Below are 142,907 nucleotides of genomic sequence, written 5' to 3'. Positions count from 1 at the left end.
GAGGGGACTGAGCACGCACCCCTGAGGGGCCCCCGTGTTGAGGATCAGTGTGGCAGATGTGTTGTTACCTACCCTTACCACCTGGGGGCGGCCCGTCAGGAAGTCCAGGATCCAGTTGCAGAGGGAGGTGTTTAGTCCCAGGATCCTTAGCTTAGTGATGAGCTTAGAGGGCACTATGGTGTTGAATGCTGAGCTGTAGTCAATGAATAGCATTCTCACGTAGGTGTTCCTCTTGTCCAGGTGGGAAAGGGCAGTGTGGAGTGCGATAGAGATTGCATCATCTGTGGATCTGTTGGGGCGGTATGCAAATTGGAGTGGGTCTAGGGTTTCTGGGATTATGCTGTTGATGTGAGCCATGACCAGTCTTTCAAAGCACTTCATGGCTACAGACGTCAGTGCCACGGGTCGGTAGTCATTTAGGCAGGTTATCTTAGAGTTCTTGGGCACGGGGACTATGGTGGTCTGCTTGAAACATGTTGGTATTACAGACTCGGTCAGGGACATGTTGAAAATGTCAGTGAAGACACTTGCCAGTTGGTCAGCACATGCTCGGAGTACACGCCCTGGTAATCCGTCTGGCCCAGCGGCCTTGTGAATGTTGACTTGCTTAAAAGTCTTACTCACATCGGCTACGGAGAGCGTGATCACATAGTCGTCCGGAACAGCTGGTGCTCTCATGCATGCTTCAGTGTTGCTTGCCTCGAGCGAGCATAGAAGTGGTTTAGCTCGTCTGGTAGGCTTGTGTCACTGGGCAGCTCGCGGCTGTGCTTCCCTTTGTAGTCTGTAATAGTTTTCAAGCCCTGCCACATCCGACGAGCGTCAGAGCCAGTGTAGTATGATTCAATCTTAGACCTGTATTGACTCTTTGCCTGTTTGATGGTTCGTCGGAGGTCATAGCGGGATTTCTTATAAGCTTCGGGTTAGAGTCCCGTTCCTTGAAAGCGGCAGCTCTACCCTTTAGCTCAGTGCGGATGTTGCCTGTAATCATGGCTTCTGGTTGGGGTATGTACGTACGGTCACTGTGGGGACGACATCATCGATGCACTTATTGATGAAGCCAGTGACTGATGTGGTGTACTCCTCAATGCTGTCTGAAGAATCCCGAACATGTTCCAGTCTGTGCTAGCAAAACAGTCCTGTAGCTTGGCATCTGCGTCATCTGACCACTTTTTTATTAACCGAATCACTGGTGCTTCCTGCTTCAGTTTTTGCTTATAAGCAGGAATCAGGAGGATAGAGTTATGGTCAGATTTGCCAAATGGAGGGCGAGGGAGAGCTTTGTATGCGTCTCTGTGTGTGGAGTAAAGGTGGTCTAGAGTTTTTTTCCCTCTGGTTGCACATTTGACATGCTGGTAGAAATTAGGTAGAACGGATTTAAGTTTCCCTGCATTAAAGTCCCCCGGCCACTAGGAGCGCTGCATCTGGATGAGCGTTTTCCTGTTGATTAATGGCCTTGTACAACTCATTCAGTGCAATCTTAATGCCAGCATTGGTTTGTGGTGGTAAATAGACAGCTATGAAAAATATAGCTGAAAACTCTCTTGGTAAATAAGCGTGGTCTACAGCTTATCATAAGATACTCTACCTCAGGCGAGCAAAACCTCGAGACTTCCTTAGTATTTGATTTTGTACACCAGCTGTTGTTTACAAATATACAGAGACCGCCACCCTTTGTCTTACCGGAGCCAGCCGTTCTGTCCTGCCGATGTAGCGTGTAGCCTGCTAGCTGAATGGTATCATTGTTGTCGTTCAGCCACGACTCCGTGAAACATAAGATATTACAGTTTTTAATGTCCCGTTGGTAGGATAACCGTAATCTTAAATCGTCAATTTTATTCTCAAAAGATTGAACGTTGGCTAATAGTATTGATGGGAGAGGCAGTTTACTCGCTCGCCGTCGGATCCTCACAAGGCACCCCCGACCTACGTCCACGATATCTCCGTCTCTTCCTCAGGCGAATGACGGGGATCTGGGCCTTGCCGGGTGTCTGTAGAATATCCTTCGCGTCCGACTCGTTGAAGAAAAAGTCTTCGTCCAATGCGAGGTGAGTAATCGCTGTCCTGATATCCAGAAGCTCTTTTTGGTTATAAGAGACGATGGCATAAACATTATGTACAAAATAAATTACAAATAACGCGGAAAAACACACATAATAGTACAATTGGTTAGAGGGCTGTAAAACGGCAGCCATCTTCTCCGGCGCTGTTTTCTGATGACATGGTGACATTTGTTGTTGAATTCACGGTTAGTTGACAACTCAACCAAATGTAAATCAAAACTACTCAGTGAACTGACCCAGTGGGTGGACTTGAATGTCTTTGTTGAGCCCCAATAAATCCCCCAATAAGTCTTGCTGCTACTCTAAAGAATATGTAAATCATATGCAGTTGTGTTATGCCTCATGCAAACACACAAGTACAGTCAACATTATGTGATGCTCTCAACAATATTTAAATCCAGCAAAGGATATACAATGGCACATAATTGTTGTTTGTTAGCTGGGCTCAAACTCATGTGAGAATGTGATGGTCTCCTTGATATTTTCAACCCAGAATGCACTTGGTGTGAGAGCGAGTCTGTTACAGCAAGAGTAGCCTCTGTAGAATTCACACCTCTAACACCAAAACCACACTGATGCTCAAGTTTCCAGGCGTCATTGTTTGTCTCTGGACTTGTTTCGTGTTTGTTGGTTTCATTGCGGATGGCTAAAAGACTGCAGTGGAAAATGTCACAGCCCTCTCGTTCTGGAAGCCCTCCCTCCTTATTCAACCCAAACACAGATGAAACCTCTTGGTCTTATTCCCCTGAATGTGACCCCCTCACCATGTTTGTCATATCCACTGATGTAGCTACTTCTCCCCATTATGAATAAGAACTTCACTATCAAGTTTCACTACTTTAGACTATAACTCTATACGCTTGCTGTTATTCTCAAACAAAATGATATATTTGACTACAAGGTATTGGCTAAATAGTGAGTTTCAGGGACATGTGAAAGCGCCCTTAGAATCCAGTATGGGTTTTTACTCATTGATCAATTCTCTCCACTAGTCCACTCTACTGCTAGTTTTGACAATACTGAGTTCAGTATAGGCCAAAATAGTCATTAGATTTGCATGCACAAAGTGCAATATGCAAGAAGAATATGGTTAGCTGGATTCACTTGTACCTTTCTTTTCAAGTTTCAATTTATTTGAATTTTGAGGGGTCAAGTCTCTCACTACTTTTCCAGCTGCTTGCTAAAACAGAATGAAACGTTAGCTCATGTTAGTAAAGGTATATTTGATGATTTAATTGTTTAATAAGATACAACCGTAAAGGCTAACAAGATCAATTAAATTGGTTGCATAAACCATGACCAACAGACTACAGCGATTTAGCAGTATGAATAGATTACAACTGAGAGGGAACATCAACATGGTTCATAATTGTAAGCATCACCACATTGACCTAAGGTCAGACTGTGAGACTGGTAAGATAATTATGTCCTGAACTAGTGAAACAGCGCCATCTGGTGAAGGTCTACGGGAGCACCATCATGTAAAATGTTCCTCACTGATGCTATATCAATTGTAATGTCAGTGACAGAAATGAGACCATGGTCATGTTACACCACTCTGTTATGTCTTACATTGTAACATGTGCTTTGTATCGTTCCTTACTCCTTGAATAACTACAAAAACACATCTACTGTCAAGATCAAGTTTCACTACTTTAGACAAATAACAGCTGTTATCATGACAGTGAGCAGCTACATATTGTACACGTTCTCGTTTTAGCCATTTCTCATGGACTTGCACACTTTTCCCTTTGGTACTATCAAATTATCAACACTGTACAGTGCAGTATCAATGATTTGCCACTGTGAACACACCCACCAAACGTTTGATCCAAGGGTGTGTAGTTCCTCATGTCCTTAGAATGGAGCAAGGTAAATATTAACAAAAGCAATCAAACCATAAACATGTGAAGTGCTTGAGTTCTTTGAGATAAATTCCCCTTGCACCACACCCTGTCTGTCAACTCCTGCAGCAAACACTGTATACCGCAGCCAGTGCCGAATCACATCCCATTTCTGTAGTGTTGCCCTCCCATTCTGCTTCACAACACGAGGACACCAGAGAAGAAGCTATTCGGTTAGCTAGAACAGAGAGTTGTACAAACAACACCAACATGACAATTCAATGGTGGGGCCTTCTACTTGACCTGTGGTTTCTTTTGGCCTGCCTACCATTTCACATCTCAGCTTTCAACCTGGACACGGACACAAAGCATGTTCTGAGGAAAAATGGTGATCCGGGAAGCCTGTTTGGATTCTCCCTGGCACTGCACCAACAACTGAATCCTGTCAATAAGAAACTGTGAGTTGACCTCTTATAAGAAACTGTTAACAGTGTCCCATACATACTATTTTCTGACCCTGCTGGACCTGGTCATATATGAACTTATTTTTTTGTCCTCTATCCTGTCTGATTACACACACTATGAACTGAGAAACAAGCTGGCCTTAATGGCTACTCTTAGTCTCTACCTGGTACAGCCAGAAGAGGATGGGCCACCCCTCTGAGCATGGTTCCTCTCTAGGTTTATTCCTCTGTTCCTTCCTTCTAGGGAGTTTTTCCTGGCCTCTCTGTTTTGACGTCTGCTTTGCTTGCTCTTTGGGGTCAAGGCCGGATAACTGTAAAGCACTTCGTGAAAAGTTTTTTTTTGTTTTTTATAGTGATTGATTGATTGATACAACTCAGACCAGCAGTGACAATGTTGTTTTTAGTTTGAATATTTTAGTGTACGGCTGCATGTGAATTTTAAATCAATGTATGACATTCTGGTTTATTTTTCCTAGTTTGCTGGTTGGAGCGCCACGTGCCAAGTCATTGACCAAAGCTGATGTTACTGGAGGCATCTACCAGTGTGAGCTCACCACTGATTCTAAGAGCTGTGAGCGTGTAAAGCTTGACAACGATGGTTTGTTTGTTTCCATTCAGGTGTAATAGATTTTTGTGTTCGTGTGTTATGAAAATATGTGTGATTTTGTTAATGTGTATTTAACATTAATGTGCATGAATGCTAACTTTTGTGTTTGAAAATGAATGTTCCCCAGAGTTTCTTAAAAGCTATGATGTCAAAGACCAGTGGATGGGTGTACGAGTGACAAGCCAAGGCCCTGGTCAAAGCGTTATGGTATGGTAAATATTGTGTACTTTAATCTTTGAATTGCCATTTGTTGACTATAATAAACTTAGTCAGACATTATATTGTATTGTGTTTTGTTTTTAATTCAAGGAATTTAATTGACTCGGACAGGGCAACATTTCAGGGTTTCAGTGAAGTTAACCCCTTTGTTTATTACTTACGTCTGAGAGAAATTCTATCATTCTACCCCCCACAGACCTGCGCACATCGATACCAGGAGTGGAGCACCAATCCTGACACCCCTAACCTCGTATTCGGTCAGTGCTACATCCTGGGGGAGGACCTGCACAAGAGTGATGCCCATAGAATCTGGAGGAGGGTGATCTGCGATGACAGAAAACACATCAAGGATAAGCCAAAGAATCCTGATTGGTTCGGATACTGTCAACAGGGTCATTCTGCCGCCTTTGCCAAGGACAACACATCTCTGTTGTTTGGGGGCCCCGGAGCTTACCAGTGGAAAGGTACAGTCGTGGTCAAAAGTTTTGAGAATGACACAATTATTGGTCTTCACAAAGTTCGCTGCTTCAGTGTTATGAGATGTTTTTGTCAGATGTTACTATGGTGTACTGAAGTATAATTACAAGCATTCCATAAGTGTCAAAGGCTTTTATTGACAATTACATTAAGTTTATGCAAAGAGTCAATAATTGCAGTATTGACCCTTCTTTTTCAAGACCTCTGCAATCTGCCCTGGCATGCTGTCAATTAACTTCTGGGCCACATCCTGACTGATGGCAGCCCATTCTTGCATAATCAATGCTTGGAGTTTGTCAGAATTTGTGGGTTTTTGTTTGTCCGCCCGCCTCTTGAGGATCGACCACAAGTTCTCAATGGGATTAAGGTCTGGGGAGTTTCCTGGCCATGGACCCAAAATGTCGATGTTTTGCTCCCCGAGCCATTTAGTTATCACTTTTGCCTTATGGCAAGGTGCTCCATCATGCTGGAAAAGGCATTGGTCGTCACCAAACTGTTCTTGGATGGTTGGGAGAAGTTGCTCTCGGAGGATGTGTTGGTACCATTCTTTATTCATGGCTGTGTTCTTAGACAAAAGTGTGAGTGAGCCCACTCCCTTGGCTGAGAAGCAACCCCACACATGAATGGTCTCAGGATGCTTTACTGTTGGCATGACACAGGACTGATGGTAGCGCTCACCTTGTCTTCTCCGGACAAGATGTTTTCCGGATGCCCCAAACAATCGGAAAGGGGATTCATCAGAGAAAATGACTTTACCCCAGTCCCTGATGTTTTTCCTGGAGAGAAGTGGCTTCTTTGCTGCCCTTCTTAACACCAGGCCATTTTCCAAAAGTCTTCACCTCACTGTGCGTGCAGATGCACTCACACCTGCCTGCTACAATTCCAGAGCAAGTTCTGCACTGGTGGTGCCCCGATCCCGCAGCTGAATCAACTTTAGGAGACGGTCCTGGCGCTTGCTGGACTTTCTTGGGCGCCCTGACGCCTTCTTCTCAACAATTGAACCTCTCTCCTTGAAGTTCTTGATTATCCGATAAATGGTTAATTTAGGTGCAATCTTACTAGCAGCAATATCCTTGCCTGTGAAGCCCTTTTTGTGCAAAGCAATGATGATGGCATATGTTTCCTTGCAGGTAACCATGGTTAACAGAGGAAGAACAATGATTTCAAGCACCAACCTCCTTTTAAAGCTTCCAGTCTGTTATTCTAACTCAATCAGCATGACAGAGTGATCTCCAGCCTTGTCCTCGTCAACACTCTCACCTGTGTTAATGAGAGAATCACTGACATGATGGCAGCTGGTCCTTTTGTGGCAGGGCTGAAATGTTTTTTGGGGATTAAGTTCATTTTCATGGCAAATAGGGACTTTGCATTTAATTTCAATTCATCTGATCACTCTTCATGACATTCTGGAGTATATGCAAATTGCCATCATCAAAACTGAGTCAGCAGACTTTGTGAAAATTAGTATTTGTGTCATTCTCAAAACTTTTGACCACGACTGTACATGTTTTGAGTTGGGAGATACTTTTAAAATGGGTTTAATCTTGTTAATGGAACAATATGATTCACTGTATAATGATATGTATCTGATATGTATGAGACATGGTATTCATATACTGTATGTTTGGGACATTCAAACACACTTGCAGTCAGTACACACTGCATTGATATTGGAATGAGCTGTCGATGTCCATGAAACTGAGATCAGACCTAGTTTTGTCTTGAAAAGCCCAGACAGGTTGAAACATTTAGCTGATCTGTATTTTCTATTTGCAATTTATGGATTCCATCTTTTCATTTATTCCTCAGATTTATGCCTGTTTGAGCCTGGTGTCCACAGCATTTAATTCAAATGAATTCAAAACAACTTCATTTATTCCCAAGGGTCAATTATTCACATAATTCTCTTGTCCATCTGCCTGTCACAGGAATCGTGAGAATGGAGTCCCTAGACAACCTTGAAGTGTCAAATGAAGAGCCCCGTGAAACTGGGGATGTGGACAGACTTGACCGTGACCTCATCCCTCTCCTTAACAACAGTTATCTAGGTCAGTTTAATGGATAGAGCTTTCTTCAACCTCTATTCAATCCATTCAATCACACTGAAAGGAAAACACAGAGGGGCTTGGTTTTGTGGCAAATTTCATCAATACTCTTGGTGGGTTTTTTATACTGTTGGTGTAAGTAAAATTGTAAAGAATGGCATGTTTCGTATTGATTCATACTATTTATTTACACTATTTATGAATTACATCTCTCTTTCCCATAGACAATTTACATTTTAGTCACTTAGCAGATGCTCTTATCCAGAGCGACTTACAGTAGTGAGTGCGTCCATTTTCATACTGGGAATCAAACCCACAACCCTGGCGTTGCAAGCACCATGCTCTACCAACTGAGCAAAACGGGACCCCCTGTTCATCATGGTAGCATTGCAGTTTCTAACATTGAGTAATTGCTGTCTTTTTTCCAGGGTTCTCCATCGACTCTGGAATGGCCCTCACCAAGAAGGGCCAGCTGACTATAGTGTCTGGGGCACCACGAAGTGGTTTCAGTGGGGAGGTGGCGTTTCTGAAGAGAGACCCATTGGCTAAAAGAAGTCTATCTGTGGAGAACATTCTTAAAGGCCCAGGCCTGGCCTCCTCCTTTGGCTACGACATAGCCGTGGTGGACCTCAACGCTGATGGGTACAGATTTCAGCCAGTAGCTTTGTCACAATTATCTCCCCTTCCTCCCAAAGTGTGCATTGTTCACTTCCTTTCAATGATTTGAAAGGAAATTACTGGTATAAGAAATATGGTGGAAATTCTCACTAGCTCGTGCCTCCACATAGTTCTGAAAGTAGCGCTCAAGAGCCAAAAGTGGTCCCTGAAAATTGCCTACTAAGTCACATATCTGCAATTATGTGTACCACATCATTGCTCTCTCTCTCACTCTGCTGTGTATGCATCTTGCTAGCTGTCACTCAAATGGTGAGGGGCTGAAGCTCAATGGCTAGAACTCGAATTGCTAGGGGGCTGGCCCATGTGGGGGAAAATGTAGAGAAAATGGCGCAGCACAGCTTCCAGAAAAACTGTCGCTTTCAAACTAGGGATTTTGTGGTTAATTGAGGTGACAGTAATTCTGCTCATATATTATGCATGTATGAACTACATATTGACACATCCAGCCCAAAGCAAGAGGTTTAAAAAAATACTTAATAGTCACCAAAGTTCCGGAATATGTCTTTAAGATTTGTGGGAGCAAGTGAATAAATGCACATTTTAGAAGAAAATGTTTTGAGTCAATAAGTATTCAACCACTTTGTTATACATTTTCTTAACAAGTCACATAATAAGTTGCATGGACTCACTCTGTGTGCAATAATCGTGTTTAACATGATTTTCAAATGACTACCTAGATAACCCCACACATACAATTATCTCTAAGGTCCCTCAGTCGAGCAGTGAATTTCAAACACAGATTCAACCACAAAGATCAGGGAGGTTTTCTAATGGCTCACAAAGAAGGGCACCTATTGGTAAAAAAACAGACATTGAATAGCCCTTTGAGCATAGTGAAGTTATTAATTACACTTTGGATGGTGTATCAATACACCCAGTCACTACAAAGACACAGGCGTCCTTCCTAACTCAGTTGCCGGAGAAGAATGAAACCGCTAAGGGATTTCACCATGAGGCCAATGGTGACTTTAAAACAGTTACAGAGTTTAATGGCTGTGATAGGAGAAAACTGAGGATGGATCAACAACATTGTAGTTACTCCACAACAGGGATGTAGCTCAGTTGGTAGAGCATGGTGTTTGCAACGCCAGGGTTGTGGGTTCGATTCCCACGAGGGAATCGAACCCACAAAAATAAAAAATTATAATGTATGCACTCACTAATTGTAAGTCGCTCTGGATAAGAGCGTCTGCTAAATGACAAAAATGTAAATGTAATACTAACCTAAATGACAGAGTGAAAAGAAGGAAGCCTGTACAGCAAGGTATCCCCCAAGTTCTCTGTTTTTTATATATATAAGATTGATACCATTTTCTTTTTTTTGACATAATAGACTGTAAAAACACCAGGAAATCAGCTCCAAGTGATTTTAGTTTAAGAAATATGTTCCCAAGTATAATTGAGAGACGTGATCAAGCAAGGTTTGAAATGATTATGTTTCAGTCAAACATTATCTGTTTGGTCTTCTTGCGGTCAATTTGCGGTCTACAAATTATTTGTAATTATGTTTACATTTTAGTAATTTAGAAGACTCTCTTATCCAGAGCGACTTACATGAGCAATTAAGGTTAAGTGCCTTGCTCAAGCGCACATCCTAGTTGGCTTGGGGATTCAAACCAGTGACCTTTCGATTACTGGTCCAACACTCTTAATCACTAGGCTACCCTGCCTGTTCTGGCCCCTCGACCACCTGTCAAGAAAAAATTGGCCCGCGGCGGAATGTAGTTGATGATCCCTGCTATAGAGAATAAAAATATTCCAAAGCATGCATCCTGTTTGCAACAAGGCACTAAAGTAAAACTGCAAAAAGAAGACTTAACTTTATGTCCTGAATACAAAGTCTTATGTTTGGGGCAAATCCAATACAACACATCACTGAGTACCACTCTTCATATTTTCAAGCATGGTGGTGGCTGCATCATGTTATGGGTATGCTTGTCATCGGCAATGACTAGTGAGTTTTTTTAGGATAAAAAGAAACAGAATAGAGCTAAGCATAGGCAAAATCCAAGAGGAAAACCTGGTTCAGTCTGCTTTCCAACAGACACTGGGAGACAAATGCACCTTTCAGCAGGACAATAACCTAAAACACAAGGCCAAATATACACTGAAGTTGCTTACCAAGACGACATTGTAAGTTCTTGAGTTGCCTAGTTACAGTTTTGACGTGAATCGGCTTGAAAATCTATGGAAAGACATGAAAATGGCTGTCTAGCAATGATCATCAACAACTTGACAGAGCTTGAATAATTGTTTTAAGGATGTGCAAATATTGTAACGTTTGTGCAAAGCTCTTAGAGACTTACCCAGAAAGACTCACAGTTTTAATTCCTGCCAAAGGTGCTTCTACAAAGTATTGACTCAGGGTTGTGAATACTTATGTAAATTAGATATTTCTGTATTTCATTTTCAATAAATTTGCTAAACAAAAATGGAGTATTGTGTGTAGATGGGTGAGAAAATATATATTTAATCAATTTTGAATTCATGCTGTAACTAAGCAAAATATGGAATAAGTCAAGGGGTATGAAAACTTTCTGAAGGCACTGTAATTGTTCCCCAGAAATGATTTGATATTGACATAAAAACATCTGTAGTGTGTACTGTTTGTAATTCTGTTGGTGGGGTATTTGGGGGATTGCAGGTGGGACGACCTTGCTGTGGGGGCACCCGAGTTCTTCTTAAAAGAAGGGGTGGTCGGAGGGGCAGTGTACATCTACATCAACAACAGGGGAAGACAGTGGGAGAAGATTGAGCCTGTCCGTCTGGATGGGAACAAAGACTCCATGTTTGGTCTGGCAGTTGAGAACATTGGAGACGTCAATCAGGACGGTTATGAAGGTTGGCTGAGGTTTCTTCATTACTTTCAGGGGAGTTAACTGCAATGAATGGAAATGTATGCACTCACTAACTGTAAGTCGCTCTGGATAAGAGTGTCTGCTAAATAACTAAAATGTCAAATGTAATGAAGTAGATCCTTTTAGCACATCTCCATTTCTTTCCTGTAGTTTGTTCTGAAACCTTTCTCTCAGCTTTGGTTACATCTTAGCGACCCATCTCCCTCATAAATTCAGACCGTAACCTCATTTTCAACTTGACAGATATTGCTGTGGGGGCTCCCTATGATGGTGTAGGTCGAGTGTACCTTTACTATGGCTCCTCAGGTGGAATCCACGAAAAGACAGCACAGGTGGGAGCCTTTACATTAAACTGGAACACCTGCATCTGAGTGATGACCACTGTAATCCCGCAATAAAGTTTGAAGAATATTGAACACAAACTACATTTAGTCACAAACAGTATCTCTTGTTATTATAGATTATAACAGCAGAATCTTATAATATAAGACGATTTGGATTTTCTCTGACTGGAAAGATAGATGTGGATGACAATCATTACCCTGACTTGGCTGTTGGATCACTCTCAGACTCCATATTTGTCTACAGGTAACTTTGACTTGATTACATCATATCACTTGATTACATCATATCACTTGATTACATCATATAACTTGATTACATCATATCACTTGATTACATCATATCAGCGTTCCTCAATCTTAGTCCTGAGGGAACACACTGGATTTATAGGATATCCTTTTGTTCCAACACACCTGATTCAAGTATTTTCTACTAATCATCAAGGCCATGATTACAGCAGTTTCAGTAGTTTCACCTGTATTAGTACTGGGCTGTAACAAAAGCCTTCACACCCTGTGGTTTCCCAGGACCAGGATTAATAGACGTTGCCTTAGAACTTTCATGTCATCATGTCCACTGGTCATTTTGATTTACTTAGATTTGCTTACAGGGCAAGGCCAGTAGTCAAAATCAGAGAGGACTTACGAATCACCCCAAGTACTATCAACATGGCGACAGAGCACTGTGACAAACACAAATGGTAAGACTTTCAAGAAACAACATATAAACAAATCAATAAACTGCCGTAATGAAACCCAACATAATTTTGTCTACATTTGCATAGTACTTTCACGGCACGGGCATGCTTTACCTACACAACGCAGCCGCCATCCTACAACCCCAGACTGAGTAAGTTCACTAGCTTCAGCCCCCTAAACAACCATGCCCTTGTACTGCTGAGATTGAGGCGGTCCTAATTTGGACACCGTACCCTTGACCCTTTGTGTACACTGTGCTGCAGGAACTTATGCGATGCATTCTCTTCCTATAGCTGTCAACTACACCTTTGAGGCTGACGCTGAGACGAGGAAACAGAGGCGTACCTCCAGGATGCAGTTCCTGGGTCAGTCCCAGGGCGTCCTGGAGCTACCAGGGCAGGGCAAAGAGAAATGCACTGAGACTCAACTCAAGCTATTGGTAATGGCTCTGAATTTTTCCATCTCGTGAAGATGTCACAACTGTAGTTTCAATTCAGTGGCTCATGAAGACATCAAAGTGTGTCATCTTCCAAATAGACTAGGGTCAGGGGTTAGCCATGGGTCATAAGACAACAACAAACTTTGTTTGTAACGCCACTATTTCCTCGATCACGAAAAGGCCAACTTCAAATACTATTTGGCGTTGACATTGATTTTGTTTGGTAAGATATTTGATCATCACCTTTACATGGCGTTCTACATCTCCATCTGTTCAAGGGTGATATCAAGGACAGACTGCACAGCATCCCCATCTCTGTCTCTGTGTCCTTACTGAATGCCAGTAAGACTAAGAGCAAGAGTCCCCTTCCTGAACTTACTCCAGTACTCAGCCTCTACAAGCAGAGTACAGCCACCTCAGAGGTACACGTGTGTGTGTGTGTGTCTGTCTGTCTGTGTGTGTGTGTGTGTGTGTGTGTGTGTGTGTGTGTGTGTGTGTGTGTGTGTGTGTGTGTGTGTGTGAGCGTGTGCGTGTGTGTGTGTGTCTGTGTGTGGAGATGTGTGAGAGAGGACGCGTGAGAGAGAGAAAGTATAAACCTAGTAGTTGTGAAACAGTTATTGTGAGTCTTAAGAACTAAATTCAACTTTTTCAGGTTATCTTCATAGATAAAGGTTGTGGGAGTGATAACATTTGCCAAAGTAACTTGGAGCTACAGTACAGGTTCTGTTCCAGACCAAAACTACAGGGACAAGATGTATTCACCCCACTGCCCAGGTAGAAACGAAATGTGTGATTTGAATTTTAACCAGAAGTCCCTCTTGACTGCCTTCAACTCATTGTGTATTCGGTTACATGAACCCTGTAATGCAGTGGTGGCTGGTGGGTAGATATATAGGAGGATGTGCTCATTGTAAAGGCTGGATTAGTGTGAATGGAAAGGTATCAAACAAATGGTTTCCATGTGTTTTATGTGTTTGATAGCTTTCCAGTCATTCCATTCCAGTCATTGCAATAAGAACCTCCTCCTATCTACGCCCACCAGCCTCCTCTGCTCTATATGGCTCTTGTCAATATAGTGCTTTGGTAATGCTAAGACTCATGTCTTTCTAGTGAAAGAGGTATTCCAGTGATCTCTGCTGGAGATGAGGACATCGTTTTGGAGGTCAATGTGACCAATAGGGAGGGTGATGATGCCCATCAGAGTCATCTGATCATCAAACTCCCTGACTCTCTTTCATACTCATCATTATACTTCAACTCCATTTCAGTAAGTCACTGGCCTTTGCTGTTCTCAGCATTTTTGATCAAATCATTGTATACTGGACTTAAGAGTTAAAATAATGTTAAATAGCAATGATTCTATTCAGGATACTATTAAATCCATGAAAATATGACCCCCATCTTCTTGATTTCTGATGTTAAACATCACCAATACCGTAATTGTTCCAGAGTAATGATAGGTACACTATATACAGTGGGGAGAACAAGTAGTTGATACACTGCCGATTTTGCAGGTTTTCCTACTTACAAAGCATGTAGAGGTCTGTAATTTTTATCATAGGTACACTTCAACTGTGAGAGACGGAATCTAAAACAAAAATCCAGAAAATCACATTGTATGATTTTGAAGTAATTAATTTGCATTTTATTGCATGACATAAGTATTTGATCACCTACCAACCAGTAAGAATTCCAGCTCTCACAGATCTGTTAGTTTTTCTTTAAGAAGCCCTCCTGTTCTCCACTCATTACCTGTATTAACTGCAATGTTTGAACTTGTTACCTGTATAAAAGACACCTGTCCACACACTCAATCAAACAGACTCCAACCTCTCCACAATGGCCAAGACCAGAGAGCTGTGTAAGGACATCAGTGATAAAATTGTAGACCTGCACAAGGCTGGGATGGGCTACAGGACAATAGGCAAGCAGCTTGGTGAGAAGGCAACAACTATTGGCGCAATTATTAGAAAATGGAAGAAGTTCAAGATGACGGTCAATCACCCTCGGTCTGGGGCTCCATGCAAGATCTCACGTCGTGGGGCATCAATGATCATGAGGAAGGTGAGGGATCAGCCAAGAACTACACGGCAGGACCTGGTCAATGACCTGAAGAGAGCTGGGACCACAGTCTCAAAGAAAACCATTAGTAACACACTACGCCGTCATGGATTAAAATCCTGCAGCACATGCAAGGTCCCCCTGCTCAAGCCAGCGCATGCCCAGGCCCGTCTGAAGTTTGCCAATGACCATCTGGATGATCCAGAGGAGGAATGGGAAAAGGTCATGTGGTCTGATGAGCCAAAAATAGAGCTTTTTGGTCTAAACGCCACTCGCCGTGTTTGGAGGAAGAAGAAGGATGAGTACAACCCCAAGAACACCATCCCAACCGTGAAGCATGGAGGTGGAAACATTCTTTGGGGATGCTTTTCTGCAAAGGGGACAGGACGACTGCACCGTATTGAGGGGAGGATGGATGGGGCCATGTATCGCGAGATCTTGGCCAACAACCTCCTTCCCTCAATAAGAGCATTGAAGAGTCGTGGCTGGGTCTTCCAGCATGACAACGACCCGAAACACACAGCCAGGGCAACTAAGGAGTGGCTCTGTAAGAAGCATCTCAAGGTCCTGGAGTGGCCTAGCCAGTCTCCAGACCTGAACCCAATAGAAAATCTTTGGAGGGAGCTGAAAGTCTGTATTGCCCAGCGACAGCCCCGAAACCTGAAGGATCTGGAGAAGGTCTGTATGAAGGAGTGGGCCAAAATCCCTGCTGCAGTGTGTGCAAACCTGGTCAAGACCTACAGGAAACGTATGATCTCTGTAATTGCAAACAAAGGTTTTTGTACCAAATATTAAGTTCTGCTTTTCTGATGTATCAAATACTTATGTCGTGCAATACAATGCAAATTAATTACTTAAAAATCATACAATGTGATTTTCTGGATTTTTGTTTTAGATTCCATCTCTCACAGTTGAAGTGTACCTATGATACAAATTACAGACCACTACATGCTTTGTAAGTAGGAAAACCTGCAAAATCGGCAGCGTATCAAATACTTGTTTTCCCCACTGTATATACAAAAGTATGTGGACACCCCTTCAGATTAGTGGTTTTGGCTATTTCAGCCACACCGATTGCTGACAGGTCCAATTTCTGCCCTGCTAGAACTGCCCTGGTCAACTGTAAGTGCTGTTATTGTGAAGTGGAAACGTCTAGGAGCAACAACGGCTCAGCTGTGAAGTGATAGGCCACACGAGCTCACAGAACGGGATCAGCATGTGCTGAAGCGCGCAGCTCGTAAAAATAATCTGTCATCGGTTGCAACACTCACTACTGAGTTCAAAACTGCCTTTGAAAGCATTGTCAGCACAATAACTGTTTGTCGGGAGCTTAATGAAATGGGCTTCCATGGCCGAACAGCCGCACACAAGCCTAAGATCACCATGCGCAATGCCAAGGATCGGCTGGAGGGGTGTAAAGCTCGCCGCCATTGGACTCTGGAGCAGTGGAAACGTGTTCTCTGGAGTGATGAATCACACTTCACCATCTGGCGGTTCGATGGACGAATCTGGGTTTGGCGGATGCCAGGAGAACACTACCTGCCTCAAAGCAGTTTGTTGGAGGAGGAATAATGGTCTGGGGCTGTTTTTCATGGTTCGGTCTAGGCCCCTTCGTTCCAATGAAGGGAAATCTTAATGCTACAGCATACAATGACATTCTAGACGATTCTGTGCTTCCAACTTCGTGGCAACAGTTTGGGGAAGGCCCTTTCCTGTTTCAGCATGACAATGCCCCCATGCACAAAGCATACAGAAAAATGGTTTGTCGAGATCAGTGTGGAAGAACTTGACTGGCCTGCACAGAGCCCTGACCTCAACCCCATCGAACACCTTTGGGATGAATTGGAACGCTGACTGCGAGCCAGGCCTAATCGCCTAACATCAGTGCCTGACCTCACTAATGCTCTTGTGGCTGAATGGAAGCAAGTCCCCGAAGTAATGTTCCAACATCTAGTGGAAAGCCTTCCCAGATGAGTGGCAGCAAAGGGCGGACCAACTCCATATTAATGACATTGATATTGGAATGAGATGTTCGACAAGCAGGTGTCCACATACTTTTGGTCATGTAGTGTATATTTTTACATCACTGCTTATAGTTTCATTAAATTATCAGCTGCTGTCATATGTTTTTAAAAGTCTGGCTCATTGGACATGTTGACCCTACAGGAAGTAATAGTGAAGTGTAACCCCAATGACAATGGTACACTGACAGACTGTGAACTGGGAAACCCATTCAAAAGAGATGCTGAAGTGAGTAGTCCATTGTGTATGTCTAAGACATTTCTTTTTTTTATGATAACACATTTGAACAGTTGTCCATAGTAAGTAAGAGACATTTGTGTCCCTTAGGTTACTTTCTATGTAATACTGTCCACTTCACGCATCTCGCTGAGCACAACTGATGTAAATGTTACCTTGCAGCTTGAAACGTAAGTATAACAGTACACATATCTTTTGTTAGAGGACCCATTAGCTCTGGGTAATAAATGTAACATTTCAGTCCGTCTCTTTCGTATGTTCTACACCGTTCACACACAGATTATTCTAACAGAGTAGTCTCTTGGTTGCAGGACAAGCGTGCAGAAGATACAAGCAAGGGAAGCAAATGCCAAAGTAGTTTTTGAGCTGCAACTACAAGTATTTGGGTGGGTGTATGGACATGGTATTTGTTCTGCTGTTGCCCTAATCCACTCTTTTAGCTAACATATTTGAAGAGCTCCTGTCCTGAAAATATAGTTTGTGTCCCAAATGGCAACCTATTCCCTATTTAGTGCACTATTTTTGACCAGAGCACTATGGGCCCTTGTCAAAAGTAGTGCCTTATATAGAGAATAGAGTGCCATTTGGGACGTGGTGACCGAATGAAGGTTTATGAGATGTGTTTGTCCTCAGACTGGCCAGGCCCTCCCAGGTCAGCTTTGGAGGAGCTGTAAAGGGAGAGAGCGCCATGAAATCAGAGGACGATATTGGAACCCTTGTGGAGTATGAATTCAGGGTGAGCTCATTGATTTGTGGTTCAAATATATATTCTATTGTTCCCTGGTGATTAGCGAAATTCCATGTGCCTTTGCACGCTGCTTTGCACTGGGCGTATACAATGTTACCCCAAAATATATCTTTAAATACATATATTTGTCTATCTGTGTTGGTTACTAGAAAATAAGTGCTTAACTCCTTAAAACTTGAACAGATATGGAATTTGGGCAGGCCACTGAAATCCTTTGCCAATGCGTCGCTGAATATCTACTGGCCCAAGGAGAACGCAGTGGGTAAATGGTTGCTGTACCTGGTGCAGATCCACAGTGAAGGCATACAGAACAGTTCCTGCTCTCCGCTAAAGGAGATCAGCCCAGTCCAACATATCAAGGTAAATTCCTCTGAATATAAATTCTGAGGTAATATCAATAGGTGACTGGATCTTGAGTGAATCTCTTTCAGAAGTGCCCTTTTTTGAGAGTGATATAAAAGTAACCAATGATTTTTTTATTTTTTTATTTAACCTTTATTTAACCAGGTAAGCCAGTTGAGAACAAGTTCTCATTTACAACTGTGACCTGGCCAAGATAAAGCAAAGCAGTGCGATAAAAACAACACAGAGTTACATATGGGGTAAACAAAACATAAAGTCAAAAATACAACAGAAAATATATATACAGTGTGTGCGAATGTAGTAAGTTATGGAGGTAAGGCAATAAATAGGCCATAGTGCAAAATAGTTACAATTTCATATTAACACTGGAATGATAGATGTGCAAAATATGATGTGGAAATAGAGATACTGGGGTGCAAATTAGCAAAATAAATAACAATATGGGGATGAGGTAGCTGGGTGGGCTTATTTCAGAATGGCTGTGTACAGGTGCAGTGATCGGTAAGCTGCTCTGACAACTGACGCTTAAGGTTAGTGAGGGAGATAAGAGTCTCCAGCTTCAGAGATTTTTGCAGTTCGTTCCAGTCATTGGCAGCAGAGAACTGGAAGGAATGGCGGCCAAAGGAGGTGTTGGCTTTGGGGATGACCAGTGAGATATACCTGCTGGAGCGCAGACTACGGGTGGGTGTTGCTATGGTGACCAGTGAGCTAAGATAAGACGGGGATTTGCCTAGCAGTGATTTATAGATGACCTGGAGCCAGTGGGTTTGGCGACTAATATTTAGTGAGGGCCAGCCAACAAGAGCGTACAGGTCACAATGGTGGGTAGTATATGGGGCTTTGGTGCCAAAACGGATGGCACTGTGATAGACTACGTCCAATTTGCTGAGTAGAGTGTTGGAGGCTATTTTGTAAATTACATCGCCGAAGTCAAGAATCGGTAGGATAGTCAGTTTTACGAGGGCATGTTTGGCAGCATGAGTGAAGGAGGCTTTGTTGCGAAATAGGAAGCCGATTCTAGATCTAACTTTTGATTGGATATGCTTAATGTGAGTCTGGAAGGAGAGTTTACAGTCTAACCAGACACCTAGGTATTTGTAGTTGTCCACATACTCTAGGTCAGACCCGCCGAGAGTAGTGATTCTAGTCGGGTGGGCGGGTGCAAGCAGCGTTCGGTTGAAGAGCATGCATTTAGTTTTACTAGTGTTTAAGAGCAGTTGGAGGCTACGGAAGGAGTGTTGTATGGCGTTGAAGCTCGTTTGGAGGTTTGTTAACACAGTATCCAATGAAGGGCCAGATGTATACAAAATGGTGTCGTCCGCATAGAGGTGGATCCGAGCGTCACCAGCAGCAAGAGCGACATCATTGATATACACAGAGAATAGAGTCGGCCCGAGAATTGAACCCTGTGGCACCCCCATAGAGATGGCCAGAGGTCCAGACAACAGGCCCTCCGATTTGACACATTGAACTCTATCTGAGAAGTATTTGGTGAACCAGGCGAGGCAGTCATTTGAGAAACCAAGGCTATTTAGTCTGCCAATAAGAATGTGGTGGTTGACAGAGTCGAAAGCCTTGGCCAGGGCGATGAAGACGGCTGCGCAGTACTGTCTTTTATCGATCGCGGTTATAATATCGTTTAGGACCTTGAGCGTGGCTGAGGTGCACCCATGACCAGCCCGGATTGCATAGCGGAGAAGGTACGGTGGGATTCGAAATGGTCGGTGAACTGTTTGTTAACTTGGCTTTCAAATACTTTCGAAAGGCAGGGCAGGATGGATATAGGTCTGTAACAGTTTGGATCTAGAGTGTCACCCCCTTTGAAGAGGGGGATGACCACGGCAGCTTTCCAATCTCTGGGGATCTCAGACATTACGAAAGAGAGGTTGAACAGGCTAGTAATAGGGGTTTGACAATTTCGGCGGCTAATTTTAGAAAGAAAGGGTCCAGATTGTCTAGCCCAGCTGATTTGTAGGGGTCCAGATTTTTCAGCTCTTTCAGAACATCAGCTGTCTGAATTTGTGTGAAGGAGAAGTGGGGGGGGCATGGGCAAGTTGCAGCGGAGGGTGCAGAGCTGGTGGCCGGGGTAGTGGTAGCCAGGTGGAAAGCATGGCCAGCCGTAGCAAAATGCTTGTTGAAATTCTCGATTATTGTATATTTATCGGTGGTGACAGTGTTTCCTAGCCTCAGTGCAGTGGGCAGTTGGGAGGAGGTGCTCTTATTTTCCATGAACTTTACAGTGTCCCAAAACGTTTTGGGATTATCATTCACACAATTGACATAAGTTGCCTAGATTGTCTGTTTGTAAGATGTAGTTAATGCATATCTTCCTAATTATCATATTTAACTCTAGGGCTCTCGTGATATTTCAAGAAGAAGACGAGATGCTCATCAGGAAGCGTTCTCATCTGAGGATGGATTCTCCTTCCTGTCAAAGAAAAGGAAATACAAAACTCTGGTAAGAAAAATTCATTTGAAGCAACCATTATGTGTTTAACCCACTAGAGTCGATTGACGCACTGGTGTGTCAATCTAAGTTACATAACAAAGACAATCCCCATCCAAATCCATCAATTTAAGAGATAGAGATATCTGTTTTTTTTTGCATAGGATGCGTCTCGATCCACCGCATCTGCCAGTGTCACACTTCCACATCTGGGTTGAAAGGTGGCAAAGCTAGAGCGGTGTTTGTCAAACCATGAGACATCCCGAAAATCGGTATTCTCACAAAAACGTATGTAGCATCCGAACAGGTTTGACATACAAACTATTATGGAAAGGGGAGACTCTCACAAACATGATGGAGTTCTCCGTTTTGCTCTACGACCAACACAAGTGTCACGGAACTCATCTAAAGGTAACCGGTACCGGTTTAAAAAAAACGAATTTAAGTATGAAGGCATAGCCACGGGAAGTAGTGGTGCGGAGGGTGCTGCAGCACACCCTGAAAAATCTGAATAAATAAATAAATGAATAAATAAATAATATATATATAATTATAATTATTTATTTATTTTTTACAAAGTAGTGCACTGGGTCTTTACTGGTCTTGTATTAGCGGACCAATATAGACATCTGTAGCTCTGTAGCATCTCCACTTTGGCAAAAAAAAAAGGTACAGTGAGGGAAAAAAGTATTTGATCCCCTGCTGATTTTGTACATTTGCCCACTGACAAAGAAATGATCAGTTTATAATTTTAATGGTAGGTTTATTTGAACAGTGAGAGACAGAATAACAACAACAAAATCCAGAAAAACGCATGTCAAAAATGTTATAAATTGATTTGCATTTTAATGAGGGAAATAAGTATTTGACCCCTCTGCAAAACATGACTTAGTACTTGGTGGCAAAACCCTTGTTGGCAATCACAGAGGTCAGACGTTTCTTGTAGTTGGCCACCAGGTTTGCACACATCTCAGGAGGGATTTTGTCCCACTCCTCTTTGCAGATCTTCTCCAAGTCATTAAGGTTTCGAGGCTGACGTTTGGCAACTCGAACCTTCAGCTCCCCTCCACAGATTTTCTATGGGATTAAGGTCTGGAGACTGGCTAGGCCACTCCAGGACCTTAATGTGCTTCTTCTTGAGCCATTCCTTTGTTGCCTTGGCCGTGTGTTTTGGGTCATTGTCATGCTGGAATACCCATCCACGACCCATTTTCAATGCCCTGGCTGAGGGAAGGAGGTTCTCACCCAAGATTTGACAGTACATGGCCCCGTCCATCGTCCCTTTGATGCGGTGAAGTTGTCCTGTCCCCTTAGCAGAAAAACACCCCCAAAGCATAATGTTTCCACCTCCATGTTTGACGGTGGGGATGGTGTTCTTGGGGTCATAGGCAGCATTCCTCCTCCTCCAAACATGGCGAGTTGAGTTGATGCCAAAGAGCTCGATTTTGGTCTCATCTGACCACAACACTTTCACCCAGTTCTCCTCTGAATCATTCAGATGTTTATTGGCAAACTTCAGACAGGCATGTATATGTGCTTTCTTGAGCAGGGGGACCTTGCGTGCGCTGCAGGATTTCAGTCCTTCACGGCGTAGTGTGTTACCAATTGTTTTCTTGGTGACTATGGTCCCAGCTGCCTTGAGATCATTGACAAGATCCTCCCGTGTCTTTCTGGGCTGATTCCTCACCGTTCTCATGATCATTGCAACTCCACAAGGTGAGATCTTGCATGGAGCCCCAGGCCGAGGGAGATTGACAGTTATTTTGTGTTTCTTCCGTTTGCGAATAATCGCACCAACTGTTGTCACCTTCTCACCAAGCTGCTTGGCGATGGTCTTGTAGCCCATTCCAGCCTTGTGTAGGTCTACAATCTTGTCCCTGACATCCTTGGAGAGCTCTTTGGTCTTGGCCATGGTGGAGAGTTTGGAATCTGATTGATTGATTGCTTCTGTGGACAGGTGTCTTTTATACAGGTAACAAACTGAGATTAGGAGCACTCCCTTTAAGAGTGTGCTTCTAATCTCAGCTCGTTACCTGTATAAAAGACACCTGGGAGCCAGAAATCTTTCTGATTGAGAGGGGGTCAAATACTTATTTCCCTCATTAAAATGCAAATCAATTTATAACATTTTTGACATGCGTTTTGCTGGATTTTTTTGTTGTTATTCTGTCTCTCACTGTTCAAATAAACCTACCATTAAAATTATAGATTGATCATTTCTTTGTCAGTGGGCAAACGTACAAAATCAGCAGGGGATCAAATACTTTTTTCCCTCACTGTAGTTGTATAAATAAGAACAGTCTTGCAGGATTCAATACATGGAATTGAAATAGTTGTTGTCCTGTCCCTTTCTCTGCGATTGTCATTCTAATGGAATCCAGAAAGAACAAAACCCTATCCTCAAACATTTACACCAAAAGATGCAATGTTATGGGCAAAGACCCAAAACATCCACATCAAATGTAATATTTTTCTTGATCAAATAACCACTTTTTGTGCAGTATTAATTTACCATCCTTATAAACCACTTTATGTAAATGTACATTACTGTATTGTACATAGGTTGGTCATCTAGGTTTGTACCTGTAGACTTTCCATCACCATGAATAAAAACAATAGTGTAATTGAGTACATTGAGATATCAAGTGGTTTGTGATTATGTGAAGTGAAGAATTTGGCTCAGGTGGTAGAGCATGGCATTTGTAACGCTAGAGTTGTGGGTTTGAATCCCAAGTGGGACCAGTATGAAAATGTATGCACTCACTACTGTAAGTTGCTCTGGCTAAGAGTTTCTACTAAAATGTAAAAGGAATGAATAGACCATTTCAGTTTCCACATAGAAATAAGTTGCATTTGCCAAGTATATCCAAAAACTGGAAAACAAGCAAGAATTTTTATATTCCACAATATTATCCGATTAACTGTTTTGTACAGATAATTATCAGACTCAAGTTACTCAAATACATGTAGTTTTTTAAAAATCACAAAAATAGTACACTGGGCCTTTACTAGTCCTGCATTAGCGGAGCAATATAGGTCTGTAGCGCGGGCGGGGGAAAAAATCGCAGCACCCCCACCCCCAAAACTACTTTCCGCAGCTATGTATGAAGGTAGTTTTATGCCTACACAAAAAAAAGTTGTAAAATATGTGTACAAATATACATTTCCAGATTTCTTTAAATATTGCCTAGATTTAGGACAAACACTTCAAAACCTTGTTTCTTATGATTTAGTTTTTGACTGTCCTTTTTGCCATTTATGAATGTGTTATTCAATGCGTTTCTATGAATTTCAGTAGTAAATCTTTTAGCAAATAAAGAAATCATAATAATTGATACGTAAAGGGGTCCTACAATTCAAAATCAAACAGCTAAATGAGCCACAGTATGACCATCTTGAAACAATTCCATATGTCAGCTTAGCCCCTCCCCCTCCTGTCTTAGATGTCAGTTTAGCCCCTCCCCCTCCTGTCTTAGATGTCAGCTTAGCAACCCCCCCTCCTGTCTTAGATGTCAGCTTAGCCCCCCCCCTCCTGTCTTAGATGTCAGCTTAGCCCCTCCCCCTCCTGTCTTAGATGTCAGCTTAGCCCCTCCCCCTCCTGTCTTAGATGTCAGCTTAGCAACCCCCCTCCTGTCTTAGATGTCAGCTTAGCCCCCTCCCCTCCTGTCTTAGATGTCAGCTTAGCCCCCCCTCCTGTCTTAGATGTCAGCTTAGCCCCCCCCTCCTGTCTTAGATGTCAGCTTAGCAACCCCCCTCCTGTCTTAGATGTCAGCTTAGCAACCCCCCTCCTGTCTTAGATGTCAGCTTAGCAACCCCCCTCCTGTCTTAGATGTCAGCTTAGCAACCCCCCTCCTGTCTTAGATGTCAGCTTAGCAACCCCCCCTCCTGTCTTAGATGTCAGCTTAGCAACCCCCCCTCCTGTCTTAGATGTCAGCTTAGCAACCCCCCTCCTGTCTTAGATGTCAGCTTAGCAACCCCCCCTCCTGTCTTAGATGTCAGCTTAGCAACCCCCCTCCTGTCTTAGATGTCAGCTTAGCCCCCCTCCTGTCTTAGATGTCAGCTTAGCCCCCCCTCCTGTCTTAGATGTCAGCTTAGCAACCCCCCCTCCTGTCTTAGATTCTAAAGAATGAATGTTTTTTTTTGTTTCGCCAAGTCATTGCTGAGTGAAAGACTAGTATTTTTGAACCTGCTCACTTTCTTGCAGACGTGTTCAGACGAGTTGAAATGTGTAGAGATACGGTGCCCTCTGCTGGGTTTGGACAGTACTGCAGTGGTGTTTCTTCGAGCTCGCCTTTGGAACAGTACTTTCCTTGAGGTGCCTATTTCCCTTGTGTTTGCTACTACAGGTTCCTCACGTACATAACACCTCATTCTGTTGCATAGACATTGTGCCATTCAGTTTTAGTGCAGTTTCTTTGTTCTCTGCGTATCCCATCATAGGACTACAGCGCATTAAACTACCTGGACATTGTGCTGGATGCCACTCTCAGCTTGACAGACTCTGCAGAGAATATTGGGCTAAGGCAGACTGAGAAATCTGGAACCCAGGTACAATACATGCTTATGATTGTTTATTTAGAAATGTAATTATGGCCTGTGTGTTCAATTTAAGAAGTTTGTATTTACAATTTTTTTCCCGCACTGAAGGATATCTGATCTATCTTCAGAGGACAACTACATTATTGTTCTTTAGAGTTTAAATAGTTTTCAACTATTATTATTTACTTATTTGTTGTTTTGTAGCCTACTTTATCATACACATCTGTGTGGAATTGCCTTCCATACTTAGTGACTAATCCTGTAATCTAAATTGATGTTGTTTATTGGTTTGGTTGAAATTGGTCTACTAACCTACAATCACAGATCAATGCGGTGTGGCTGATGTAATTGCCACTTCCCATTGAACAACACACACTCTCTCACACTGTGCAGCACACAAGCACTCTCACCAGTACTTCTGTGGCTCAATTCAAGAGTGTCAAGTTTACCGACTCAGCTACATACTATAAAGTACCTTCAGTTTGATGTCTTGATGGTGTGTTTGCTGTCTCAGCTACATACTGTAAAGTACCTTCAGTTTGATGGCTTGATGGTGTGTTTACCGACTCAGCTAGATACTGTAAAGTACCTTCAGTTTGATGTCTTGATGGTGTGTTTGCTGTCTCAGCTACATACTGTAAAGTACCTTCAGTTTGATGGCTTGATGGTGTGTTTACTCAATCAATCAATCAATTTTATTTTATATAGCCCTTCTTACATCAGCTAATATCTCGAAGTGCTGTACAGAAACCCAGCCTAAAACCCCAAACAGCTAGTAATGCAGGTGTAGAAGCACGGTGGCTAGGAAAAACTCCCTAGAAAGGCGAAAGCCTAGGAAGAAACCTAGAGAGGAACCAGGCTATGAGGGGTGGCCAGTCCTCTTCTGGCTGTGCCGGGTGGAGATTATAACAGAACCATGCCAAGATGTTCAAAAATGTTCATAAGTGACAAGCATGGTCAAATAATAATCAGGAATAAATCTCAGTTGGCTTTTCATAGCCGATCATTAAGAGTTGAAAACAGCAGGTCTGGGACAGGTAGGGGTTCCATAACCGCAGGCAGAACAGTTGAAACTGGAATAGCAGCTACTGACTCAGCTAGATACTGTAAAGTACCTTCAGTTTGATGTCTTGATGGTGTGTTTGCTGTCTCAGCTACATACTGTAAAGTACCTTCAGTTTGATGGCTTGATGGTGTGTTTACAGGTAAGGCTGACAGTGTTCCCTGAGAGGAAGGCTGCCATCTGGGCTAAGGTTGCCTGGTGGGTCATTTTCCTCTCAGTAATGGTAGGACTGCTACTGCTGGCTCTGCTCGGCTTTCTGCTGTGGAAGGTAACACGATGTGGAATACATACTGTGGAAGCCAGAGGTTGGTGGGAGGAGCTATAGGAGGACGGCTCCTTGTAATTAATAAATAATACATGTGCAAAAGCTTCAAACATGTTCCATTTATTCCATTCCATTATTCCATTACAATGAGCCTGTCCTCCTATAGCTCCTCTCACCAGCCTCTGGTGGAAGCCAAATATTGATATGAATATTGAAACGTCTGGTAATCTTTATTTTGTGTGTGTGTGTTTACACCGGCTACAAATAAAGTTGTCTATTTGATCCTATTGTAGTGCAAGTACCCTGTGGCTAAGAAGTACCACATCGTTCATAAGAACACAGAGGAACGTCACCCAATTAGAGGAGACTCATTTTTGGGTCCAACTGCATAGGCACAGAGAATTGTATATACTTCAATGATGACCTTAATTGAACAAAATAGTGAAAAAGCTAATTTTAAGATTGTGTATGTACACAAATGTTTACAAGCTTAGCACCACTTGTGAAACGTCTTAAATGTACATCAAATGTCATGGTTTTCAGTTGTTTTTCCATTTTTTGCATGTTCATTTTTATGGTTGTATTGTATTGTGTCTATGACTGTCATGTGGATATTAATACAAATGTGAGCGTGAACATTAGCACCACTGGTAGCAATAATAAAGTCACCAGAAGAGACTTGAATTCTGAAAACAGTAAAAATGTATTGACAGGCACAACATTTTTTGGACAGTTTAATGAAACGGAGTAATCTATTTCCCAAAATTGTTACATCTTAAAGTTGTACTATCAACTATCCTTTTACAGTAATGGAATGTGGTATCTTATATGGGAGTGTTGATATGAGGTCCTAGTGGTTCCACTAACAGACTAGAAACCAAAAGTTTCTTGAATAAAAACAATCGCCATCCAACCTCTCATTAATTTCAATTATGCACTTCGATAGTTAATAGCATCTATCATCGTTGAATTTATTCATTAAATAAACAGACAAAATCCATATTTTGACCTGACATACATCACCACTCCCACACAGACTTACTATCTAATGTACAAGGTTAAGAAGAACCTTATGAAACATACAATCCCCTCAAACAAGGGATGCTGCAATTGGTCATTCAACAAAAAAAAGTGTGCTTGAACGTTCTCAATACATTCTTATTGTATTAACCATCTTTTTCTGCTTACACTTCTCTCTCTTCTCGTTTTCTGTACACTTTCATGACCTTTCCCTTTTCTTCAACCGCTAGTCTCTTTAATCAAGTCGATCTGTCTCCACTTTGTAGAGCTTGTTCTTTTATTAAGTTATGATTTAATACTTGCTGTAAGTGTTTGCTCTATGCTTGGTGGAGACTTGAATGTCCTTGGCTACTTTTTCTCACCTTTAACAAGTCTTGTGTCATCATCATATCAGTTTTATTGAAGTTCCCAGTCATAAACATTCACTTTCTCTCAACCCTCGCTGTTGTGTGTTAGTAAATGATATTAGACATTCAGAAAATAATTGTCTAAGAGGTACATTTAATGTGGCTTTACAGTAGGGTTAAGACACTCACCACACCTCCATTTTCACTCTTATCAATCACTCTTTCACATTTCTGTAACACTCACCCTCCTCTATTCAGAGCTCATTCAACCAATCTGCCATTGGGATTTTGTTGCTTTTCAGAAAAGTAAATAAAAAGTTTAAAGAGTGTCAACACCCCATTCCTTTTTTGTTTACTAAGCCTTACTCAAAGGATACAAAACCACACACACACGCTGCTCCCAACCTATCATGAGTCCCAGGAACAATCTCTCCACGGGAGATCTCAGGGGAAACTTTGTATGAAGGCTGGTCCAGTGGTCCTCAAATATCCCTGGTTAATATCCCCGCATTCAAACCAAGACGCATTAAATGCATGTCCAACACAGCAGTGTGGTGGGATGGGGAGAAATTATCCAATAAGAATGCAATTCTACTTTTTCAATTATTTCACTGATGTGTCATTGTAAGCTTTCTGACAGACAGACAGCGCAACACAATCCTCTCCTTAATGCTCCCATTAAAAAACATTAACTTGCGTTCAGTGTTTTTTACACACCAGTTTATCTGGTTTGAAGGAGCCATAAGCTGATGATAAGCAAATGATTCAAGCGCCATGCTCTACCAAGTGAGCAACACTGGATTACCCATTTCCCCTGGTCCACACCCACCTCCTCCTGGACCACACCCACCTCCCCCTGGACCACACCCACCTTCCCCTGGTTCACACCCACCTTCCCCTGGACCACGCCCACCTCCCCCTGGTCCACCAACCTCCCCCTGGACCACACCCACCTCTAAACTCAACAAAAAGAAGAAGAAATTGTATTATGAAGCCAAGTAAATTACATAAACGTTTTTGGAGTACTTTAAATGAAATTATGGGCAGAAAGACTAATTCAAATCCATCTTTCATCGAATCAGATGGAGCGGGACTCTAACCCGGACGCTTATAAGAAATCCCACTATGCCCTCCGACGAACCATCAAACAGGCAAAGAGTCAATACAGTCATTAGATCATTTGTTTTGGTTCTGTCCATTTGTAGCTTATTTTTGGACACAGGTCCAGGAATGGCTAAAGGATTGCAATATTTACCTGGAACTAACCTTGCAGATAGCATTACTGGGTGATCTGAAAAGTCATAGTCAATCAATCAATAATATAATAATACTTTTAGCAAAAATGTTTATTTTTAATTCACAATCTGTAGAAGCAATGAGAATAGAAAGGTTCAGAACTTTTGTAAAACATCACAGTACGGTTGAAATATATATGGCAAATAGAAATCCTATATGGATGGTGTTAAGAGATAGATGGGAGGTATTGAATAGAGTTGAAGGATGGGACTAATAACAAATAACAACAAATAATAACAAAGATAGCTAATAATGTAAGCATACTGTGTCCATAATAAGTATATAGGTTGTATGTTGGGAGCTTTTGGGAAAGAGCACAGTTAGAAAGATATGGCATATAGAAGCAAACCGGATGGACATCATGAAAATGATCGGAGAGGTTGAGAGTAGAAGAAGTTCAGGAGCAATAAAAAAAATAAATATATATATATATATATATATAATAGAATTATTGTAAAATTAACTCTGTCCATAAGGTGTAGACAGTAAGTATAGACCGGAAGTAGAGGCCTGGGCATTGTTGTTCACTAATTTACTCCAAGTAGGGAAAGGATGGTGGGGTTGAAAAGTAATAAAGGGGAGTATATATATAAAAATAAAAAAAACATGGGGGATTGGAAGTGATGCAGACAATTACATTGATAGAAGATACAATCTATCTGCAATATTAAGCTGATCCATTCCCCCAAAAAAAAACAAAAAAAAAACAGAGTCAATACAGGACTAAGATTGAATCGTACTACACCGGCTCTGACGCTCGTTGGATGTGGCAGGGCTTGAAAACTACAAAGGGAAGCACAGCCGTGAGCTGCCCAGTGGCACAAGCCTACCAGATGAGCTAAATCACTTCTATGCTCGCTTCGAGGCAAGCAACACTGAAGCATGCATCAGAGCATCAGCTGTTCCGGATGACTATGTGATCACGCTCGCCATAGCCGATGTGAGTAAGACTTTTAAGCAGGTCAACATTCACAATGCCGCAGGGCCAGACGGATTACCAGGACGTGTACTCCAAGCATACGCTGACCAACTGGCAAGTGTCTTCACTGACATTTTCAACAGTCTGTAATACCAACACGTTTCAAGCAGACCACCATAGTCCATGTGCCAAAGAACACTAAGTTAACCTGCCTAAATGACTACCGACCCGTAGCACTCACGTCTGTGGCCATGAAGTGCTTTGAAAGGTTGGTGATGGCTCACATCAACACCATTATCCCAGAAACCCTACACCCACTCCAATTTGCATACTGCCCCAACAGATCCACAGATTATGCAATCTCTATTGCACTCCACACTGCCCATTCTCACCTGGACAAGAGGAACACCTACGTGAAAATCCTATTCATTGACTACAGCTCAGCGTTCAACACCATAGTGCCCTCAAAGCTCATCACTAAGCTAAGGACCCTGGGACTAAACACCTCCCTCTGCAACTGGATCGTGGACTTCCTGATGGGCCGACCCCCAGGCGGTAAAGGTAAGTAACAACACATCTGCCACGCTGGTCCTCAACACGTGGGCCCCTCAGGGGTGCGTGCTCAGTCCCCTCCTGTACTCCCTGTTTATCCATGACTGCATGGCCAGGCACAACTCCAACACCATCATTAAGTTTGCCGACGACACAACAGTGGTAGGCCTGATCACCGACAACGATGAGACAGCCCATAGGGAGGAGGTCAGAGACCTGGCCATGTGGAGCCAGGATAACAACCTCTCCCTCAAAGTGATCAAGACAAAGGAGATGATTGTGGACTACAGGAAAAAAAAAAAGAGGACTGAGCATGCCCCCATTCTCATCGACGGGGCTGTAGTGGAACAGGCTGAAAGCTTCAAGTTCCTTGGTGACCACATCACCAACAAACTATCATGGTCCAAACACACCAAGACAGTCGTGAAGAGGGCACAACAAAGCCTATTCCCCCTCAGGAGACTGAAAAGATATGGCATGGGATATCAGATCCTCAAAAAGTTATACAGCTGCACCATCGAGAGCATCCTGACTGGTTGCAACACAGAGGGTAGTGCGTACAGCCAAGTACATCACTGGGGCCAAGCTTCCTGCCATCCAGGACCTCTATACCAGGCGGTTTCAGAAGAAGGCCCTAAAAATGGTCAAAGACTCCAGCCACCCTAGTCATAGACTGTTGTCTCTGCTACCGCACGGCAAGCGGTACCAGAGCGCCAAGTCTAGGTCCAAAAGGCTTCTTAACAGCTTCTAACCCCATGCCATAAGACCCCTGAACAGCTAATCATGGCTACCCAGACTATTTGCATTGATTTGATTTGATCAGCATCCAGGATCCAAACAACCTGTTTTATAATACATTATACAATATTCTTCCAGAATCCAATGTCCAAAAATGTATGAAGCAATCCTGGACTTCGCAACAGATGTTGGCATCAAGTAGTGTTTATCTCCAGGTTTATTTGGTTTTCCAGTTCTCTGTGTAAGTCAAAGTAGAAGCAAAGAGCAAAGCGCAGGGAAGGATTATGAATTGCTTATCAAGAGAATATTTGTATTCAATCAACTATGGATATCAGTATTTCTGAATAGCACTTTCATAACTGAGTTTGATTGGTACAACAGCTTGTCTTTAATAGAGGGAGTTGACATTTGATTTAGAAGTCTTAAGTCAGGTGGTGTGTTGGCATCATGGGTCATGAGTCACAGCACAGAACTGTCACTTTATAAATTAACAGTCAACTCTCTCCATCCAACACAGAGCTGTCTGGAATGGCAAGATATTGGATTGATTGAATACTGGCCTTAAAGGCCCAGTGCAATCGAAATTCAGTTGTTTCTGTGTTTTGTATCACAATGTACAACAGCTGATGAAAGTAACACTGACAGTTGCTGGTTGAAAATATAATCTACACAAGGCTTTCTAATCAGCAGGTTTGCATGGGCGGGAGTTTCAGCCTTCCATTGCGACTGCACCATGCGGTAAATTGGTTAATAACAAAGAGAGTTCCAAACCTCTCTGCCAATAACATCAAGTTTTCCCTCCCCACAGACTGCTCCCAGACAGTCCTAGCAAAATTCTTGCTTGAGAAATATTGTTTTGCTCAAAAGCTATTTTTGCCAATTTTAATGGAAATCTATTACAGTAACGTACTTCATTGCTAACCAGAAATTATTTGATATTGATATATAAACGGCTGCATTGGGCCTTTAAATTAAAATCAATGTAATATTCAGATTCATTTCTTGATTGTATATTGGATGCAATTCCATCATCTCAGTCACATACATTGGGTCCTGTAACTATTTGTCACAAGTGTATAGAGGAGTAGGCAGGAGGCAGTCGCAGGTTCAGAACTACTGAATTTATTAAAGCACCATAGCTTAAAGCGGGACGAAACACAAAGTGCAAAATATAAAGTACTCAGGAAATAGCAGGAGCAATTCCTCTCAGGAAAACAAGCAACATATACAACGACTGACAAAGACAAATGACAGAGGGAGTATATATACAGTGATAGAGTGGGGATTGGAACCAGGTGTGTGTAATGATGACGAGACATGTCCGGGGTTGATGAGTGAAGGGCGTTTGCCAGTAGCAGGTTCGGCAGCAGCTAGAAGGCCGGCGACGCCGAACGCCTGAGCTGGACAGGAGGGGGAGCCAAAGCGAAGGCTGGTGTAAAACTATTGGCATAACATTAATATAACTTGGCCTAGGACTGCTAAGTTTGGCATCACACATGATGTGAGATATATCTTGATTGATTGGGCCAGTTACTTTACTTTACTAGTTCCTGGGCAGGTTATTAAAATGAATTAAAATGACACTACAGACAGACAATTAGCACATGCAGAGCAGCACAGAATACAACACGACAAGGAAACATATGACAAGCAACCCTTAGCAGGCAGGCAGACAAAAAGCAACCAAACAATATGACAGAAACATAACAAGGTACACACAGCTCTCAAGCTAATTGGGAAAGGGTTCCGTGAATAGTTAGCTAATTCAAACCCCTTTCTCCCCTACAATGTTGCATCACAGGTGCAAGGGTTCCAAAATCAAAGTTCATGACAGCGTATATATAAATCGAGACTCAGGTTAGAGTTACTCACTTCACAGTGGAGACACTCAAACAGGTAAGATGTAATTACAGTACTAGATTACAGTACTAGAACATAAAATAATAACACAATCTGAAGATTGTTGTCTTTGGTTAATGCTGTATTTTATCTGTAGATATCTGAGAGGACAGAAAACAACTTATCAGTCACATCGAAGGCCATTGAAACCAGTTGCCAGAGGTAAGTGCTTTCTCTCTCAAGTAAAATCTAGCCATTTTTAAAAAACCAAATTAGGATTTCAATTATATAATGTAATTTATGTTTGCATAACGTATACAAAATGGCTTTGGAGTATGATGACTCTACTTACTCTATCTTACTATGTAACTTCATCAAACATTTGACAAGCTTTGATGTATAAAACTGTTAATGAAATGACTTGTCATTTTATTTTTGGTATATTTATCAATAGGTGAGATTATTTGAGACACACAACAGTGTTGTTACCTTTCCCCTTAGAGAAAACATATTTTACAGTTTTGAAGCAAAATATACAGTATCACAATATGAAGGGGGGGATAGACATTGCTATGCAATGCTGCTGGTATACATACTGAATTTAGTGGAAGATGGCAATTACAGTAATATACTGTATAGTCCAGGGTTTCACAATAGGCAGTGATTTTATTTGTCCCCCCTTGTTTAAAAATATATATATATATATATATACAGTGGGGAAAAAAAGTATTTAGTCAGCCACCAATTGTGCAAGTTCTCCCACTTAAAAAGATGAGAGAGGCCTGTAATTTTCATCATAGGTACATGTCAATTATGACAGACAAAATGAGAAAAAAAAATCCAGAAAATCACATTGTAGGATTTTTAATGAATTTATTTGCAAATTATGGTGGAAAATAAGTATTTGGTCAATAACAAAAGTTTCTCAATACTTTGTTATATACCCTTTGTTGGCAATGACACAGGTCAAACGTTTTCTGTAAGTGTTCACAAGGTTTTCACACACTGTTGCTGGTATTTTGGCCCATTCCTCCATGCAGATCTCCTCTAGAGCAGTGATGTTTTGGGGCTGTCGCTGGGCAACACGGACTTTCAACTCCCTCCAAAGATTTTCTATGGGGTTGAGATGTGGAGACTGGCTAGGCCACTCCAGGACCTTGATATGCTTATTACGAAGCCACTCCTTCGTTGCCCGGGCGGTGTGTTTGGGATCATTGTCATGCTGAAAGACCCAGCCACGTTTCATCTTCAATGCCCTTGCTGATGGAAGGAGGTTTTCACTCAAAATCTCACGATACATGGCCCCATTCATTCTTTCCTTTACACGGATCAGTCGTCCTGGTCCCTTTGCAGAAAAACAGCCCCAAAGCATGATGTTTCCAGCCCCATGCTTCACAGTAGGTATGGTGTTCGTTGGATGCAACTCAGCATTCTTTGTCCTCCAAACACGACGAGTTGAGTTTTTACCAAAAAGTTATATTTTGGTTTCATCTGACCATATGACATTCTCCCAATCCTCTTCTGGATCATCCAAATGCACTCTAGCAAACTTCAGACGGGCCTGGACATGTACTGGCTTAAGCAGGGGGACACATCTTGCAATGCATGATTTGAGTCCCTGGCGGCATAGTGTGTTACTGATGGTAGGCTTTGTTACTTTGGTCCCAGCTCTCTACAGGTCATTCACTAGGTCCCCCCATGTGGTTCTGGGATTTTTGCTCACCGTTCTTGTGATCATTTTGACCCCACGGGGTGAGATCTTGCGTGGAGCCCCAGATCGAGGGAGATTATCAGTGGTCTTGTATGTCTTCCATTTCCTAATAATTGCTCCCACAGTTGATTTATTCAAACCAAGCTGCTTACCTATTGCAGATTCAGTCTTCCCAGCCTGGTGCAGGTCTACAATTTTGTTTCTGGTGTCCTTTGACAGCTCTTTGGTCTTGGCCATAGTGGAGTTTGGAGTGTGACTGTTTGAGGTTGTGGACAGGTGTCTTTTATACTGATAACAAGTTCAAACAGGTGCCATTAATACAGGTAACGAGTGGAGGACAGAGGAGCCTCTTAAAGAAGAAGTTACAGGTCTGTGAGAGCCAGAAATCTTGCTTGTTTGTAGGTGACCAAATACTTATTTTCCACCATCATTTGCAAATAAATTCATAAAAAATCCTACAATGTGATTTTCTGGAATTTTTTTCCTCAATTTGTCTGTCATAGTTGACGTGTACCTATGGTGAAAATTACAGGCCTCTCTCATCTTTTTAAGTGGGAGAACTTGCACAATTGGTGGCTGACTAAATACTTTTTTTCCCCACTGTATATATATATATATATATATATATATATATATAAAAACATGTAAATACATATTTTTCCTTGTTTGCCATAAAATACTGTAAAATCACCAGGAAATCATCTCAAAGTGATTTAAATGTATGAAATCTGTTCATAAGTATTCCCACAAAATAAATAGAGAGGCATATGTGATCGTATGACAATGTAATCAAGGTATGAAATTATTCTGTTCTTGTCAAATACTATATCTGTTTGGGATTCTTGCGGTCAATTTACAGTGAACAAATTCTTTATGTTCCGGTCCCCCGACCATCCGAAAAATCGGACCACGGCTGAATGTAATTGGGGACCCCTGGCTTATGGTTTACACTGGTATAGTAATTAATAGTAATAGTAATATACTAGTAATAGTCTGACTTACCCTGCCTGTGTCTCCATTTAGGTGAAGTCATGGGGTTCCAGAGGGCTTTCCTGCTCCTGGTGTTGCTGTGTGCCACAGTGATGGTACACGGTCAACCGGCCAACATTAGCCCTCGTTATCAACACTTTCTCCGACAGCACGTCAAGGGGGATATGACGATTCAGAAGTGTCAGGGTGTGATGGGCTACTTGAAGTTGACCGAGCCTGATAGCGAAAATTGCAAAATGAAAAACACCTTCATTAAAGCCAATTCAAATCAGGTCAGGGCCATTTGTACTGGTGGTGGAACACCTAGGGAAAACGGTCTGGTTGAAAGCAATAATCCCTTCCCTGTAGTCATATGTAAACACAAGTGTCCAAAGAAAACGCTATGTCAACACACACATCCCAGATGTGAATATGAGGGTTCTTCGTCCACCAGGAAAGTTGTCATTGCTTGTGAACGAGAATGGCCAGTGCACTATGGCGACGATATTCTTCTTGTCTAATTTAGCTGATTGCTATGAAGTGGTTCTCTGAAATAACTAATAATAATAATTTGCCACCTGAATTACTGTCTCCTGTTTTGTTTTTCAATATGATGACAACACATTACTGGGGATTTTGAACCAATTCCTAGTATTAGTTGATTAGTGTCCATTGATCTGCAAACATTTAATTATCTGAAAGAACGACCAAAATACGTCTCAGGGTTTGATTGAATTTCAGTCCATTGCAGTCTTTGAAGGGGGCATACATGATTGTTGGATATTTATAGGCCATAGTCTCATATTACAGTAATGCTTAACTAGAGAGTAAACAAACGGAGCTCATTTCCAAACTAAAGAACAGAAATGTTACCATGACCTTTGAACTCTCTTGTTTTCTACCGCAAACTGAAATAATGTTCCAGATTAGGTTTAAGTTTGTTTGATATAGGTTTTTCACCAAATCTCCTAGTACTTTGATATGACAATTTTTACCAACCAAAAACAACTTGAAACACTTTATATAGAATTGCAAACAAGATGTGTCATAATTTGATTTCATATAGTTAGGAAGTCACATGCATACCATAAAACATTGTTAAAATGTTTGAGCCAAACAGTATACTCAACCAGAGGAAATCCCATTGTTTACATATAGATTTGAAAAGGCTTTGTGTGTGGTGCTCCCACATAAAGTGGTTGACTCATTTGCATGTGTATTTCCGCTGTCATTCCAGGTTCAAGTGACAATAACGTTATCCAGACTCCAAAGCAATCATTTTGTTTAGAAAGAACGACCAGTCCTTTCGCAAATATGCAAAAATAACTAATGACTGGGGTGTGTCTGTAGCAACATGACCAAAAGGTTCTTTGCCCAGACTCTTTTTTCGTAAGGGATGTTTTAATGAAAATATGTAATAGATTATTTTAAAAAATATGTTAGTAACAGTTTTATAAAAGCAGTATCATGAATTAAAACTACTGAAGCCAAAAAAGAAAGGAAATTCACATGAGCACCACAAATCCTAGTTGGTCTATTGTACTTCAAACAATGTGTATGTGTCACGAGATGGATTGGTAGGTAAGTGGGTGGCGGGGCTGGTGTGATCAGACTTACCTGCAGCGCGTTGGCTAATCGGACAGGTAGCTGGGGATTGGCTGTAATTTATTTTAAAAGCCCTGTGTTTTGTGGTGTTCCGGGCTTGGAGTTGAGCGGAGAATGTCTCTCTGTGGGGATCGGGCCCCTATGCAAGTGGCCATGTGTTGGGTGTTTGCTGTGATCGCACTAGACCAGTGTCTGCGGGACGAGAAGTCTTACTGGCAAATTCGAGTGAGGAAGTGGGCGGCTGCGCTGATGATGAACTGGGGGCTGTGGAGCTGAGTGGTGATCTGAGAGCAGAGGCATTTTTTTTGTTTTTTTGTTTTTATTTCAACTTTTTTTAACCAGGTAAGCCAGTTGAGAACAAGTTCTCATTTACAACTGCGACCTGGCCAAGATAAAGCAAAGCAGTGTGATAAAAGCAACAACAACACAGAGTTACATATGGAATAAACAAAACGTACAGTCAATAACACAGTAGAAATTCAATATACAGTGTGTGCAAATGTAGTAAGTTATGGAGGTAAGGCAATAAATAGGCCATAGTGCAAAATAATTACAATTTAGTATTAACACTGGAGTGATAGATGTTCAGAAGATGATGTGCAAATAGAGATACTGGGGTGCAAATTAGCAAAATAACAATGTAAATAACAATATGGGGATGAGGTAGTTGGGTGGGCTAATTACAGATGGGCTGTGTACAGGTGCAGTGATCGGTAAGCTGCTCTGACAACTGATGCTTAGAGTTAGTGAGGGAGATAAGTGTCTCCAGCTTCAGAGATTTTTGCTGTTCGTTCCAGTCATTTGCAGCAGAGAACTGGAAGGAATGGCGGCCTAAAGAGGTGTTAGCTTTGGGGATGACCAGTGAGATACAGTGAGGGAAAGAAGTATTTGATCCCCTGCTGATTTTGAAAGTTTGCCCACTGACAAAGAAATGATCAGTCTATAATTTTAATGGTAGGTTTATTTGAACAGTGAGAGACAGAATAACAACAAAACAATCGAGAAAGACGCATGTCAAAAATGTTATAAATTGATTTGCATTTTAATGAGGGAAATAAGTATTTGACCCCCTCTAAATCAGAAAGATTTCTGGCTCCCAGGTGTCTTTTATACAGGTAACGAGCTGAGATTAGGAGCACACTCTTAAAGGGAGTGCTCCTAATCTCAGCTTGTTACCTGTATAATAGACACCTGTCCACAGAAGCAATCAATCAATTAGATTCCAAACTCTCCACCATGGCCAAGACCACAGAACTCTCCAATGATGTTAGGGACAATATTGTAGACCTACACAAGGCTGGAATGGGCTACAAGACCATTGCCAAGCAGCTTGGTGAGAAGGTGACAACAGTTGGTGCGATTATTTGCAAACGGAAGAAACACCGAATAACTGTAAATCTCCATCGGCCTGGGGCTCCGTGCAAGATCTCACCTCGTGGAGATCTAATGATCATGAGAACGGTGAGGAATCGGCCCAGAACTACACGGGAGGATCTTGTCAATGATCTCAAGGCAGCTGGGACCATAGTCACCAAGAAAACAATTTGTAACACACTACGCCGTGAAGGACTGAAATCCTGCAGCGCCCGCAAGGTCCCCCTGCTCAAGAAAGCACATATACAGGGCCGTCTGAAGTTTGCCAATGAACATCTGAATGATTCAGAGGAGAACTGGGTGAAAGTGCTGTGGTCAGATGAGACCAAAATCAAGCTCTTTGGCATCAACTCACTCGCCGTGTTTGGAGGAGGAGGAATGCTGCCTATGACCCCAAGAACACCATCCCCACCGTCAAACATGGAGGTGGAAACATTATGCTTTGGGGGTGTTTTTCTGCTAAGGGGACAGGACAACTTCACCGCATCAAAGGGACGATGGACGGGGCCATGTATCATCAAATCTTGGGTGAGAACCTCCTTCCCTCAGCCAGAGCATTGAAAATGGGTTGTGGATGGGTATTCCAGCATGACAATGACCCAAAACACACGGCCAAGGCAACAAAGGAGTGGCTCAAGAGGAAGCACATTAAGGTCCTAGAGTGGCCTAGCCAGTCTCCAGACCTTAATCCCATAGAAAATCTGTGGAGGGAGCTGAAGGTTTGAGTTGCCAAACGTCAGCCTCGAAACCTTAATGACTTGGAGAAGATCTACAAAGAGGAGTGGAACAAAATCCCTCCTGAGATGTGTGCAAACCTGGTGGCCAACTACAAGAAACGTCTGACCTCTGTGATTGCCAACAAGGGTTTTGCCACCAAGTACTAAGTCATGTTTTGCAGAGGGGTCAAATACTTATTTCCCTCATTAAAAAGCAAATCAATTTATAACATTTTTGACATGCGTTTTTCTGGATTTTGTTGTTGTTATTCTGTCTCTCACTGTTCAAATAAACCTGCCATTAAAATTATAGACTGATCATGTCTTTGTCAGTGGGCAAACATACAGAATCAGCAGGGGATCAAATACTTTTTTCCCTCACTGTATACCTACTGGAATGCATACTACGGGTGGGTGTTGCTATGGTGACCAATGAGCTAAGATAAGGCAGGGATTTGCCTAGAAGTGATTTATAGATGACCTGGAGCCAGTGGGTTTGGCGACGAATATGTAGAAAGGGCCAGCCAACGTGAGCGTACAGGTCACAATGGTGGGTAGTATATGGGGCTTTGGTGACAAAAATGGATGGCACTGTGATAGACTACATCCAATTTGCTGAGTAGAGTGTTGGAAGATATTTTGTAAATGACATCGCCGAAGTCAAGGATCGGTAGGATAGTAGGTTTTACGAGGGCATGTTTAGCAGCATGAGTGAAGGAGGCTTTGTTGCGAAATAGGAAGCCGATTCTAGATTTAACTTTGGATTGGAGATGTTTAATGTGAGTCTGGAAGGAGAGTTTACGTTCTAACCAGACACCTAGGTATTTGTAGTTGTCCACATATTCTAAGTCAGACCCGCTGAGAGTAGTGATTCTAGTCGGGCAGGCGGGTGCAAGCAGCATTCGATTGAAGAGCATGCATTTAGTTTTTACTAGTGTTTAAGAGCAGTTGGAGGCCACGGAAGCTCGTTTGGAGGTTTGTTAACACAGTGTCCAGTGAAGGGCCAGATGTATACAAAATGGTGTCGTCTGCGTAGAGGTGGATCTGAGAGACACCAGCAGCAAGAGCGAAATCATTGATATACACAGAGACTAGAGTCGGCCCGAGAACTGAACCCTGTGGCACCCCCATAGAGACTGCCAGAGGTCCAGAAAACAGGCCCTCCGATTTGACACATTGAACTCTATCTGAGAAGTAGTTGGTGAACCAGGCGAGGCAGTCATTTGAGAAACCAAGGCTATTTAGTCTGCCAATAAGAATGCTGTGATTGACAGAGTTGAAAGCCTTGGCCAGGTCGATGAAGATGGCTGCACAGTACTGTCTTTTATCGATCGCGGTTATTATATTGTTTAGGACCTTGAGCGTGGCTGAGGTGCACCCATGACCAGCTCGGAAACCAGATTGCATAGCGGAGAAGGTACGGTGGGATTCGAAATGGTCGGTGATCTGTTTGGTACAACGCACATCTAGGAGCTTCGCCAAGTAATGGACGTGATGTCTTGATGGTGTGCTTGCTGTCTCAGCTAAATACTGTAAAGTACCTTCATTTTGATGGCTTGATGGTGTGTTTGCTGGTGAGGCTGACAGTGTTCCCTGAGAGGAAGGCTGCCATCTGGGCTAAGGTTGCCTGGTGGGTCATTTTCCTCTCAGTAATGGTAGGACTGCTACTGCTGGCTCTGCTCGGCTTTCTGCTGTGGAAGGTAACACAATGTGGAATACATACTGTGGAAGCCAGAGGTTGGTGGGAGGAGCTATAGGAGGACGGCTCCTTGCAATTAATAAATAATACATGGAACGCAAAAGCATCAAACATGTTCCCTTTATTCCATTCCATTATTCCATTACAATGAGCCTGTCCTCATATAGCTCCTCTCACCAGCCTCTGGTGGAAGCCAAATATTGATATGAATATTGAAACGTCTGGTAATCTTTATTTTGTGTGTTTGTGTTTACTCCGGCTACAAATAAAGCTGTCTATTTAAGTGATAATGCCCTGGAAGCCGGTGTTTGGAGGATATATTGGCACGTGTATTGTTGGCAAACCGTGCGAATATATCCTCCAAACACCGGCTTCGAGGAAATTATCACTTTTATACAACGGGTTACCAACGTATTCAAATAATGATTGACATATTTTCATTAAACGTCATTTTGATTAATTTATTCATACTATTTCATCCTTCCACAAGATATAGTCCCGACACAAATCTAGGGTTGCTACCCAAGCCAGCTGGTCCTTCGTTCTATTGGTTTGGTTGCCAGAGACGGGACCCAGTCGTTCAGTCTTTTGGTTCTGTATCTATGGACACGACCCAGTCGTTCAGTCTTTTGGTTCTGTATCTATGGACGCGACCCAGTCGTTCAGTCTTTTGGTTCTGTATCTATGGACGCGACCCAGTCGTTCAGTCTTTTTGTTCTGTATCTATGGACGCGACCCAGTCCTTCGTTCTAAATGTTCCATTGCCATACTGGCTTATCCCTTACCTGCTAGCTAGCCAATTACGGCTAATTTCCAGTCACGTCAAAAAGTGTAGCCAGAATAACAGCAAAGTAGCTTCATTTGCATTTGTTAAGCTGTTTTCTAGTGACATTTATTTAGATAGATCCATAACAATGAGCTAATGAGGGGCGATTTCGTTTTACCTTTTTTCAATTGACATTTCTTTGTATATATCCATAAAAATGATGCCAGCTGATTCATGATTTCGACTGGCTGAGAAACGCTGCCTGCCTGTCTGTCTCGTCCTGACACGTTCATTACTATGGGACAGCTGGAGATCGAATTTGAATATTTAAACAATGTTGCAAATGTCAGAGAGACAGAAAGCAAGGCTTATACAAATCTCAGCTGTTGAAAACTACATGTTAGTCTAAAAGAAATGTGAGATAATGTCTAGATGCTTTTTATAGTGGAAATCAAGTTTATAACTTGTCTGGCAGGGCTGATGAGACAGTGGATTGCGCAGTCAGATGGAACAGAGTAAATAGGCATTTTAACGTCATAGATATAGCCGGTGGTAATTTGTGGAATAGACACCGTCTGGAATGCGCTTTTAACCTGCATTCAGCATTCAGGATTATACCCACCCGTTGTATAATTGATCATGTTGTAGTGCAGATGCTTCAAGTACCCTGTGGCTAAAACGTACCACATCATGCATAAGATCACAGAGGAACGTCACTCCATTTGGGTCCAACTGCATTGGCACAGGGACTTTGACACACATCAATACAATGAATTGAACAAAATCGTGAAAAAGCTAAATTTTAAGATTGTGTATGTACACCAATGTTTAAAAGCTTACCACCTCTTTTGAAGAGCACCCCCCAAATGTACATAAAATGTCATGGTTTTCAGTGGTTTTCCTTTAACTTCTTCGTTTTTAATGGTTGTATTGATATCATACTGTACCTGTGAATCTGTGTCTATGACTGCCATGTGGATATGAATACAAATGTGAGCTTGAACATTAGCACCACTGGTAGCAATAATAAAGTTACCAGAAGAGACTTGAATTCTGAAAAGAGTAAAAATTGATTTACAGGCACATTTTGACAGTTTAATGAAACGGAGTAATCTATTTCCCAAAATGGTTACATCTTAAAGTTGTACTATCAACTATCCTTTTACAGTAATGGAATGTAGTATATTATATGGGAGTGTTGATATGAGGTCCTAGTGGTTCCACTAACAGACTAGAAACCAAAAGTTTATTGAATAAAAACAACCGCCATCCAGTGACCTCTCATTAATTTCAATGGTGCACTTTGATAGTCAATAGCATCTATCATTGTTGAATTTAATAATGATGCTTCATTAAATAAACAGACAAAATCCATATTTTGACCTGACATACATCACCACTCCCACACAGACTTACTATCTAATGTACAAGGTTAAGAAGAACCTTAGGAAACATACAATCCCCTCAAACAAGGGATGCTGCAATTGGTCATTCAACAAAAAAAAGTGTGCTTGAACGTTCTCAATACATTCTTATTGTATTAACCATCTTTTTTTGCTTACACTTCTCTCTCTTCTCGTTTTCTGTACACTTTCATGACCTTTCCCTTTTCTTCAACCGCTAGTCTCTTTAATCAAGTCGATCTGTCTCCACTTTGTAGAGCTTGTTCTTTTATTTAGTTATGATTTAATACTTGCTGTAAGTGTTTGCTCTATGCTTGGTGGAGACTTGAATGTCCTTGGCTACTTTTTCTCACCTTTAACCAGTCTTGTGTCATCATCATATCAGTTTTATTGAAGTTCCCAGTCATAAACATTCACTTTCTCTCAACCCTCGCTGTTGTGTGTTAGTAAATGATATGAGACATTCAGGAAATAATTGTCTGAGGTACATTTAATGTGGCTTTACAGTAGGGTTAAGACACTCACCACACCTCCATTTTCACTCTTATCAATCACTCTTTCACATTTCTTATTCAGAGCTCATTTAACCAAGCTGCCATTGGGATTGTGTTGCTTTTCAGAAAAGTAAATACAAAAGTTTAAAGACTGTTTTGAGCACCATTTTGTAACCTCCCCTATCAACACCCCATTCCTTTTTTTTTACTAAGCCTTACTCAAACGATACAAAACCACACACACACGCTGCTCCCAACCTATCATGAGTCCCAGGAACAATCTCTCCATGGGAGATCTCAGGGGAAACTTTGTATGAAGGCTGGTCCAGTGGTCCTCAAATATCCCTGGTTAATATCCGCACATTCAAACCAAGACGCATGAAATGCATGTCCAACACAGCAGTGTGATGGGATGGGGAGAAATTATCCAATAAGAATGCTATTCTACTTTTCAATTATTTCACTGATGTGTCATTGTAAGCTTTCTGACAGACAGACAGCACAACACAATCCTCTCCTTAATGCTCCCATAAAAAAAAGTGTTTGTCTGGTTTGAAGGAGCCCTAAGCTGGTGATGAGCAAATGATTCAACAATGAACTGGCGACTGATGAACAATGAAATGGACATTAACTTCACAACATGCCAATGTTACAAGGAGGTTGTCCTCTGAGATGCACATTCCATAGAAACCAGCAGACATAGGGGACCTCCAGTACCAGGATTTGGGGGAAATACTGCCCCTAACACTTTCAATCAATTCCTGCCTCGACATAAAACAACACTTTACATCAATAAATACAATTAAAAAATAATACAAATAATAATTAGCAATCACTTCTGGGCAGGCAGCACAAAATGGTGACATGCTCTAAGCCCGTTCCTAATAAGACCCTGACCTTACCGTTTATCTTTTCATTCACTACAAGTTCTGTTATACCTTCCACATCTGACTAAAGTATGTGGAGGTTTTAACATTAGGTTGTCATTTTATTGCTGGGTGGACAGTGCTCGTGTCTATTTCTATGGGCACAAGCACTGTCCATGACAAACTGTTCACACCCCTTGTTGGCAAATAACATTTTTGTTATTTTAAAGCTCATTTCCTGTAATTCTACACATTTTGCCATGGGGTGGAGATAAAATGTTGCAGTTTTAAAGTTAATTTCATGCAATTCTACACATTTTACCATGTCTTATGTGTGTTCATGTGATATCTGAGGGACTCAAACATTACAACAAATTAAATGGGCTAAAAAACTGTTTGGGAACCACTGAGATAGCCAATCATAGAAAATGTAATTTCCCTTGTGCTTGAATACATTTTCCACAAGGAGATTATTTTGTGCTGGATTCATCCATATTTTAGATTCAACTTCTCTCGTTCTCCTCTAGAATAACCAAACACATCCACTGTCATTGTGCTGATGATCAAACAGGCACACTAAATCCCTCCTCAACCAACCACAACAACCCAACCTCAGCTGGGTCATGTTCAATAGGCACAAAACAGAAGAAACTGCCTGAAAAAAGGTGGGATTACCTGGATTTATCCAATAAGAAATGCTTATTTTCATTTTGTGTTTCAAAATGTATTTTTTCATTATTTGCCATAATGAACACAACCCTGAGCTTCAGGCTGTAGTAACTGCCTATCTCCACATGGGGGAGACAGTGACCATAACTGATAACCAAAACAAAACCGCCAGAGAGAAGAAGGCTGGCCGGCTGACCGCTGAGATGGACCGTCCCTTGCTCCTGTTCCACTTGGATCCGGTTTGATCTCTGACCCGAGGTGGCTTGATGGGGGTCTGGGGGTTAAGTGGGGGCTTACTGTGGGGAGGGGAGTAGGGCCCGTAGCCCGGCCAATCATCACTGTACCTCTCCCCTCCGCCGCCTGATCCACTGCCCTCTTCGCCCTCACCTTCAGAGAGAGACATGATATCACACACAGACAGACAGACGAGAGAGAGAGAGAGAGAGAGAGAGAGAGAGACACAGAGAGAGAGAGAGAGAGAGAGAGAGAGAGAGAGAGAGAGAGAGAGAGAGAGAGAGAGAGAGAGAGAGAGAGAGAGAGAGAGAGAGAGAGAGAGAGAGAGAGAGAGAGAGAGAGAGAGAGAGAGAGAAAATGTTAGGGAGACAGTAGTAACATAATTAGAAAGGGGATGACTGTCCTAGGCATTTCTGTTGGGGGGAGGGGCTTACTGTCCACGAAGTCAGTGTCCTGTCCGGCCTGTGCATGTTTCAGTCTGTTGGTGGCCACTCTGAGCTCCATGATGAGCTGTCTGGTCCTCACGTCTGGCCTGGCCAGGTCCACCTTTAGCTCTGGGTTATTGATCTGACTCAGGTACCTGATACACACACACATCAATATGACATAGCTACAGCACAAACTAATATCAGTACAATAACACAAAGACTCATATCAGTATATGTTCTTAGCTACCTGCTCGTTCGCACACACACACACACAAATCTCCATCTTCTTTCTCCCTTGCACTAACATCCTCCTCTACCTTTACATCAGCTTCTTATCTAACACCCACCTCCCCCTTGTCCACACCCACCTCCCCTTGGTCCACACCCACCTCCCCTTGGTCCACATTCACCTCCCCTTGGTCCACACCCACCTCCCCATGGTCCACACCCACCTCCCCCTGGTCCACACCCACCTCCCCCTGGTCCACACCCACCTCCCCCTGGTCTGTCCATTCCAGCAGCGGTCCTCGTTGGTGACGTCGGCAGCCATGTTCTCGTCGTTGCAGATGGTGTGTGGGAGGGATACCCAGAAGCCCCGCATGGGCCGCAGTCGCTCCTTCAGCTCTGACACCTGGAGGCGGGCAGACGGAAACTGGTTGATGCATGCAGTAAAGTAAACCCTTATATAGCTGTTGAACTTATGGAGGTGGGAAGCTAATTTTAGCCGACTCCTCATCATCAAACAAACTAGAATGTACTGTATATAAATGGCTGTTGGTATGGCTGTTGTTGAAGATATGGACAGAGAGAGCTAACATGGGCATAAATTACAAAAATAATTGGCTAGAAAATCAATTGGAGGTAAGAACTCCTCTCCCCCTCTTCTCTTTCCCCTCCTCCTCCTCTCGCACCCCACTCTCCCTCTCCTTCCCTGATCTTCCCTCTCCTCTCCTCTCCTCTCCTCCTCCTACCAGTCGGTCCAGGTTGGTGCCTGCAGCAGTGGTGGGCTTCTCCTCAGGGCTGAAGGTACGGAAGGGTCTCCTGTTGCCCCCTGACTCCTTGGGGGAGCGCCGAGAACGGCCCGGGGCCGACCTGGGTCTCCCACAGCCCTGGAACACCTAGAGCCAAACCACAGAGATAAAGCTATTTATCTACATGTATCTAAATTGATGTATCCCAGCAACAATAAGGGTGAAACATGGATTTAAGAAAAAAAAATGGTAGACAGTGGATACTTAAATTAAGAACAATATATGAATAATAATATGGTAACTAGTAAAATTGTACTATGCACAGTTTTTACAGGTACTTCCACAATTTGATGAAGCAAAGGGGTTTTGGACCCAAACTGGTCTTCCATGGGCAGTAATAAAACTGTTAAACGTTAAGCCTTGTTTCAACCTAGAATGACAGCCGATGTGCATCTTATCAGCCATTTTATTATCTATATTCTATGATGTACATTCTATGACCTATATTCTACTGCACTGTGGACAGATGTACAGCACATTCTTTTAATCTCCCTCCATCCCCTCCATCCTTGCCTTAGTGGAGGTGGCGATGCTGTTCTCCTGCATGTGCATGATGGCCTCGGACACTTTGACAGAGATGGAGTCTGCAGCCAGCTCCATGTTAAACGGCCCCTCCAGCTTCTCAGATACTTGATACAGAGCATCTGACAGAGTAGAGAGTGAGAGAGATGAAAGATGGCGCATTGGATAAAAGTGTGAAAACAGAAGGATGACAAAAGGAAAGGGAAGAGAACTAATAAGAAATATATCCATTTTGTTTTTATGATGGGTGCAATGTTCACAACTTTAGATAGAAATGCAATGTATAGAACATACATGACTCAGTTATTCTGTAGAATAGAAATGCGAGTAGGTTCTATACAGTACATTTCTACATGCATCATGTTTAACATCCCACTAAACCGAATCAGCCCAACAAAAGCCACCCACACCCTCCCTAATACCCGCCTCCAATCACCTATGAAATTGTTCCACTCAGTGTCCAGATCGGCCTGATTGGCAAGGCAGCCCTTCATCACGTTGAGGCAGAGGGCATGGCAGGGGCGCAGGGAGGGCATGCCTCGACACAATGGACAGTACCACTGACGCATCAGGGCACGCACACACTCCGCACCAGCACTCAACTGGAGGATGAGATGAAGAGTAGAGGGTGTAGGATGTTAGGGAGATAAACGGAACAGCTAAATGCAGACCAATAGAAGACAATAAAGATAATTATTCTTAATATTCGTGCACGTACACACATACACACAGTTTACCTTAGCTGCCTTGTTGACAATGTCACGGCCTGTGGCCAAGCCTTGAACCAGTGCTCTGGCTGCAATGAATGCCCTGGACACCTGAATGAAAGAGAGATCAGCTAATACCTTCTGACACAAATCTACTCTACTGTATGTCAATACACTCAGTTCATTGTCTTCAAATAGTTATCTCTAATACGATCGCCTATGTGTTACTGTAACGTCATCGTTGAGTTTCAGTGGTGATTTGAATTACTTATCACACCAGCCTCTTTTGTTCATTATGGTGACAGACATTAGAGGGATAATTCACTCAAATTACAAAATAACATATTTGTTTTCTTACCCTGTAAGCAGTCTATGTACAAGGTACTACCGCAATCTACGCTTTTGTTTTGTTAACCCAAATTCCGAAATTACATATTGGTTAACTATCCCTTTAATATTATTAAATATTAATTATTCAATTATGAATTATGTTAGTTTTCAGTTGATATACAGTGGGGAAAAAAAGTATTTAGTCAGCCACCAATTGTGCAAGTTCTCCCACTTAAAAAGATGAGAGAGGCCTGTAATTTTCATCATAGGTACACGTCAACTATGACAGACAAATTGAGGAAAAAAAATCCAGAAAATCACTTTGTAGGATTTTTTATGAATTTATTTGCTAATTATGGTGGAAAATAAGTATTCGGTCAATAACAAAAGTTTCTCAATACTTTGTTATATACCCTTTGTTGGCAATGACACAGGTCAAACGTTTTCTGTAATTCTTCACAAGGCTTTCACACACTGTTGCTTGTATTTTGGCCCATTCCTCCATGCAGATCTCCTCTAGAGCAGTGATGTTTTGGGGCTGTCGCTGGGCAACACAGACTTTCAACTCACTCCAAAGATTTTCTATGGGGTTGAGATCTGGAGACTGGCTAGGCCACTCCAGGACCTTGAAATGCTTCTTACGAAGCCACTCCTTCGTTGCCCGGGCGGTGTGTTTGGGTTCATTGTCATGCTGAAAGACCCAGCCACGTTTCATCTTCAATGCCCTTGCTGATGGAAGGAGGTTTTCACTCAAAATCTCACGATACATGGCTCCATTCATTCTTTCCTTTACACGGATCAGTCGTCCTGATCCCTTTGCAGAAAAACAGCCCCAAAGCATGATGTTTCCACCCCCATGCTTCACAGTAGGTATGGTGTTCTTTGGATGCAACTCAGCATTCTTTGTCCTCCAAACACGACGAGTTGAGTTTTTACCAAAAAGTTCTATTTTGGTTTCATCTGACCATATGACATTCTCCCAATCCTCTTCTGGATCATCCAAATGCACTCTAGCAAACTTCAGACGGGCCTGGACATGTACTGGCTTAAGCAGGGGGACACATCTCGCACTGCAGGATTTGAGTCCCTGGCGGCGTAGTGTGTTACTGATGGTAGGCTTTGTTACTTTGGTCCCAGCTCTCTGCAGGTCATTCACTAGGTCCCCCCGTCTGGTTCTGGGATTTTTGCTCACCGTTCTTGTGAGCATTTTGACCCCACGGGGTGAGATCTTGCGTGGAGCCCCAGATCGAGGGAGATTATCAGTGGTCTTGTATGTCTTCCATTTCCTAATAATTGCTCCCACAGTTGATTTCTTCAAAGCAAGCTGCTTACCTATTGCAGATTCAGTCTTCCCAGCCTGGTGCAGGTCTACAATTTTGTTTCTGGTGTCCTTTGACAGCTCTTTGGTCTTGGCCATAGTGGAGTTTGGAGTGTGACTGTTTGAGGTTGTGGACAGGTGTCTTTTATACTGATAACAAGTTCAAACAGGTGCCATTAATACAGGTAACGAGTGGAGGACAGAGGAGCCTCTCTAAAGAAGAAGTTACAGGTCTGTGAGAGCCAGAAATCTTGCTTGTTTGTAGCTGACCAAATACTTATTTTCCACCATAATTTGCAAATAAATTCATTAAAAATCCTACAATGTGATTTTCTGGATTTTTTTTCCTCAATTTGTCTGTCATAGTTGACGTGTACCTATGATGAAAATTACAGGCCTCTCTCATCTTTTTAAGTGGGAGAACTTGCACAATTGGTGGCTGACTAAATACTTTTTTTCACCACTGTACCAACCAAGCCTGCCAGACCTGTAAACGTAGTTTCCGGGGCAGGTCCCCAAAGGGCTGCAGCTGCTCTGCATGTTTGTTGACACACTCCAGGTACTCATCACTGAACTGGTACTGGGGGTTGACCAGAGAGAAGACCCGCTCCACCAGTCTGGACCAGAACTCTGACAGCACCTCTGTCAGGCTCACACTGCCCCCTGTAGACAAAAGAGGGAACTCTCAGACTGGAAAACATTTTGCAAAATAAATTGAAAATGAGCACTTCTTATTTGATAAGTCCAAGTAGTCATTCCCTGTTTCAGTCAGTTTGGTGCCTAATGAAAATGTCCCTAGGTTAGGTCAGTTTGTTTCTACTTGTTCAGACAATTTGTTGTCGTCTTGGCAAACAAGGCATTGTTGAACTGATGAGATGGTGAGGGAAATGTACCATAGTGACAAGTACACAAATGCAGAGTCCAACAAGAGAGGAGAGAGAGAAAAGTGTCCCCACTAACCGGAGTAGTATTGGCGGAGCTCCACAAACAGCTCCTGGAAGACATTGGCATTCTGGGTGAAGAGGCGCCCGTAGGTCTTAGTAAACATCTGATTCATGGACTTTTCAGACAAGTCTATGAGCTCCCTGAAGAACTCTGACAGAAGAGAAAAAGGAATGAGATGGTCAAAAGCACGATACGGTGTAGACATGTTCGGAGTCCGACACCACTGGGATTCAACACCACATTCACACCAGTTCTCCATACCCAAAAGCAGAATTCACTACCACTAAACCACAAGTTGTTGTGATTCAGGGGTGGCACTGGCATTTACTCAGGTCTCAAGAACCACTGCTCAAGAATAAGCTAGCTATGACTAGCTGATCCCCACTATAGGATATTGGTCTAGCAATTAAGGTACTTTTAGCCCTCTCAATAGAGGAAATGTTACATACCACTCCTCAATGCAGTTGTCATTTCACGTCACACTATTTACAGTGTTCCCTTATGCATCCTTATTATGATCGGATTTGCATTCCAGCTCACCGTCAAACTTGCGGTGCCTCTGTGTGAAAGTGGTGAGGAGGAACTGGCTGGTGTCGTCGATGGCCGACAGGAAATCCGTCTCACTCTGGTGGGCCAGTGTTTCCTCCATCTGACTGGAGCAGCAGGTGTAGTCTTGGGGACACAGACGCAGATGCTCACCTGGTCCAATAGAAAAACAGACAGGGTCAGATGCGAGCCAATCACAGACTGGGACAAGACGTGTGTGGGCATATTGAGGTGTTCACCTGAACCAATGTTAAAACAAGACGGGATCAGATATGAGCCAATCAGAGACAAGAGGTGTGGGCAGATGAACTAATGGTGAAGACAGAAGGATACAGTAACGGTTGCTTTGCCGTCATCAGCACTCTGAAGTCAACTACCAGTAGTACACTAATCTATAAAAGCTCAATTTATGGTTCTGGTTTAGGGGAGACATTTAGGCTACCTCAGATTCTTCACAATTTTAACTTAATTTAGAGATAGTATGAAATCAGAGGGGAGACGTAGAAAGAAGGGCCAATTCACACCCGCACTAACGGTGATGCTTATGTGCTTGAAGCGACCTTGTTACCTGCTAGACCAGACTCAGATACAGGTTTCTTCCCAAAATCACTTACCACCACGGCATATAAATGAGCAATGTATTAGGGCTTTGCCATGATAACAGTATCGCCATATTTTTTCTATGGCATTCTTTTTTTTTACATGAAGCAGACCAAACTCTTTAGTCCTTTAAAAACCTGCTGGATGTAAAATATTGCGTGCTATAGCTCTTGTAAAATAAATAAATGTGACTCTGGACGACAACATAATGATGTTTGTTTCCAACATTAGGGCTGTGTTCCTAAAGAAGTTAAATCCGCTTTGTGTTTTGTTTCCTTGCCACGATACTAACGAGTATCGCGATACTGGTATCGCCCCAGCCCTACAATGTATCATATGAGAAATATCGCAATATCAAAAATACTGATAATTCTACCCTGATTCTACCTTAATTGGAAAATGTCAATTACCCTTAGATGTGTTATGCTACCATGATTCTTCAAATGCTTTCATTCAATATAATAGCTCACAAAGTAGGCCTACTGTGTTCATTCACTGAATGTCTATCAGTTTAGAACAGCCACCAACTCTACCAATGTGGCAGTGGTTCTTCTGATCTTGCAGATATCCTTCTTCTTCATCTGTCTGTCATTAATAGAACCTTATTAAAGATAAGGCAGTAATTGAAAATGGGCATTTATAAACATGATATATTAAAACGCAATCCCAAATGGCACCCTATTCGCTATATAGTGCACCACTTTCGAACAGGACCCATAGGGAAATGGTTAAAAGTAGTGCACTATATAGGGTGCCATTTGGGATGCAAACCATTTCTTTGTTCACCAATACCCAGGTTGGACTAATAACATGACCGGCGGTAATCATATGCAAACATTAACGACCAGTAACAAGTCGGTGATCTCCAATGTCTCAACGTGGGAGGAAAAAAACATCTTATTGAGGCAAACATCATTTTACTCTGTTATACCAGGCACCTGTTTCTTTTTCCTCCGAAAACTTGGACTGAGGATCCCAACTTCAACATTTTATTTTTGGCTCTAGCTTGGATTTCTCCTCTGTCGCTCATTATTACCTCGCTCTCCTCCATTTCAACTCTCTCTCATCATCCCTCCTCCTCTCGGCCATCTGCTCCCCTGGCCCACGGGACAAGAAGAGCCAAGACCCAGACAGAGATAACCAGACACACAGACACACAATCAATATTGCAGTTCCCACATTCAGCACTCACATATAGCCTACAGCCAAACCACTCAAATAAACCTTCATACATACTAAGGCGTGCACAGCAGTACAACAAATAAACATTTGTCACCCAAATGACACTTTAAAAGGGGCAATCAGCAGTTCCTACATCAATTTCTGGACTTATAAATTAATGATATATACCCATTGATTCTTGAAGAATATAACTTATGCCTCATGAGCTTAGTTCAACTGTCATACCCCATCAGAACCAAAAATACACTACATGAACAAAAGTATGTGGACACCGGCTCGTCGAACATCTAATTCCAAAATCATGGGCATTAATATGGAGTTGGTCCCCCCTTTGCTGCTATAGCAGCCCACTCTTCTGGGAAGGCTTTCCACTAGATGTTGGAACAATGCTGCAGGGACTTGCTTCAATTCAGCCACAAGAGCAGTGAGGTCAGGCACTGATGTTGGGCAATCAGGCCTGGCTCGCAGTCGGCGCTTGATTTCATCCAAAAGGTGTTCAATGGGGTTGAGGTCAGGGCTCTGTGCAGACCAGTCAAGTTCTTCCACACTGATCTTGACAAACCATTTCTGTACGGACCTCGCTTTGTGCACGGGGCATTGTCATGTTGAAACAGGAAAGGGCCTTCCCCAAACTGTTGCCACAAAGTTGGAAGGACAGAATCATCTAGAATGTCATTGTATGCTGTAGCATTAAGATTTCCCTTCACTGGAACTAAGCGGCCTAGCCCGAACCATGAAAAACAGCCCCAGACCATTATTCCTCCTCCAACAAACGTTACAGTTGGCACTACGCTTTCGGGCAGGTATAGTTCTCCTGGCATCCCAGATTCGTCCGTCGGACTGCCAGATGGTGAAGCGTGATTCATCACTCCAGAAAACGCGTTTCCACTGCTCCAGAGTCCAATGGCGGCAAGCTTAACACCACTCCAGCCGACGCTTGGCATTGCGCATGGTGATCTTAGGCTTGTGTGCGGCCGCTCGGCCATGGAAACTCACTTCATGAAGCTCCCGAAAAACTGTTATTGTGCTGACGTTGCTTCCAGAGGCAGTTTGGAACTCGGTAGTGAGTGAGTGTTGCAACCGAGGACAGACGATTTTTACGCGCTTCAGCACTCTGCGGTCCCGTTCTGTGAGCTTGTGTGGCCTACCACTTCACGGCTGAGCCGTTGTTGCTCCTAGACGTTTCTACTTCACAATAACTGCACTTACAGTTGACCGGGGCAGCTCTAGCAGGGCAGAAATTTGACAAACTGACTGGTTGGAAAGGTGGCATCCCATGACGGTGCCACGTTGAAAGTCACTGAGCTCTTCAGTAAGGCCATTCTACTGCCAATGTCTGTCTATGGAGATTGCATGGCTGTGTACTCGATTTTATACACCTGTCAGCAACGGGTGTGGCTGAAATTGCCGAATCAATTCATTTGAAGGGGTGTCCACATACTTTTGTGTGTGTGTGTATATATATATATATATATATATATATATAAGCTTCTTTTACTCAAACTTTTGTAAAACAAGAAAACGTTTTTTTTACGGAAACATGGGCGGGAACACCGTTTTAAAAAAAAATTGTTTCTACTGCCGATTGCCGCTTTAAATATCAACAGCTCACTGTCTTTGTCTGTCTGTGTTCTATCTCACTTGAGCGCTCACACACGCCCCTTGACAATGTCCCATGATAATGCAACAACTAACAGCAGTTCTCAAGTGCCACAAGCACAAAATACTAATTATAATAAAAGCACTCTTTCCAAAAAAAGAAAAAAGGTTGATAATTATTATTTTATTTAAGTCATTCACAGATCAGTCCATAACAGCCACACTAATTAGGGGCGAGGCTCTTTGTTACACACCGGTGTTCGCAATTTCCTCATCCCATAAATAAGCCTTCCTGGCGGACCACTCAGACAAACCTGTTATTTCTCAATTTCGCTTTGTTCAGCAGTTTCTATCACATGGCATATTATCCAGTAAGGCTATACCAAGCAGACTCTAAAACCCTTCATAATGTGTAAAATAACCTATAGCCTACTTTTGATGATTAATTTAAATAAAAAACCACCAGTTTACTTTACATAGCCTGTCTTACCGGAGATTTGAGTCAGCGGGGCAGTGTTCGTACTGTAGCCCTTCTCTGCGTACACTTGCCGTGTCTCGGAGCAACTCCTACCCGCTGTTACCGGGCCCCAAGTCCATGACAGGGCAGCCAGCGTGCAGAGCAACACCGGGGGGTACTTCTGAGCATATAGCCGGGTAACCATCTTCCACCGTGCACACTGTGACAGTGTCACTCACGGTAAATAGGCGAATGAATGAATGGGTGACAAAAGATTGGCGACCAGGCAGCTCAAAAATGACAAAAGTAACGGGATACAAACTGAAGAGACTCTTAAGGCAAATAAATTCCTCGAAAAATCTATGGAATTATCTCCAGTTCCCCATTTTGTCTGTGAAAAGAAACACCCCAACAACTTCCTAAAATAAACTTTAGTCTATATTTTTCCAGAACGGGAAAAAAACGATCAATCGACAATTGTTCTGTGTGACTGGGTGCCGTGAGTAAATTAGCATCTGGTTAGTCGGGTGCTCAGCTCCCACCCGGTGTTTTCTCCATCCCTTGTCTAGCTATCTGCTTCAGAACAATGAGCCGTGCGGAACGAGGAGGGCCGAAAGGGGTGAGGTGCCGCCATAGGGGGGCTGTTGTAGCCGAGCCACCGCAAGGTCCTAAATGCGCAACCGCCAGACTGAACTATTGTTTGGAGCCACTACAAACCCATGCGACAAAATGAATCACATTTTTTTTTCTACATTTTTTTTAATTTTTTTATCTCCACACATCTATAGCATTTTTATTGACTAGAATCAAAATGTCTCTCTGTTCTGATATTTGTATAAGCCTAATGACTTGCATACCTTAAGAACAATTAATCCTGTATTTGCATTTCTGAAGGTTGCATGCAAAATAATGTTATCCAGCCACCAGACAGTTTTACAAATAGGGTATGCCATACAAGATGCAATCGTTTCCATGGCCAGCAAGTACATCTATTTACAGAAAAATCCATGAAATCCATAGGCTAATGCAAACACAGGCTTTGCCATTGAATTGTGCTTTTTTTATTATTATTAATTGCTTGATACATTAACAAACCAATGCAAATGTGATTAGCTGTCCAGTCCTAACACTGGCCCTTTAAATGTCAATTGAGAGCTATATTACCACTTTCTTGATAATTTGAGCCCCTATGGGCACCCAGAATCCAGATGTAGCCTATTGTGAGAAAGACATAAGATGATACCATCTTCAACATGAAAATTCTGCATTCATAGTGTGGTACATAATATGGTATAATCAAAGTAGCTAACACATGACCTGGTACGAGCAAGTGATCATAGGCCTACAATCCAGTCTACTGCAGTGTTGAGTTGGCCTGGGCCTTTCTTTGTACACTTGTTTTAGTGGAGGAAAACATATTTTGATGTCTGGTGAAGACCTGCAAAAGGGGGTACACTCGTGTGTGTGTTTTCATGCCAGCACTGCCTGTGAAACAGATGTTACTCTCCAACCACCCCCCTGGCATTCTTTGCCTTATTCTGTTATTGATCAGTATTGATGAGGGTAAATAGGCTATATGGAAGTAGGCAGTGGGTAACTTCTTCATTAGCTTTTTATTATTTTAATTTCAGATGGACACTAAAATGAATAGAGCAGTAATACATTTAAGTAATTTAGCAGACACTCATTGAGAGCAACTTACAGTAGTGATTGCATACATTTTTGTACTGGTCCCCCCTGGGGGTCAAACTCGCAACCCTGTTGTTGCAAGCACCATGCTCTACCATCTGAGCTACGTGGGGTATAATATATGGGGCTGTAATATACAATATGATAAGATTATCCTATCAGAATTTCAATCAATTCTTTACCCTATTAAAATATATGCAGACTCCAAAAGTATGTTAAATAGCACAACACAATCAGTGCATTCTTCCTTTTGTAGTTGGATGTGAGTGTTTGTGTTATAGACATAGCCTATGTTGAGAATTAATGGGGCCCTATGGTAATACAATAAATGCCTATCAAATGCCAAAGCGACTTTTCAAAAGCGTTAGGTTGTACGGAACGTTCGTTTCCTTCTGTACCTTCCTATAAATATAATTGTTAAGGGTGTAAAGCCTGATCCTAGGTCGGTTGTCTTGAGGGCCAATCCGTTCAAAATGTTTCGTTACCGTGCGGAAATATGTGCTAACAACCAATCATATGAACCACATCACAAATTGTCAGCCAATCGCTGAATTCCACTGAGAGTTGTCTTGATTTTCGCGCCGGCGCGTGGTGTGTATTTCCAGCGATCGTCTGTCATCGGATCTGAGGGAAACCTGTTCTATCCAAAATAGTTAGCTAGCTACCAAGTCGTTCCTTCAGATTAAATCACTATTATCCAGGTAGGTAGCTAGATAAAGTTTTGTATTATTTAACACAAGTTTATTGTAGTTAAATGAGTTAGCTTGCTAGTTTGAATTTCGCACTGTTTACTAACTTAAACAGCTAACTAAATAGTATAACAGTAGCTAGCTAGCTATCTAGATATAACGCTAGCTAGCTAGCTATAATGTTAGCTCTTATTGGTTTTGCTTTTGCCAAGGCAGAATTGTAATATCCCGAACTCAATATGCTTGTTAATATCCCAAAATTGTTGTTTCTTCTAATGTACAACCTGTTTAGCCAAGGTTCCTGAATCCAACCGTCTTCTACCTTTGTGAAGTGAACACTACAGTAACGTTAACATTACTGCCTCACCAGGAAAATGGAAGTGCAACACTCTGATGAATCAAGCCTTGACAGGTAACTTAGGCTAGCTACCGGTAACTAAGCATGACTAAGTCATAGGTAGCACAAATATAGAAAGAACCAGCTAGCTAGATAATTATGCAGACTTATTGCATTAGCTAGATAATGTGATTGTTTATGACTCGTGTTGTCTTTGTTCATTCCAAATTTTATTTGCAGTCTTGAGGAGATTGATGACATCTCAGACTCTGGCAGTGACTTTGAATTACAGCTGAAGTCAATAAAGCGGAAAAAACAGACCATTGCACTACTAGGACCTCAGGTCTGTAATGTTTTTTCTCACACACACACACACACACACACACACACACACACACACACCACAGGAGGTTGGTGGCACCTTAATTGGGAAGGACAGGCTAGTGGTGATGGCTGTAGCGGTATGAGTGGGATGGGAATGAGTAATCGACTACTGGAACTGACATAAAAAATGTATCTTTAACCAGAGATCACATTTTGTTCAAATACTGTAAAACTATTTGGTCGAGATTTTGTCTTCAAGACAAAGTTCATGTGCTTTGACTCTAGTGTTCCATTTGTACATGTGCATTTGCAGGACACAACAAAAAAGAAACCAAGCCAAGCATCACACAATTCTGCTCCCTAAATGGCCTTTCCCCTTCATGTCTCACTCACTCAATTGCGTTGACCGCTCGCTCTACATAGGAGTGCTGAGTGCACCTACAGAAATAAATGCCTATAAAAACGTATCTAACTGATGGGATACATAAGCTACATTCCTTGCCAAATGACTTCAGTTTTAACACAAATTCAAAATGGACTGGTTAACTGAAGTAGGGAAATATGTGTTCCAACAATGAGCTGCAGTTTTGAAATAATTGTGTAATTTTTGTTTAGGCTACTTTGCGGCTGTAACTAGTTACCACAGCCACAAAGTCAACATTGGCTATATCGTAAAAATTAATTAACACAAAAATGTGCTTTTTGGTCTAAAGGTTTGCAGTGTGGTTAATGCTAATGTTAGATTTAAAATCAGATTTTTAGAAGCAAAATTGTAGAAACAGACAGGATTTATGACTTTGTGGCTGTGGTAACTAACGTTAGTGACAACACTACTCTGCGAACCGCTAGTAGCATTTAGAATAGGAGCCTAGGCCAGGGTTCCCCAAATTATTTGGCCCCCCAAGTTTTCAGAGCAAATAATAAAAATACAAAAAATACAAATTTCGGGGTGGAATTTTCATTGTTGGACATAAGACTGACTGTAAAACACCAGGAAATCAGCTCCAAGTGATTTTAATTTAGGAAATCTATTCCTAAGTATTCCCACGCACAATAGAGAGACACATTATCTTATACAAATATAAGAAAGGTTTGAAATGATTATGTTTAGTCAAACATTATATCTGTTTGGGCTCCTTGCGTCAATATGCAGTCTACAAATAATTCGTAATTATGCTCAAGGAAAAAATTGGCCTGTGGCTGAATCTAGTTGATGATCCCTGGCTTAGGCTATTACCCCTAAACATAGACAGGTTCTACACTGAAAATATGCAAAAACATTAGTTTGTAAAGACAGAGCGTATTTTCATCAGAATCATTAAGCCTAGGCCTACTCATCAAACTGATGTTGTGGCCATAATTCATTCCCATGCCGTGTTCAATGTAGAATAGTTAATCCATTTAGAAAATTCCAGCGAACAAGCATAATAAATTCAATCAAAACGACTTCCCAAATTGAGCCCTGTTTCAAATGATCACTCTATAAGAATAACTGTTCCAGACGTGACATGCAAATCACTTCGCACTATTCTGTTATATTTTATTCTGTTATATTACATTGTTGTTTTACTATAAAATGTGACTCGTTTCAGGAAACTAGGCATATGTCGCGCGTCACTACTTCATAGAAGCGCCATTTGAACTTAAACTTTTTTTAAAAATCTAAGTGCGTTCTTTGGCAGAAATGCCTTCTGGAACATGTGAACTTTCATGTGCCTTAATAACAAACTTGTATGCCATCTGTAAATACAAATAAAATTGTTAAATTACGAGCCTAATTGGTTTAGCCACAGAAAAAGACAGCAACCTTCACGCTAGCCATGATTGGCTGAGATGATGAGTGGGCTGGACATGCCGAGAGATGAGTTCGGAGTGTGAGTTCGGATTGGTCTGTCATGTAGCACGCTTCAGTCTATAATATGAGCAGGTCAGTATGTGTAGGTAATCCTTTCTAAAGCTTATTTTTTGAAAGATATCATGTAGTAGAACTGCATAAGTGTTGTTCTCCACTTTCTGGAGGACCGAGTTTTGAAATCAGTGGAATTAGAGTATGATAGCTAAGGAGATGGAGAAAATTCTGGCGTTTAATTGCAAATATGCAGACGGAGTCAAAAAGAGAACACCTGTCTCCGGATTACATCTTCAAACTAAGGGCAACCATGGCATCCGTGACAGAAGAAGTGTCTATCCATGTATACGGGTAAGAGAGTCATTTTCAGATATTACACGTTTCTAATTTTGTCAGAAAGTTGTTTTCATTTCAAGTTAAACTGTACTGTTAGCTAGCTAGCAAACGTTACGTGTATGATCTGTGTAGTAATATTATTTGTATCAAATCAAATTGTATTTGTCACATACACGTGTTTAGCAGATGTTATAGCGGGTGTAGCGAAATGCTTGTGCTTCTAGCTCTGACAGTGCAGTAATATCTAACAATTTCACAACATATAACTAAAAACACACTAAACTAGTAAAGAATGGGATTTAAGAGTATATACATATATGGACAAGCAATGACAGAGCGGCATGGACTAAGATACAGTAGAATATTATAGAATAGAATGCAGTATATACAGTGGGGAGAACAAGTATTTGATACACTGCCGAGTTTGCAGGTTTTCCTACTTACAAAGCATGTAGAGGTCTGTAATTATTATCATAGGTACACTTCAACTGTGAGAGACGGAATCTAAAACAAAAATCCAGAAAATCACATTGTATGATTTTTAAGTAATTAATTTGCATTTTATTGCATGACATAAGTATTTGATCACCTACCAACCAGTAAGAATTCCGGCTCCCACAGACCTGTTAGTTTTTCTTTAAGAAGCCCTCTTGTTCTCCACTCATTACCTGTATTAACTGCACCTGTTTGAACTCGTTACCTGTATAAAAGACACCTGTCCACACACTCAATCAAACAGACTCCAACCTCTCCACAATGGCCAAGACCAGAAAGCTGTGTAAGGACATCAGGGATAAAATTGTAGACCTGCACAAGGCTGGGATGGGCTACAGGACAATAGGCAAGCAGCTTGGTGAGAAGGCAACAACTGTTGGCGCAATTATTAGAAAATGGAAGAAGTTCAAGATGACGGTCAATCACCCTCGGTCTGGGGCTCCATGCAAGATCTCACCTCGTGGGGCATCAATGATCATGAGGAAGGTGAGGGATCAGCCCAGAACTACACAGCAGGACCTGGTCAATGACCTGAAGAGAGCTGGGACCACAGTCTCAAAGAAAACCATTAGTAACACACTACGCCGTCATGGATTAAAATCCTGCAGCGCACGCAAGGTCCCCCTGCTCAAGCCAGCGCATGTCCAGGCCCGTCTGAAGTTTGCCAATGACCATCTGGATGATCCAGAGGAGGAATGGGAGAAGGTCATGTGGTCTGATGAGACATAAATAGAGCTTTTTGGTCTAAACTCCACTTGCCGTGTTTGGAGGAAGAAGAAGGATGAGTACAACCCCAAGAACACCATCCCAACCGTGAAGCATGGAGGTGGAAACATCATTCTTTGGGGATGCTTTTCTGCAAAGGGGACAGGACGACTGCACCGTATTGAGGGGAGGATGGATGGGGCCATGTATCGCGAGATCTTGGCCAACAACCTCCTTCCCTCAGTAAGAGCATTGAAGATGGGTCGTGGCTGGGTCTTCCAGCATGACAACGACCCGAAACACACAGCCAGGGCAACTAAGGAGTGGCTCCGTAAGAAGCATCTCAAGGTCCTGGAGTGGCCTAGCCAGTCAAAAGACCTGAACCCAATAGAAAATCTTTGGAGGGAGCTGAAAGTCCGTATTGCCCAGCGACAGCCCCGAAACCTGAAGGATCTGGAGAAGGTCTGTATGGAGGAGTGGGCCAAAATCCCTGCTGCAGTGTGTGCAAACCTGGTCAAGACCTACAGGAAACATATGATCTCTGTAATTGCAAACAAAGGTTTCTGTTCCAAATAATAAGTTCTGCTTTTCTGATGTATCAAATACTTATATCATGCAATAAAATGCAAATTAATTACTTAAAAATCATACAATGTGATTTTCTAGATTTTTGTTTTAGATTCCGTCTCTCACAGTTGAAGTGTACCTATGATAAAAATTACAGACCTCTACATGCTTTGTAAGTAGGAAAACCTGCAAAATCGGCAGTGTATCAAATACTTGTTCTCCCCACTGTACATATGAGATGAGTAGTGCAAGATATATAAACATTATTAAATGGACTAGTGTTCCATTTCTTAAAGTGGCCAGTGATTTCAATAGGCAGTAGCAGCCTCGAATGTGCTAGTGATGGCAGTCTGATGGCCTTGAGATAGAAGCTGTTTTTCATTCTCTCGGTCTCAGCTTTGATGCACCTGTACTGACCTCACCTTCTGGATGATAGCGGGGTGAACAGGCAGTGGCTCGGGTGGTTGATGTCCTTGATGATCTTTTTGGCCTTCCTGTGACATCGGGTGCTGTATGTGTCTTGGAGGGCGGGTAGTTTGCCCCCGGTAATGCGTTCGGCAGACCGCACCACCCTCTCAGAGTTATTTGCATTGCTAGTTATAACCTAATGTTAGCTAGCTAACATTGAACCAGGTTGGTTAGCTACCTGCAGATTCATGTAGGGTAGTAACGTTATGAGTTGGAATTATGGTTCATTTAGCTAGCTAGCTACATGGCTAATAAAAAGACTCCACAATGCAAGTAACTATTTCAATAGAATGTTTATGATGTCACTGCGACAACTGTCGGTAGATGTAGCTGGTAAATTCGCTCTGGCTATCTACTCTGATTTCAGAGCACTCTCGTCTGAGTGTGCCAGAGCACAGAATAACTGACGAATTAACAAATTATCATCACCCGTTGAATATGGCCGGGGTCAGTAAACGTTGGCAAAAAAGCGTAATTAAATTGTTGCCAGCAGCACAGTTGCAGTCACCAACGCTCTGGATAACATAAAAACAGCCTAACCAGCTCTGCTAGGGCGAGTAAAATGGTCAGAGTGAGCTGTTCTCTCATTTGTGTCTGGAAGTAGCTAGCAAGCTAGCCAACGTTAGCCAGTTAGCTTGGGTGCTTGACTGCTGTTAGGTCAGAACGCTCGGAACAACCCTACTTTTCGGCCAGAGCGTCCAGTTAGCTCTCTGAACGCTCCAAGAGCGAAACGCTCTGAATTTACGAACGGCCAATCTGACAACGCTCAGAGTTTACGAATGCCCAGAGCACACTCTGGCACTCCAGATTACATTTACGAACACACCCGTAGTATAAACTAGCCATTAGTCTTGAAATATTTGGTTTAGGACATAGCCTCAAATGTGAATCCTTAAAGAGATGGGGGGGCTAAAGCTTAAGAGGGTGTGAACGATGCTGAATGGGTGTAGACAAAGAAGAGCTCTCCAGTAGGTACCAAAACATTCAAGAGCCAATTTCTCAAAAGTGAGGTTACAAGTTTATCAACTTTCAAAGCAGAATTACTTTCCCATTGTTCCTCAACTGTAGTGTGTGGTATACCATTTTCTAGCTCTGTGTCTCTACTTTTATCTAATGTAAAAAAACACAACTTCAAATTTTGCTACATAAGACCGAATCGAGCCGGTCAGTCACAAATAGGTGTCTTGACTGTGATAAGGGCTAGGGAGATAAGAGTGTATTGTCTGCTAAATTAACAAAACAAGGCTATGCCATTGCACAGCCATAGGCTTCTACAAGCAAGCACCACACTGCTGAGGTTACTACATTTTTGAAGATTGTGTTCCACAATATAATATGACCTGTTGATATTACAGTTTAAATAAATTAATCTTAAATGGCACTTGTTTTTTTGTTGACTGAATTTTTTATTCAGACCCCTTGACTTTTTCCACATTTTGTTATGTTACAGCCTTATTCTAAAGGGGATTAAATAAAACTATTTCCTCAGCAATCTACACACAATACGTCATGACAAAGCGAAAAGTTTAAAAAATGTTTTTGCAAATCTATTAAAAATAAAAACCAGAAATACCTTATTTTCATAAGTATTCAGACCCTTTGCTATGAGACTTGAAATTGAGCTCCGGTGCATACTGTTTCCGTTAATCATCCTTGAGATGTTTCTACAACTTGATTGGAGTCCACCTGTGGGAAATTCAATTGATTGGGCTCCTGAGTGGCGCAGCGGTCTAAGGCACTGCGTGTCAGTGCTTGAGGCATCACTACAGACCCTGGTTCGATTCCAGGCTGTATCACAATCCGGCCGTGATTGTGAGTCCCATAATTGGCCCAGCGTCGTCCGGGTTTGGCCGGTGTAGGCCGTCATTGAAAATAAGAATTTGTTCTTAACTGTCTTGCCTAGTTAAATAAAGGTAAAAATAAAAAATAGGTTCTTGGTCACCTCCCTGACCAAGTCCCTTCTCCCCCGATTGCTCAGTTTGGCCAGGCGGCAAGCTCTAGGAACAGGTGTGTGCCTTTCCAAATCATGTCCAGTCAATATAATTTACCACAGGTGGAGTCCAATCATCTTGTTATAAAAATAGCTTTTCATAGCTTTTTTTTTCATTCGAGTAGAGTACTCTGAAAAAAATAATGCGAGTACTCTGTCAAAAAAGGTCATATGCCCATCCCTATATCAAATACATCAAACACTTGGGTTCCATTCCATTCGCTCCTTTCCAGCCATTATTATGAGCCGTCCTCCCCTCAGCAGCCTACACTGACACACACAGATTCAGACATAGCCACCACTATGAAAGTTAAGCAGGTGCCATCATTTTATCCCAACGAAGACATACTGTGCCTTGCAAAAGTATTCATGCAAAGCTCCACAGCGGAGATTGGAGTATTTGTCCATAGGACCACTTTAAGCCGTACACTCCACAGAGCTGGGCTTTACGGAAGAGAGGCCATTAAAAAGCCATTGCTTAAAGAAAAAAATAAGCGAACACGTTTGGTGTTCGCCAAAAGCCATGTGGGAGATTCCCCAAACATATGGAAGAAGGTACTCTGGTCAGATGAGACTACAATTGAGCTTTTTGGGCATCAAGGAAAACGCTATGTCTGGCGCAAACCCAACACCTCTCATCACCCCGAGAACACCATCCCCACAGTGAAGCATGGTGGTGGCAGCGTCATGCTGTGGGGATGTTTTTCATCTGCAGGGACTGGGAAACTGGTCAAAATTGAAGGAATGATGGATGGCGCTAAATACAGGGAAATTCTTGAGGGAAACCTGTTTCAGTCTTCCAGAGAATGACCCTAAGCATACTGCTAAAGCAACACTTGAGTGGTTTAAGGGGAAACATTTAAATGTCTTGGAATGGCCTAGTCAAAGCCCAGACCTCAAATCTGTGGTATGACTTAAAGATTGCTGTACACCAGCGGAACCCATCCAACTTGAAGGAACTGGAGCAGTTTTGCCTTGAAGAATGGGCAAAAATCCCAGTGGCTAGATGTGCCAACTTTATAGAGACATACCCCAAGAGACTTGCAGCTGTAATTGCTGCAAAAGGTGGCTCTACATAGTATTGACTTTGTGGGGGTGAATAGTTATGCACACTCAAGTCCTTTTCTTTTTTTAAAATAATTATTTCTTGTTTGTTTCACAATTTTTTTTATTTTGCATCTTCAAAGTGGTAGGCATGTTGTGTAAATCAAATGATACAACCCCCCCAAAAATCCAATATAATTCCAGGTTGTAAGGCAACAAAATAGGAAAAATGTATATATTGTATAGCTACATAAACTGTTTTGGGGGGAGCACCAACACTAACTACACTATTCATATAATTACATTAATTTACTCACAATATCCTTTTGAACCTCCTTGTCTTTTCTCTTTTATCTCCAGCCACCCAAGAGACCTAGGCGTAAAGCTGCATCCCAGGCCAGCCCAAGTCCCAGCACCACCTCCACCCCTCCAGCCCGTTCCCCTCAGCCACCACAGTCTTACCTGGGGACAACCAGGCAGCTTGGCTCCCCCAGGCGAGAGAGAGAGAGGAGGGGGAACCAGGGCATGAGAGCCGGGGATATGTATGAGGCTGTGAGGTCTGGAAAGAGTGCCATGGTGGTGAGAGAGGGAGTGACGGATTGGGGTGGGGGGAGAAAAAGAGAGAATGGACGGTGGGAGGGATGAGTAATGACAGGGAAATGAGGCCTATACAGCCCACAATGGGGGTGATTATCATGCGCTGTCAGTAGCTGACAGATCTTACCCTACTAAGGCCCTTTGATGTAGAGAGGTAGGAGAGCTGCCATTGGGCCATGTAGTCAATGATTGACAGCTCATGGTTGTTCCACCCACTGTTGGGCTCTGAAGCTCCAGTTCCCCAGTCTCCTGAGGGTTAGGGAGTAAAAGGCTGTTGAAAAGAGAGTTCCCTGTTATATAGTAGCAGATTGTTTTCAGCCTTCAGCACAGTCACATAGATGGATAAGCTTATTCGACTCAATGAGTACAAATTGTATCCTAGTAGTACTATAGAATAGTAGCTCTGCTCTGGGGCTGACCCCAATTAGTCGACTAGTCGATTGTTTGGTCATTAGGTTGTTGGTTGACCGAGATTGTTTTAGTCGAGCAGAAAAAATATATATATATATTTGCGCCCATCTCAGTGAACTAATTCATTGCCTAGACTAAAAGCCAATTTATGCTTGATCCGAAAATGTGGTCGGATTGCGACGCAATTGCGGAGCCTCCAGAGGCATGCAGAGGCCAAATCGAGCTCTGTACCGCATTGCCATGCGCCTTCCAAATTTTGTAACAATGCGATGGGCTCTGTATAACTCCGCATTGACATGATTGGTTGACGGTAGGTGGGGGTGGTACATCCTGTAGAAAACACAAACTCACTTCCTTGACAACAGCTCTCTACGAAGCGCAAGAACTATGAATGCCCTGACTTCTGCTGAGGCCATATCAGCGTAAATGCTGCATGGCCAATGCAGACGTCGGACTGACCATCCGCCCAGATGCACAATGCACTTCTCTCTACAGAATGTGCTCTCTCCCGCCAATTTGTGCACATTCATTGTTTCATAACTTCATTGTGTGAATTGTTTGCGTTTTGATTTTTAGTGTATATCAATTCCCCATTACATATATCACCAGTAGTACATTTACCATTAATTCCTATAATTTCTAATCTACAATATTTGTTACTTTGGTTACGGTAATTTCTGTTAATGCATTCAATATTATTATTCCAGTCTTCCCGTAATCATTGTCGGAGTGGACACATTGTTTGCAGAGTGCACACCTGTGAGAGAGAAGTTTTGGTTTATTTCATTCCATTTACGAGTTTTGTCAATTTAGTCATTGTCTTTTGTTTGGAGCGCTCCTGTCAATGTTAAGTTAGGACGCGCACACATAGAAGTACTACGTGGCCTGCACGCAAATGTAGGCATATAAATGTGCCCATTTGAGGATCTGATAGTATTTCTGATTGGCTTAACACACCACCACTAATGACCTGTGGAGCTTCTCAAAGTAATGTTTTCTTCACCTCAAACAGCAAGCAAACAATGTCTGTTTTTACATCCATTGAGAATTACAATAGTTCCTCAATGTATTAGAAAAATCTTTCCAGCTCTCTCCTTTTCAATAACCGCACAGTGTGAAATGGAAAAATGTCATGCTCTGATCCAGTGGAAACGTCATAAAATAGGCCTACCTGATTACTTCTTATCAGTGCTTGACTTGGACTGAAATAGGTTCCGGTATTCATTTTGGGTGATGGTACTGTTTATATTTAGGTGCAGGAGCTCCACAATACTTTTGAGCTAATATTCTATAAGAGAACAGGAGCTCAAGCAGTAGAACATTTGAGGTGCCGGTACTCCGCTCCGTTGAGCTCCTGCCCAAGTGAAGCACTGCTTCTTATCCCTTGCGCAAATAGCCTACAGCCGTGTCTGTCCCGAACTCACTGGCACTGGAAACTCTGAGCTGCCAGAATATTTTATACAATGTTGCAAGTTCGCTAGCGCAAGCTTCAGGCCGGACCCAAGTTATTAGTTGATACAATGTTTTAAGTTCGTTGAAGACAGGCCATGTGTATGATTTATAGGATATTTACTTTTATAGGATATTTTATTTTCTACCTGCAGGCTGCAATGTTTTTATTTGTTGGCTTTATGTAGACTATTTGTACATAGTTGGCAATATAAGTTACTTTTTAGGTTTGTATCATTTTCATTTAGATTTGGATAGAATTTTGATTAACCACATGACAATGATTTTGAGATATTAATACTTTATTATAAATTAAAGGAACCTGTTTCATGAAAATGTGCATATGAAAACCATAACTGGCACGCAGATCAGTAGAAATTGTAAGATAAATTGGCGTTCCACATGAGAAAGGATGCCAAGTTCTCGTGTAGCCTATTACCGGCAACTTCAGGAGAGTAATGGCAGAATCTGCGAAAGCCAGCAGGAGCGGGAGGAGAATAGTTAGGTCAGGTTAAGGTTTTTTTCTTCTGGTTATCTAGATCTCTGACAACCTCTTGAGGCATTTTTCTTATTTCATCAAACTGTAAGCTCAATGCATATAGTAGATTTTTTTTTTATACACGTTTAAAAAGTTTGACCAATCGATTGGTCGAAAGAACAGACGACTTTCGGTCGACCAAGATTTTTTTGGGTCGTGGACAGACCTCTGCTCATACTCTGCCATCCTAGTGAGTTGGAGAGACGGGGTGGGAGAAGATGACAGACAGGTAATACGGTTAGAGGTTAAAGGGGAAGGGGATGACAGTGTATATACCCATTTCTGTTTAGGGAATGATAATTTAAAAAAGAGACTGGAGGAGGGCGTAAACTGGCAAGAAAGGAGTAACTGTAATTGCCACATAATGATGTCAGTTTTGACCTTGTACGTTGCTCTCCCCTCATTGGCTGTGGTCTCCCTGTCAATCTCCAGGCAGTGGTGGACGAGTGGCTAGACAGCTACAAGCAGGACCGGGAGGCGGGACTACTGGAGCTCATCAACTTCGTCGTGCAGTGCTGTGGCTGCAAAGGTCAGGGGTCGCCAGGGTGTCTGAAAGGTTGAGAGGGCAGGGAGTGATTGGGGTCAGGGATCACTGGATGATCTTTTAACCTGATCCCCAGAATAGCCATTGATTAGCACTCTGTCTATTGATTTCTGGGCCGGCTAACAATGCAAGGACCAGCGTCATGCGAGCAGTCATTTCAGTGTATACTTACACTGGTCTATGGATGGATGAAAGACTTTGATGAAGAAAGTTATGGGGGATGGAGGTTTAAAACACATATCATGTACTTAGCCCTGGGTTTCACATCCAATTTTTTTGTTCATTAACAAATATTAGTTTTGTGTAAGCATTTCATGTTTAGGGAAAATGAACTGCTTGTATGCTAGGGCCAGGTGGTGTCAGCTTTGATCCTCCTCACCAGGGTTGTTTCTTAATGTATAAGTCCAGGTAGTCCCTTCCTGTTTTGGACCGTTTTCGTCCTTTTCATGGCTAATGAACACGACCCTCCTCCTCAGGTGTGGTGAGCAGAGAGATGTTTGACGGCATGCAGAACGCTGAGATCATCAGCACACTGACCAAAGAGTTCAACGAGGTGAGAGAGCAGGGACGCCTTTTAGAACCAAGTCAGAGTTGAACTTTAGAGTTTTTTAAAATTGTGTTTAACACTTCTCTCTTCGTGACTCATGTAAAGTGCCCTGGGTTTGAGAAAAGCTTTATATGAATGGTGATATCATTATTATTTAGTTGGAACAATGTTATACAATTCTATTTCCTATTGCTTCTGTAGAACCTCTACAGCTAACATACACAACATTGAGGGCAAAATTTAAGGAGATATTTTTAGCCCTCATATCTCCTGTTCTCCTCCCCCACACAGGACTCTGTGAACTACCCCCTGTGCTCCCCGGGCCCCCAGTGGCGTAAGTTCCGGGCTGGCGTGTGTGAGTTTGTGCAGGTGCTTGTGCGCTCCTGCCAGAACAGCCTTCTGTATGATGAGTACCTCTTCTCCGCCCTGCTGGCCCTGCTCACCGGCCTGTCTGACTCCCAGGTCAGGGCCTTCAGACACACCAGCACCCTCATCGGTGAGACACGGGACACCCACCGCATAATGACCACAGTAGTGTTTTTGTTGAGTCCCAGCACACACTCATTGGTTCAATGTATTTACCAGCGAGGTGTGCTCTGTCTGTCTGTCTGACTGTCTGTCTGTGTGCATGTCTGTCTGTATGTGTGCATGTCTGTCTGTATGTCTGTCTGTATGTGTGCATCAGTGTTTCCTCTGGAAAATTTTGAAGCAGTGGGGGGAAAAGGAGTGGGGGGAAAAGGTTGCGGAGTGGGGTTGAAGGGGGAGGGTCCCACCTATAATTTTTATGTAGAAGGACCGAGGAGCTCAGTTCTGGTGACATTCTACTCCTAAATTAATTAAAATAAATATTCTGACACCATCTAAAATAGAATTTCCACCTCCAGAAATTAGCCCAATAACACATTGGTAAAATTATTTGTTAAAATTATTTTAACATTTTGGGCCATGTACAGTATATAGCTTATGCATTGTCCATATTATCAGGTATGCTATTAGCAATAAACAATATCACCTTTAGCCCAACTGATGCAGCAAAGTGCAAATTAAATAGGCTGAAGCATGGGGTTGCCTATTTACCCTATTGGGCTAATCATTAGCCAGATTTCAAATGTGATCTTTTAACTAGTTATTATCATATTGATGCATTTTATGTCCCAAAAAGACGTGCATAAACACTGCATATAATGTAGGCCTACCTGTTAGGGTAACTTGGGGTAACCCGCCACCCGTGGTAAAATGCCCCATGCCTGTACTTCTCACAGAAACCACTTCATTTCACAATTTTTCCCCCAACGCTTTCCACTACTCTTCCTCAACAAAAAATATTATCTGTCTCATCACAATTTTAAGTCATTCCAAATAAATGATTTTGAGGTAGAGAAGCGTTGTACCCCAAGTCACCCTACAATTGACCAGTGTTACATTTAGCCCCACTCTCCCCTATGCACTTGCTGCCAATTGCTGAGTGGTAACATGCTTAACCATGCTTCTGCTAAAAACCCTGGGTTTAAAATGGCGCAATTCGCGCATATTTAGGAGTTGAGAAATAAATAAAGCAGGAATGGAAAGCTGGGATCTGCTTCTTTTTAACAAATGCCATTAAAACTGCTGTTTTCACGATTGCAAGAATTGTTGTGAATTGACTGCTTGTCAGAATGCATGTTTCCCTCCCTATGGCACTTATAATATGAATGCGCCACGAGAGGAATATTTATCTAGCATAGAACACAACAACAAGCCGACTAGGTAAATATATAAACTATTCTACTATGGGGTTGTTAGATTTTTCTATTCATTACTTGTTTTGTTTGCAGAGGAAAAGTACATATGGAATGCATCTTCAAAATGCGCCTCAGCAGAAATATTTTTTATGTTCCATATTTTATTGGTTGTGTGGCAGCAATGATTTTGCCATGGCGCAGCAACACAGGAAAATGAGTGCAGCAGAAACACTGGTGTGCATGTCTGTCTGTCTGTGTGCATGTCTGTCTGTCTGTATGTCTGTCTGTGTGTCTGTCTGTCTGTGTGCATAACCATATTTTGGGGCATATGTCTGGCCCTGTGTGTCCATCCATGTGTGGAACTGTGTGTCCCTTCTCCCTAGCGATGAAGCTGATGACTGGTATAGTGGAGGTAGCAGTGATGGTGTTTGCCCAGATGAAGACCACCCAGAGACGGTACGACATGGAGAAGAGCAAGAGAGCCGAACACAGAGCCTCAGAGAGGCTGGAAGAACTACAGGCCACCATCAGCGAGGTAACACACACACACACACACCCTGATTCGGCTCATCTTCGGCACATCCCTACAGATTCCATTCAGTCTCACTTCTGTGTGTGCGAGCGTTCATTCGTCTCTCTCTGTGTGTGTGTGTGTGTGTGTAGCTGCGGGAGCACCAGGAGGAGCTGTCCTCCATGATGAATGCTACGTTCCGGGGTGTGTTTGTGCACCGCTACCGGGACCGCGTGGCTGAGATCAGGGCCGTGTGTATCGAGGAGATGGGCGTGTGGCTCCGAGAAAACCCCAGAGACTTCCTCAACGACGGATACCTCAAGTACCTGGGCTGGACCCTGCACGACAAGGTGGGCAGGCAGACAGACAGATGCCCAACTAGTGTTGTCACGATAGCAACATTTTACTAACGATACAATAACATGCCAAGTATCATGATACCGAGTAGTATCGCGATACCACAGTGGAAAAAAACCAGTGGCCTAGCATCCTGTTCACCCTGTCCCCCAGACGCTTGTTCCCGTTTTCTAAATGTTATGCGCACCACAAACCTGTGACTGATATTCACACTGCTACACAATACAACACATGTTGAATTTAACTTCACACTGTTCACTGTATAATAGAATATTGCATAGAATGGCTGATTTGCTGATATTTGCAAAGGCCTAGCTGTGTTTTGGCTGGAGGAATGGGAGGAAGGAATATACATGCATAATGATCTGCATGTCATTGTGGCAGTAAGGGAAAACACTGCATGAAACCTCTACACTTCAGTTAACTCACACACACTCTCCCTCCCTCACGCACGCACTCTCACGCACGCACGCACTCTCCCTCCCTCACTCACGCACTCTCCCTCCCTCACACCACTCTCCCTTCCTCACACCACTCTCCCTTCCTCACACCACTCTCCCTCCCTCACGCACACTCCCTCCTTCCCTCACGCACACTCCCTCCTTCCCTCACACACTCTCCCTCCCTCCCGCACTCTCCCTCCCTCCCACACTCTCCTCCCTCACACCACTCTCCCTCCCTCACACCACTCTCCCTCCCTCACACCACTCTCCCTCCCTCACACCACTCTCCCTCCCTCACAGTCTGTCTCTCTCATAAACACACACAACACTCTCTCCCAACAAACATACACACACTGCAAACAGAATGTAAGTAGCACCAGAAAGAGAGGGATTTTTGATATAGTTAGCCCTATATGAATATATTTAACCCTATATGACTATATTTAGCCCTATATGACTATAGCTAGCCCTATATGACTATAGTTAGCCTTATATGACTATAGTTAGGCCAATATGACTATAGCTAGCCCTAAATGACTATATTTAGCCCTATATGACTATAGTTAGCCTTATATGACTATAGCTAGCCCTATATGACTATAGCTAGCCCTATATGACTATAGTTAGCTTTATATAACTATAGTTAGCCCTATATGACTATAGTTAGCCCTATATTGGGCTCCCGAGTGGCGCAGCGGTCTAAGGCACTGCATCTCAGTGCTTGAGGCGTCCCTACAGACCCCCTGGTTTGATTCCAGGCTGTATCACAACCGGCCGTGATTGGGAGTCCCATAGGGCGGCGCACAATTGGCCCAGCGTCATCTGGGTTTGGCCGGTGTAGGCCGTCATTGTAAATAAGAATTTGTTCTTAACTGACTTGCCTATTTAAATAAAGGAAAAATAAAATAAAAATATGACTATAGTTAGCCCTATATGAGTATAGCTAGCCTTATATGACTATAATTAGCCCTATATGATAATAAATAATGACTATCGTTAATAATGACTATAGTTAGCCCTATATGACTAAAGTTAGCCTTCAATGACTATAGTTAGCCCTATATGGCTATATTTAGCCCTATACAGTGGGGAAAAAATGTATTTAGTCAGCCACCAATTGTGCAAGTTCTCCCACTTAAAAAGATGAGAGAGGCCTGTAATTTTCATCATATGTACACGTCAACTATGACAGACAAAATGAGGAAAAAAATCCAGAAAAATACCATTGAGGATTTTTTAATGAATTTATTTGCAAGTTATGGTGGAAAATAAGTATTTGGTCAATAACAAAAGTTTCTCAATACTTTGTTATATACCCTTTGTTGGCAATGACACAGGTCAAACGTTTTCTGTAAGTCTTCACAAGGTTTTCACACACTGTTGCTGGTATTTTGGCCCATTCCTCCATGCAGATCTCCTCTAGAGCAGTGATGTTTTGGGGCTGTCGCTGGGCAACACAGACTTTCAACTCCCTCCAAAGATTTTCTATGGGGTTGAGATCTGGAGACTGGCTAGGCCACTCCAGGACCTTGAAATGCTTCTTACGAAGCCACTCCTTCGTTGCCCGGGCGGTGTGTTTGGGATCATTGTCATGCTGAAAGACCCAGCCACGTTTAATCTTCAATGCCCTTGCTGATGGAAGGAGGTTTTCACTCAAAATCTCTTGATACATGGCCCCCATTCATTCTTTCCTTTACACGGATCAGTCGTCCTGGTCCCTTTGCAGAAAAACAGCCCCAAAGCATGATGTTTCCACCCCCATGCTTCACAGTAGGTATGGTGTTCTTTGGATGCAACTCAGCATTCTTTGTCCTCCAAACACGACAAGTTGAGTTTTTACCAAAAAGTTCTATTTTGGTTTCATCTGACCATATGACATTCTCCCAATCCTCTTCTGGATCATCCAAATGCACTCTAGCAAACTTCAGACGGGCCTGGACATGTACTGGCTTAAACAGGGGGACACGTCTGGCACTGCAGGATTTGAGTCCCTGGCGACGTAGTGTGTTACTGATGGTAGGCTTTGTTACTTTGGTCCCAGCTCTCTGCAGGTCATTCACTAGGTCCCCCCGTGTGGTTCTGGGATTTTTGCTCACCGTTCTTGTGATCATTTTGACCCCACGGGGTGAGATCTTAGGTGGAGCCCCAGATCGAGGGAGATTATCAGTGGTCTTGTATGTCTTCCATTTCCTAATAATTGCTCCCACAGTTGATTTCTTCAAACCAAGCTGCTTACCTATTGCAGATTCAGTCTTCCCAGCCTGGTGCAGGTCTACAATTTTGTTTCTGGTGTCCTTTGACAGCTCTTTGGTCTTGGCCATAGTGGAGTTTGGAGTGTGACTGTTGTGGACAGGTGTCTTTTATACTGATAACAAGTTCAAACAGGTGCCATTAATACAGGTAACGAGTGGAGGACAGAGGAGCCTCTTAAGGAAGAAGTTACAGGTCTGTGAGAGCCAGAAATCTTGCTTGTTTGTAGGTGACCAAATACTTATTTTCCACCATAATTTGCAAATAAATTCATTAAAAATCCTACAATGTGATTTTCTGGAAAAAAAATTCTCAATTTGTCTGTCATAGTTGACGTGTACCTATGATGAAAATGACAGGCCTCTCTCATCTTTTTAAGTGGGAGAACTTGCACAATTGGTGGCTGACTAAATACTTTTTTCCCCCACTGTAGTTAGCCCTATATGACTATAGTTAGCCTTATATGACTACAGTTAGCTCTATATGACTATATTTAGCCCTATAGTTAGCCTTATATGACTATAGTTAGTCCTATATGACTTTAGTTATCCCTATATGACTATATATAACCCTATAGTTAGCCCTACATGACTATAGTTAGCCCTATATGACTATAGTTAGCCTTATATGACTATAGTTAGCCTTATATGACTATAGTTAGGCCAATATGACTATAGCTAGCCCTATATGACTATATTTAGCCCTATATGACTATAGTTAGCCTTATATGACTATAGCTAGCCCTATATGACTATAGATAGCCTTATATGAGTATATTTAGCCCTATATGAATCCTACCTTTCAAGATCATCTCATGAGTAGCAGACTCTTTTCCTTTCTTTCTGTGCCAAGCTGCAAGCATGCCTGTCGCAAAGCTGTTTTTCCTGTCTGGCACTGCTGTGTGACAGCCAACCTATCAGACTGTCCTGTGCTCTTGGTTATGCCAGGGATTAAATGATGTACAATGTATCAACTTTGCTTGCTCTGCTCGCTGCTCCAATGTGTGTGTGTGTGTATATATATATATATATATATTATTTTTTTGTAATTTAGCAGACGCTCTTATCCAGAGCGACTTACAGGAGCAATTAGGGTTAAGTGCCTTGCCCAAGGGCACATCGACAGATTTTTCACCTAGTCGGCTCAGGGATTAGAACCAGCAACCTTTCGGTTACTGGCACAACGCTCTCAACCACTAAGCTACCTGCCGCCCCAAATGTAACAGCAGAAGACTGACCAGGGTCTGCATGCCCCCTTGCCATCACGGCTAAATTATATTTTTAAAAAACTGATGGAAGAATAAATACACAGGAAGAGTAGATGGAGAGTAGCAGGTGAATGATGGCTGGAAGGAGAAATAGGTGAATGATGGTTGGAAGGGGAATCAGGTGAGTGATGGCTGGAAGGGTAAAAAAAGGGGGGTGATGGCTGGAAGGGGTATCAGGTTAGTGAAGACTGGAATGGGAATCAGTTAGTGATGGCTGGAAGGGGAAACAGGTGAGTGATGGCTGGAAGGGGAAAAATAGGTGAGTGATGGCTGGAAGGGGAAAAACAGGTGAGTGATGGCTGGATGGGGAAACAAGTGAGTGATGGCTGGAAGGAGATGCGGCTGGCTGATAACAGCTGCCACACGTGAGATGTGCATGAAAGTAAAGTGGACACAATCTGGACCCTTTCTTTCTAAAATTACCTGCCGAAATTGTCGCAACCCCTATTACTAGCCTGTTCAACCTCTCTTTCGTATCGTCTGAGATCCCCAGAGATTGGAAAGCTGCCGCGGTCATCCCCCTCTTCAAAGGGGGTGACACTCTAGATCCATACTCTTACAGACCTATATCCATCCTGCCCTGCCTTTCGAAAGTATTTGAAAGCCAAGTTAACAAACAGATCACCGACCATTTCGAATCCCACCGTACCTTCTCCGCTATGCAATCTGGTTTCCGAGCTGGTCATGGGTGCACCTCAGCCACGCTCAAGGTCCTAAACGATATTATAACCGCGATCGATAAAAGACAGTACTGCGCAGCCGTCTTCCTCGACCTGGCCAAGGCTTTCGACTCTGTCAACCACCGCATTCTTATTGGCAGACTAAATAGCCTTGGTTTCTCAAATGACTGCCTCGCCTGGTTCACCAACTACTTCTCAGATAGAGTTCAATGTGTCAAATCGGAGGGCCTGTTGTCTGGACCTCTGGAAGTCTCTATGGGGGTGCCACAGGGTTCAATTCTCGGGCCGACTCTATTCTCTGTGTATATCAATGATGTCGCTCTTGCTGCTGGTGACTCTCAGATCCACCTCTACGCAGACGACACCATTTTGTATACATCTGGCCCTTCATTGGTCACTGTGTTAACAAACCTCCAAACGAGCTTCAATGCCATACAACACTCCTTCCGTAGCCTCCAACTGCTCTTAAACACTAGTAAAACTAAATGCATGCTCTTCAATCGAACGCTGCTTGCACCCTCCCGCCCGACTAGAATCACTACTCTGTGTGGGTCTGACTTAGAATATGTGGACAACTACAAATACCTAGGTGTCTGGTTAGACCGTAAACTCATGCTGCCAAACATGCCCTCGTAAAACTGACTATCCTACCGATCCTTGACATCTATAAATCACTGCTAGGCAAATCCCTGTCTTATCTTAGTTCATTGGTCACCATAGCAACACCCACCCGTAGTATGCGCACCAGCAGGAATATCTCACTGGTCATCCCCAAAGCCAACACCTCCTTTGGCTGCCATTCCTTCTAGTTCTCTGCTGCCAATGACTGTAATGAACTGCAAAAATCTCTGAAGCTGGAGACTCTTATCTTCCTCACTAACTTTAAGCATCAGTTGTCAGAGCAGCTTACCGATCACTGCACCTGTACACAGCCCATCCACCCAACTACCTCATCCCCATATTGTTATTTATTTTGCTCATTTGCACCCCAGTATCTCTATTTGCACATCATATTTTGCACATCTATCACTCCAGTGTTAATACTAAATTGTAATTATTTTGCACTATGGCCTATTTATTGCCTTACCTCCATAACTTACTACATTTGCACACACTGTATATAGATTTTCTATTGTGTTATTGACTGTATGGTTTGTTTATCCCATGTGTAACTCTGTGTTGTTGTTGTTTTTATCGCACTGCTTTGCTTTATCTTGGCCAGGTCGCAGTTGTAAATGAGAACTTGTTCTCAACTGGCTTACCTGGGTAAATAAAGGTGAAATAAAAATAATATTAGACAGGTGCATACAAGAGACTAGTTGCCCGTTGCTTAAATGTTTTTTTCCTGAACTTACAAACAATTGACGTTATAAGCATTTTATATTTTTTATGTCTTTTTTTATTTAACTAGGCAAGTCAGTTAAGAACAAATTCTTATTTACAATGACGGTCTACCACAGTCACCAGCGGGTTCTTTAGATCGGTAGGGCCAAAAAAGTTGGTAGTATCATATGAAACAGTACTACGGTATTCTAAAATGTTGGTACCCTACGCCCAACACAGGCACATAAGGGGTGACATTTTCCCTGTCTAAATGGTCTATTAGCCACAAACATTTTATCTAGTGGAAAATCTTTAAACTTTGCTTTGAAAGATGACCATGATATGGTGTCTATTTATCCAGATTGAAAGTAAACAGTGCAAAAATGTGTTGCACGTGGTGTGTGACTCTGCTCTCTCCCCACAGCAAGGCTCGGTGCGTCTGCAGTGTGTGCGGGCCCTGCAGGGCCTCTACAAGGAGAAGGACTTAATTGGCCGCCTAGAGCTCTTCACCAGCAGGTTTAAAGTAGGTCTCCCTCTGCAGCCCTTTATCTGTTCTCTCCCTCTTGCTCTCTCTCTCTCTTTCTCTCTTTGTTTCTCTCTCTCTCATTCCCCCTATCTCTCTCTCTCTCTCTTTCTCTCTCCCTCTCTTGCTCTCTCATTCTTTGTCTTTCTTTATTTCTCTCTCTCTTTGTTTCTCTCTCGTTCTCTCTTTCTCTCGCTCTCTTTCTTTCTCTCTCTGTTTCTCTATTTCTCAATTTCTCTCTTTCTTTCTCTCTCTCACTTTCTCTCTCCCTTTCTTTTTGTCTGTCTTCCACAGTTTTTTCTGTCCTTCAGTGTCTACTTTCAATGTGTCCGTCCTTAGGCTCTGTACCAATTAGGATGTAGCACAACTCCTATGTTGAAAAGCTATCCACCATCACTGAGCATGTGTGTGTGCCCTTGCAGTTTGGACACTCACAATACAGGATGCAGGTCATGTCCACATATGAACTATACCTCTAAACAGTAGCCATTTGCTGTGGTATTTTCACCCTCTCTATCCCAGTTTGCGGGAACCATTTGTGGTAGGGTTGTCACGATACCAGCATCACGATGCTACGATACCAGATATTCCATGGCAAAAAAGAAAACAGGAATTAGACTAAACTCTATGGTCCTATAAAAACCTACTGTATGTTCAATTGTGGGTGCTATAGCTTTCCAATTAAACTAATGTCACTCTAGGTGACAACATAAAGTTTCTAACATTAGGACTGTCTTCTTCAAGAAAATAAATCCGCTTCATGTTTTGTTTCCTTCCGAATATCGCGATACTGGTATCGTGATAAACCTAATTTGTGGTATTTTACCTCTCTGTACATATTGCAGTTTGCAGGTTTTGTTTGTGTCTAGAACGGATGGTTAATAGTTAATTCCCAAACATGTCAGTAGAAATGGCTTCACAACCCCCTTCAAGCCCCATGTGTTGCATGAGATAGTGGCTGTTTATTCCTTGGCTTAGTGAAATTGGACGGCTCCATCCTTTCTGTTGTCTTTGTGTGTGTGTGTGTGTGTGTGTGTGTGTGTGTAGGAGAGGATGCTCTGCATGGTGCTAGACAAGGACCCAGACGTGGCGGTGGAAGCTGTCCAGCTGCTGCTGCTCCTCCAACAGTGAGTGTCTCTGTGTGTGTGTGTGTGTGTGTGTGTGTGTATGTGTGCGTCTGTGAACGTCTGCCAGCAAATGTTTGCCGTTATGGAAATCTATGGTGTGTATGATGTGTGTAAATGTGTGGTGGCTATGTGAATTTCTTGTATGTGCTTATTTTTTGGTTCACACAGTAATAGATTGATGTGTGTGCGCATGAGTGATTGTGTTGCATTTACTCTGTAAATAATGTGTGTGTGTGTGCAGAAGGACAGAGGAGGGCTTGTCCGAGGAGGAGTGTAGCCATGTGTATCCTTTGGTCTTTGCCTCCCGCAGAGGCCTGGCATCTGCTGCTGGTGCCTTCCTCTACCACAAGTCAGTCATCTCTCCATTTCACATGATATCCTTTATCCTCTAGCCATCCCTACCAGTATCACTTAGTAATATCAATCTATCGTGTGTGGTTGGGTGTGTCAGGCTGGGTTGTGCGATGAGCAGCAAGCCACAGGAGGCAGACATGGGCAGTCGCCGGGCCGCCTTCTTCAACCTGCTGGTCTCCTTCTACATCCAGAGTGAGGTAAAGAAAGATGCTTCTCTCTCTCTCTCTCTCTCTCTCTCTCTCTCTCTCTCTCTCTCTCCTGTCTCTCTCTCTCTCTCTCTCTCTCTCTCTCTCCTGTCTCTCTCTCTCCTCTCTCCTGTCTCTCTCTTCTCTCCTGTCTCTCTCTCTCTCTCTCTTTCTCTCCTGTCTCTCTCTCTCTCCTGTCTCTGTCTCTCGCTCTCCTGTCTCTCTCTCTCTCTCTCTCTCTCCTGTCTCTCTCGCTCTCCTGTCTCTGTCTCTCGCTCTCCTGTCTCCATCTCTCTCTCTCTCTTCCCCTCCTGTCTCTTTCTCTGTTATTCTCTCTCACTTTCTCTAATTCAATACAGTTCTGGGTCAAACACTTTTGCCTGGCTTAATTAATGAAAATACAATAAAAACGTTTGAAATAAATAGCTTTTCCTTTTCAGTTTATTAGGAGGACATTGACAATAATTGCCTTTTTATTTATTTATTTATTATTATTACAGTTTACTTCTGGAATTGACTGATCTAAATTCAAATTGATCCCAACCCTTCAATATACTGCAACACCACAACAAACTCTCACCTTCATTCCTCCACCTCTTTTCTCCCTCCCCTGTCTCTGTGTGTCAGTTCCATGAGCACGGGGCCTACCTGGTGGACAGTCTGTGGGGTGTAGCAGGCTCTGAGCTGAGGGACTGGGACACCATGACATCACTGCTGGTACAGGAGGCTGGCCAGGGACAAGGTACAGAGTTTGTTCAACGTTTACCTGACGACAACCATGTCGGTCGAAACGTTACATTTCAATCACTCATAGCTCTTAAAGGATCACTTATTGTGAGCAAACAGTGAGCGGACATTGTTGTTGTAAACCACTAGTAATGGACGTTGTTGTTGTAAACCACTAGTAATGGACGTTGTTGTTGTAAACCACTGGTAATGGACGTTGTTGTTGTAAACCACTGGTAATGGAAATAATTTAAAATGCAACCTATTTTCTGACCAGTGAATTAACGTTCCCTCTCTTTCATTGTTTTTCTTATTTTTTTCACTCTCTAATGTCGAATTTCTGCCCCCTCTTCCTCTTTCCTGCTTTTCTTTCCTTGACTGCCCTGATCTCTTTCCTCCCTCTTCTCTACTTCTACTTTCTATCCCTCACCTCGTTCTCCTTCCCCCTCTCTCTCTCTGTGTGTGTTTGTCAGGTCTGGTGGATGAGGAGGAGGGGGCGTTGATAGAGTTGATGATGTGTGCTGTCAGACAGGCAGCTGAGGGACACCCACCCGTAGGCAGAGCTCAGGCCAAGAAGGTGACCCACCACCCACACCACACCAATACTAAACTATCAGACAGGAAAAAGACTGCAGGGTCACTAAATTGCATTGACAAGAGTGTGTGTGTGTGTGTGTTAGATCTTGAGCATGAAGGATAAGAAGATCCAAGCCCAGGACAAGAGACGCATCACCACCCATTTCATCACCCTCCTGCCCCAGCTGCTGGCCAAGGTAATGACAAAGAGCATATTGATACCGCTGCATGATAAACCATTAGAAATTGATCCTAACACACCTGTCACTCAAACCCATCAACACATGCTACTTCCCTAGCATGTTTAACGGTTAGTTCTTTTTTTCTTGATTGTTTGAGTTATTTATTTTATTTGTTTGATGTTACAAACATATCTCTGCTTCTAAGCTTTTTTAAACTTGATTTGTCATTATGTCACACAGTACTCGGCGGACGTGGAGAAAGTGACCAGCCTTCTGAAGGCTCCGCTTCATTTTGACCTGGAGACCTACAGCAGCACTGGTAGACTGGAGAAGGTGATAGAGAGAGACAGGAGAGAGAGGGAGACAGGAGAGAGAGGGAGACAGGAGAGAGAGAGAGACAGGAGAGAGAGAGAGACAGGAGAGAGAGAGAGAGACAGGAGAGCGAGAGAGACAGGGGAGAGAGAGAGACAGGAGAGAGAGAGACAGGAGAGAGAGAGACAGGAGAGAGAGAGACAGGAGAGAGAGAGAGACAGGAGAGAGAGAGGGGAGAGAGACAGGAGAGAGAGAGAGAGAGACAGGAGAGTGAGAGAGACAGGAGAGTGAGAGAGGGAGACGGGAGAGGGAGACAGGAGAGCGAGAGAGAGACAGGAGAGCGAGAGAGAGAGAGACAGGAGAGAGAGCGAGAGAGACAGGAGAGAGGAGAGAGAGCGAGAGAGACAGGAGAGAGGAGAGAGAGCGAGAGAGAGACAGGAGGGAGAGCGAGAGAGAGACAGGAGAGAGAGAGAGATACAGGAGAGAGAGAGAGACAGGAGAGAGAGAGAGAGAGAGACAGGAGAGAGAGACAGGAGAGAGAGAGAGAGACAGGAGAGAGAGAGAGAGAGACAGGAGAGAGAGAGACAGGAGAGACAGGAGAGAGAGAGAGACAGGAGAGAGAGCGAGAGAGACAGGAGAGCGGAGAGAGAGAGGCAGGAGGGAGAGCGAGAGAGAGAGAGAGACAGGAGAGAGAGAGACAGGAGAGAGAGAGAGAGAGAAAGACAGGAGAGAGAGAGAGAGGCAGGAGGGAGAGCGAGAGAGAGAGAGACAGGAGAGAGAGAGCGAGAAAGACAGGAGAGAGAGAGAGAGACAGGAGAGCGAGAGAGACAGGAGAGCGAGAGAGACAGGAGAGCGAGAGAGACAGGAGAGCGAGAGAGACTGGAGAGACTGGAGAGAGAGAGAGAGAGCAGTGGTTCTCAACTGTTTTAAATTTTTTTTAAATTACTCTGACACTACTCCTACCTTCTCCCACTCAAAACCTTCCGCGACTCACTAGTTGAGAATCGCTCGCATAGAGAGCACCTTTTACACAGCTGCTCCCCCTGTAGGCTAAAATACAACATTACACAAGAGTTGTCAACTCAAGTCACATGACTTGGACTCAAGCACAACTTCTCTGTTTATTCCCTCCCCCCCTTCAGTATCTGGATCTGCTGCTGGCCCAGGTGTGTGGCATCGTGGAGAAGCACACGGAGTCTGGTGTTTTGGAGGCGTGTGCCCGTGTGGCGTGTGCCCTCTGCCACGACAAGTACACCTTCTCCGGCCGTGCCGACCTGGTCGTCAGCCAGCTACTGGACAGTCTGACTGACCGCTTCAGCTCCCACCTCAACGAGCTGCTGCAGGTACACACACACACACACTTTTGAAGCATGTTGGTGATGTTCTAACCCTCCCTCTATCTCTGTGCTCAGGGCACTGCTGATGAAGATGAGGTGTACAGTGCTGCCACTGCCCTGACGAGGATCGCAGCCTTCAGCAGGTACACTAGTGGTGTGTGTGCACGCGCATGGTTGTTAGACTGATGCTGAGGTGTGTATGTGTGTTTTCAGTGCCAAGGACCTGACTTCATGGAAGCTGTTTGAGCCCTGCTTTCAGCTGCTGAAGAGTGGAGTGGAGTCCAGAGACATCGACAAAGAGGTGTGTGTCCATGTACACACTCACTGACACACACACACACACACACACACACACATTGACCCAAACATACACTGACACACACACTCACACTGACACACACACACACACACACTGACACACACACACTGACACAAACCCACACTGACACACACACACACTGACACACACACACTGTCACACACACACACAGACACACACTGACACACACACACACACTTATTGAACATTGCAGGAATAAGTGTCATGTAAAATAACCAAACTCCATCAGTGTTGTCCCATGTCGTTTCAGCTGATGGTTCCTGCTCTGAAGTGTGCAGCGTTCCACGTGCTCTGGGAGAAAGTCAGGGTGGCCAACTCTACACCAACCAAGGTGCCCATCTCATAGCATGGCATTGACCACCTGCCTTCTCTACCCACTGAGTTAGACCATGGCACTGCCCGCCTGCCTTCTCTACCCACTGAGTTAGAGCATGGCACTGCCCACCTGCCCTCTCTACCCACTGAGTTAGAGCATGGCACTGCCCGCCTGCCTTCTCTACCCACTGAGTAGAGCATGGCACTGCTCGCCTGCCTTCTCTACCCACTGAGTAGAGCATGGCACAGCGACACTCACAGGCTCAGTCTCACACACAGATACACACATGCAGACAGTTATGACTAGGCATTCACATGTTGTGTTTACCCAAGCTTGAGGCCCGGCATAAACATAAACACAGATAAATCCTTTTCTTGGTACTGCTTAGTCACTGTCTGTCACTCTGTTGTTCTCAATCTGTTGCTCTGTCCCCCTCTCTCTCTCCCTCACACACACACATCATGTACACACGTATCTGCACATTCACATGTACACATGCACCATTCTTTCACACACCCCTCCAAGGCAGAGGTAAAGCGTCTGAAGAAGGAGGTGCGTTCGTTCTGCATCGTGTGTCAGAGCTGCCTGTCTGTGGGCCAGCCAGAGATCAGAGACCAGGTTAGCAGAGGGGAGGGGGGGTATTGATAGATGACCCTTTTCAATTTTATTGAATTGGAAATTTCAGTTTACTTCTTGAATTGACTGCCTTCAGTTCGAATTGACCTCAACCCTGTTGAACACACACAGACAGATATTTTCAAATGACTTCTGAACTGAACAGGAGAAGCCATTTATGCCAAGTTTTTCCCCTTTATAATATGTTTAATTCATCACTTGACTGACATCAATTGTAATTGAGCCCAAACCCTGGTGCTGGAGTGTGTGTTGATGTGTTGTGTGTCTCCCTTGTCAGGCGTTTGAGCTGCTGTGTGACCTGCTGCTGTTGTTTGGGGTGAGCTCGGTGAGGTCTCACCCCACTTTGCAGCCGCTGGCCCACCCCCCCTCCGACTCCCTCCGCTTCGACATGGCTGCCTTCCTCCTCGACTACGTCTTCACTGAGCCTGACGACGACCAACTGTCCGGTAGGGCAACCATCACAACTACACTACCTACACCAAGATGGCACCCTACTCCCTATTTAGTGTACTACTTTTGACCTGGGCCCTCTCTTTCTCTCTTCTCACCCCCTGCCATCTCTCTCCCCCTCCCTCTCTTCTTTCTCCAGGTGAGGCAGAGGGAGAGGAGGAGGTGAAGATGGCTACTCTCCAGCGGCGGCGCAACCAGCTGGCCGGCTACTGTAAACTGGTTATCTACGGCATCCTGGACCTCAGCACTGCCACTGACGTCTTCAAATACTACAGCAAGGTAGAGGAGAGAGGAGAGAGAGAGAGAGAGAGATGCGGAGAGAGATGCGGAGAGAGAGAGAGAGATGCGGAGAGAGAGAGAGATGCGGAGAGAGAGAGATGCGGAGAGAGAGAATCAGAGAGATGCGGAGAGAGAGAATCAGAGAGATGCGGAGAGGTGGAACCAGAGAGATGCGGAGAGGTGGAACCAGAGAGATACAGAGAGGTAGAACCAGAGAGATGGAGAGAGGTAGAACCAGAGAGATGGAGAGAGGTAGAACCAGAGAGATGGAGAGGTAGAACCAGAGAGATGGAGAGGTAGAACCAGAGAGATGGAGAGGTAGAACCAGAGATGCAGAGAGATGGAGAGGTAGAACCAGAGAGATGCAGAGAGATGGAGAGGTAGAACCAGAGAGATGCAGAGAGATGGAGAGGTAGAACCAGAGAGATGCAGAGAGATTGAGAGGTAGAACCAGAGAGATGCAGAGAGATGGAGAGGTAGAACCAGAGAGATGCAGAGAGATGGAGAGGTAGAACCAGAGAGATACAGAGGTGGAGAGGTAGAACCAGAGAGATGGAGAGGTAGAACCAGAGAGATGCAGAGAGATGGAGAGGTAGAATCAGAGAGATGGAGAGGTAGAACCAGAGAGATACAGAGAGGTAGAACCAGAGAGATACAGAGAGGTGGAGAGGTAGAACCAGAGAGATGGAGAGGTAGAACCAGAGAGATACAGAGAGATGGAACCATAGAAATAGAATTAATCATTGTAAATCTAGAGGTAGAACCATTGAAATAGAATGAATCATTGTAATTCTAGTGGTATAACCATAGAGAGGGTGACAGTCTTGTCTACTTCCTCTAGTTCTACAAAGACTATGGTGACATCATCAAGGAGACTCTGAGCAAAACCAAGATGATCAGTCCAGTGCAGAGCGCCAAGACGGTCTGCCTGAGTCTGCAGCAGGTGTGTGCATGGGTAAATTAAAGAATATATTTGTTACAGATATACTATATATTAATATATTACTAATTGTGTGTGTGTGTGTCAGTTGTTCTCAGCGCTGGCTCCAGAGAGCGTTGGTGGAGGCCAGGAGTTTGGGGAGATCAGAGAGCTAGCTAAAAGGCTGGCCATGAGCTTCGGCATAGACCTGCACCGCATCCGCAAACCACTGGTGTCCCTGCACATGTCAGTCAAACACACACATGCTACACACACATGCTAAATGTCAATATATAAATCAATATTTGTATTGTCCCAATTGAGAAATTCATTGTGCAGCCAGTAATTTACAGAAACATACACACACTTGACAAAAAATCAGTTTATGTCTAGCTGGTATGTAGAACAAAGTGTTCTCTATTGGTCAGGGATGGTATCCGGTTTGCGTTACGGGAGGCAGGAGAGGGGGAGCAACCCCCCAACCTGCCCTTCCTTGAGATACTCAGCGAGTTCAGTTTCAAACTCCTACGTCAGGACCGAGCCCAGCTGTGAGTCACACACACACACAACAACTACACACATCTAAGGATATGCATGTCCTTTTCCTCACATTTCACACACCCAAAAGAAACACAAATAGAGCTATCCATTTGTTTCAGATCTACATGAAGTGCCTAGAGGATAGTCCTGGCCTGAGTCTATTTCTCCCTCCCTCCCTCCCTCCCTCCATCTCTCCCTCCCTCCATCTCTCCCTCTCTCCCTCTCTCTCTCTCTCTCTCTCTCTCTCTCTCTCTCCCCCTCCCTCCCTCTCTCTCTCTCTCTCTACGCCCTACTCTCTCTCTCTCTACGCCCCTCTCTCTCTCTCTCTCTCTCTCTCTCTCTCTCTCTCTCTCTCTCTCTCTCTCTCTCTCTCTCTCTCTCTCTCTCTCTCTCTCTCTCTCTCTCTCTCTCTCTCTCTCTCTCTCTCTCTCTCTCTCTCTCTCTCTCTCTCTCTCAGGTCAGCTTTCCTGAGTGCTGAGTGTGGCTCTCCTGCCCCCTCCTGGCCATCTCTGAGGATGTACCAGCGCTCTCTGCAGTCTGGCTCCTCCAAGCCCCGAGAGGAGGGGGAGAGGAGCGCCACGCTGTCCCCCCACAGCACCCCCGCAGCCAAACGCAGGAGGACCACCCCCCAGGGTCAGCAGCACACACACGTATTAGTAACAAAGAGATAAAAGTATAGAGAGGTGATTATTGCCCTGATGAACCAGAATTCCAGATTTTTGTGACCCACCTTTCTACAACCCCTGGCCTAATGTAGTTGATCAAATGTGTTCAGAGGGGATGGCTTGGACCATTTGAAAAGGTGACGGGTTTGCTTAAAAAAAGGGTTGGATAGGTGGAGTTTGGGAGCTGAGCAGAGATCTAGGAGTTTTAACCCACAGAAATCCTATAAAAATCATGAGTTGTACTGTATATGTAATTCTATGGTTTGACCCCTGACCTCTCCTCCAGGGTCAGTGTCCAGCGCTAGCAGAGGGCAATGGCTGGACAGCAGCAGTATCCACAGCAACCTGGCCACCCCAGGCCTCACCTCCACCGTGCAGAGACAGCCGTCCAATCAGCTGCCCGTCACACATAATACACACGCCTCCATCACAGGCTCCGACAAGGGCAGCATCATCTCCGAACCCGAGTCTGATGAGGACTTGTCAGAGGGGTAACTTTCACACCTTTTACCTTAAAAGACTAAACTAAAAACTAACTAAATGTTTTTCCATAGCTATACTACCCTACTTATTTGCTTAGTGGAGCTAAAATATTTAATTTGGCTCTCTACTCCAGCATTTTGGATTTAAGATTAAATGTTTTATATGAGGCGACAGTACAGAATGTCATATTTTATTTGAGGGTATTTTCATATATATCTGTTTTACCGTTTAGAAATTAATGCACTTTATATATCTAGTCCCCCCATTTGAAGGTGTCATAAGTATTTGGACAAATTCACTTATAGTGTATTAAATTTAGTCACGTTTAGTATTTGGTCCCATATTCCTAGCAGGCAATGATTACATCAAGCTTGTGACTCTACAAATTGGTTGGCTGGATTTGCTGTTTGTTTTGGTTGTGTTTCAGATTATTTTGTGCCCTATTGAAATGAATGGTAAATAATGTATTGTGTCATTTTGGAGTCACTTTTATTGTAAATAAGAATGTAATATGTTTCTAAACACTTCTACATTAATGTGGATGCTACCATGATTACGGATAATCCTGAATGAATCGTGAATAATGATGAGTGAGAAACTTACAGAGGCACAAATATCATACCCCCAAGACATGCTAACCATTCACCATTACAATAACAGGGGAGGTTAGATATTTTTTTGGGGGGGTGTATGATATTTATGCCTTTAACTTTCTCACTCAATATCCACAGCAGTATCCACAGCAACCTGGCCACCCCTGGCCTCACCTCCACCATGCAGAGACAGCCGTCCAATCAGCTGCCCGTCACACATAATACACACGCCTCCACCACAGGCTCTGATAAGGGCAGCATCATCTCCGAACCCGAGTCTGATGAGGACTTTTCAGAGGGGTAACTTTCTCACCATTTACCCTAAAAGAGAAAACAAAATTACCTAGCTATGTATCTACTTTTTCCTTTGTTTCTTTCTTTCCTGGCAATTCCTCCCCCCTTTCTCTGTCTGAAAACATTTACATTTGAGTCATTTAGAAAGACGCTCTTATCCAGAGTGACTTACAGTAAGTGCATTCAACTAAAGTAGCTAAACAATCACATATCACAATCACTGAGTAAAACCTTCTCCAAAAATATAAGCAATCTGCAAAATTAGTGCTAGTAACAAAATACAATTGTAAATGCAGGGAAACCCCTTACCCCTTACCTTAGATCCTACTGCTGTTTGCAGATGGGAAGAGACTGGATAGGTGTATGCAATATGAAGGAAGCTCCCCATAAACCACTGGAAGGAGAAGTGGAGCCATCATATTCCTTACACCTATCCAATCTCTTCCTATTTGCAAACACCAGTAGTATATACCAGGATATAATCTCAATTTTTTAATTACTATTTAATACTTTTTTTTGGGGGGGCATATTTTTTCTGTTACAGACAATGTGTTACTTGCATAACCAAACTCCCCTGAGACACCAGCAGGGAGTGGGGTCACCACTGTCAAGCGCCCCTGGAGCAATTAGGGTTAAGTGCCTTGCTCAAGGCCACAGAGACAGATTTTTCACCTCGTCGGCTCTGGTATTCGAACCAGCGACCTCTTGGTTACTGGCCCAACGCTCTAATCTCGAGGCCACCTGCCACCCATTTGAGTTAATTTATGTATTGAAAAGTGCATTCAAAATGTAATTTATTATTATTATTGTTATTAAACCTGTCCAGTTTGTTCAGATCTACAATCACTGAAGAGGGAAGGGGCTAGGGGTTGTTCCTTTCTGAATATGTTTTGACTTTGTATCTTGTCCAGTTCACTGCAGCGCAAGGTGGAACCCAGGCGAAGGAGCAAGTTGCCTATTGCACAAGCCAGCCCCTCTGCGCACTGTGACCTCGAATCACATCTCACCATGTGAGTGTGTTTTTGCATGAGTGTGTGTTTTGTGTGTTTGCGTGTGTGTTTAGGGAGAAAGCAACAATTATTGTATCTGATCATGTAATGTGCATACAATCTTGCTTCCAATTTCACTTAACAAAGTTATATTAACATAAAAAGAGAATTGATGTGGCTGCATTGGGGGGGTTTTCTGTTACATTTGAAAGAGTTTGTGGTTTGAAAGACCCATATACAATATGTGTTATTAGGCTGAGTCTGATTGAGGAAGATGACGATGAGGATGATGAGGTGGAGGAAAAAGAGCCTGAGATTGAGGACTTTGAGAGTGACGATTCTGACCACGACACCGCCTTTACACTGGTAAAACACAAGCCCACTCAGAGTTGTTGGTGCACTGACCCTAAAATGTCTACCATTGTTGCTATTCCTTTGTTCCTTCATCTCTCTTTTTTCTCCAGCCGTCCACCCGTCGATCCACCAGTTACTTAGAGGAGTTGTTTCAGTGAGGGAAAGGACCCCAACACAGTAACAAGAAGAACACCACATATAGGAGAAGATTTGGAGAAGTCCTGATAGTCTTTACGTTGGTATCCCTCAGACAGGCATTTTAGGGTTATTAAACAGTACATAACATTGTTACACTTGTTGTAAGCTGTTAGTATTTTTGATGTTGTATTAATAAAATACAGGTGCCTTAGCATTATGAATGTTTCAAAGATGCAATGTGAAAAATATCTTCATGGCTCATGTAGGAATTGTTTGACACGTGGTGTTTTTTTTTGTTTTTCTTGTTTATGAATTTGTGGTTGTGTTTCCAACTGTTAAATGAGCACTAATTTAATATGTATCAATAAATAACCACTTTTCTGAGGATATTGCTTCTGTTGTTTATTGAAACAGAGGAAAGTTGAGCTTTTAATGAAAGAAGGGGAAATTGTGTGTTAATGCGTGTTCGTTTACTTCCATTCCATCATCTTCATGATGTGTGATCAAATGATGATGTAGTCATTGATTAACCATATATGGCAAGTTGGAATTATTGAAATACTGAAGAAATGCAATAATGCATCCTTCCTTTTAACTTTCACTGATCTGAGTTTCCAAGACTACTTCAAAGATGGGGGGGTGGTGCTGAAGAGTTTTTATTTATTTAATAAAGCCCTTTTGTGGGGGAAAGTCATTCTGATTGGCTGGGCCTGGCTCCCAGTGGGTGGGCCTATGCTCACTGATGGCTGCGCAGTCATGTGAAATCAATCGATTAGGCCCTAATGATTTTATTTCAATTGACTGATTTCCTTCTATGAACTGTAACTCAGTAAAATTTGTTGCGTTTATATTTTTGTACAGTATACATTTTTTACGCACAGAATTTTCATGAGGGTTCGATTCGAGGTCATTGCTAGAAAGCATGAAACGCAATCTAAATTTTTCGCGCCACCGATGACGTAGTGTACCAGTTTGTTGAATCATGTGACCACCCCATCGCCGCAATTTTCGCGCCACAGCGAAGCCACGCCTTTTGTAACAGAAATATGCGTTTTGATTGGAGCGTGCAGACGACAGACTCGCGCCAGTTTTTGCAGTTGGACATCCAACTTGGTGAATGAGTTGTCTCCCGGTGCAGAAAGAAAAAAAGAAATTGTTAAAAATATATATATAATAACTGATACTTAGTCAATTTGGGTCAAAGTCAAGCTACATTACCCAACCATTCGACATATTTCATCTGGAATCATGGCTCCTAAGGATTATTTAGCTGAGAAAGGTATGTTGTAATTTACTAGCTTGCTGAAGTTAGCTAGTAGCGCGCTAGGCACTTTCATTTTGAGTACGGAGGCTAGTAGAATGCTCACTAAAGTAACCACGTCTGAGTAACAGGGAGTGTAAGGAACCATGCTATTGGCCTTTGGAATTACTTGATAAATAGCTTGCTAACCAACATTTGATTTTATTAGCGAATATGTATGTTTTTTGGGGGGTAAGTTGGTTGACTAGTTAACTAGCTAATCGGTTGCTTGATGATGGTCTTTCTGACTGCTCAGCCAAGAAGCCAACAATAAGAGTTAATATCTAGCTAGTAACTACTCAACTGTAAACTGTTCAGGCTTGGTCGCCCCTAACTCAATAATGGAATAAAGGAGCCTAACGTTACTCTTATGTCTAGGGACCTTAACTACATGTTCTGTTTAAAGACTGGCTCTGGAAACCAAAACAGCCAAATACTCGTTCTAAACGAGTTACGGTTATAGAAACATAAATTCCTATACTTTGATTTAAGTGTGAGCGCGTTTATTACGTCCCTCTTACGTTTACACACGGGAGTTAGTATACGCAGATAGCTAACATTAGCTCATTAGTACAGGTAGTCGACTCTTACTTATACTTCCAAATGCATACCGCAAATTATGCGTATTAATGTTAAGGCCGAGCGTCCGGGCTCTTAAAAAATAAAACTCCCCTTCGTCCAATGACTATGTATGGAACTGAGTCATGATCATTGGCTGTCGACCCTTACACAGCACTATCTGGCAACTTGTGAAGTTTTGGCAGTTTAAATTTAGGGCAAGTAGACTGGTTGGGGGTGGCTTGCATGTTACCTAGCTAGCTTCAGTATTATATATATATATATATATATATTTTTTTATGTACTAGCTTCAATTCTCAGTAACCCGGATGGAACTCAAGAGGACAAAGAATTACGCGCTAGGAGCACATGGTCCAGGGGCGGAGAAAGAGAATGCTGGGGGTTGCACTGATGGTGAACGATAAAACTCCCCAATACTAAAAAAGTGACTCAATTAATCAAAGAGAAGCGGTAACAAATTTGGTACATTTCATTTGCACAATTTGATAGTGGAATGGAATAAATGGCTTGCCAGTGGCTAGCTAGCAATCCACACGCATTTTCGCCAACGATACGCTTCTCATCCGCCGGAGTAGGCTATTCTTTGTTACAGGCAGCTGCAAGTATGGGCGTTATGTTGTTTATCCGTTCCTAGCTACTGCTGGTCTAAAGTCCACGCTAACGTAACGGTGAATTTGACCATGGCACGTCAATACACTGGTATTGAAACGGAATTATGTTTTGAAGCGATAACTAACGCAATCCCCCAGTTAAATTGGGACTATTTTATGAGCAATGGGATAGCGGATGATTCCTCGGAGTGACCAAACTCAAAGCCATGTGCTGCTTTGTTTACAAAAACATTCCAAATGCAGAATAATGTTGAAGAGATTGTTGTTTTGGCCTCTACTAAAGTAAGTCAAATATGGTTATTGTGTAGCTGGAGATTGGTTTTGTTTTGAGGTGTCTAAAATACAGAATGGTCTCAAAGTACAGTTCACATTTGTAGAGAAGTGGGGGTTATTTCCCCAAAAATAGACACGATTTTGTTGTTGGCGTGCACTGCTAACCAAACCTGTAATTGTTACCATGTTGTAAAGGTTTGAATGCACCCATTAATTTGGAAAACAACATTTGATGCCCATGTCCGAGTTAAAGGGACAGTACTTCGATGACTCATCGAGATTCTGTGGGATGCGATGTTACTCAACAAAGGGGATTGTCAGAGGACAACATAGCTTGCAGTATGTAGGCCCTGGACTGCAATGATGTTGATTGCAATTTTAAAACTACGGGGAAAACACAAATTATACATCTCATTAACTGATAATTGTATTGAAACTGAAAGCAATTCATTGTGGATGGCGAGCTAAATTTGATTGTTCACTCAGTTTGAGACAAGTCCTCTTGTTCAGACCCAGGCTTTGCTCTGTCTATAATATTGATAATATTAAATATGCACTGTTAAATACGCTGTTGTCTCTTTCCCACAGAGAAATGCAAGAAGTTCCTTCAAGAGTTTTACAGTGAGGATGACAATGGAAAGAAGGTCTTCAAATATGGAGCTCAGCTTGTGAGTATTTTTATGTATTTATTTATTTATTTAACTAGGCAAGTCAGTTAAGAAGTTGTGGTCCTCTGTAGCTCAATTGGTAGAGCATGGCACTTGTAACGCCAAGGTAGTAGGTTCGATCCCCAGGACCACCAATACGTAAAAATGTATGCACACATGACTGTAAGTCGCTTTGGATAAAAGCGTCTGCGAAATGGCTTATTGTTATTAAGAACACATTCTTATTTACAATGACGGCCTACACCGGCCAAACCCGGACGACGCTGGGCCAATTGTGCGCCGCCCTATGGGACTCCCAATCAGCCTGGAAGTGATACAGCCTGGAATTGAACCAGGGGGTCTGTAGTGACGCCTCAAGCACTGAGATGCAGTGCCTTAGACCGCTGGCACTGACATTCATGACCCTGTTCTGTCTGTAACACCTCAACACCAGTCTTTCTTCTTCATCATTTGTAACTTAGTCCATTATCTAATATGATAAGTGGTTCTAAACCATGAGGTGCGTAAATTATTATGGATAAAGTACTCGAAGTGAAAAACAAGTCGTCACAGTATTTGTCTGGGCGAGCCTGGAGGCCACCATATTCCTCCCCTGCCAACACACTGAATGGTTGAGTGAAAAGGCACAGTAATACATTGCATTATTTTGAAGAAGAGTACCTGAAAGCTGAAACCTATTGGTTCTACTCTTTGCAATAAATACGCTTTTTTATTTAATTACATTTGTCCTCCCAAGTGTTGCTGAATCTCCTCGCTACCTCAGATTGCTCCTCAACTCATGCACCTTGATTGGAAAGCGAGGTAGTGGCAGTGACCCCTTGACCAATGACTGATGGGCAGGAACGGTTGTCGTTGTGTGCAGAAAAGGGCTGTGCAACAAATGTAAATATTCTATGGTCCCTGATAGCAGCCCTGTTTTCTGTAGGTTGCCCTGTCCCACAGGGAGCAGGTGGCTTTGCAAGTGGACCTGGACGATGTGGCCGAGGAGGACCCAGAGTTGGTGGAGAGCATCTGTGAGAACGCCAAACGCTATATGGGCCTGTTCGCCGATGCAGTCCACGAGCTGCTGCCTGAGTACCGCGAGAGAGAGGTATTTTCTGTCCTGCTTGACTTGGATATTGATTCTGATAAGGCAGTTGCTAATCATGTTAGTTTTGAGGATTAAGTAACCTGTAAAACATTGAGTCTAACTGCCCCAATACCCGTCTCTTCTTTCTCCCAGGTGGTGGCGAAGGATTCCCTGGATGTGTACATTGAGCATAGGCTGATGATGGAGCAGAGAGGTCACGACACCGCAGACAACAGGGACCCTCGCAACCAGTACCCAGCCGAGCTCATGAGGAGATTGTAAGTTCACTTAGCTAGCATGTTTGCCATTGTCTCTGAGTTGGAACTGGACATGAACCTGGATGAATTACTTAGAAAAGTGAGAAATGAAGGACTGATTGACTGGATGCATGTTCTACAAGATACTAGCCATAGCCATTCAGCTCATGACGGCTGATTTACGTATTTAGGCAACAAGGAATAACAATTATGGCATCCCCTCTGACTGATCTCTCTCACTCAGTGAGCTCTACTTCAAACCGCCCAGCACTGCCAAACCCAAAGTGGTCCGTGATGTCCGTGCAGACAGCATTGGCCAGTTGGTGACAGTTAGGGGCATCGTGACCCGTGCCACTGAGGTCAAACCCATGATGGCAGTCGCCACTTACACCTGTGACCAGTGTGGCGCAGAGACATACCAGCCGGTAAGCGATTGGCATCCTCTTGTGGTATTTTTTTATTGTATCAACTTGTCAAGGAAACTTGATAAACTATATAAGGAAAGAAATACAGTCAGTATTGACTTGAACTCATAGGAGGGCTGGGTAAATGCATTAAACACTGTGTCCGGTACAGAAACATTTCAGATCGCTGTTCCTTTCCTTGTGCTAACCCAGACACCTCCCTGTCTTATCAGATCCAATCCCCCACATTCATGCCCCTCATCATGTGTCCCAGTCAAGAGTGTGTCACCAACAAGTCAGGTGGCCGCCTCTACCTCCAGACCCGAGGCTCAAAGTTCGTCAAGTTCCAGGAGCTGCGCATACAGGAACACGTAAGGACCTTTTGACTAAGGAATCTGAAATTCAGCAACACATTCAAATCACGTAGCTCTCCGGCATGACAAGTTGAAGGTAAATAAATAAGCACAAGTCAGACTAATGCGTTTGCGCTGGTTTGAAACCCTAACTAACCTGTGCCTCCATCCATCTCCAGAGTGACCAGGTTCCTGTGGGGAACATCCCCAGGAGCATGACCATCTACACCCGCGGGGAGAACACGCGTGTGGCCCAGCCCGGAGACCACGTGGCTATCGCTGGCGTCTTCCTCCCTCTGCTGCGCACTGGCTTCAGACAGGCTGTCCAGGTGTGTGCACTCAAACACGTTACAAAGTTTCCTTAAACCTTTTTTGAGAATTATCCTAAAGTTTAACAACATTAAATACTATAAGTTGGAGAAACTGTGGAATTTTACTTGCCTGAAATGTAAAGTAAGACTTGTTCAAGCCAGAACGGCCCATAGGGCAGGAGTTTGTCTCCTGTTTCTGTAGCCTGAGGCTACTGATGTACAACTACATCCCCTGGACAGCAGGCTTCTTGGCTGGCTGAGAGGTGCTGCTGTTGTAATGTGACTGATTGTTTCTCTCCCTCTCAGGGTCTGCTTTCAGAGACGTACCTGGAGTCCCACAGCATCACTCTGATGAACAAGACCGAGGATGACGAGCTGGGCACAGCAGAGCTGAGTGAGGAAGAGCTGCGCCAGATCACAGGTGTGTGCGCATGCCTGGCGGTTCTGAACCCCCCCAGGTTCTTAATCCTTTCAGTGATCACATATCAATGTTGGCAGTATTATGAAGCTTATCAGAGTGGTGCCTATGTGTTTTTGGATCTGCCAACATAATTTTTAAGGACTGTGGGTTGTTTTCAGACCTTTCTCATACTGTTTATCCAAAAGGGTGTTCTGACGCAAATGGACTGAGTGTAACTGAATAGTTTGGTTCATGCGCTCCTCTTACGTGCAGAGGAAGATTTCTACGAGAAGCTTGCTGGCTCCATCGCTCCTGAGATTTTTGGCCATGAAGATGTGAAGAAGGCTCTGCTGCTGCTGCTGGTTGGAGGAGTGCAGCAGGCCCCCAAGGGTATGAAGATCAGAGGTGAGCGCAATAAAACCCTTCCACTGCCCCGCAACATTGTCCATTAGAATAGCTGCTTTGGCTTTAATTTTAGTTAACTGCAGTTTTGTAATGTTCTACTAATGATCCTGTTTGGCTCCTTCCAGGCAACATAAATATCTGTCTGATGGGAGACCCAGGAGTAGCCAAGTCCCAACTGCTGTCTTACATTGACCGCCTGGCTCCTCGCAGTAAGTACAATCTTCTGGAACTATCTGAAATATTTATTCTCCATGTCTCCTCTCCTTCATTTGCGCTGGTCCCCGGTCACAAAACTGGTGAAAGCAACATGCTAAATGGCCTACCGGAAATTGACTAAAAGCCTTGAACCCTTTTGCACATTTGTTGGATTAATATGTAAGGACTTTAACCTAGTATAGTCAATGAAACAGAGAGGTCCTCACTCGTATTCAAGTAAATAAAGGAATTAAATATGATTGTATTTGGCCTCCTGTCACTATCATGGACCTAGCCATGACCATTCCCCCTGACCCCCTCCAGGCCAGTATACAACGGGCCGAGGTTCCTCAGGAGTGGGGCTGACGGCAGCGGTGATGCGTGACCCTCTCACCGGGGAGATGACCCTGGAGGGCGGAGCACTGGTGCTGGCCGACCAGGGTGTCTGCTGCATCGACGAGTTTGACAAGATGGCCGACGCCGACCGCACAGCCATCCACGAGGTGATGGAGCAGCAGACCATCTCCATCGCCAAGGTGAGCTTTCTCCTCACTCAAAGCCTTATCTGTCTGGCAACTAACACTTCAGTTGTGTAAGGCTATTCATGGATGCTTTCAGCTGGTTTTAACCAAGGAGAACTGACAAGATCTTCTACCTGTACTCCTACAGCAGGTTGTTTATTTACATTTTAGTCATTTAGCAGAAGCTCTTATCCAGAGCGACTTACAGGGGCAATTAGGGTTAAGTGCCTTGCTCAAGGGCACATCGACAGATTTTTCACCAAGTCGGCTCGGTGATTAGAACCAGCGACCTTTCGTTTACTGGCACTATGCTCTTAACCACTAAGCTACCTGCCGCCCATGACTTTGTCATTAGTCTTGTCCTGGAGACGGAGCTGAGCGATTTTCCCCTTAGATGGGCCAGCTGCAAAGTCAAAATTGGCTATATTATAAAAATTCATGACCCACAATGTAGCTTTTCGGTCATAATTTAAGGTTACACATTAGGGTTAACAGTATGGTTAGGGTTAGGTTTTACTTTGACTTTGTGGTTTTGCTAGCAAGGGTCCACTCTGCAGAGCTGCCTCTGGAACAAGATTCATGACGAATAACGCTAGTCTGCCCCGATAAGACATCAAAAATGGCAGTCAAAACACTGAGCTTTTCCCATATTCAATGAGAATTAGGGTTGAATATTTTACAAATCTTCCACCCCGAGAATAAATCCCAGGTAACCCGCCAAACCGGAAGTGTCATTCAAAAGCATTATAAAGCATATAAATATGTGTGGATTTGTTTAGAGCTTAGCTTCTAACCTGATGCTACCGGAGCCATATATTAAATACATTTTGAGCCCTTCATTAAATATATTTTATGAGCCCAAGGCTCCCGAGTGGCGCAGCGGTCTAAGGCACTGCATCTCAGTGCACTACAGACCCCCTTGTTTGATTCCAGGCTGTATCACAACCGGACGTGATTGGGAGTCCCATAGGGCGGCGCACAGCGTCGTCCGGGTTTGGCCGGTGTAGGCCGTCATTGTAAATAAGAATTTGTTCTTAACTGACTTGCCTAGTTAAATAAAGGTTAAAAAGATAAATAAATGATTGTGCAGTTATCCAATACATACTCTATATCAGGGGTGCTCAGACTTTAGTTACGTAGGATCTACTTTTTCCACCCTCTTCCTAACGTGGTTTACACTTTTAGCTGTAAAGTGACTTCCATATTTCATTTGAACTGTTTTTTGAAATGCCTCGACATTTCCCTTAGCAAGAGCTACGCTTGAATGGCAGATCAGACACACATTTTGAATAATCTTCCTCCCACTCACTGTGAAAGTGGTAGATTTTCGGTTTCTTGCTGCTTGGTCCAGCACTCATATTAAAAACCTAACTGCAACTTCATAGAAAAAAAACGTTAGTAAAAAAAACACAACTACCACTGGAACAACAAAGAATATTCTGTTACAGGTCTCGCAAGCGTGGAAGTGTAAACGTACTAACTGCAGACGGTTGCTATGGTAGCGACAGTTAGGAAAACAAATGAAGCTATAGTGCCACATGTTGGTCCAATTTTATGTCAATCAAAAATATATATTTGCTGTGCAGTAATATTCGACAAAGCTAACCTGTAAGCAACTCATACGGTGCTTCAGAACTGTGGACCTCATTATTTTTAAGCAGACTCGATGGTAACGCTGTAAATTGCCTAAATATATATTTTGAAAACTTTTATGTGGTCTACTAGAAGTTCGCAGTCCATCGCGATCAATTTCCTGGGCACCAATGATCTATATGATATAGGCTACTGCACATTACGCATGATAGAAAAACATAAACCCATAGCTTTTTATGCATTCAGAAAGTATTCAGACCACGTTTTCCACATTTTGTTACGTTAGAGCCTTATTCTAAAATGGATGAACATTTTCCCTCATCAATCTACACACAATACCCCTTAATGACAAAGTGAAAACTAGGGCTGAACGATTAATTGCATTCGCGATAATATCGCGATTTGACTGAACGCGATTTTCTAATCGCAACGTGCGCGATTTGAGGTGGTCACGTGACGCGACTTTTCATGCTGTCCAGCGCAATGGCCTCTTGCTCGACGGAACAGTCAGAAACTGACACAGCTGATACTTTAATATCGAAGAGGAACAGCACGTCGGTGGTGTGGAACTATTTTGGTTTTAAAAAAGAAGATGCTGAGCAGCGTCAGGTGTTGTGCAGAGCATGCCGTGCTCCGATTGCTACTTCACGGGGTAACACTACAAACCTGTTTCAGCACTTAAAAAAATACCACAAATCAATGCATGACAGTTGTATGACCAAAATGCCGAGCATCAGTGCGCGAGACAAGCCAAATACCTCAAGACAGGGATCACTGACAGAAATGTTCGAAAGTGTCACTCCGTATGAACGTAATTCAAAACGGCACGGAGAAATCACTCGGACAATAACCGAGTTCATAGCCAAAGATATGATGCCTCTCAGCACGGTGACCAAGCCTGGGTTCATGGCATTAATACATACGCTTGATAAACGTTACAGTATACCCTCCCGCACATACTTCAGTCAGACTGCCATACCGGAGCTGTACAAAAAGTGCAAAGAGAAAGTCGCCGCGGAACTTAAAACGGTGGAGTTTTTTGCTAGCACTACTGATATGTGGTCAAGCCGCACAGCTGAGCCGTACCAGAGTCTTACAGTCCATTTTATTGATCAGAACTGTTGGATAAGTATGGCTGGCAGTGCCATACTCGTAGTGAACTTTAGTCTGTGTGGTGTGTTATTGTTGTGTACTTGAGATAAGTGAGGCTCATCTATTTTATATTATAATATTCAAATCGTTTATAAAAAATAGTTTGTCTAAATTAAAAGTGCATTTCTCATTTTTTATTTATAACTTTATTTACTTTGATTTTACAAAATATTTTCAAAGCAAATTCCTTGTTTCAGTTGTGTGAAATGTTACTGACTTGGGAGCAGTAAGATACATACAATTTAAAATTATTTTTTTCTTAAGACTGTACCTTTTGCACACAGTGTTTACAAAGTTCATGCCTTTGTTTAAATTATTTAAATGCACAGTGGCAAAGCCACAGATGTTTCTGTAATGAGCAGTTCAATAAAAATGTCATTTATTTCAAGTCATACATGTTTGAATTTAATTCTAACAAATAGACCCAGCCTATGGGAAAGAACATTTCACACTAAATGTATATACTATTGTGTTGGTCATATTTAAATCATTCATTATGTTTTGTAGGGGAAAAAGGATAAATAAATTAAATCGCATATTAAATCGCAATCGCAATATTGGGGGCAAAAAATCGCAATTAGATTATTTTCCAAAATCGTTCAGCCTTAGTGAAAACACACTTTTGCTATTTTATAAAAAATATACAAACCTTATTTACATAAGTATTCCGACCCTTTGCGATGAGACTCAATTGATCTCGGGTGCATCCTGTTTCCATTGATCATCCTTGATACGTTTCTACAACTTGATTGGAGGCCACCTGTGGTAAATTCAATTGATTGGACATGATTTGGAAAGGCACACACCTGTCTATATAAGGTCCGACAGTTGACAGTGCATGTCAGAGTAAAAACCAAGCCATGAGGTCCAAGGAATTGTACGTGGATTGTGTCGAGGCACAGATCTGAGGAAGAGTACCAAACTATTTCTGCAGCATTGAAGGTGTCCAAGAACACAGTGGCCTCCATCATTCTTAAATGGAAGAAGTTAGGAACCACCAAGACTCTTACATTTACATTTTAGTCATTTAGCAGATGCTCTTATCCAGAGCGACTTACAGTTAGTCACATTATTATTATTATTTATTTTTTTCATACCCCCTGTGAGAATCAAACCCACAACCCTTCCTCTTCCTAGAGCTGGCCGACTGGCCCAACTGAGCAATATTATATATAATCAGGGGAGAAGGGCCTTGGTCAGGGAGGTGACCAAGAACCCGATGGTCACCCTGACAGAGCTCCAGAGTTCCTCTGTGGAGATGGGAGATCCTTCCAGAAGGACAACCATCTCTACAGCACTCCACCAATCAGGCCTTTGTGGTACAGTGGCCAGACGTCTTCACTATTCATCTACAATGTAGATGAATAGTGAAGACGTCTGGCCACTGTACCACAAATAAAATAAAGAAAAACCCTTGAATGAGTATGTGTTCTAAAACTTTTGACCGGTAGTGTATTTTGATGACTTATAAAGTCAGGCACATTTAACGGTTAGGCTATTGAATATAGACCTAATTTAAGTTGGTTTCCTCTAAGGCAAGGGCTGTTTTCTCAGCTCCTAACTCCGCTGCTGCCTCCGCCACATTGTTCTCAACACCAATATGCTGGTTAACTTTGCTATTATACTTTATAGGAAAAGGCGCCAATTCAACAGCACACTGTGTTTCAGAACTGTGGACAGTGACCACTATCCAGCGTGGGAGGAAGCATATTTGTTATAAAATAATATAATTTGTATTTGTTGCACCATAGTTCTTACACAATATAACCATATACAATTTCAGTAGCACATGCAGTGGTGACAGTAAGTGGGTACTGTGTCCCGGCAAAATAAATAGTGGGGGTACACCATACTGGTAAAACATGAGCTTATCGCAATAATGAAAACAAAATATAAAGACAATTGTAGGCTGTTACACCATTATTTATCATTACCATATGTCAGAGGCATGAAGAATGATCAAATTTACTTAAACGGATGGTAGGCCTTCCCTCCAAAATGAGATGTGGTTCACAGAGAACAGACATTTTGCCAAACCGGAGATGAGTGGCGGAGCCGCGCGGACAGCAGTGGAGGCATTCATTCTGGCATAATGACAATCGTCAAATGTCACGTTTTGGTGGTTTGTTTGCGTCTTTCCATTTGTTTGGAGGCTGGAATTATGTTGCAAGTGGATGAATTTAAAGGACCCCTTTTGAAGTGATTGACAATCCGATAAAAACATGAGTGGTTGTGTTTATGCCACAATAAAATGTAATGCATTTTAAAAACTTAAACGACAACTCTGACTAAGCCCACAGAGATGCTATTAAATTAATAGGCATTCTAAATATGTGTATGTGATTAGGACCCATGGCCGGGCCCGCCCAATAGGCAGGATTAGGCAGCCGCCTATGGTGGCAGATTGATGAGGGAGGCATTTACTGACCAAGACGCACCTCCAACAATACATAACCCCTCACTCACATTATTCTGCCTAAAAACAAGAACTTCTCACCCAATGTCATGAGGGCTATTTAGGTGAGTGCTGATGTCGCCCCAGGCAGGGGAACAAAATATTTAGCTTGACGGTGCCCAGCTCGCCTCTCCAGGGTGCTGTTGGTGAGACGCGGCGCTCCACCAACGCTCAAATTCATTTAACATACATTATGTAGCCTACGGTAGAACACGTTGAAGCCTGTGGTTTTTCTGTAGCCCATAGACTGGGGACCAAATGTTTTACAATGTCATGAGACGGACACTTTCTTAATCATTAACTTATTAATGAGGAGGGATAGAAAGAGAGCGTGTGGGAGAAAGTCTACTAAAAAGGCAAGCGGGCAGACGTCAGCTTTGGAGCGAGTGCGGTATAATCAAACACAGGTGGACAGCAAATGGTGCTGAAAGTAATTCATTTATATTGTCTTCGTTTTAATTTGACTTCACTACGGGGGCTTTGTTGGAGCCTATTTCTTCCTATAAAAAAAAAGGTAGGCCTACCTGTTTGACACTCAATTATGCTATCCATAGATTTGTATGTGTAGCCAAATCCTTCAATACTGTCACCATGCACTCCTTAAATGCCTCTGTGTCTGGGAAGGGCTTGGAGTGTTGGGTTAAAACCAGAGCTCAAATTGAGTGAGGGTATTCCATACCCTTTGTTAATGAAAAGGGCAAAAAGGATAGCTATTGTTAACTCTATATTTAGAAATAAGTTTATAAAAATTATCCAGATAATATAAAGCGTTCTATAACGATGCTTAAGTCTGTGATGCCTTATGCTAGAAACAAGATTTTAAAATGCCCACAAGACTCAACTCTGATGCATATGGGGATGTATTAATTCATCACTATGACATTCTGAAGCTGAGCTGCTGCCTTCAATATTGGAGGAGACACAAAATGGACTTTGCTATCCCTATTGATTGAGCTTTTCACTTTCTGAAAAAGAGATGTTTAAACCCAGGCAGCTTTTAGGGAAGCACTTCTGTTGTTGGGTTAAGGAACGGACGAGCAGCCAGCAGTTGAAGCTTAAATTGTTCCATGTCAGTCGAGCCTCTGTCTGGGTGGAAAGGTAACTTTTGAAAGTGCCATGCTTAGATTCATAAGGATGTCTATTTAATTATTAAACAAGACACTGGTTTGACACTGGAGAAATGTGTTAAGAATGCATTTCTCTGTCTGTTGTTCCCTGAAATGTCTATTTTCATTATCCACCTTTCTTTAGAGACTTTTTCAGAGGACATTCTTTCTCTTCAATGCAAGCAGTTTTTCCCCAATCAATGCACAAAGAAATATAACTCTTTTTTAATAGCGACATTGGTGATTTTTATCAGTGTAATCAGATCGAAAATATTAGAATGTTATTGACATTGAACTGACAATATAGCCTAATAACCAGATGTTTTAATTGGCCTAAGCATTGGGCTGCTATTATGTTCCACCGACTATTAGCGGATAAAAAATGGTCCCAAGGCCAAACCTATTGCCGACCTCTGCTGTACACTAGCCTATTCTAGTTTAGTGGGGATATGAGGGGGGTGGCCGTTTCTTGTCTCGCCTAGGTCGGCAGAACGTATTGCTGTCTGTAATAAAGCCCTTTTTGTGGGGGGAAAACTCGTTCTGATTGGCTGGACCATGGCTGCACCCCTGCCCAGTTGTGTGAAGTCCATAGATTAGGGCCTAATTTATTTCCATTGACTGATTTCCTTCTATGAACTGTAACTCAGTAAAATATTTGAAATTGTTGAATGTTGCATTAATATTTTTGTTCAGGTGTGTGTGTATCCTATCTAGAACAGGATTTGATGAAGAGACTACGAGAGCGCTCACGCGTGCACTGATGTAAAGCAACGATATTCGTGTGATGGGCTGTTTTAAAACTTTGCAACTGGGCACATCACCCATGTTCACCAGGCCCAGCTGCATTACAAAATATATCTTTCAAATAATAATAAAGGTGACCCCCCGAAAGCCAGAATTAAACACGCATTCGGTCTTTATATTACTGTAGCATAGGCTCTGCTGCAGCAAATGGAGGCCTACCTGTCACAAGGAAAAAATGTTACCATGATGAGATGTTAGGTCTACATGCATTGTGAGATGTGCTCCATACTGAGATGGGCTGTCTGTCTCCACCCTGAGCGTTGATTCTTCATGCAGATGCTGTAGAGAAGACAGATTTAGACATCACATTTAATTGAACAGTTCAATTTCATGCCATGCTATTCATATAAATAATTAATTATAATTTACCGGTTTCTCGCAGTTATTTATCCCGGGAAAAGGGAGTGGTTTTGGGCGGTAAATCTCGGTAACCGGGTTCCAGCCATTCAACCCAAAGGAGAATGTGTGTGACTGACTGACTCATTCCTTTCCCTGGCCAGGCGGGCATCATGACCTCCCTCAACGCCCGCTGCTCCATCCTGGCGGCCGCTAACCCAGCCTACGGCCGCTACAACCCGCGCAAGACCATAGAGCAGAACATCCAGCTGCCAGCCGCCCTTCTCTCCCGTTTCGACCTGCTGTGGCTCATCCAGGACAAGCCTGATGCGGAGGCCGATCTCCGCCTGGCTCAGCACATCACCTATGTTCACCAGCACTGCCGCCAGCCACCCACTCACTTCACCCCCATCGATATGAAGCTCATGAGGTCAGTGGTAACAGAGCCATGTTTAACATGCACACCACATGGCAACTTATTGCACTTTGTGGTGCTGGAAGTAAAATAACCAACTATTTAGTAATCAGTGACTAGAAATGTCTCCCACATGCATGTTTTAGCTTATGTGACTAACTATGCTCTCTCTCCAGGCGTTACATCTCCCTGTGTAAGAGGCGACAGCCCGTCATACCCGAGGCGCTGGCTGATTACATCACGGCGGCCTACGTGGAGATGAGGAAGGAGGCGCGTGTCAGCAAGGACTGCACCTTCACCTCCGCCCGTACACTGCTGTCCATCCTCCGCCTCTCCACCGCCCTGGTGAGACTCCCACCCCATCCTAAGTACAGGCTCCTTCTACCCTGACTGGGGGGCATTTTAGGATGTGGAGTAAGACTGCATGGTTCGGGGGACAGTCTATTGCAGCCCAGTGTGTGCTAAAGTGCTTACAGTGCAGGTAGTGGTGATGCCCAGCCTACCCGCAGTGTGAGCACTTCTTTCACACGCTGGGCACTAGGCCTCGTGTCGACACTCATGCCCGCACTGACTTCTCTTTTCAATGACTCCTTCCTGTCCATTAAGACTGGAGGAATGTGATGCTTCTCACTCTGTGGTCTTGTAGCTCCTGGGTGTCAAAAGTGCTGTTTGTGCAGGTAGCTGACTCACCCGCCCTACTGCAAAACCAGCACTTCCCGACACCCCGTCTGCACTGTGCTACATCTGGGTGGCCACAAGAGGGCAAACCTCTGCCACTCCACTGGATGACCCTGTACTTATTGAAAAGGTGCAACCCTTGCTCACCATTAGAAATGCATTGTTTTATTTAAGCACGGTTAAAATATTAATGTTTCGGCTTTCATCTGAATAATCACACAAAGGAGATGGACATGTTCATATAAGGCATGGGTGTTTTGTAGACTACAGGTTGGTCCTCACGGGTACTGTGGTCTGTCTCCACCTGGTGGTAGAATTCAGAAAAGGGTCAAACAATTAGGAAGACTAGGCAAGCGTATTTCCACTGCAGGAGAAATTGATATAAAACCACTACTGTCGAATACATCAACAGCATAGGCAAAAAGGACTAACACTACTGATTTTTAAACAACAGTTGGTGAGCTAGTGAGCAGGTACAAATGACTTCAATAGGCAATGTTTGACTTTGTTAAAGGAGGGGGGGGGGGGTTGACCCAGTACTTATCCAACTTCTGTCGAATGCTTCTTCCATGCCCTTTATGGAGTTTGTGCTGAATTAATATTGTCATAATTGTACTCAAGCCTGGGCATAGTTAATGTGTGTTAATCTGTGCGTTTTCCTGTCTGGTCCCAGTCAGCTTTGCAGGGTAGGCAGTCAGCCTGTGTTTGTAGGAGCAGCTGTGCAAACCCATGCAAAACTGACTGTGACAGGAGCCAGTCGTCGCTTGTTGCTTGTTACCTGAAACTGTGACAGGAACCAGCCGTCGCTTGTTACCTGAAAGCCTCCTACAATACAACCATGGCATGTACTAAATACAGCCACCATCACTGTTTTACTGATTCCTATTGTGTTGATTGACTGTCAAGCCTCCTCCATTGGGAGAGACTAGCTGGTGTTGAGAGGCGGAGACTTGGGCAATTGCCAGCCATTCCAGAGGGCATTGCACTTGTCTCGGTCTGACAGTGCCGGCCCAGCGCGACCTACGATGTCTGAAAGACACTAACAGTTGAATATTGCATTTATTTTTGGTGTGTGTTCTGTGCTGTAGCCTATATAGCTACCTGACCTGTGGTCCCGCTACCCCCTCCTCCCTCCTCTCGTCACAGGCCCGTCTGCGGCTGGTGGACGTGGTGGAGAAAGAGGACGTGAACGAGGCGATGAGGCTCATGGAAATGTCCAAGGACTCCCTGCAGGCCGACAAGTCCAGCACCACCAGGTCAGCTCCTCTCCTCCTCTGTGGGAAACTGCCAACAAGACAGTCCCCGATGACGCTGTTATGCTTTAATAAGATCTCTGAGTGGATGCCTTTGGGTGAGGATTGGGTTATAGCAGAGTAGGGGGATGACTTCAGATTTAATAGGTATTCAGGAGCTATGCCAGAAGTGGTTCCATGCCCAGAAGGAGGTGCTTAAATTCCAGGGTTTTTACTGCCTTCGGTTCACACGACAGTGTGTTTACTGGAGAAGACCTTAAATCCTGTAGAAATGTCAGCCGATAAGTGCTTCGCCACACGTCCCTGTTGACTTCAAATGTTTTGTCACATACTACTGTGCTAGTCTACCTGGAGGGATTCAAAGGAGTTGATGATGGGAAGATGTAAGCATGTTGCACTGTATGTTTCGGAAGAGGCATGGCTATATGGCCAAGTGCATTTGAAGCACAGTTTAGGTCAACGCAATTTCCTGTACGTTTAATTGGACATTGATTTGATCCTGTCAGATATGCATTCTGTTTCTGAACAGACCAGTCTGTAGGCCCGAATTTGTGGGTTTCACCCCAAACCCTGATCAAATTCCACGACTTCGGACCCTGAACCTTTTTTTGATCCCATTGTTTTCCAGAGCCCATCGGCCAGCGGATGTTATCTTCTCCCTGCTGCGTGAGCTGGCCACGGAGGGTGTGAAGGGCCGTGGTGGGTCCGGGGGCCTGGTGCGCATGGCAGAGGCCGAACAGCGGTGCGTTTCCCGTGGCTTCACCCCTGCCCAGTTCCAGGAGGCCCTGGAGGAGTATGAAGAGCTCAACGTGTGGCAAGTCAACCAGGCCCGCACCCGCATCACCTTCGTCTAAAGCAGGGCGGTTCAATTCTGGTCCTAGAGGGCCAAAACACTTGTTTTCTTGTTTCTACCTGGTATTTCATTTTACTCACCTGGTGTCCCAGGTCTGAATTAGTCCCTGATTAGATGGAGAGGCCTTCCAGGACCAACATTAAGCTCCCTTCACAGCCACAGGCCTCTTTCACCCAAACCCGGTCAAGGGCTCTGCCTGTGACGAGATGCCTAATGGGCTACTGACTGCAATGGGACCCCCTTTGTGTGTCCCCATCCATACAATCACGACCAATAATTAAATGCAAACATGCATGGTGGTCTCTTGGCTTTGTTTCGCAACAGTTAAATGTTGATTACTGTGGGGGTTTTGCTTACTTGGCTATCAAGTGCTTTAAACAAAAAAAAAAAATGTTAGATGGCTGTTCTCAAATAAAACTCTGTAAATACAATTATTTCATATGCAATCTGTTTGACTCTTTCAACCTCTTGTATTAAGTATACAATGGTTATTGGAGTAGGCCTTTAGCTCTTTAGTTAAATCAATGCCTGGAGTTTCACTGACATTTTTGAGCTTCTGTGTTACACGTGTTTAATATTAGACAACTTTAATATTCTTCAGCTATAGGGGAATTAATGGACAATACTTTGAATGAATGCTTGTACATTATGAATGTCAGTGTTAATAAATTCATGGCTTATAACTTGGTTTGTGTCTGGTGTTACACAGACCGTACACACTTTGTCTAACTATTCCTATAGTTTTAAATCTATCAAAAGCTTTTCTCCTTTCCTAATACATCATGATCTTGTGCCACATGGTTATTTGACACAGCAGGCTACTGTACAGTATGTAGGTCACTGTCAGCCCTCTGACTAAAATAATTTTGTTTCTGTACATGTGGAAAGAAAAGCTGTAAATGGCCCTGACACCTGGTTTGTTTTAGGATCAGTCTTGCTGTGTAGGCGGTAATTGCTGCTTTAAGTAGCGCCTGTCCATGGTTGTCTCGCTTGTAACTACAATTAATACTATTAAGCATGTTTTTGTCAAACTTCTGTGGACGTATGAACACGCAATATAGGCCTATTAAAATCCGCTGTGCAGGGAAATGTAAAACTGTTCTACAGTAAACCTGAGTTGATTGATAACCCAGGTGAGATTTGAATTGGGTCCATAACCCGAGGGGAATTGATGTATGGTCTACGGTTTGTTTTGCACAATAGGACAGCGTCGTCTCAGGTGTTCGTTCTAATCCATCATTGAAATTATACACCTGTCGCAGAAAGGCGGCTATTTCCCCACCGTGCACAGACCTTTTGGGGGGCATGTGTTCAAACAAACCGCAGTCAGACTCGTTGACCAATTGCACGAGGGGAAAGCCGCACAATCTGATGACTCAACTATTTTTGAACTGGAATAAATGCTGCACTTATTAACATTGACCAACACGATTCCAATCAAAATAGAAAATGGTAAGAAATACTGTAGCCTACGATTACTATAGCCTGTCCAACCCAACTCAATTTGTTGGTTTTCAAACTTTTTGGCCCGCAAACCCCAAAAAGGAGGGAAGGAGAAACATGACCCCCGCTCACGCACAGGCGAACAATGAGCGCTTGTGCGCAAATGTAGCTTGTCAGTACAGCCATAAACGGTGATGCATATTCAAAACGCAAGATAGGCTACAGAAATAAACTGTGTTTTACACCAATATTTGGAGCTGAAAGTAATTCATGTTAGCAGCCAATATCAACTAGGGATATATAATGTCACTGCTCTGGAGTCCAGAGGAAGGTAAATCATATGGCCTAATTGTAGCGGAGGTTGCAGGATCCGATGGAAGGCATGTTCTGTCTGCACCGCACCATCATGTTGAAGGGCATCCTGTCTGTAGAATGCTCGTTGCCAGCTGGGTAGCCCTGTTCTACCTTAGAAATATCGTAATAAATTCGCCAGAATGTTACATCTTAATCCCATAATATTGAAGGCGATGTTAAAGCTGCTTATCTTTAGAGACATCGCCAGTAGACACCCAAACTAGGCCAATCTGAAATAGGACAATTCTCAATCGCCAGGTAGCCTATTGTTCTGGCAAAGATGCGTCCGTATTAGATTGTTAAACTGTATTTTATGTGGGTGATAAACGTAGGCCTACTTTGTTTTTGCTGGGCAAAACTGGAGGACTGAAACAAGCTCTTTCTGGTCACTTATCTGGATATGCGCGCCACTGGTCGGGTCAACAACCAACTTGTTGGTTCTGAAGCATAGATGAGAATTTAACCACGACTTGTGTGCAAGGGGTTCGGTAACAACTACAAAAAATATAATTTTTGGGGAAAGGGCACTTTGGAGACTGGAAGGGGCATGTGCTCTGCCAGTTTGGCTGCATATGAAAAGATTGCCCCCATTGGTGTGAACTTTAGATGGAAAAATGAAATATATCAACAAAAAATGTATCATTTGAAGTTTTAGTGTGGGCATGTAGACAGAAAAACAGGTGTCCCACGGCTTGGTCAGATGGAGCCATATATCAGGACATTTCAACACACTGCACACAGACCTGTATATAATGCTCAGTTGCATACCACACATGTTGTATATTACCACACATTTTGTTGTATATTAGTGTCATTTTCTACACATTCTTGGCTTCATTCTATTGTAGGCCTAGATTGCTTGGGTCCACTTTTGGAAATTCTAGTTTTGCCCTGATGAAAAGGCTATAAGGTTTTTTCCTAACTTGGCAATATTTTCTCCCAGGGATGCCCTGCTATTTCTACTCAGCAGGTAATGTTTCCTCCCAGACTTAACTGTGAGTTTCCATTTGAAGTCGGGACTTTTTATGACTTTGCTGCTCAAGTCCAGGAGTTTTTATTCTTAATTGGCGCCAGAGGCTATGCATTAAAATAGCATTGAAAAGGAAGGAGGAGCCAATATTATGGTTGTGTGATTCTATTGGACAGGCACTCATATGGCAGAGTGTTTGACATGGAGACCTATATTTATCACACCATCACCGGTACAGTGAAGACAGCAGCCCATGCACAGGTGAGTACGGAGTTTCTTCTTTAGCACATTATGATCTGATCATTTAAGTAATATTAAGCACCATAATCAGTATATTTTCTAAACTGCAGGAAGAAGCATCATTTTACACAGAGATTGCATCTTATCTCTCCTTTTATATATTTCCATGCTGTTCAATACTGAGGATAACAAAATATATGCTGTTTGTTCACAGGACATGTTATAATCTATTGCTGTTTGAATTTAATTATTTGCATCTGTCATCTGGTATTTGGTCTGCATGGTTTAATTACATTTGGGGATAGGGTATTCTTAGAACATATTGAGATGCATGTATTGCATGTGAAGATCAGATCTTTAACAGTTTCCAAGTTAAAACAAAATATATAAAATGTCATAATGTTAATTGTCCACTCGAAAATTAAAACAACAATGTGACATTTAGATTTTTAGTTTTAGCTTGAAACTGTTATAGGTCACATGTAAATAGATACATCTCAGTATGTACATGTACATTTCTTTAAATCACATATGTCAATGCTCACTGAAAAACAAAACAATTGAAGCAAGATGTACAATGCAAGTGATAAAATGCAATGGCTGGTTTGCAGGTGGTCAAGATGATTTCTCCATTGTGGCTGGTGGGGGCAATATGCTGTCTGACGTTGCTCCCAGGTGGGATAACGTGCTTTCACGTTACATGAGTTTGGTGAAATGAAAATTATTGAAATGATTGTCCTAAGTAAATAGAATATATTCCATGTGGCATTGGATGATAACTGACTGATGAGTCTTTGGCATGTGTATCCTCTGCAGTTTGGCTGGAGGCAAAGTCTCTGTTGAATACCATCAAGCAGGAAGGTAACTGAATGTTTAGGGAGGATTACATTTCAAGTTTTTACATTCAAGCTTCTTGATACAATTATGTGTAGTACCAATGCTTTACTTTTGTTTCGATACTGAAAGCAACATATCTATGGTAGCTATAAATAGCAGTAGGCGTCATGTCTTTCTCCCTCTGTCTCTCTCTGGCTTTGCTCTCCCTCTCCTCTGACCCACCTCTCCCCACAGCGATGAGCCCTGTTAGGGATGTAGGTATTGATTCGGAGAAGGCGAACGGCTTCCTGACTCACTCACGACCAAAGCGCAATGTGGAACCCAGGTGGTACAGAGGCAACCCCGACTTCCAGGCTTACTACCGCTACTACAATAGCATCGGACACACAGAGGGGGTAAGAGAGGAAAGAAAATAATCACACTACGCATTAACTAATGAAGCACTAACTACTAACTAATGAAGCACTAACTACTAACTAATGAAGAACTAACTACTAACTAATGAAGAACTAACTAATGAAGCACTAACTACTAACTAATGAAGAACTAACTAATGAAGCACTAACTAATGAAACACTAACTAATGAAGAACTAACTACTAATGAATAAAGCACTAACTTAACTAATGAAGCACTAACTTAACTAATGAAGCACTAACTACTAACTAAAGAAGAACTAACTACTAACTAATGAAGCACTAACTACTAACAAATAAAGCACTAACTACTAATGAATGAAGCATTAACTACTAACTAATTAAGCTCTAACCACCACTAACAGTAAATTAGGCATTTTTTCATCTCAAATTCTTCCATCTCTCGCTCTGTATGATTAAAAAAAATCTGGATCTTGTCTTTATTTCAATCTGTCTTGTACCTCTCAGCTGTATGAGATTGACCGGATCAGGCTGCTGTACCAGCAGATGAGGCAGCTGGAGCATGTATACGGCCCCAACGCCTCACACTTCCAGAACAAACTGGGAGTGCCCACCATCAAGTGCGACCCAGCCACGGACAAAAAATGCAAAGCCCTACCCACTCCCCCTCCCACCCCAATAAAAAGCACCTCTCAGCCCCCTCCTGCTCCGCCCCGCTCCCAGGCTGATGTCATGTACCTATGCAATGCCAAGGACCCCCTCTGCAAGCCCCATATCGTCTACCTCCCCACCGGGGCATTGCCCGTACTGTGCGACCCCCGCTACCACCCCTCATGCAACCTCCACAAGCTCCCTCCTCCACCACCACCCCCCATGCTTAAAAAATCTGCCCCACAACCACCACCCCCCGCCCCAAAAAAGTCATCTCCCCCTCCGGCCCCCATCCACACCTACAAGGGCATGGAGTATGACTGCAATCCCTACTGGGACCCAGACTGCCTGATAGACCACCCACCCAGACCCCTCCATGGCAAGGCTGGCCCACCCCCGCCTCCCATTGAGGAACAACCAGTGGAGAACCCACCACCCCCTGCAGCCAGCATCAAGAAAGTGGCACATCCCTATCCTTACCACGGTTACCCCTATAACTATAACTATGGGCATGAACTCTATGATCCGGTCCGCTTCCAGTACCCCTCACCACCTTCTGATTCCCCCGATGATGGTGGTAGTGACTAGCCCATCAAAGCTCTAAAGGCATTAGCTTTACTTACGCCTCAAGTGTTTTGGCAGTAATGAACAAAGAGTTGTTTTCCCCTCCAGATGTAGATTTAGAATGACAAAGCGGCACAGACCATAATTACAGGTCTTTGAGCTATCAATCATGTAAACCGTCTTATCGATGTGATGCTGTTATGGGAAGGAGAGCAAACCTATTTATACAGCAATGACCTGCAGTAGAGTTATGCTATATTACAATGACTGATGATATTGCAACAATAAGACCATCTCTGATTGATTTATTACTATCCAATGTGCCATTGTCTATTCAGCATCCAAAATCATTATTCAGTTACACAATTTGCATAGAAAAAAAAGATAGTGACAAAGTTAATATTGACTCAAATGATGAAAAATAAACGTTTCAAAAACTGGCTCTGGGTTGTCTCTACTGAACTCTGTTTGAATGTATACCACATGCCAGTATTGCTTGTTCTGCTTGTTACTGTAGGTTTTGTGTAATTAAAAGGCAAAAATGAATATACATGGCAACAGTGAGAGCTTGAAAGAGAGGAGGATGATAAAATCCCATAGAGGAGGAAAGCTGAATCCTGTCTTTGCCACATGGCTGGTAAAAGCGGGCTATTAAAGAAAAAGTGCAGGCTGGGGGTCATTATGTTGACATCCGCTGCCTTTTAATATCCAAATAAATGCTGACCTGAAACTGTCATAACTCTGTTTCCTCCACCCCTTTCCTGTCTAACGCACCTCACACAGTACCTCCCTAAGGCCATGCACAGCAGTACCAGACTACATCAAAAAGACAGGTAACTGCAAACACATTGTCACCTCTGGCCAATAATCCTAAAAACCATGCTGACTCCACAGACCTGACTTTATATACTTGTTTTAACCTGTGGGTCTCTGTATTGTGTTGCGTTTGTGTAACTTGAGTTAGGGTACAGGCTTGAGTACAGGCTCCCTTTAAGCCAGGAACGTGGGGTCGATACCAGCTGGGGTCACCAACACGAAAATGTATGCTAGTATAACTAAAATCTTAGCCCTGTTTATACCTGGTTCTAACATGAGTCCTTTTTCCTGATCTTGTCCACATCCTGATTGTGCCCACATTTTTAGACAGGTTTACTGTAGATGATTAAAATACTCATTGTGATCAGATCTTCCTTACCACCTCCGGAGGTAGTCAGGGGGACCCATTGTGTCTTTGACCCCTCTGCAAAACATGACTTAGTACGTGGTGGCAAAACCCTTGTTGGCAATCACAGAGGTCAGACGTTTCTTGTAGTTGGCCACCAGGTTTGCACACATCTCAGGAGGGATTTTGTCCCACTCCTCTTTGCAGATCTTCTCCAAGTCATTAAGACTTTGAGCCTGACGTTTGGCAACTCGAACCTTCAGCTCCCTCCACATATTTTCTATGGGATTAAGGTCTGGAGACTGGCTAGGCCACTCCAGGACCTTAATGTGCTTCTTCTTGAGCCACTCCTTTGTTGCCTTGGCCGTGTGTTTTGGGTCATTGTCATGCTGGAATACCCATCCACGACCCATTTTCAATGCCCTGGCTGAGGGAAGGAGGTTCTCACCCAAGATTTGACGGTACATGGCCCCGTCCATCGTCCCTTTGATGCTGTGAAGTTGTCCTGTCCCCTTAGCAGAAAAACACCCCCAAAGCATAATGTTTCCACCTCCATGTTTGACGGTGGGGATGGTGTTCTTGGGGTCATAGGCAGCATTCCTCCTCCTCCAAACACGGCGAGTTGAGTTGATGCCAAAGAGCTCGATTTTGGTCTCATCTGACCACAACACTTTCACCCAATTCTCCTCTGAATCATTCAGATGTTCATTGGCAAACTTCAGATGGGCCTGTATATGTGCTTTCTTGAGCAGGGGGACCTTGCGGGCGCTGCAGGATTTCAGTCCTTCACGGCGTAGTGTGTTACCAATTGTTTTCTTGGTGACTATGGTCCCAGCTGCCTTGAGATCATTGACAAGATCCTCCCGTGTACTTCTGGGCTGATTCCTCACCGTTCTCATGATCATTGCAACTCCACGAGGTGAGATCTTGCATGGAGCCCCAGGCCGAGGGAGATTGACAGTTCTTTTGTGTTTCCTCCATTTGCGAATAATCGCACCAACTGTTGTCACCTTCTCACCAAGCTGCTTGCCGATGGTCTTGTAGCCCATTCCAGCCTTGTGTAGGTCTACAATCTTGTCCCTGACATCCTTGGAGAGCTCTTTGGTCTTGGCCATGGTGGAGAGTTTGGAATCTGATTGATTGCTTCTGTGGACAGGTGTCTTTTATACAGGTAACGAGCTGAGATTAGGAGCACTCCCTTTAAGAGTGTGCTCCTAATCTCAGCTCGTTACCTGTATAAAAGAAACCTGGGAGCCAGAAATCTTTCTGATTGAGAGGGGGTCAAATACTTATTTCCCTCATTAAAATGGAAATCAATTTATAACATTTTTGACATGCGTTTTTATGGATTTTTTTGTTGTTATTCTGTCTCTCACTGTTCAAATAAACCTACCATTAAAATTATAGACTGATCATTTCTTTGTCAGTGGGCAAACGTACAAAATCAGCAGGGGATCAAATACTTTTTTCCCTCACTGTATCTTACAAGTATAGACGGATCTGGACAGTGAAATCATTTAAATCATAGTTATCCTGCCCTCTAAACTCATTTACAGGTGACTTGCAATTGACTTATGGCATCAATATGTCTTAAATAAATACATATTATTTTGAAAGAATACACTCTATATGCAAAAGTATGTGGACACCCCTTCAAATGAGTGGATTCGGCTATTTCAGCCACACCCGTTGCTGACAGGTGTATAAAATCGAGCACACAGCCATGCAATCTCCATAGACAAACATTGGCAGTAGAATGGCCTTACTGAAGAGCTCGGTGACTTTCAATGTGGCAGCACCATCATAGGATGCCATCTTTCCAAGTCAGTTCGTCAAATTTCTACCCTGCTAGAGCTGCCCCGGTCAACTGTAAGGACTGTTAATGTGAAGTGGAAATGTCTAGGAGCAACAACGGCTCAGCCGCAAAGTGGTAGACCACACAAACTCACAGAACGGGACCGCCGAGTGCTGAAGCGCGTAAAAATCGTCTGTCCTTGGTTGCAACACTCACGACCGAGTTCCAAACTGCCTCTGGAAGCAACGTCAGCACAATACAGTGAGGGAAAAAAGTATTTGATCCCCTGCTGATTTTGTACGTTTGCCCACTGACAAAGAAATGATCAGTCTATAATTTTAATGATAGGTTTATTTGAACAGGGAGAGACAGAATAACAACAAAAAAATCCAGAAAAACGCATGTCAAAAATGTTATAAATTGATTTGCATTTTAATGAGGGAAATAAGTATTTGACCCCCTCTCAATCAGAAAGATTTCTGGCTCCCAGGTTTCTTTTATACAGGTAACGAGCTGAGATTAGGAGCACACTCTTAAAGGGAGTGCTCCAAATCTCAGCTCGTTACCTGTATAAAAGACACCGGTCCACAGAAGCAATCAATCAGATTCCAAACTCTCCACCATGGCCAAGACCAAAGAGCTCTCCAAGGATGTCAGGGACAAGATTGTAGACCTACACAAGGCTGGAATGGGCTACAAGACCATCGGCAAGCAGCTTGGTGAGAAGGTGACAACAGTTGGTGCGATTATTCGCAAATGGAGGAAACACAAAAGAACTGTCAATCTCCCTCGGCCTGGGGCTCCATGCAAGATCTCACCTCGTGGAGTTGCAATGATCATGAGAACGGTGAGGAATCAGCCCAGAACTACACGGGAGGATCTTGTCAATGATCTCAAGGCAGCTGGGACCATAGTCACCAAGAAAACAATTGGTAACACACTACGCCGTGAAGGACTGAAATCCTGCAGCGCCTGCAAGGTCCCCCTGCTCAAGAAAGCACATATACAGGGCAGTCTGAAGTTTGCCAATGAACATCTGAATGATTCAGAGGAGAACTGGGTGAAAGTGTTGTAGTCAGATGAGACCAAAATCGAGCTCTTTGGCCTCAACTCAACTCGCTGTGTTTGGAGGAGAAGGAATGCTGCCTATGACCCCAAGAACACCATCCCCACCGTCAAACATGGAGGTGGAAACATTATGCTTTGGGGGTGTTTTTCTGCTAAGGGGACAGGACAACTTCACCGCATCAAAGGGACGATGGACGGGGCCATGTACCGTCAAATCTTGGGTGAGAACCTCCTTCCCTCAGCCAGGGCATTGAAAATGGGTCGTGGATGGGTATTCCAGCATGACAATGACCCAAAACACACGGCCAAGGCAACAAAGGAGTGGCTCAAGAAGAAGCACATTAAGGTCCTGGAGTGGCCTAGCCAGTCTCCAGACCTTAATCCCATAGAAAATCTGTGGAGGGAGCTGAAGGTTCGAGTTGCCAAACGTCAGCCTCGAAACCTTAATGATTTGGAGAAGATCTGCAAAGAGGAGTGGAACAAAATCCCTCCTGAGATGTGTGCAAACCTGGTGGCCAACTACAAGAAACGTCTGACCTCTGTGATTGCCAACAAGGGTTTTGCCACCAAGTACTAAGTCATGTTTTGCAGAGGGGTCAAATACTTATTTCCCTCATAAAAATGCTAATCAATTTATAATATTTTTGACATGCGTTTTTCTGGATTTTGTTGTTGTTATTCTGTCTCTCACTGTTCAAATAAACCTACCATTAAAATTATAGACTGATCATGTCTTTGTCAGTGGGCAAATGTACAAAATCAGCAGGGGATCAAATACTTTTTTCCCTCACTGTAACTGTTCGTCGGGAGCTTCATGAAATGGATTTCCATGGCCGAGCAGCCGCACACAAGCCTAAGATCACCATGCGCAATGCCAAGCGTCGGCTGAAGTGGTGTAAAGCTCACCGCCATTGGACTCTGGAGCAGTGGAAACACGTTCTCTGGAGTGATGAATTACGCTTCACCATCTGGCAGTCCGACAGACAAATCTAGGTTTGGCGGATGCCAGGAGCACGCTACCTTCCCCAATTAATAGTGCCAACTGTAAAGTTTGGTGGAGGAGAAATAAGTCTGTGGCTGTTTTTCATGGTTCGGGCTAGGGCCCTTAGTTTCAGTGAAGGGAAATCTTAACGTTACAGCATACAATGACATTCTAGACAAATCTGTGCTTCCAAATTTGTGGTAACAGTTTGGGGAAGGTCCTTTCCTGTTTCAGCATGAAAATGCCCCCATGCACAAAGCAAGGTCCATACAGAAATGGTTTATCAAGATCAGTGTGGAAGAACTTGACTGGCCTTCACAGAACCCTGACCTCAACCCCATCAGGATTAATTGGAATGCTGACTGCGAGCCAGGCCTAATTGCCCAACATCAGTGCCCGACCTCACTAATGCGCTTGTGGCTGAATGGAAGCAAGTCCCAGCAGCAATGTTCCAACATCTAGTGGAAACCCCTCCCAGAAGAGTGGAGGCTGTTATAGAAGCAAAGAGGGGACCAACTCCATATTACTGCCCATGATTTTGGAATGAGATGCTCGACGAGCAGGTGTCCACATACATGGTCATGTAGTGTATTTGTCAAATAATTTGCATACAGGGAGGGGCCAGGATATCTGGTCACAACGCGGACAGATTTGATTTACTATGTGTAGATGCAATGGCTACAATGTGGGCACAATCATAACGTGAATAAGATCAGGACAAAGGACACATGTTAGCACCAGGTATAAACAAGGCTCTTGAGTAATTGCGTCAAATACCAGTTATGTTACGCATCTGTCAACTAGATGGACGTAAGCACTACTGTAGTGCTGAATATGAATCTGTTAGCTATAATTTTCATTGATAAATGGCCATATTTTACTTTTATTGGACAAACAGAAATCAAAGTCCCATGAAAAATCAGCAGATTATTTATTACAACAAAACAAAGAAAAAGGGGAAATTGTCATTTCTGTTCACGTACATGGATTCACAAATGTCAAACTGCGAGTGAGAATGTGAGTGATTATGTACACGGTTTCCTTCTTCCTGTTTGTGTGTGATTTTATGGTATAGACAAGAGGCCTTTGAGACACTTCTAGCATTTGCTACCTTTGAAAACAAACTGAATGCTCACTGGTATCTGAGTGTGTGTGTCAAGAGTGTTACTTAACATAAAATACAGACAAGCAAATGGAAAAGCAGTGCTTGTGACCTCTTCATCTCTTCCTCCAATCACTCGCTTTCTCTCGGTGTCGCTCAAAAGAACAGTCCTCTCATCCTCCGGCCGATGCCCTGTCTATCGTACAAGACGTTGAACTTGTTGATGAACTGGTTCATGCTATTACAGGTCTTAGTGATGGTACCTAGGTAAGCCATGAGGCCCACATCATTGCATTGCTGAAAAAAGCGAGAAAGAAGGAGATTAATATGCTTTTACAGTACCGTGCCAATCCAACCTGTCTAAGCGTTCTCAAATCATTACATTACCCTTATTGAGTGATTTAAAGAAGGAATTTTGTCAAGGTTTTATTCATTCAAAACAACGTATGTTAACTATCCTGCAGACTATCACATTACCAAGACTATAATCTAAAAACAAAAGGCACACGTTCACACCAGTAGCTGAGTTTTGCCAAGTGCCTAGGTGGGGACGACTTACATCATAGAAGTCCGTCTTGAATTTGATGGTGCTGAGAACGGGTAGTCTATGGCACAGGGCGTTGGCTTCTCTGAGGATCTCGTGGTTAAATGGCACCTCTCCTGGGTCGTAACAAATCAGAAGGGGAGAGTTAACAAGAGAGAGCATGAGGGAAGAATATACACACAACAGGTGAGATAAGATACAGTTGGGATATACCAAGGAGGAGGAGAGAGAGGGTTGAAAGACCATATAGTCATTTTTTTTTAAAGCAATGGCTGGAAACTATCTGTTAGTAACAGCATCTTCTTTCCAGAGTCACTCATTCTTTCATCACACAACAGAGACAGTGGTTCTCTCACCTGCTTCCACTGCTTTGACATATTCCAGGATGACTTTCACCCTGCTGTGGAGCATTTTAATTGCACTGTGTTGTGCTATGAGATGTTCGGCCACTGAACAGAAAAGAGACACATAATGGGGAGAGGGTGTTTAAAAATGCCTGTCAGACAGACCACTGGGGGGGTGGGGGGGGGGTTGTTAACAGACCACCTTAACTATAGTTACCTGTTGAATTCTCCCCCGTGCCTGTGGCTGTCATGCGAGCCACGTGGTCCACTCCGATTCGCTCCGCCTCTTCTGTGGCCAGAGTGTACCCCAGCTCAGCAAACAACATGGTGGCCTGGGATGGGGCAAGTCAGAAGGACAGCTAAGCAACAAATCAGCCACTAGTACTAATCACAGTGGTGTTTGTGTGTCAGGGTTTCCGTTAGCCGGTAATTGCAACAAAAAAAATATAATTAGAAACTAAGCCTATAAGTAAAATTGTTGCCGGCCAAATTGACCGGGAGAAAAACAATGCTAGGCACACTAAACATTAGGGGTTCAACAAGGGTTCTTCTAAGATCCTCAAAGTTATTAGAAGAACCTTAGGGTTCTTGGCACTGAAAATGTCCCCCAAAAGGTTATTCCATGAACCCCATAGGAGGTGGAGTTCATTGAGGAACCTAACTGCCCAACTGAAACATTTGGATTTGAAAGGACAGCAGGTGCAGGCACTTAACTGAAAAACGTAAAGATCTCAATTTAAGGTAAGGTTTGTCCCTTGTATGATCTAAATTGATATTGTTTAATGGTGATACCATCTATCTTTTCATATTTGTGCAAATCTTTCTAAAAACAGAAAATGGACACAATTCAATGGATATCAATCAACAGAGGTAAGAATATGTTGAAGGCTCACTGTATTGGGTGCGCTGTATGACGGAACTGCTCACTTTTGTATCTGTGTCTGCAGGTATACAGACGAGGAGGCATACAAAGGTATGTCATGTAGATCACATTTACTATCCTCCTTCCTTACCTCGTCAATGAATATCCCATAGGCCTCTACATTATGGACAAGGTATGTGTATGAAAACCATTATCAAAACAGTTGTTTTTTCATTCACATTTACCACAAAAACCAAGATTTGAATTCTGTTGTGTGCATGTTTTGTTAATCATCTGTATAATTACTATTTTTGGGATTGACAGACTTCACCATCCCTACACCTCTGATGAATATAACAGGAAACCTGTTCAATCATCATGTGCTGCAAAATCATTCTGGCTATGGATACTGAGAACATCAACACACGAGAGGATATACCTCGTAAAAAATAATAATATACCCATTGGCCTTGGGGCTCTGCTGGGAGTTTACCTCATATTTAGATTTTTTATTCTGCTTTGCCACTAAAATCATAATAAACACAGAACAAAAATATTGTGATATTGTTAATTGTTATTATTGTTATGCTTATTATTAATAATAATGATGGGGGGGGTAGTTAAAAAATTAACCCCAAAAGGTTATTTGAGGATCCTTTTAAAGGGTTCTTCAAAGAACTTAAAGGGGTTCCCCCACAGTTTCAATTTGAAGAACCCCTTTTAATGTAAGGTCCAGGAATCTTTTCTTTTTAGAGTGCAGGCTATCAGCAGATCACCCACCACTTTACAAAGTGAGCTGGAGGCAGTATGCATTTTCAAAACATACTTAACTGTTTGAACCCTGAATGTTTTACTATGAGGCATGTCTTATCTTTGTTGAAAATTTGACTATAAAAACATGGATGCAATTATTTTATAAAGACTTCATAGGCGGCGCGTGAGTTTCAAGTTAAGGGAAGCATACAATTTATCCTATAATTTCTTCCGATCTGCATGGCAGTTATGATTTTCATATGCGCATTTTCGTGGAACAGTTTAATTTCAATAATAACATTTTCAATAATTTGTACTATTTTATACATTGTAAAATAATAGTGAAGACATCAAAACTATGAAATAACACATATGGAATCATGTAGTAACCAAAAAAGTGTTAAACCAATCGAAATATATTTTATATTTGAGATTCTTCAGAGTAGCCACACTTTGCCTTGATGACAGCTTTGCACACTCTTGGCATTCTCTCATCCAGCTTCATGAGGTATTCACCTGGAATGCATTAAAATTATCAGGTGTGCCTTGTTAAAAGTTAATTTGTGGAATGTATTTCCTTCTTAATGCTTTTGAGCCAATCAGTTGTGTTGTGACAAGGTAGGGGTGGTATTCAGAAGATAGCCCTATTTGGTAAAAGACCAAGTCCATATTATTGCAAGAACAGCTCAAATAAGCAAAGAGAAACGACAGTCCATCATTACTTTAAGACATGAAGGTCAGTCAATCCGGAACATTTTAAGAACTTTGAAAGTTTCTTCAAGTGCAGTCACAAAAACCATCAAGCGCTATGATGAAACTGGCTCTCATGAGGACCGCAACAGGAATGGAAGACCCAGGGTTACCTCTGCTGCAGAGGATAAGTTCATTAGAGTTACCAGCCTCAGATTGCAGCACAAATAATTGCTTCACAGAGTTCAAGTAACAGACACATCTCAACATCAACTGTTCAGAGGAGACTGCGTGAATCAGGCCTTCGTGGTTGAATTGCTGCAAAGAAACCACTACTAAAGGGTACCAATAATAAGAAGAGACTTGCTTTGGCCAAGAAACACGAGCAATGGACATTAGAGCAATGGAAATCTGTCATTTGGTCTGATGAGTCCAAAGCAAATTTGAGATTTTTGGTTCCAACATCCATGTCTTTGTGAAACGCAGAGTAGGTGAACGGATGATCTCCGCATGTGTGGTTCCCACCGTGAAGCATGGAGGAGGTGGTGTGATGGTGCTTTGCTGGTGACACTGTCTGTGATTTATTTAGAATTCAAAGGCACACTTAACCAGCATGGCTACCACAGCATTATGCAGCGATACGCCATCCCATCTGGTTTGCACTTAGCTGCCTCCACAACCACCCGAACTCAACCCAATTGAGATGGTCTGGGATGAGTTGGACCGCAGAGTGAAGGAAAAGCAGCCAACAAGTGAGAATTCCTTCAAGACTGTAGGAAAAGCATTCCTCATGAAGCTGGTTGAGAGAATGCCAAGAGTGTGCAAAGCTGTCATCAAGGCAGTGTGCCTACTTTGAAGAATCTCAAATATATTTTGATTATCACTTTTTTGGTTACTACATGATTCCATATGTGTTATTTCATAGTTTTGATGTCTTCACTATTATTCTACAATGTAGAAAATAGTAAAAAATAAAGAAAAACCCTTGGTGTGTTTTAACTTTTGACTGGTACTGTATATTAGATGCTTATCACTAATCAGCTAGGCCTTTTGCCAAGCGCGCTGCCTATGAAAGACTTCCATTTCTCTCCTGTTCTTGGTTTTCATATCAATATTCTTTCGTTGTCCAGAAGCCAAAGGCACAATCCTAGTCATATTAGCAACCCATCCTAGTTGTTACATCTTTACATTCACCCTCTTTCTACGTTTCTAACAGAGATTTTAATCTCTGTCATATACCGCTGGCATCAGGTGAGCTGTTTAGAATGGTGTTTTTTACCGCAAATTGCATTTTGGCAAATGTTTGAAAATTACGTTTTATAAGCCGCTTCATTACTGGAGTTGCATGTTCTGTTAAGATGAATTACCATAATCTAAATGTGATTTCTGTAATTCTGAGCACCGTGGTTGGACGCTCTAATGAGTTATGCACCCAATGCATATGGGTCCGGTAAATTTCTCAAATGGCCGGTAAATTAAAATCTTCCCTGTCACGTTGTCCAGTGCCACATTTTCCTAACGGAAATCCTGGTGTGTGTGTGTATATGTGGTAGGAGAGCTTGAGTTACCTCTCCGCTGATGACGTCGATGACAGACTCATACACACTGACAGGGAGCTGGGGGAGACAGGACATATGCTTCAATTACCATATGTAGAGAAGCGATTTTTACTGCATCAAAGCCATGTAACTGTCTGACATAAAAGTAACTAACAATGTAATTTAAGAATAATGTTTTCAACATTAAAAATATATATATTTAAATGATATTTAAAAATCCAAATGAGAAACTCACATCTGTGTGTTTGGTCATCGGGTTGAGCTTGAGGAAGAGAGGACTCTCAATGATCTCACACACCTGAAGTGAAAAGAGGAAAAGACAATAAGGAAACAGCACACAGTTGGCCAAATAACCTCAACTGACTGACATTTACATCTTTCAAATCACAACAATTCATTGACCAATTACAGTAAAAGTTACTTTTATCATGCCTCTAATTTCTCCCCCATGGAAAACACCCAACCTCATGGAAAATAAATGTAGTCTCCTTTGCTCCACCTACCTGCTTGTGAATGTGGATGTCTGATTGGTCACAAGGACCACCTGTGGTATACCAGCCCAGGAATTCCATGTCCTTGAAGACCTGTTTGACTGAAAGAAAGCAGAGGTCATGAGGTCAGGTGCAGTATGAATTCCATGTCCATGAAGACCTCTTTGACTGAGAGACAGAGGTCAAGAGTCGTATGAATCAAGCAGAGTAGGAATGCCGATCTAGGATCAGGTCCCCCCACTAATGTAATCTTATTCACTGTGATCTAAAAGGCAAAACTGACCCTAGACCAGTGCTTCTACTAAGGTTCAGTTCCACTTATAACACCAAGGGCTTCAGGTACAAGCCCTACTATTACATTTTTCCACTTCATAGATGGTGGGAAACCATGACACGGCACTGCACATCATCACTACTTTTTATCTTGCACTTTCACCAACATCAGTAATCAATGGGGAGTAAGTGGCATCTGACCTTTTCTTTGTACGGTAGGTTAGTGAAATTAGACTCACACTGCTCCTCCTTCGTGTAGTAATACTCCTTGTCAATGTGTGCTCGGTCATCTACCAATTGATGAAGCAGCTCAAAGGAGTTCATCACCTCAATGTTTCTACCCTCCTGCTTCCCGATTAATGCGCCGATCACTTGGTGAGAAGGAAAGGATTTAATGCAACATAAGACAGCTGATTGGAATGGATACACATATAGGCTATAGCAAAGCCCATTGAAATTGTGTCATTAACTGTAACCTCTCCCTTGTATGATTCCCTTCCCACTGTTGAGGTATTGATTCTCTTGTAGAGTCTTAACCAGTTGAATTAGTGTCTTAACTTTATTCAAAGTATTTCAACTTTAAGACATTTACAGAGCAATATACTGAACCAATCTCCCATCCCCTTGTCCATTATTCCATGCCAAATGCAAGACTGTATACAACTATCTGTACTCTTGAAAACTGATCAGCTCACATACCCTGCATGGGCTGCCCCTCTTGGGAGCGGATGCGAATCCAGTGGTCTGAGATGTTTAGGATGACGAGAGGATGCAGGGCAACAGAGACACTGCCAGTGACCCCAGACACCATAACACTGGGGCTGGCTGTGGGACAGAGAGAGAGGGTGGGTTTCCTTTACTGTTGGTCATCTCTACAGCCAAACGTAGCTAATATGGCCTTAACACGTCCACCTGCCTCAGAGCAAACAAAGCATTTGTGATCTTGTCTTGGATAATATTGTTTTCTTTAGACGATTGTTACAATATCAGCGTGCAGTTGAATTGGGGTGGATTTTAGAAATATAACTTCACAGGAAGAGTATAGTGATGACATTGATTCTACTCATCAGAGCTATGATTTTTCAACAATGCTATCCCAAACGACATGTTAAAAGATGTGATCATGAAACTTACTAAGAGCTTAGATAATTATAGCTAAATACTCACTAGGTGTGGAGGACCAGTTACTGCACTGTAATTAAACTAGCTAAGAAAGCAAAATAGTTAGCTAGCTAACGTTACCTAGCTATCAATTGATAAACTAACCTTAACTAGTTGTTTACATTGCCGATGTTTAGCTAAGTAATACGGATGGACCAATCAATATGTGACTGCGGTTGAGTTAGTTTGCTAACTAACAAATATTAACTGCAATTGTTTTGAAATTGCATATACCAGTAACGTTAATATACACACAAATACTGGACAGCCACCTTAACTAAATTAACTAACGTTAGGTAGCCTCGCTGAAGTAACGTTAGAGAACGCATTCGCGAAATAATGGCAAGCTAAATGAGCTAACACCATCGACAAAGGAGTATAGTTGGCACCCACACAATATTTATACAACCTTCATAATCAGATAAATCAATTGTGCTTTAAGTGAAATTATTACCTGCCCCATCCACTTCCATTCCACTACCATTGCTCGTCGCCATCTTGTCCGACTGACAGCTGCGCAAGCCCAGTAGAACAAGGCGTTTGTTCTCAAACACTAAGGGGCAGTGTTTGCTGCATTAAAACACGAGTTTTGGTGAAACATGCTTTGAAAATGATGCCGTTGTTATGCTTATTTATAATTGTTACGCCATTGTATATATCTGGTACTCTCACATAAAATGTGCTAATTCGAGCATGGAGTATATCAGAACGTTTAGGAACGTTGTCACTTTAGCAACAGTTTCTGCGGGGTTTATTACTTGAATGCAACTTTAGTACGTCGGTGTATTTTGTCCGTGTACTCGACGGTACTTTTTGTTTACAAAATGGCAGACTTCAGAACTTCTACCCTCGATTACTTTCCAGAGAACATTTTAATTGATATTTTATCATATTTAGGTGTGCGAGAGCTCATCCGAACTGGAAGGTAAAACAAGTTAGCTGAAGTCGATGTGCTCAATATCAATTCTCATGATAATAACTGTAACGTTAGCTTGAAGAACACTTCTCTTTGTCATGTCATTCATGTGGTGTATTTGCAGGGTGTGTAAGAGATGGAGACGCCTTGTAAAAGACCAAAGACTATGGCGAGTTGTTGATCTAACTGCATGGAAAGGGGTAAGAATGGTGTCCATTATTGCATGATGATCTGACCATTTCAAGACTCGGCATGAAAAGATTTGAGGCTACAACGTCTGTCTAAAGACGTCAGCCATTTTGTCACATAGCCATGTCTATTAGGTTCAAGCTACATTCAATGATATTTCAGCAGACTTGATTTTATTATTAATAAATACCTGTTTGAGGCCTCTCACATTCAGCAACAAAATGCAATGTTGATACTTGCATTGTAGACCTATTTCCAGTGTTGGGGTAAGTTACTCTGAAAATATATATAGTTTACCAAGCTACCAATTACTTCACACTGGAAGAAGTTAAACTACACTAAAGCTACCCTTAAGACAAATATAGTTTACTTAACAAAAGTGACTTTCGTGGAAAATGATCATATTCAAATCTTAAATGTCAGGCTACAAATCGCAAGATAGATGACTTTGGGGTCATATGTTAGCAGAATTTGTAATTTTGCCTATTAAACACAAAAACAGTTTCAAGTGAGAATTGGGAAGGTTGAATGCTGAAAATGAAAGGAAATGATTGTCTACTTAACCCATACTTTATTTTAGCAAAATACATAGTGTGTAGTTCCAGTAGTTAGCTACATGGCAAAAAAGTAATGGACTACTGAAAACACTACCTAGATTTGAATTTTGTTCAACTACCACCAAGCTACTGCAAAATTTAGTTAAATTACTAGTTGAACTACATGTAGTTCACTACTCCCCAACACTGCCAATTTCCTACCTGTTGACTAGCTAACTCTACAGAACTTTCAATTCATGGCTCAAACACTGATGCATTGTTTCTTCCCCCTCTCTCTCCCTCATTGGATGTTTTCATTCTTCAACTGCTCTTCCTACCCTTGGTGTCCATTTTGGGTCAGGTGACGTCGCGCATGCTGTGGGTTCTACTACGCCAGTATCTGGGCACTGGGCTCCGATGCCTGCGGCTGCGTGGCTTGCTGCTCTCTGCTAGAGGTGGGGCCTTTCTCTCAGAGTCCTGGCTCAAAGCTTTGTCCTCCAGGTGCCCCCGTCTGCGCAGTCTTTCCCTGCTGCATGCAGACCTGAGAGGCTTGCACAGTTGCCAGCTCCTGCCCACAACACTGCAGGTCCTAGAATTGCGTGGCTGCGAGCTGCCACAGGGCTTTTTCACCCAGACCCCACTCAGTCCTGAGAAACAAGCTGGAATGGCATCAACAGCTGCTACTCAGCAACAGGGACGTAGTCAAACTGGGAAAGTGCCTGCCTCCTTGTCAGGGATCGCCATTGAGACGATGGTCCTTGATAACGTGCCCTCCTTCACAGACCAGCACCTGCAGAGTCTGGCGTCTTGGTTGAGACTTAGCCGTCTAGAGCTCCGCAACGTCCTTCGTGTCACAGCAGAAGGCCTTAGGCGCAGTGCCGCTCAAGAAACTGACTCGGGCTTAAACGGGCTCTCCAGGCTCAAGTACCTGGAGATAGGGCACTTTGGCCGGCCGGGCGCCCAGCTGCAGATGGCCTCCCTGGGGCTCGGAGTGGGCTGGCTGGGCCTAGAGGAACTAAGCCTCGGCGGTAAGGAGGTGGGGCCAGGCCTGCTGTCCGCCAGCCGTCTGAGGGACCTGAAGCGCCTGCGCCTGAGATGCTGCAAGTTGAGAGAGATGCAGGTGCTACGGAGCTGCAGGACACTGCGGGACCTGCGCAGGTTGGAGTTCTGCGAGGTGTTCTTCCAGGTTTGCCCAAAGACACCAGAGAGAGAGGGAGAGGTGGAGAGGCAGGGTGAGGAGGGGAGGGAGGGTGGCACAGATAGTGGTGATGGGAGTGATGATAAACTGGATGAGAATGACCCCGTGCCAAGTCTGCGCCGCTCACTTGCTGCTCTGCTGCCACAATGTGCACTAGTGTTCACCAACTGCACCGTTACAATAACCTCAGACTAGATTACATACTGGATCTGTTACACATCTGGTTCCCTTATTCTACTGTGGTAAAACATTCCTCTCTATTCAGCCTGTTGCAAACTCACGCTTCACCTTTTCATTGACATATGTGAAAGAGAAAAAAAAAGGTGCCCATTAGCAACAATTATAATTTAAACTTGCATACAGCTGTGCAATTCAACAAACAAGGGACAGTTAACAGGTCTAAGTGTGTGGAAGGAGGTGGTTAAACCTCAAACTCAAAAGCTTGCTACCAATGTTGTAAAATACACCAGAGAAGCATCGCAGCTACCAATAAACGATAACTTCAATCATGTACTGTAATGGCCCTGCTACACTACAGCCATTGGGGATCCAGCATTGCCATCAGCCATGGAGGTAATGCTTCCTTTGAAATCAATCAATTGCGTCGTGTCTAATGGCAAGCTCAAGAATTGCAGAGGTTCAGTTCTCGACGGCTGATGTGTGCATTCATTCCATCTTGTGAATGGAAATATCTGTGGTAGAACGTCACATTGACGGTGACGCGTGTGGCTGGAGTCTAAGTGAACCCTTTCACTATCAGAAAGGTTTCAAACTGGACGTGATCTTGTGTGTTTTGTTCCACATTTTTAGCATTCTCTGTCCTATCTTTGAGAAACTGACCAAAACAAATTGCCTTGAGGACAATAAGTGAATATGTTACAACTCGGGGGGATAACAGCTTGGACAGTTATCAGTACGTTACTGGTATTATGCAATTTCAAAACCATTGCGGTTCATATTTGCTGTAGCCCACTATGTTCTGCTAACTGCCCCCCTAATGTCTAGGAAAAAGACACTTATCCCCACTTGAATTGTGTGATTCTCCAAAGCATTATGTTGTCTGTATTCATTAAGATACGAGAAAGTACAAAGGAGAACTGTTTTAACCTTTTTCCATCAAGAAACTAATGCGGTCAATAAAATATTAGAAAATAAAAATGGCATAATGTATTTTATGTAAGTGGGAAATAATCATCTATGAATAATGTTTCAGGGTTGAACTCATATTTCTTTATATGCTTTGTAAATAATTCAGAACATTGGGATGCCATGATATTTCGGGGAGGGAAAGGCACTGTTCTTTCATGATAAAATAATTAACTGTACAAGTGAGTTCAAGTGCACAAGAGATGAAGACCATTTAGAACAGTTTTAATCCTCAAATGTGACACACAGCCATAAGACAATAGCTTAACCTAATAACAATGCAACACAAAACATTATAGATTATTTCAGCCAATAACAGATCAGTAAGCATGCAGTCATAGTGAATGGTAGTGAAATGGATTACTGAACGTGAGCGTAAATGGACAATTCTCATTGTAAGCGGTAATTTGGCAGTAGCATGTTGACTTTGAAAAGGTAAAAGAGGAGACTTAAGTTCCACTATCCGGTCGAAGTATACGTTTTAAAACAGAGGTTTGGGGTTCATGTGAAAATGCAAAGGCTGATAGTGACAGGCTGAAAGAGCCATGAGCCATGGCCAATAGCATGGTGGTAGAGCATGGCTAAAAGGCAAATGGCCAAAAAGGCTCATTATTGTTCTGAGAATAATCCGAACGACTATATAATTTACAGTGGGCTCCAAAAGTATTGTGACAGTGACACTTTTTGCTGTTTTGGCTCGGTACTCCAGCACTTTGGATTTGAAATGATACAATGACTGAGGTTAAAGTGCAGACTGTCCGTTTTAATTTGAGGGTATTTTCATCCATATCGGGTGAACTGTTTTGAAATGACAGCACTTTACATAGTCCCCCCATTTTAGGGGACCAGAAGTATTGGGACAAATTAACTTTGTGTATTAAAGGAAACCGTTGAGTGAAAATCCCAGCAGCGTTGTATGATGGGAAAATTACAATCTCTGTTATACATATGTAAAAGTTTTGATTCCGTCCCTCTCCTCACCCATACCTGGGCTTGAATCAGGGACCCTCTGCACACATCGACAACAGTCACCCTCTGAGCATCATTACCCATTGCTCCACATATAAAAAAGCCACGGCCCTTGCAGAGCAAGGGAAACAACTACTTCAAGGTCTCAGAGCAAGTGACGTCACCGATTGAAACGCTACTAGCGCGCACCGCTAACTAGCTAGCCATTTCACACCGGTTACACATATGCGCTGTATAAGCCTTCAACCTGTATTTTTCCATTGTCTATTTCTGTAATGTAAGAAGAAGCTAGTATTTTTCCACTCTTGTCTTTGTGTAACTTAGTCACAAGGCCAAAGACAAAGGGCTGTCTGAGAGTGACCAGTTTTTGGTCCATCCTGTTATTTTCGTATCTTTCAAGGGCACAGCTGTGTGGCGATATGAAGAGAACAGAGGCTACCTTGAGCAGCAGCAGCAGCTAGATAGACTAGCGTTATCACTTGTTTGTACTCTGTTCCCATCATGATCTCACACACTTGCTAAACTGCCACGTAGACAAAGGTTATAAAAGCTGAGACCCAACTCTTGTTCGTTGAGCCTTCGCTCTGCACCATTGAGTGATGATGTTAATTGCTCCAGATTTGTAAATCATATAATAAAATTGTTGTTTGAAGAATCTACAGTCTCTCTTCCTTTCTGGTTAGAATTTCCACGACAGTTGCAATTCTTGACACAGTGAAACTGATAAACCTGGCACCTTCTACCATACCCCGTTCAAAGGCACTTAAATATTATCTAGATCTATCGTTCTGTGGGTTTTCAGTCCAAACCTAATTTAACACACCTGATTCTACTCATTAGCTGCTCAACAAGACCTTAACTAGCTGAATCAGATATGCTACATTATGGTTGGACTGAAAACCTACAGGACAGTAGATCTCCAGGAAGAGGGTTGGGCAGCCCTGATCTAAACTGATTGAAGTGATTTAACAAGTGACATCAATAAGGGATCATAGCTTTCACCTGGTCTGTCATAGAAGAGCAGGTGTTCTCAAGACATTCTGCTGTTGTGGCAGAACAAGTGAGCATCGTTTTCGGTTAACTTTGCTGCTATTTGTGGTTCTAGGCCGCACCTCAGTGAATCACTTCTACCCCCCCATAATATTAGTTCTCAGATAGATACAGTATGTGTGTGCATTGTGCAATAGCCTTTACCACTGCGTAAAATGGCCACTTTCCGAATGTGTACATGTACAGTAAGTCAAAATATCTTTAATAAGAAGTAGAAGCTCAGTATTGACAAGTCATGGTAAAAACTGAGCTTGACCAGTCTTGATTAGTCGGCTCTGGAAGATCAAGGATCTTTACACGTCCCGAAGCAACTCCTGTGTTGTCTTGGCTGCATGCTTAGGGTTGTTGTCCTGTTGGAAGGTGAACCTTCGCCCCAGTCTGAGGTCCTGAGCGCTCTGGAGCAGGTTTTCATCAAGGATCTCCCTGTACTTTGCTCGGTTCATCTTTGCCCCGATCCTGACTAGTCTCCCAGTCCCTGCCGCTGAAAAACATCTCCACAGCATGATGCTGCCACCACCATGCTTCACCGTAGGGATGGTGCCAGGTTGGCTCCAGAAGTAACCCTTTGCATTCAGGCCAAAGAGTTCAATATTGGTTTCATCAGACCAGAGAATCTTGTTTCTCATGGTCTGAGAGTCTTTAGGTGCCTTTTGGCAAACTCAAAGAGGGCTGTTGTGCCATTTACTGAGGAGTGGCTTCCGTCTGGCCACTACCATAAAGGCCTGATTGGTGGAGGGCTGCAGAGATGGTTGTCCTTCTGGAAGATTCTCCCATCTCCACAGAGGAACTCTGGAGCTCTATCAGAGTGACCATCGGGTTCTTGGTCACCTCCCTGACCAAGGCCCTTCTCCCCCGATTGCTCAGTTTGGCCAGGCAGCCAGCTCTAGGAAGAGTCTTGGTGGTTCCAAACTTCTTCCATTTAAGAATGATGGAGGCCACTGTGTTCTTGGGGACCTTCAATGCTGCAGAATTGTTTTTGTACCCTTCCCCAGATCTGTGCCTCGACACAATCCTATCTCGGAGCTCTACGGACAATTCCTTCGACCCCATGGCTTGGTCTTTGCTCTGACATGCACTGTCAATTGTGGGACCTTATATCGACAGGTGTGTGCCTTTCCAAGTCATGTCCAATCAATTGAATTTACCACAGGGGGACTCCAATCAAGTTGTAGAAACATCTCAAGGATGATCAATGTAAACAGGATGCACCTGAGCTCAAGTTCTAGTCTCATAGCAAAGGAATACTGAATACTTATGTAAATAGGGTATTTCTGTTTTTCTACAAACCTGTTTTCGCTTTGTCATTATGGGGTATTGTGTGTATTGCTGAGGATTTTTATTTATTTAATCCATTTTAGAATAAGGCTGTAAAGTAACAAAATGTGGAAAAAGGCACTGTAAAACTAAATTTCTATAAAAAATGTGTTTTAAATGATAAAGTTAATGGAGTATATTTTCACACAATCATCAATTAAAGATCGATATCATATTTACATGTACATATAAAACCAAACTTCAATTCAAAATGTATTTGAAGTGCATTTAAAATAGCATCACACTTAAAACAATAAAATGAAAAAGAAGCAATAATAATATAAATAAAAGAGATAAAATGTTCTCAAAGAACATAAACACAAAGGCGTCATTGATTAAAAGCTAAAAATAATGGTTGACAAATGGGATTTTTTATTTGATTTATTTATATATGTTTTTTGTACTTTTACCCCTTTTTCTCCCCAATTTCGTGATATCCAATTGGTAGTTACAGTCTTATCCCATTGCTGCAACTCCCCTATGGTCTCGGGAGAGGCGAAGGTCGAGAGCCATGCGTCCTCCAAAACAGGATCCTGCAAAGCCGCATTGCTTCTTGATACACTGCTCGCTTACCCCAGAAGCCAGTTGCACCAATGTGTCGGAGGAAACACCGTCCAGGGTCTCCCGGTCACAAATGGGATTAAAACACCTAAATCAGTTTCACAGTACAATGCAAAGATATACAGTACCAGTCAAAAGTTTGGACACACCTACTCATTCAATGGTTTTTCTTTATTTTTACTATTTTTTTACATTGTAGAATAATATTGAATACATAAACTATGAAATAACACATATGGAATCATGTAGTAACCAAAAAAGTGTTAAACACATTCTTCAAATAGCCCCCCTTTGCCTTGATGACAGCTTTGCACACTTTTGGCATTCTCTCAACCAGCTTCACCTGGAATGCTTTTCCAACAGTCTTGAAGGAGTTCCCACTTATGCTGAGCGCTTGTTGGCTGCTTTTCCTTCACTCTGCAGTCCGATTCATCCCAAGCCATCTCAATTGGGTTGAGGTTGGGGGATTGTGGAGGCCAGGTCATCTGATGCAGCACTCCATCACTCTCCTTCTTGGTAAAATAGCCCTTACACAGCCTGGAAGTGTGTTGGGTCATTGTCCTGTTGAAAAACAAATGATAGTCCCACTAAGCGCAAACCAGATGGGATGGCGTATCGCTGCAGAATGCTGTGGTAGCCATGCTGGTTAAGTGTGCCTTGAATTCTAAATAAATCACAGACAGTGTCACCAGCAAATCACCCCCACACCATAACACATCCTCCTCCAAGCTTTACAGTGGGAACTACACATGCAGAGATCATCCGTTCACCCACACCGCGTCTCACAAAGACACAGCGGTTGGAACCAAAAATCTCCTGTTTGGACTCCAGACCAAAGGACACATTTCCACCGGTCTAATGTCCATTGCTTGTGTTTCTTGGCCCAAGCAAGTATCTTCTTCTTATTGGTGTCCTTTAGTAGTGGTTTCTTTGCAGCAATTCGACCATGAAGGCCTGATTCACACAGTCCCCTCTGAACAGTTGATGTTGAGATGTCTGTTACTTGAACTCTGTGAAGCATTTATTTGGTCTGCAATTTCTGAGGCTGGTAACTCTAATGAACTTATCCTCTGCAGCAGAGGTAACCCTGGGTCTTCCATTCCTGTGGCGGTCCTCATGAGAGCCAGTTTCATCATAGCGCTTGATGGTTTTTGCGACTGCACTTGAAGAAACTTTCAAAGTTCTTGATATTTTACGTATTGACTGACCTTCATGTCTTAAAGTAACGATGGACTGTCATTTCTCTTTGCTTATTTGAGCTGTTTTTGCCATAATATGGACTTGGTCTTTTACCAAATAGGGCTCTGGTCTTGGCCATTGTGGAGAGGTTGGAGTCTGTTTGATTGAGTGTGTGGACAGGTGTCTTTTATACAGGTAACGAGTTCAAACAGGTGCAGTTAATACAGGTAATGAGTGGAGAACAGGAGGGCTTCTTAAAGAAAAACTAACAGGTCTGTGAGAGACGGAATTCTTACTGGTTGGTAGGTGATCAAATACTTATGTCATGCAATAAAATGCAAATTAATTACTTAAAAATCATACAATGTGATTTTCTGGATTTTTGTTTTAGATTCCGTCTCTCACAGTTGAAGTGTACCTATGATAAAAATGACAGACCTCTACATGCTTTGTAAGTAGGAAAACCTGCAAAATCGGCAGTGTATCAAATACTTGTTCTCCCCACTGTACATCTTGTACATAAGATGGTACAGGCTTTGACAAAATGGATCTAGCAATCATAATGGGCATCCTCCACAAGTCCCTTAAGTGCGAATAATGAGTAAACGCTTGTCAAATCTTCCATTCTTTGCATTGAACTGAGAGAACCCCGGTGAGATTTTAGCAGGTACTTGGCCCATGACTGCAGGTGCTTTCAGTGCATCAACTTTAAGCAGAATATTTATTTGTATCCCATCATCCAGCACACCAATATACTTCCAGATGGTAAAAATGTGTTTTGCTGTCCCCAGTAAAAGATGATGCATAGGGTCCACTACAGCCATGTCTATGGGCATGAAATATGGCAATTTAAATATCTCAGAAAATCTGGCCCCAGTTTCAGTATCTATTGTTTTCCTCTCTGCCTTGGTCTTTGCCTGTGTCCACATACACATCATTGTTTTTTTATATAAATATTTTGATATTGTGGGAATATTTTTATATGTAGGCCTTTTTTTCTTTCATGTACACTTATTTGCATTTTTATTACAAATAAAATCAAATTGTATCTGTCACATGCGCCGAATACAACAGGTGTAGCCCTTACAGTGAAATGCTTACTTACAAGCCCTTAACCAACAATGCAGTTTTAAGAAAAAATAAGTGTTAAGTAAAAAATCAATAAGTAAAAAATAAAAATAATTAAAGAGCAGCAGTAAAATAACAGTACAGAGGCTATATACAGGGGGTGCCGGTACAGAGTCAATGTGTGGGGGCACAGGTTAGTCGAGGTAATTGAGGTAATACAGTTGAAGTTTACATACATCTTAGCCAAATACATTTCAACTCAGGTTTTCACAATTCCTTCCTAGTAAGAATTCCCTGTTTTAGGTCAGTTAGGATCACCACTTTATTTTAAAAATGTGAAATGTCAGAATAATAGTAGAGAGAATGATTTATTTCAGCTTTTACTTCTTTCATCACATTCCCAGTGGGTCAGAAGATTACATACACTCAATTTGTATTTCGTAGCATTGCCTTTAAATTGTTTAACTTGGGTCAAACGTTTCCGGTAGCCTTCCACAAGCTTCCCACAAAAAGTTGGGTGAATTTTGTACCATTCCTCCTGACAGAGCTGGTGTAACTGAGTCAGGTTTGTAGGCCTCCTTGCTCGCACCTGCTTTTTCAGTTCAGCCCACACATTTTCTATAGGATTGAGGTCAGGGCTTTGTGATGGCCACTCCAATACCTTGACTTTGTTGTCCTTAAGCCATTTTGCCACATCTTTGGAAGTATGCTTGGGGTCATTGTCCATTTGGAAGACCCATTTGCGACCAAGCTTCAACTTCCTGACTGATGTCTTGAGTTGTTGCTTCAATATATCCACATAATTTTCCTTCCTCATGATGCCATCTATTTTGTGAAGTGCACCAGTCCCTCCTGCAGCAAAGCAACCCCCACAGAATGAAGCTGCCACCCCCGTGCTTCACGGTTGGAATGGTGTTCTTCGGCTTGCAAGCGTCCCCATTTTTCCTCCAAACATAACGATGGTCATTATGACCAAACAGTTCTATTTTTGTTTAATCAGACCAGAGGACATTTCTCCAAAAAGTACGAACTTTGTCCCCATTTGCAGTTGCTTTTTTATGGCGGTTTTGGAGCAGTGGCTTCTTCCTTGCTGAGCGGCCATTCAGGTTATGTCGATATAGGACTCATTTTACTGTGGATATAGATCCTTTTGTACCTGTTTCCTCCAGTATTTTCACAAGGTCCTTTGCTGTTGTTCTGGGATTTATTTGCACTTTTCGCACCAAAGTACGTTCATCTCTAGGAGACAGAACGCGTCTCCTTCCTGAGCGGTATGACGGCCGCGTGGTCCCATGGTGTGTATACTTGCGTACTATTGTTTGTACAGATGAACATGGTACCAGGCGTTTGGAAATTGCTCCCAAGGATGAACCAGACTTATGGAGGTCTACACATTTTGGGAGGTCTTGGCTGATTTCTTTTGATTTTCCCATGATGTAAAGCAAAGAGGCACTGAGTTTGAAGGTAGGCCTTGAAATACATCCACAGGTACACCTCCAATTATAATCATAATATAATATGCCATTTAGCAGACGCTTTTATTCAAAGCGACTTAGTCATGCGTGCATACAATTTTGTGTATGGGTGGTCCCGGGGATCGAACCCACTACCCTGGCGTTACAAGCGCCGTGCTCTACCAGCTGAGCTACAGAGGACCATTGACTCAAATTATATTAATTAGCCTATCAGAAGCTTCTAAAGCCATGACATCATTTTCTGGAATTTTCCAAGCTGTTTAAAGGCACAGTCAACTTAGTGTATGTAAACTTCTGACCCACTGAAATTTTGATACAGAGAATTATAAGTGCAATATTCTGTCTGTAAACAATTGTTGGAAAAATGACTTGTGTCATGCACAAAGTAGATGTCCTAACCGACTTGCCAAAACTATAGTTTGTTAACAGGAAATTTGTGGAGTGGTTGAAAAACTAGTTTTAATGACTCCAACCTAAGTGTATGTAAACTTCCGACTTCAACTGTATGTACATGTAGGTAGAGGTAAAGTGACTATGCATAGATAATAATGCAAATAGTCCGAGTAGACATTTGATTAGCTGTTCATGAGTCTTATGGCTTGGGGGTAGAAGCTGTTAAGAAGCCTTTTGGACCTAGACTTGGCACTCCGGTGCCGCTTGCCGTGCGGTAGCAGAGAGAACAGTCTATGACTAGGGTGGTTGGAGTCTTTGACAATTTTAGGGCCTTCCTCTGACACCGCCTGGTATAGAGGTCCTGGTTGGCAGGAAGCTTGGCCCCAGTTATGTACTGGGCCGTACGCACTACCCTCTGTAGTGCCTTGCAGTCGGAGGCCGAGCAGTTGCCATACCAGACAGTGATGCAACCAGTCAGGATGCTCTCGATGGTGCAGCTGTATAACTTTTTGAGGATCTGAGGACCCATGCCAAATCTTTTCAGTCTCCTGAGGGGGAATAGGCTTTGTTGTGCCCTCTTCACCACTGTCTTTTTCATTAGAGATGTTGTATTTAAAAATTTGACACTTGTTCTTTTTTGACACACTTGGCCTTTCCTTGATTTGGTGACAGAAATAAGTTTCACGTTTTTATTGTCACATGCACAAGTACAGTAAAATGGCATTCTTGCTTTCCCTTTCCCAACAATGCAGTAATCAATATCAGTAGTACTCTAAAAATATATATACAGTGAGGGAAAAAAGTATTTGATCCCCTGCTGATTTTGTACGTTTGCCCACTGACAAAGAAATGATCAGTCTATAATTTTAATGGTAGGTTTATTTCAACAGTGAGAGACAGAATAACAACAAAATAATCCAGAAAAACGCATTTCAAAAATGTTATACATTGATTTGCATTTCAATAAGGGAAATAAGTATTTGACCCCCTCTCAATCAGAAAGATTTCTGGCTCCCAGGTGTCTTTTATACAGGTAACAAGCTGAGATTAGGAGCACACTCTTAAAGGGAGTGCTCCTAATCTCAGGTTGTTACCTGTATAAAAGACACCTGTCCACAGAAGCAATCAATCAATCAGATTCCAAACTCTCCACCATGGCCAAGAACAAAGAGCTTTCCAAGGATGTCAGGGACAGGATTGTAGACCTACACAAGGCTGGAATGGGCTACAAGACCATCGCCAAGCAGCTTGGGGAGAAGGTGACAACAGTTGGTACGATTATTCGCAAATGGAAGAAACACAAAAGGACTGTCAATCTCCCTCGACCTGGGGCTCCATGCAAGATCTCACCTCGTGGAGTTGCAATGATCATGAGAACGGTGAGGAATCAGCCCAGAACTACACGGGAGGATCTTGTCAATGTTCTCAAGGCAGCTGGGACCATAGTCACCAAGAAAACAATTGGTAACACACTACGCCGTGAAGGACTGAAATCCTGCAGCGCCCGCAAGGTCCCCCTGCTCAAGAAAGCACATATACAGGCCCGTCTGAAGTTTGCCAATGAACATCTGAATGATTCAGAGGAGAACTGGGTGAAAGTGTTGTGGTCAGATGAGACCAAAATCGAGCTCTTTGGCATCAACTCAACTCACCATGTTTGGAGGAGGAGGAATGCTGCCTATGACCCCAAGAACACCATCCCCACTGTCAAACATGGAGGTGGAAACATTATGCTTTGGGGGTGTTTTTCTGCTAAGGGGACAGGACAACTTCACCGCATCAAAGGGACAATGGATGGGGCCATGTACCATCAATTCTTGGGTTAGAACCTCCTTCCCTCAGCCAGGGCATTGAAAATGGGTCGTGGATGGGTATTCCAGCATAACAATGACCCAAAACACAAGGCTAAGGAAACAAAGGAGTGGCTCAAGAAGGAGCACGTTAAGGTCCTGGAGTGGCCTAGCCAGTCTCCAGACCTTAATCCCATAGAAAATCTGTGGAGGGAGCTGAAGGTTTGAGTTGCCAAACGTCAGCCTCGAAACCTTAATGACTTGGAGAAGATCTGCAAAGAGGAGTGGGACAAAATCCCTCCTGAGATGTGTGCAAACCTGGTGGCCAACTACAAGAAACGTCTGACCTCTGTGATTGCCAACAAGGGTTTTGCCACCAAGTACTAAGTCATGTTTTGCAGAGGGGTGAAATACTTATTTCCCTCATTAAAATGCAAATCAATTTATAACATTTTTGACATGCGTTTTTCTGGATTTTTTTGTTGTTATTCTGTCTCTCACTGTTCAAATAAACCTACCATTAAAATTATAGACTGATCATTTCTTTGTCAGTGGGCAAACGTACAAAATCAGCAGGGGATCAAATACTTTTTTCCCTCACTGTATATATAATAATAGTGGGTATTTTTGTGGAGTAGCGCTTGTTTAGCCTATGTCCTTTACATCAGTAATTACAATATCTTTCCAAAATAATATCTGGGGAATAAATGACACTTTGGAGAGTGGATGGATAATATTATTTCATATTCGTTTTGTAGTTTAGGCTAGTACAAGTAATGAAAAAGGGTAACATTTAAGTATTATCTGGAGCATTTTCCTGAGGTTGGTTTGGTTATTTACACTCATCTGTTGAAGATATTGTAACGGTTTTGGCTTATTATTAACCACCAAGATTAATCAATTATCAACATATGCTATAGCTTAATTTTACATGGAATTATAGAAATCAGTAGGCCTACGTCATTTATATTTTTGATACCTACTATTTTCATTTTCTGTTGGTCTTGTTAACCTAAAAAGTTAATATAGCCTACATTAGGCAGGTTTCCATTGACCCAGGTTTTTGCAATGTCGCAAAAAATAATCATTACGACGTCTAATGGAAACGGCAGATATCGGAGAAATTTCTAAAGATCGACAACATCTTTAATTCGTTCCACGGGGTACATTTTTGTTTTGTAGCACTTTCTTTATTGCGACAAATGACGATGTAAACGTTGTTTTTCGAATAAATAATGATTGCCGAATCATTTTGAAGGTAGCAGCGTGGGGGCACGTTATGTCACTGTGTAACTGTACTGCTTGCAAAATACACATTTCAACTATAAAAATAATGTTTCTTTGCAGGACAAGGATTGTCCTGACTTTCAAGAATGCCTGAATTGCTTCGCCTTACTTTTCTGGTTGGCTGGCAAGTTTCACCATCCAATTGTTTCCGATCTACAGGAGTGCAAGTTTCACCATGGCACGGATGGTTGCGATACGTTGGCACATGATCATTATTAGAATATGGCAAACTTTACTAAATTCTTGCATTTCATTCGTTCTGGCTTTTACGGGCTACCTGAGACATGAAACAGAAAGTTGTGAGGGCACAGGCTACAGGCTGTAGCCAATTTATTATTGCGCAATTGGCCTAAATTGGTAATGGAAACACTTCAACCACCTCATTTTTATTAGACACTATAGTTTTTTTTGCGAATATAAGGGCTCTGAAAGTGTTACAATTGTAATCAATAAAGAGCGTTGAAATCATACCTTTAAAGAACTGTCTCGCCTGTAATGATGATTGAATTGTTAGATATACAGCACTGTTGGAGCTAGAAACACAAGCATTTCGCTACACCCGCAATAACGTCTCCTAAACATGTGCATGTGACAAATAACATTTGATTTGATTTTGATATCAGAGTTGTACAGAGCACGTCAGTCAATCAGCCACTAAAATAGCCGCCTAGCTAACGTTTCAATTATTTTCAATCACCATATTTATCACTTTGGTCCTACATAGACCTATATGTTCAGCTGCAATTTAATTGATGAATGAATTAGCGTAATGATGTGACACACAAAAAATAAACAATAAAAGATAGCTATTGCGAAAA

At 42.9% G+C, this 142,907-nt stretch overlaps 8 protein-coding genes across 14 annotated transcripts; 6 read left to right on the top strand and 2 right to left on the bottom strand.

Annotated features, from left to right (window-relative positions):
* Positions 1–4,032: 4,032 nt before the first annotated feature.
* Positions 4,033–28,068, top strand: LOC121541256 (integrin alpha-6). 2 transcript variants are annotated; one of them, XM_041850242.2, is made up of 25 exons: positions 4,033–4,362; positions 4,845–4,966; positions 5,103–5,182; positions 5,391–5,658; positions 7,600–7,719; positions 8,145–8,358; positions 11,039–11,235; positions 11,496–11,584; positions 11,713–11,840; positions 12,205–12,294; positions 12,379–12,443; positions 12,586–12,731; positions 13,010–13,153; positions 13,384–13,505; positions 13,842–13,998; positions 16,959–17,042; positions 17,142–17,221; positions 17,363–17,437; positions 17,685–17,787; positions 17,983–18,159; positions 20,516–20,620; positions 24,813–24,923; positions 25,049–25,156; positions 26,353–26,478; positions 26,769–28,068. In XM_041850242.2, the coding sequence occupies exons 1-25, from the start codon at positions 4,175–4,177 to the stop codon at positions 26,865–26,867; spliced, it is 3,198 nt and encodes a 1,065-aa protein (XP_041706176.2). In that variant the 5' UTR covers positions 4,033–4,174; the 3' UTR covers positions 26,868–28,068. The 2 variants fall into 2 exon arrangements, with proteins under 2 accessions (XP_041706176.2, XP_041706183.2); XM_041850249.2 differs by lacking the exon at positions 24,813–24,923.
* A 5,132-nt stretch (positions 28,069–33,200) lies between these two features.
* LOC121541272 (ribonuclease-like 3) lies at positions 33,201–36,449 on the top strand. The gene is made up of 3 exons (XM_041850262.1): positions 33,201–33,243; positions 33,344–33,408; positions 35,921–36,449. Exon 3 carries the CDS (start codon positions 35,929–35,931, stop codon positions 36,385–36,387), a length of 459 nt encoding a protein of 152 aa, XP_041706196.1. The 5' UTR covers positions 33,201–33,243; positions 33,344–33,408; positions 35,921–35,928; the 3' UTR covers positions 36,388–36,449.
* An 8,639-nt stretch (positions 36,450–45,088) lies between these two features.
* gpc2 (glypican 2) lies at positions 45,089–56,026 on the bottom strand. The gene is made up of 11 exons (XM_041850231.2): positions 55,391–56,026; positions 51,514–51,672; positions 50,989–51,123; positions 50,516–50,691; positions 48,411–48,491; positions 48,110–48,275; positions 47,665–47,795; positions 47,092–47,238; positions 46,615–46,751; positions 46,127–46,272; positions 45,089–45,845 (listed from the first exon to the last, which is right to left on the bottom strand). The coding sequence occupies exons 1-11, from the start codon at positions 55,560–55,562 to the stop codon at positions 45,574–45,576; spliced, it is 1,722 nt and encodes a 573-aa protein (XP_041706165.1). The 5' UTR covers positions 55,563–56,026; the 3' UTR covers positions 45,089–45,573.
* Positions 56,027–57,658: 1,632 nt separating this feature from the next.
* On the top strand, positions 57,659–91,191 carry LOC121541213 (cohesin subunit SA-2). Of its 5 annotated transcripts, none has more exons than XM_041850195.2 (33): positions 57,659–57,747; positions 58,028–58,147; positions 58,313–58,415; positions 66,211–66,429; positions 69,278–69,374; positions 69,866–69,942; positions 70,228–70,432; positions 72,041–72,192; positions 72,321–72,518; positions 78,913–79,011; positions 80,059–80,138; positions 80,383–80,487; positions 80,590–80,689; positions 81,305–81,419; positions 81,877–81,980; positions 82,084–82,176; positions 82,402–82,494; positions 83,616–83,816; positions 83,886–83,953; positions 84,024–84,111; positions 84,380–84,481; positions 84,992–85,084; positions 85,380–85,548; positions 85,692–85,831; positions 86,673–86,774; positions 86,860–86,996; positions 87,179–87,298; positions 87,748–87,923; positions 88,242–88,446; positions 89,170–89,331; positions 90,237–90,335; positions 90,569–90,680; positions 90,779–91,191. In XM_041850195.2, the coding sequence occupies exons 2-33, from the start codon at positions 58,110–58,112 to the stop codon at positions 90,824–90,826; spliced, it is 3,900 nt and encodes a 1,299-aa protein (XP_041706129.2). In that variant the 5' UTR covers positions 57,659–57,747; positions 58,028–58,109; the 3' UTR covers positions 90,827–91,191. The 5 variants fall into 5 exon arrangements, with proteins under 5 accessions (XP_041706129.2, XP_041706145.2, XP_041706152.2 ...); XM_041850211.2 differs by having other exon boundaries at positions 80,380–80,487; positions 84,401–84,481; XM_041850218.2 differs by having other exon boundaries at positions 80,380–80,487; positions 88,242–88,281; positions 89,167–89,331.
* A 699-nt stretch (positions 91,192–91,890) lies between these two features.
* On the top strand, positions 91,891–109,480 carry LOC121541195 (DNA replication licensing factor mcm7). Of its 2 annotated transcripts, none has more exons than XM_041850178.2 (15): positions 91,891–92,085; positions 94,158–94,237; positions 95,163–95,327; positions 95,460–95,584; positions 95,808–95,988; positions 96,201–96,338; positions 96,500–96,649; positions 96,938–97,052; positions 97,305–97,436; positions 97,562–97,645; positions 97,956–98,167; positions 105,763–106,028; positions 106,190–106,358; positions 107,838–107,947; positions 108,573–109,480. In XM_041850178.2, the coding sequence occupies exons 1-15, from the start codon at positions 92,055–92,057 to the stop codon at positions 108,796–108,798; spliced, it is 2,184 nt and encodes a 727-aa protein (XP_041706112.1). In that variant the 5' UTR covers positions 91,891–92,054; the 3' UTR covers positions 108,799–109,480. The 2 variants fall into 2 exon arrangements, with proteins under 2 accessions (XP_041706112.1, XP_041706106.2); XM_041850172.2 differs by lacking the exon at positions 91,891–92,085 and adding an exon at positions 93,000–93,078.
* Positions 109,481–111,737: 2,257 nt separating this feature from the next.
* On the top strand, positions 111,738–114,672 carry LOC121541185 (formin-like protein 20). The gene is made up of 5 exons (XM_041850164.2): positions 111,738–111,825; positions 112,416–112,479; positions 112,621–112,665; positions 112,876–113,036; positions 113,525–114,672. The coding sequence occupies exons 1-5, from the start codon at positions 111,766–111,768 to the stop codon at positions 114,254–114,256; spliced, it is 1,062 nt and encodes a 353-aa protein (XP_041706098.2). The 5' UTR covers positions 111,738–111,765; the 3' UTR covers positions 114,257–114,672.
* Positions 114,673–120,153: 5,481 nt separating this feature from the next.
* Positions 120,154–127,615, bottom strand: LOC121541174 (COP9 signalosome complex subunit 6-like). Its single transcript, XM_041850156.2, has 10 exons — positions 127,473–127,615; positions 126,557–126,682; positions 126,097–126,228; positions 125,597–125,685; positions 125,329–125,391; positions 125,103–125,150; positions 121,447–121,561; positions 121,242–121,334; positions 120,901–121,001; positions 120,154–120,638 (listed from the first exon to the last, which is right to left on the bottom strand). The coding sequence occupies exons 1-10, from the start codon at positions 127,513–127,515 to the stop codon at positions 120,498–120,500; spliced, it is 951 nt and encodes a 316-aa protein (XP_041706090.1). The 5' UTR covers positions 127,516–127,615; the 3' UTR covers positions 120,154–120,497.
* Positions 127,616–127,750: 135 nt separating this feature from the next.
* Positions 127,751–130,435, top strand: LOC121541167 (F-box/LRR-repeat protein 12). Its single transcript, XM_041850150.1, has 3 exons — positions 127,751–127,943; positions 128,059–128,134; positions 129,021–130,435. Exons 1-3 carry the CDS (start codon positions 127,843–127,845, stop codon positions 130,050–130,052), a joined length of 1,209 nt encoding a protein of 402 aa, XP_041706084.1. The 5' UTR covers positions 127,751–127,842; the 3' UTR covers positions 130,053–130,435.
* Positions 130,436–142,907: the final 12,472 nt, after the last annotated feature.

The sequence above is a fragment of the Coregonus clupeaformis genome, chromosome 3 (assembly GCF_020615455.1).
Source record: "Coregonus clupeaformis isolate EN_2021a chromosome 3, ASM2061545v1, whole genome shotgun sequence".
Lineage (NCBI taxonomy): Eukaryota > Metazoa > Chordata > Actinopteri > Salmoniformes > Salmonidae > Coregonus > Coregonus clupeaformis.
Note: the sequence above shows the minus strand (reverse complement) of the source record. Positions and strands in the feature narration are given on the sequence as shown.

Bases quoted from the DNA above. Each gene is read 5' to 3' on its own strand.
- LOC121541256 (XM_041850242.2), top strand. From the start codon at position 4,175: ATGACAATTCAATGGTGGGGCCTTCTACTTGACCTGTGGTTTCTTTTG. The intron at 5,659-7,599 runs GTACAGTCGTGG...TGCCTGTCACAG, and splicing joins CGGAGCTTACCAGTGGAAAG to GAATCGTGAGAATGGAGTCC. The intron at 17,438-17,684 runs GTGGGTGTATGG...GTTTGTCCTCAG, and splicing joins CTGCAACTACAAGTATTTGG to ACTGGCCAGGCCCTCCCAGG.
- LOC121541272 (XM_041850262.1), top strand. From the start codon at position 35,929: ATGGGGTTCCAGAGGGCTTTCCTGCTCCTGGTGTTGCTGTGTGCCACA.
- gpc2 (XM_041850231.2), bottom strand. From the start codon at position 55,562: ATGGTTACCCGGCTATATGCTCAGAAGTACCCCCCGGTGTTGCTCTGC. The intron at 51,124-51,513 runs GTGAGCTGGAAT...CTCTTCTGTCAG, and splicing joins GAGGCACCGCAAGTTTGACG to AGTTCTTCAGGGAGCTCATA. The intron at 50,692-50,988 runs GTTAGTGGGGAC...TTTTGTCTACAG, and splicing joins GCTCCGCCAATACTACTCCG to GGGGCAGTGTGAGCCTGACA.
- LOC121541213 (XM_041850188.2), top strand. From the start codon at position 58,110: ATGGAAGTGCAACACTCTGATGAATCAAGCCTTGACAG. The intron at 80,139-80,379 runs GTGAGTGTCTCT...GTGTGTGTGCAG, and splicing joins CTGCTGCTGCTCCTCCAACA to AAGGACAGAGGAGGGCTTGT. The intron at 89,332-90,236 runs GTAACTTTCTCA...TATCTTGTCCAG, and splicing joins GATGAGGACTTTTCAGAGGG to TTCACTGCAGCGCAAGGTGG.
- LOC121541195 (XM_041850178.2), top strand. From the start codon at position 92,055: ATGGCTCCTAAGGATTATTTAGCTGAGAAAG. The intron at 94,238-95,162 runs GTGAGTATTTTT...TGTTTTCTGTAG, and splicing joins TCAAATATGGAGCTCAGCTT to GTTGCCCTGTCCCACAGGGA. The intron at 96,339-96,499 runs GTAAGGACCTTT...ATCCATCTCCAG, and splicing joins AGCTGCGCATACAGGAACAC to AGTGACCAGGTTCCTGTGGG.
- LOC121541185 (XM_041850164.2), top strand. From the start codon at position 111,766: ATGGAGACCTATATTTATCACACCATCACCGGTACAGTGAAGACAGCA. The intron at 112,480-112,620 runs GTGGGATAACGT...TATCCTCTGCAG, and splicing joins CTGTCTGACGTTGCTCCCAG to TTTGGCTGGAGGCAAAGTCT. The intron at 112,666-112,875 runs GTAACTGAATGT...CTCTCCCCACAG, and splicing joins GAATACCATCAAGCAGGAAG to CGATGAGCCCTGTTAGGGAT.
- LOC121541174 (XM_041850156.2), bottom strand. From the start codon at position 127,515: ATGGCGACGAGCAATGGTAGTGGAATGGAAGTGGATGGGGCAG. The intron at 125,392-125,596 runs GTAGGTGGAGCA...TTTTCACTTCAG, and splicing joins ACATCCACATTCACAAGCAG to GTGTGTGAGATCATTGAGAG. The intron at 121,335-121,446 runs GTAACTATAGTT...TTTTCTGTTCAG, and splicing joins CACGGGGGAGAATTCAACAG to TGGCCGAACATCTCATAGCA.
- LOC121541167 (XM_041850150.1), top strand. From the start codon at position 127,843: ATGGCAGACTTCAGAACTTCTACCCTCGATTACTTTCCAGAGAACATT. The intron at 127,944-128,058 runs GTAAAACAAGTT...GTGTATTTGCAG, and splicing joins GAGCTCATCCGAACTGGAAG to GGTGTGTAAGAGATGGAGAC. The intron at 128,135-129,020 runs GTAAGAATGGTG...ATTTTGGGTCAG, and splicing joins ATCTAACTGCATGGAAAGGG to GTGACGTCGCGCATGCTGTG.